Here is a 121,773-nt window from a genome sequence, read left to right on the forward strand (position 1 = left end):
CACGAACATTTTGCGAACATCGCGCGTGTCTTGCGAAGGTCTTGCGCATATGACGAGGCTTTAAAGACACTTCCGAGAACAATTCAAGAGCAAATCACGACGAAGTGTGCGGAAAAGGTTCGCAAAAAATTTCAAACTTTTTTGAAATTCTCACCGAAGTAAAAACGACATTTGCGAACAATTGACGACGCTTCCGAACCCTCACGTTCGTTTGGCGATCTTTTGCAGACTAAAATACGAATGCTGGATTTTGCCATTCGCGTTCTTCGCAAATCGTTCGCGTGCTCCGTGAAATCCCACCCTTACCAAGTTCATGCGAAATTGAAAACGTCCATATTCGTATTAACATCTTGTGTCAATTACGGGACAGTGTGACGCAATCCTTATAGTCTCACATGTATCAAAATGGTATACGCCACGATTCGTGCTATGGATAACATAATACAATATTTACCTGTATACAATGTGCTGCATAGTGTTTGTAAAAGTGATTATTCTTTTTATTTACGTATGGGCCTTCTGGGCCACATGCAAGTCGAGTTATGCTATAAGATGGTGGTGTCCGATGTATTTCCTTCCCCCTTTGTCAATGATGAAATTATGCAATATCGCTTTCTTTCTAGTTGTGTTATGTCAAGATAATGTTACACTTTTGACAATTCTTGCGTTGATTTGTTTGTCCTCCTTTTATACTTTCAAACTGATGAAAGTATCAATGCCGAATCTGGAGAAAATGCAACAACGAAGAAAACGAATTGTGCTAAAGCACAGACCCTATAGACATTCATCAAGATACCATCTTTTTTAAATATCAAATCTAATTTACAAAGAACCCAGAATTATCTTTCGTTTCTCCAGGTGAACAATTTCTCTGCCGTGTAATATCAAAATATCTTTCTTTCGAGCATGAGCAACACAGACGATGTTTTATCAAAAGTTTTGGTGTGTTTTATGTAAGTTTCTCTTTCCATCTCCTTAAGTATTTCTTCACAGTTTTGGTACGTTAAGAATTTTGAAACTCCGATGTCCTGACTTAACAGACCTTATAGCGGCAACGACACAACAACGTCCGAAGAATAAAGTTCCTCCAAAATTCCAATAAAACCGCAAGAGAGAGAGAGAGAGCAAAGGGTACCGTTTTAACAGACACACGACGAAAACCTTATCCGGGTAGGTTTCTACAACCACGCCTACCTGCCAATGAAATAATACAGAGCGTACCATTGTAAGAAAGATTCAAAGTTGATTGGATGAAAATCGGTTTCGGAATGTCTGAGATATCCAAACACAGAGTAAAACACAGCGATCCCAACAACAGGTTGGTCCCATCTTTTATTAGGATTGCCCTGTTTTGCATATCTCTCCCTTTTCAAAACCAATTTTCATCAAATAAACGTTGAATCTCTTTTGAAATTCATGCTCTTTCATATTTCAGAAGAGGTTTCTCTCTCAAAAAAAAAGTTTGAAAACCTGAAGCTTGGTCCCAATCAAAAATACACTATCCCTTTAACAGGCAAGGTAAAAATAATAACAATAATAATGATGATAATAAATGAATGAATGAATGAATAAATAAATAAATAAATAAATAAATAAATAAATATATCCTGATGTTACCAGGACGTTGCCGCGATGGTTCTCAGTTTGAAAGGCTCTGTTAAAAAGGGGTTTTAGTTTCACCACATCGAACGCCAGCATCTTCCTTGTGTCCACAGTTATGGTCGTACCATCCGTTGGAAGGACAGCTAGCTAGACTCCACTCCCAGCCGTTACATCTAACGTTGTCAAGTAGAATGGATCCTGATCCTAGTCCGTAAGTCCCTCCACTCACGGCCCGTGCGTAGCTTGTGGAATATCCGAGTTGTCTGCAGACGACCCGGGCATCATTGTCATCCCATTCGTCATCACACACTGTGCCCCAGGCTCCCTTGCGATAGATTTCAACACGGCCCTCGTAGTACGAGTTCCCTCCGACAAGGTGGATGCTGATGGGTTGGGAGGTGGTGGCCGGGTCATACCGGGGAGGTGGAGCTACCTCATATCCTTGGTCAAACCAATCTGATTGGAGACAGAGGACGTCCATACTGATAAAATGATATTTATTATAAACTAAAATACCATTAAAGTCAAATGTCTCAGTATTTTTTTTCATAATTATGTTGAAATATCATTGCAAAGACTTGCGTCAAGATAGGTGCACATCAGCACTGAACATGTCGTGTACTTTGTCAATGGTAAGCAATCTCATACGCGGTCTTGTTGGAGGCTTGGCGGTGGGGGATTGTTTCCCCCTGACAGGAAAAAAAAAAACGGAGGCAGAGAACACCAAATGTTCAATCACAATCAAGAAATTACCAATGCTCCCACGATCGCAAACTTTTGATGTCTATTTCAGTTTCAAATTTAGCGGCTAATATGGATCCAGGTAACACCAATCTTTCTATTTATTTGGATACCTCTTGCAATAATTCGTTTTTGTGTCCCTTCTGATAGTCATGGAATCATCAATATTCGAAACCTGAGAACAGCTTGATCTATAGTTATTATGTGCACGATTTTTTTTTCAGTTCGCTTCAATTCATATAGTATTGCATCGGTTTTAACTGGCATTTTCTCAAACTCTCTGAAACTCGCTGAGGTTATTTCAATAAAAAAGATACGATTACTTCAAATCAATGTTAAAGTAATTATAGGCAAATATCAATACTACCAATCGATTTTTATCATTACGTATGTATAAGTAATCTAGAAAATCATTAAATGACGGCGTTTGTTTCACAAATTATACATTGTATAATAAACCTCCTCACCAATTTGGAATGAGAAGCTACCATGTCACCTATTTTACAATTGAAACTTTGTTAAAAACAAAACAAAACAAAACAAAACAAGAGACATTGTCTTCTGGGAAACATTCAATACCATTGACAGTGGAATATGGACTGGCCTTAAGGGGATACGACAGTAAAGAATATGCCAGTCATATCATTATTATCCATTTTGGACATCTTGGGCAGAAGCATCAATTTGGTATGAAAAAGTGACTATTTACAACTTTCCAATGAAAATTCCCGCTCCGCAGAGATTATTAATTTTGCAAAACCGTCAGCACATAAGCCAGTGTGACTTTCAAACTTATTAGTCTGAAATACTTAACATTAACCATGGCGTTCGTCAATATTTATGAGTCCTTTATTGCGTCATACCGCCCGTCACTTATGTCAGAAATATATTTTTCCCACCCCATTTCCTATATTTAAAGAAACTAAAAATTATTCTCCGGAAGCTCTCCGGAGGCTGTCCGGGGGCTGTTCACCGTCTTCTCCGGATAGCAATCTTCACCGGAGGCTACTCGAGGCTACCCTGCGTTGTGTGGCCTGTTACCAAGACGGTGCATATAAAAGGAACTGTTCAAATTCGGCCCTGATCATTATTTCGTGAGGGCATATTATTGAACTATCACATGACCGCCAGTGGAATTTCTGTAGGCTCCAACAGCAACTTGGTGAGCGACGGCAAGATCTTCGTTTTGATGTGCTGTTTCATTCGTGAAGTTCATAATATTGACTTCTTAAAATCCAGTCCAAATATAAGTTTGTCTGATTAGAAAAAGTAAAATCTTAAGAGTTCAACGGTATAAAGTTGACTGAAATATAAAAAATAAGAAAGTTGCGAAATTTCGAAGTTTTGCTAATTTCTGCCAAACAGTTCTTCTACAATGGATATTGAATATGCAAATGAGTGTGCTAACCGTGCCACACCTCACAATTTTCCAGTGATCGTGTAAAAAAAATGATGAATATTCAACGTTTCTGTCATTGAAGTCTGAAACAAGATGTTATTCCTGGTTGAATAACTTCAGAATAGTGATCGGTTGGATATAAGATGATATGAACCTCGGGCATAATTGCGTTTGAATAAAAACTGGAAATTTAAAAGAGATTTAAAATGTACAAACTAATGACAAGTTGAGAGGGGATGTCACGCTGACTTTGTCATTTGCATATTGATAGTGACTGTTTAAGAAGAGTTTTAAGAAAACTTAGAGACACTTCAAAGTATCATAATTTCATTGTTTTTCATCCGATTTCGATCAAAAATTATACCCTTGAACTCGTAATATTTTACTTTTTTATCAGATTAACTTATATTTGGACTGGTTTCCCCCTTTGAACATCTTAACGAAGATTCGCATATTCATGGAGCCTTCGCATGTGGTTCGGGTACCGTCGTGTGACCCTCTATAGGCATCATACTCGCTTCGGCCGATGATTGGCCTTTCAAACAACTTCACACGAAATTGAAAACGTCCAGTGGACGAACTGACATCTTGTGTTAATCTCGGGACAGTGTGACGCAATCCTTAATCTCACATTTAATCAACAAGGTATGCACTGCGATTCGTCATGTAAACTCTATAATGCAATATTTTTATCTGCATACACAAATCTGTGTTGTATAGCGCTTTGTAAAAGTGATTATTCTTTTACTTTACATTATGGTCTTACTGGGCCCCATCCAAGTCGAGTTCTGCTAAAATGGCAGTGCCCAGTGTTTGTCCTTCCTCCGTTATTAATGGTTACATGATGCAATATCGCTACTTTTCTAGTTGTGTTATATCAAAAGTTCCTCTTTGGACAATTATTGCGTTGATTTGTTTTTCTTCTTTTACTTTCATATTTTTCAATCTATTTATGCTGGATCTCGAGAACATTGAACAGGATACCATTTTATAGTTTTTTTTTTTAAAGAATCTGGAATCGAATTTACAGACAATCGGGAACTGTCTTTCGTTTCTACAGATGAAGAATCTCGCTGCCGTGTAATATCAAAATATCTTACTTTCGAGCATGAGCAACACAGGCTCTATATTTTCTTTGGTATTTTTTATGTGTTTTATGGAAGCAATCTCATCTCGTTAAGTATTACTGCATAGTTTTGCTACGTTAAGAATTTTGAAAACTCTGAAGTCCTGTCTTTACCAGACCCTATATCAGCAACGACACGACAACGTCCGAAAAATAAAATTCCTCCAAAATTCCAATAAAACCGGAAGAGAGAGTAAAGGGTAGGCCTACCGTTTTAACAGACACAGAACGAAAACCTTCACCTAGGTTTCTACAAACACGCCTACCTGCAATCGACGCCTATTGTCCCAGATTGTGCACATAGTAAATGCACTCACTGATCTCAACTACTGTACATAAACAATGACTGACATCAATGGTTACAATCCATGCACGTTATCGACGCGCGGCGAGTTAATCATTCTTTGTCTGCAATGCTGCGCATGCGGGTTGAGTGTATCAACGGAATTTTACCCTAGTTGCCTTCTTGTAGAAGGGTTACGAGGACACTGTCACGGTGTCAGAGTAATGCTAGGGTAGAATTTTGGAGAGGTTACCGCGGCAATTTCGGAGCAACTTTCTGCGGGACCGTTTTGTTTCAAAGGGATTGGGTAGCTTTGGTGGAAATGAGGATTGGGCTGTTAACTTTTTTACGAGATACCAAGAAACTTCTTATGAAATAATAATACAGAGCGCACCATTGTAAGAGGGATTTCAAAGTTTATTAGATGAAAATCGGTATCGGAATGTCTGAGATATCCAAAACACAGAGTAAAACACAGCGATCCTAACAACAGGTTGGTCCCATCTTTTATCACGATTGCTCTGTTTTGCACATTTCCCCCATTTTCAAAACCAATTTTCATCAAATAAACATTGAATCGCTTTTGATATTCATGCCCTCTTTCATTTTTCAGAAGAGGTTTCTCATTATCTCACACACAAAAAAAAATTGAATAAAACCCTGAAGATTGGTCTCAATCAAAACTGCACTAGGCCTATTCCTTTAACAAGCAAGATAAAAATAATAGCATTAATAGTAATAATATGAAGAATAAATGAATGAATAAATAAACAAATACATCCTGACGTTACCCGGATGTTGCCGCGATAATAATCTTAGTTTGAAAGGACCTGTTAAAAAGGGGTTGAGTCTTACCACATTGAACGCCAGCATCTTCCCAGTGCCCACAGTCGTTGTTGTACCATACGTTGGAAGAACAGCTAGCTAGACTCGACTCCCAGCCGTCACAGCCAACGTTGTCAAGTAGAATGGATCCCAATCCTTCCCCGTACGTCCCTCCTCTCACAGCCCGTGCGCCGCTTGTGAAATATCCGAGTTGTCTGCAGACGACCCGGGCATCATCGTCATCCCATTCGTCATCACACACCGTCCCCCAGGCTCCATCGTGATAGATCTCAACACGACCCTCGAATTCCGAGCGCCCTCCGACAAGACGGACGCTATTGATGGTAGGCGGGGAGGTGGTGAACGTATCTGAGCACGAAACGTGGTGAAAACTCACTCATGTTATCCTCTTTCCTTGTCCAACATTTTTGTTAATGAATATCATACATACAAGCCCTCAATGTTATGACTATAACACACTGCCGAACTTTCCGTCTTGCTGTTCAACATTGCATTGCCTGTTTGATTATATATCAATACTATCTTCCGTGGACATGGATGTTAATGAGCACATGCACTTGTCACTGAACCCTCTAACGTTGTTACGTCACTAACGTTGGTACATCACTTCCATAATACAACCCTACAAGGTGATACCGTCAAAGGCTATTTTGGATCTGAGCTGGCACGCATCTCACTATCTACGCGTGTATTTGTGATTTAAAACTTGCTTTTTGATCACCCACTTTCTGAACTCTTGGATTTTGCAAACATGGCGTCCCCGTACACTGGCGAATCTGTGCAGAATCTCTCCTCAGATGTTTTCCAACAGCTTCGTCTCGAGAACAAAGAGATGCTGAAATCCATCAATGCAACTATTCACGAAGCTGTAAGCAAGGAATTCACGAAGCTACTCGACCGTCTCGACGAGCAACAAGGGCGAATTCATGAACCTGGAAGTAGCCCAACAAAACCAGGCGTCAACAATTGCCCAACTCCGAGCCACGGTCGACGTTCAATGTGACACCATTCAGAATCTTCAAAACTCCATCGCAGACCTGGAACAATACAGTCGACGTAACTGCCTACAGATCTTTGGAATCCCTGAGAATCGCGAAGAGTGCACAGACGACATTGCATGTGAAATCGCGAATGCCCGGCTTGGAGTGACGCTGTCAAAGGCGGATATGGACAGATCACACCGGACCGGATATCCGACGAGCGAATCTGCACAGCAGACATCGAACACCTCCGCGCACCATTCCCCGAAGAGGCGCCCACGTCCAATTGTCGTGAAGTTCGTCTCCTACCCACTGCGACAATCCGTTATTTGTGTTATCTCCCAGCGACGCAAACTGAAAGGAACCGGCATTGTGATACAGGAACAACTGACCAAACAAAACCAACAACTCCTGAGAGAGACACTGAGAAGCAAAAAAAGTTGTGACTGCCTGGTCAAGCGACGGCAAGATCATAGCTAGAGTCAACGCGACGAGTGGGAGAACCATCAATAGGGTGATCAGGAACGTCGCATATCCCTGTAGTAGTTTGACTTCACTCCATCCCCCCCCCCCTTCCCGGTCTGCCTCACACTTAATTTAATGTTTTGTTTTGTTTCGTTTTGTTTTGATCTGAGGCTACTTGCTCAGTAGGTCTTCTTTTTTTTTTATCATCACACCTTTTGTATTTTTGGCAGAGTGATTAATTCGTATTTTGTACATGCCTCATTGTAAATTTCCTTGTTTATTTTGTGATAAAACTGTCAGAAATAATCAGGATGCTATTTTATGTGTAAGCTGTAGTGAATGAAGTCACTTGAAGTGCGCAAATATATCTGATAATGTATTCAAATCAGATGAAGATTGGATATGTGATTTGTGTGTTTGGAAATTGTTACCAAGTAATAATTGTACACAAGATGAGGTTTTCAGTAATGGCAACTGTAAAGAAACGGTAATTAATCATGTGCCTGGGCGTGTTATGCCAGCACCTTCCTCTCAATCGGCATCCGCGATTAACCCTGATATTTCTAAAATGAAAGGGGTAAAGATCGCCCATTTGAATTGTCTGTCATTGTTGAAACATATCGATGAAATTAGTGAAACAATTCATAGGTTGGATTTGGATATTTTTACTCTTAGCGAGACACATCTCTGTGCAGAGATTGATGACAGTGAAATCAATGTTCCTGGATATATTTTGATAAGACGAGATAGGAATAGATTTGGTGGAGGTGTGGCTTTCTATATAAAAGATCACCTTTCTTTTGTTGTGAGAAGTGATATAACGAAAGATGTAATGATTGAGTTACTTGTTATAGAATTGAGATTGGTAAAACAAAAACCATTTTTGGTGACTTGCTGGTATACGCCCCCGAATTCGTCATTAGAAATTTTTAATGCCTTCGAATGTGTAATGCAGAAATTGGACGAATCATAATTGATTTCCTAGTAATTGGAGATTTGAATTGTGATGTTTTGAGTCAGAGTAAATCATGGCAAACGAAGAAGTTATTTGATATTATGGAAGCATATAATTGTACCCAATTAACAACACGCCCAACGAGAGTAACAGAAACTTCCTCAACTGCAGTTGATTTGATATTAACTAATGTGTCATCTAAATTAGCATTCAGCGGTGTATATGAGCTGGCTATGACTGATCATTTCATGATATACTGTGTGTACAGTAAAGGTAAAACTTCAGATAAACCCCAAGTACATAAATGCAAATTTGTTCGCAGTTATAAGACATTTGATGAAGAAACATTTATACAAGACATCGGAGATATCAAATGGGACTCTGTGTATGAAGCAACCGATGTAGAAATGATGTATAACAGGTTTATATCACTGTTAAACGAGGTCATTGATCGCCATGCACCAATGCGTAAAGTGCGCGTTAAACAAAAAGAATCTCCGTGGATGACAAGTGACATCCTCACTCTGATTCGTGATAGGGACAAGCTTAAAAGAAAGGCAAAAAGATCGACCCTCGGACTGGGAAAACTATAAGATGGCTAGAAATGATGTGACTTTCAAAATTCGTCAAGTTAAACGCCAATTTATTATGAATAAGATTGAAATAGCTGGAAATTCTACGAGAGAAATTTGGCAATCTTTGAGGTATGTGTTACCAGGAAAGAAAACAGACTCACAAATCTCTTCAATCAATGTAAATGATGAGATAGTCAGTGGTAAAGGCTTAGACAGGGCTCGACACTAATGGTGGCCCGGTGGCCCGGGGCCACCAAAAACGCACGTCGGGCCACCAAAATTTCAGAACTGAAGATTTTGGTGGCCCGATCGGGCCACCAAAAAAGTCGGATGTTTGCCTTTACTTTTGGAAATGAACAGCGGTAACAATCGACTCCGTAAGATGCTAAGATAAATGTCAGATTTTTGCTTTTAATTTTGGAAATGAATAACGGTAATTTTCGACTCCGTATGATACTAAAATAAATGTCGGATGTTTGCTTATACTTCTGGAGATGAATAACGGTAAGATTAAGCTCCGTACGGTGCTAAAATTAATGTCAGATATTTGATTTTGTGTTTGGAAATGAATAAGGATAACATTCGGCTCCGGAAGATACTGAAATGTCGAATGTTTCTTTGACGTTCGGAAATGAATAATAATAATAATATTCAATTCCGTACAATGATAAAATAAATGCCGGATGTTTGCTTTTACGTTCGAAAGTAAATAACAATAACATTCGGCTCAGGAAGATGCTAAAGTATATGTCGAATGATCCCTTTGACGTTCGGAAATGAATAACAATAATATTCAACTCCGTAACGATGATTTATGTTGGATGTTTGCTTTTGCTTTCGAAAGCGAATAGCACATTCAGCTCCGGAAGATGCTAGAATAAATGTCAGATGATTGCTTTTACGTTCGAAAGTGAATAGTAGTAATATTCTGCTCCATACGATGCTAAAATAGCTGTCGGATGTTTGCTTTTAAATTTAGAAATGAATAACAGTAACATTTAGCTGAGTTCGATGGTAAAATTGATGTCTGATGTTTGCTTTGACATTCGGAAATGAATAACAATAGTATTCAACTCCGTGCGATGATAAAATAAATGCCGGATGTTTGCTTTTACGTTCGAAAGTAAATAGCAATAACTTTCAGCTCCGGAAGATGCTAAAATAAATGTCGAATGATCCCTTTGACGTTCGGAAATGAATATCAATAATATTCAACTCCGTACGATGATGAAATAAATGTATGATGTTTGCTTTTAATATGTTCGAAAGTAAATAGCAATAACATTCAGCACCGGAAGATGATAAAATAAATGTCGAATGTTTGCTCTGGCGTTCGGAAATGAATAACAATAGTATTCAACTCCGTATGATGATAAAATAAATGCCGGATGTTTGCTTTTACGTTCGAAAGTAAAAAGCAACATCATTCAGCTCCGAAAGGTGCTATCTGAATAAATATCGAATGATCCCTTTGACGTTCGGAAATGAATACCAATGATATTCAACTCCGTAATACGATGATTAAATAAATGTCGGATGTTTGCTTTTACTTTCGAAAGTAAATAGCAATAACATTCGGCTCCGGAAGATGCCAAAATAAATGTCACATGATTGCTTTTACGTTTGGAAGTGAATAGCAGTAATATTCTGTTCCATAATAATGAAGCTAAAATTGTACGTTTGGAACATATTTATATGTATTAGCGTTATTATGACATTATATGTTTTCTATGTTGCCGTGAGGGTTGAGTATTTTTGGCACATCCCACAGGGTTGCCATTTAATGCTCACCCTCTTCACTGTATAGATCTTGTAAAGTGAAGTCTCTTCTATCATTTTCATTACTTGTCATCGATGAAAATTGTATTTGCTGTATTGCCGGGACTACTTTTACAACTATTCACGCTAGAACAAAGGTATTTAAGTTGCTAATATCTGTGTTTTGTGACAAGAGGGCGTGAGCTTAGGTGTCAATTTGGACACTTCCCAAGGGATTAATTTTGAATGTTCACCCTTTCGACAATATAGTTATTGTAGAGCAATGTCTCCTCTTTTAATAAGTTGTATTTTTTGGAAACAAAAGTCCCTTTGCTATATGGCACGATGGCATTTTAAAGGCATATACGTTTGAAACATAATGTTCGCATTATATACGATTTGATATGTTTTATATATTGCCGTGAGGGCGGAATATTTTTGGCACATCCCACAGGGTTGCCATTTAATGTGCACCCTCTTCACTGCATAGATCTTATAAAGTTAAACCTCTTCTATCATTTCCATGACTTTTCATTGTTAAAAAGTGTGTTTGCTATATTGCCGGAACTACTTTTAAAACCATCCACGCTAGAACAACGGTGTTTGCGTTGCTAATATTTGTGTTTTGTCTTAAGGGGGCTTGAGCGTAGGTGTACCTTTGGACCATTCCCATGGGGTTGTCTTTTAATGTTCACCCTCTTGACGATACGGATATTGTAGAGCAAAGTCTCCCCTATTAACTACAATGTATTTATTAAAACAAAACTGCCCTTGATGTACGGCACGATCGAAGTTTGAAAATATGTACGTTTGGAACATATAGTATATTCGCGTTAATGATATTTAATGTTTTCTATATTGCCATGAGGGTGGTGTACTTTGGGGCACATCCACAGGATTGGCATTTAATGTGCATCCTCCCAACAAATAGATATTTTGAAGCAATGCTTCTCCTTTCACGACATTCATTGATATAAAAGTGTGTGGCTGTATTGCTGGAACTACTTCTAAAACCATGCACGAAAGAACGTCGGTATTTGCGTTCATAATATCCGTGTGTTGTAATTACGGGGCTTGAACGGCGGTGTAATTTTGGACACTTCCTAAGGGATTGCTTTTCAATGTTCACCCTTTTGACAATATAGTTAATGTGGAGCATTTTTTCTTTTCGAAATTATATTGCATTTCTTACAAACAAAAGGACAATTGCTGTACAACCGAAACGGCAATGTGAAGGCATGGAAAATTGAAACATATTTGTGCTATATGCTAGTGCATAAGAGGCACAGATTATGTACGTGGAAATGTTTGCATCGCACTAACTGACATTGTAAACATAGGTTTCAACACTTCCGGTGTTCCAATCTCAAACCTAGAAGCATTGTTTTCATGGAAACACTGTATTTTTATCATTATGGGAGCTGATTTGCATATTATGCAGGGGCGTCACCAGCTTTTTTTCAAGGGGGTGCGTTTTGAAAGTAAATGTAAACTGTGAGTTTTTTTTTTTAATAATTTGATTTATTGCCTCCTGTGTCATCGTGTACATTTACACATACTACATTGTACATAATACATGCGATTGTATACATACACGAATTCTTTCGCTATGAAATTACGTGACGGTGTGAGATCCTCGGCGATGATCTATTCCGCTCCTTCATTGCGGAGGGTGATGGAGGGGGATACCCCCTCCCACCGTATAGGAACTTTTTGTAAAAACAAGAGTGTAAAAGTCGCGCTTATATAGAGCATAGTAAAAATAAATATACTATGAAGGACTATTACGTGGGTACATTTTATGTGACGGTGTGATGTGAGATCCTCGGCGAGGGAGCGAAGTAACCAAGCGGGAGAGGGTGTAGGAGGGGGATACCCCCTCCCACCGTAGGAACTTTTTGTAAAAACAGGAGTGTAAAAGTCGCGCTTATAGAGCATAGTAAAAATAGATATACTATGAAGGACTATTACGTGGGTACATTTTATGTGACGGTGTGATGTGAGATCCTCGGCGAGGGAGCAAAGTAACCAAGCGGGAGAGGGTGTAGGAGGGGGATACCCCTCCCATGGATGGACTTTTTGTGAAAAGAAGAAAAAAAGGAGAATTGCATAACAATTAAATGCGAGCGAGCGGAGCGAACGAGCTTGAAAAATTTTATATTTTACAATCCCAAACTGCGGTTTGTAGCTTTATTTTTTCGCTTTGGAAATGAAGGGGGCGCACCAGGCGCAACTGCTGGCAATTACTGGCGGCAACATGAGGATAATGACATAACGATTAAATGCGAGAGAGCGTAGGGAGCGAGCTTGAACATTTTGACATTTTACAGTCCAGTAACTGCCGTTCTTAGCTCTATCTTTTCGCTTTGGAGATTAAAGGGGGGGGGGGGGCGCACCGGGCGCAACTACTGGCAATTACTGGTACTCGCAACGTCAGGAGAATGGCACAACGATAAAATGCGAGCGAGCGAAGCGAGCGATCTCGAAAATTTTGGCATTTTACAGTAAACTAATAATGTCGTCTTTAGCTACATCTTTTCGCTTTGAAAATTAAGGGGGGCGCAGCAGGCGCAACTGCTGGTAATTACTGTCAGTAACATCAGGAGAATGGCAGAGCGATCAAATGCGAGCGAGATTGAAAATTTTGACATTTCACTGTCAAAAAAACTTCCGTTTGTAGTTATATTTTTCGCTTTGGAAATAAGGCAGGCGCACCGGGAGCAACTGCTGGCAATTACTGGCAACAACAACAGGAGAACGGGACACAAACGATTAGATGCGAGCGAGCGGAGCGCGCGACCTTGAAATTTTTGACATTTTACTGTCAAAAAAAAAACAACTTTTGTAGCTATATTTCTTCGCTTTGGAAATGAAGGGGGCGCACAGGGCGCAACTGCTGGCAATTAGTGTCAGTAACATCTCAGGAGAGTGGCATAACAATTAAATGCGAGCGAGCGGAACGAGTGAGCTTGAAAATTTTGACACAGTCAAAAAACTGCCGTTTGTAGCTATATTTTTTCGTTTTCGAAATTAAGGGGGGCGCATCGGGCGCAACTGCTGGCAATTACTGGCAGCAACATCAGGAGAATGACATAACGATTATATCGTCTGTATCACTTCAGTCAATCAATTTTCCTTACAACGTTTTTGTTACCCCAAGGTTCCACGATTATGTTTTCTCAATTTACTTTGTTTTGATTATGCAACCTTATTCTATGTTACCCCCCAAAGTGAAATGTTTATGTTCTTTTCGAAAAATGAAATAAAGTTTGAATTGAATTGAATTTATTAAAATGCGAGCGAGCGGAGCGAGCGAGCTTGAAAATTTTGACATTTTACAGTCTAAAAACTGCCGCTTGTAGCTATTCCTTTTCGATTGGAAATTAAGGAGGGGGGGGGGGGGCACCGGGGGCAACTGCTGGCAATTTAATACTGGTAGCAACATCAGGAGAATGGGCAAAGCGATTAGATACGAGCGAGCCGAGCGAGCGAGCGTGAAAATTTTGACATTTTACAGTCCAAAAACTTCCGTTTGTAGCTTTGTTTTTTGTTTTAGAAATTAAGGGGGGGGGGGCGGTGCGCCACTGGTAGTCAAGGATGTCGGTGTATGTTCATGATTGGTGGAGGTATAACCAGCAAGGGGGCGTCGAAGTGACCACGCGGGGAAGGATGTCCAAAATTTGCACTTTAGAGCATCCCCTAATTGTTTGTGTTTGTTTGTGTGTGTTTTATACATGGAAAAGTTGGGAAATAGCCCAGGTCAAATCTTTATATAGTATGTAAAGCAACACTCAGTGATCTAGCTTTGATATAACGAAGTTTAAGGTACAGAGGTGTACATTCTACATCACATTGCGCAACATTGCAGCGACTCTCTGCCGTTCGGATGTTCTGAGTACACTGCTCCATCCTCCTTATCATTCAGAATGCCAACCAGGAATCACGCTGAATCACAATCTTTTTGTCGGCTCCGGGCTTTTTGAACAATGTCTCACACTATTGATGCCTCTTTAATTACGGTTAAAAGAAATTGTAGAGAAAAACAAATTCTTGCTCACCCTTTCATGTCAATTTCAAAAGCAGTTTACTAATCCTTGAATTTACCATTTTGATTTTTTTTTTGTACCAGCGGGGGGGGGGGGGTGGGGGTGGGGGGGCACGTGCCCCCCCCCCCCCCCCCCCCCGGTTACGCCACTGATATTGGAGACCTATAACGGGGGAGGAGGGTGTGGGCGGGGTATCTCCCTCCCATACGACGGAGCTTTCTCATTTTCTGAATTGATAATCCGTTGCACAATGAATGAAACATACCTTACGTATACAGTACGGTCGATATATATATAGTAAACACTGCATGTATAGCATCAGTGCTGCCAGAGCCAGGGTGCGTTTGTTTTTGTTTTTGTTTTTGTTTTTTTCCTCCTGGTGCAAAATGAAAAAAAAGAAGAAGAAAAAAAAAGAACAATTATTTAGCGTCCGGGGTTGAGGTCGCTCGCACACTGAAGCAGTTTTTTTTTTTTTTTTTTAAGATTCTGAAGGGTGGGGGGGGGGGGGATGCGTTCGCACCCAGCGCACCCCTCCCCCCCCCCCCCCCCGTGACGCCCATGTTATGCAAATGAGGTCCAGACTATAAACATGGTGAAATGTTTGCATCGCACTAACTGACATTGTAAACATAGGTTTCAACACTTTTGGTGTTCCAAAGGTGGAGATGGGTCTCATTTTATGAGAAATTGACTTAAAGGGTGTGTACAGATCTGGTCGAGCTGAGGATATAGCTTTTAACGCTTTGCGGGATATTCAGAAACCACTCTATGATATGTCAAAGAGCATGCAATTCTAAGGGGTATCAAATGTTTATTTGATGAAAATCGGTTTTGAAATGGCTGAGATATCCAAAAACAAGGTGAAACAAAGAGATCCTAATAAAGTTGTGGCCCGTCGCCTTTTATCATTATCACTATTTTGGATATCTCAGCCATTTGAAAACCAATTTTCATCAAATAAACGTTGAATCCTTATTAAAATTACATGCTCTTTCATATTTCATAAGAGGTTTTTCATTATCTCACTTAAGAATGTTCAAAACATGAATCCCCACCTCAACCAGTACTGTACAGTCCCTTTAATCTATATGCTATGCCTTATTGATTTGAACGAAATGTCAGCTTGTCAGCTAAGTTTGTTAAGACATATACTTTCAAAAATTTACAAAATTTGTTTGTTATACGATAGTTGCCAGTTGACCCCCAACTTCAGCCTCAATCCGCTGGCCCAAGATTATGACAGGGGTGTCTTGTTTCAGGAAACGACTTTAATGGCTGTTCTCAGTGAATCTTAAACATACCTATTTGTTTCCCGCATGGTTGTGCTGCTTTCTGACCAGACGATTGTATTAAACAACATTTGTACACTTCAAGGTATAGGCCTACCACCTCCTATAAAACCGGTTAACGTCTACCAAAGATAATGACTTTTTCCATTGTTGATGAGCAGAAAAAACAATCAGTAAGATGTTGTTAAATCTAAACTAATGCTAATATACTTATGTGTGGCTTCATGTAGGCCTAACTGATATCTTTATACACATCATTTCCCTATATGCAAAAGTATTTCGATTCAGGGTTTGATTTGATTTGATTTGATCTGATTTGATTTATTTCTGCTTAATTCCGTTACATCAGATATGAATATATACAAGTCATTTATGACAAACATTATATCGATATTAAGTTTTTAGTACAAAACAAAACAAGTACAAACAGCATAGGGAACTTAAACGGAAGGGTCTCCAAAATAAGCCGAGGCTTGACGGTATGTAGACCCTATACTTAGCTACTCTGGATAGAGAGTGAAGGAAGGGTAGGGGGAGAGGGAAAATTACAGAGTGTAAGTGTAACACTCCAACTACTTTACAATAATAGTAATGATAATAAATGAGTCTGCTATCAAAGTTAACACATTCAGTGGCCTTTGCCGTAGTAATGACAGAATATGCACAATGAAAAATAGTAATAAATAAATACAAAGCATTCTACGTGTGGTTATCTGACATGAAATAACAAAATATATCGTGGTTATGCTATAGGACGATAAGTAAACCAATTTTGGTGAAATTATTTCAAGTACTCATCAATGATGCGAATGAGATTTCACGTATTGGCTCCACGAAAAAAATGAATAAACAAATTGCTAATTCATATTTGGTCAATAAAGCAAAAGTTTATTCGGCTGAAATTTTCGACGTCCTACGCCTTCTTTAGAACTCCCGAAGAAGGCGAAGAATGCACTACCACTTTGTTTCTTTTATATATATATATATATATATATATATATATATATATATATATATTTATTTATTTTGATATATTTATATCAATATATATATAGTCATTTACCTTGGGCTCACGGAGACCGCTACCGACTGTTTCACGTCCTTTCGCTGGACGATCTTTAGGCGGTAGCGGTCTCCGTGCGCCCAAGGTAAATGCCTATAACGCTCTGCTATATTTAAGCATAGAGCACTTTTTCCTGAATCCTTCACAAACTTCGCATTTATGCCTTATATATATATATATATATATATATATATATAGAGAGAGAGAGAGAGAGAGAGAGAGAGAGAGAGATTTATATATATATATATATATATATATATATATATATATAAAGAGATTTTTGAAGATGGTTATTCTCTTTTGCTAAAATCATTAAATGAGGGCCTACTTTTAGAATTGATAGGGAGTTTTTAGTGTAGGTTTTCCCATCCATTTTCGCACTTTTGTCATTCAATTTCAAAGATTTATTATTCAATTTCGTCTTGAGAAGCAAGTGGAACGCAAATCCTAACTTCAATTTCGTCAATCGTCATTGTAATTCGTTTTTCGTCAAACATTTTCGAATACATAGCTTTCAGAGTCGTCAATTGTCATTCATATTCATCCCTCTCGCTGACGGATCGCAGAATGTGAAGATCAAATTCGTCTTTGTTCACAAAATTTCATGAATTTTTCATTCAAATTAGTCAGATGTTGTCGATTCTATATTTTGATGGTGAACCGACATTACTTTAAGCCAACACAATTTTACTTTCTCTCGTAAATTGTATCCTTACACATTATTCATTAACCATTTGCTTAGACAAAATACACGAAAAAACATGACTGCCAACCTAAATTGATGTTGATTGAAGGATAAACGACAGTCAAAAGACATAACCAAAGACAGGACGGTCATCTTTTAAACTTTAATTCGTAATGTTCAGGTTTTCGCATTATAGTGTATGAAGCAAATTTTAATTTTTGTACCCTGGAAAGCAGCAAACATAATTATGTTATCCATTCTTTGACATTAAACAGGCTACAATTCTACACTTAAATTTCGTCTTTAATCATGTTTGCCTAGAAATCGTTTGTCAGTGTTTTCGTATGCTAGACGGTATGTGTGTTTTTATCAGTGTGTACTCGGAGGGGGACACTTGTGTGTATTTTAACTCCTGAATGTAAAATGTGAACGGTTACAGAAAAAAAAAATCATGAATGACTGGAAAATCACACCGGACAGAGATATGAGACGAATGTGAGTGAAAATTTAACAAAAATGATTGACAAAAGACGAAATCGATCCTGCTGTTTTGAGTGCTGTGAGTGAAACTGACGAATTTGAACTGTAAATGACGAAAATGTATGCCAAATGACTAAATTGGATGGACTCTATTTGAAAATGAACGACGAAAGAGGAATTTGAAAGTAAGATTGGCCTATTCCCAACATCCTGCGACGAAATTGAAGTAAAAATTTGTGAAATTAAATAAAAGTTTGAAAATTAATGGGAAAACCTATATTCGAAAAGCTGCTACATGTAACCGTAGAGTGACTGTGACTAAGTGCCATTCTAAAGGAAAGAGTATTACCTTACAAAGTACATGAATGGCATTTGATGAATTCTATGATACTACTTCATTCCGAATCGGAAAAGTCGACATGAAAACCAAATATTAGACTGCGATTATTAATTCAAATGTAGTCCCCACCATTCAAGAAAAATGTTCGATCAAAGAAATATGACCGATCGACAATAGTTTTGTCAGTTAAGTGCTGGCATTCAACCTTCCTTTGTGTTCAGGTAATGAAACAGACACGTCTCACAAGTTGGTCTTTTTTCACATCTTAAAAGATATTTTGCTCCTGGATGTAAGCCTACAAATCTAGACTTGAGTCGTTATTTAAACATTGAAGACAAATCCGATGGTACAAAGAATCAATATGAACATGCTACTTACGACAAACGGCAGAGTTTGGCATCAAAGCTGTGACAATAAGTAACAGCGCCAGATTAGAAGGTGAGTATAGAGACGCCATGTTAACTTTCATGGCCACTGACTAAACCCAGTGTGTACTTTGGAAGAGCGTTGTGCCTCTACTAGATATACATAGCCGATAGTGTGCGTAGTTACGGTGTAAAATCCTCTCCGACCGATGTGGTGCAAGAATGTAATTTAGTGAGGGCTTGTCACCACATACAGTGTACTTATACCTCTCGTGTAGAAGTATTTTATGACGTACCATAGATAATGTGCGATAAAACCCAACGTTATTTTTTCAATGGAAGATAACACAGGACAGATCCTATGGGTTGAGAGGGGAGGGAAGGAACGGATGAAAGAGGTAACGTCACATTATTTCAAAGATATTTGTGACAGGAATGAGCTAGAATTGAGAAATGTGCATCTTTGTCTTTTTTATTTGTTTTTAAGGGCACATAGGAAAGTGAAAGGAGTTTGTTTGTTTTTTTAATACGTTGTGCGGCTTGTATTCCTCTTCCATCTTCGATATTCCATTGCAAGAAATATGTAGTATTTCCGCCAGTTGAAACGTGCACGCAAGAATTGTTGATTATTTTCTATATTTGATAATTTTTAACGAACATCACTAGGCCCACATTGAGAAACTACAGTTAAGTTGAGATTTAGCTACATATTTCCATTCGCTCTTGACTGAACTTTAAGGTTTAATTTTATTTTCTGTTTAGCTCTTTGGAAAAGGAATACAATATAAGAAAATTGACTAATAGTAAGCACGTTCCGGACCCGGCATCAAGAGCATTTTTACCAAAATCAACTCAAGTAGCGTTCTTCTTTTTCGTCCTTTCTCCTATGAAAACAGAAGAATTATATGAACATATATATATATATATATATAAATATATATACGTGTATATATATATATATATATACATATACATATATATGTATATATATATACAAATAAATAAATATATATATATATATATATATATATATATATATATATAGAGAGAGAGAGAGAGAGAGAGAGAGTGTGTGTGTGTGTGTGTGTGTGTGTGTGTGAAAGTTGCTAAACCCCTGGGCCGTCACGTCTTAGTAGTGCGTAGTTGAGAGTGAGGAAGAGGTGGAAGACATTAATTTTTGAATCCTCAAAATGTAATTTGAATATAGTCTTCGGGCCCTGCCCTTTATCAAGACTGAGGAAGATATATATATATATATATATATATATATATATATATATATATATATACTAGATGTTTCAAAAAACATTTCCCACTTTTGATTCTTAATAATTCAAAAACTATATATCAGATAACACTGTCATTGATATGAGTGATAGCTGAATAGTGTACAATTTCGTTGAAGGTAGTTTGAATGTGAAAGCATAAATCAGTTTCATTAAATCTAAGATTGATTTTGAAGTAAGGTTTCAGATTTTGGTCAAATTTTAACCCTCTGTACAAAAAAATAATGAACTTTGCACAGGAACCAATGATGTGTATGTGAGTGTGTGCTGACAATGGCCCTTAACAATGGACATGCCTAAACCACCTGTTGACTAGGCGTCAGTCTCGCGCTCCCAGGCACATGAATGCTTAATCAATAATTCGTGTGGATTGCCCTGGGCACTGCTAGTCTGAATTCATGCACGGTAAAGGGTAAAATGTATGCACATGGAAAAGGTAAGCACATGTTTCCATGTGCTTGCAAACACCTGATTTCATTCCAGCTGGCAATCATTTTGAAATTTTGCTTCACATATCACTAAATTTGGGAGATAAATAAGCATAAATTATCTAATCTATTATTATTTTTCGCTTTTTCGATAAAAAGAGATCATTTTTGGTAAAGAGTTTAGCAGCATTTATCATTAGGGCGATTTGTTTCACAGTAGATTATATTTAAGGCTCCATATACACAAGTGTATACTCTAATTGATTTTCTTTGCTTCCTGTCACCATGTTTACGATAGAACAGAAGGTATTCACTGTAATTTCGTTTTTTAGAAATAGGGAGAGCACTGTCACGACTCAACGACAGTATCGGCAGGCGTTTGACTTTACACAGATACTGCCAGAGGCTGAATAAAGACTAGTTGTGATAGTGAAATTTCTCATGAATAAATAATGAAGCATTCAAACCCTGGCCATTGTTCAGGACCATTGTCAGGGTGTTAACCACACACTCCCATACACACCAATGGACCCCTGTGCAAAGTGAAATTTTGTACAGAGGGTTGAAAATAGAGCGAAATCTGGAACCTAACTGTGAAATTCATCATGAATTTCATGAAACTGATTTATGCTTTCATATCTAAACCACGTTCAACGAAATTGTACACTATTCAGCTATCACTCGTATCAATGACAATGTTATCTAATACATAGTTTTTGAATTATTAAGAATCAAAAGTGGATTTTTTTTGAAACACATATGTTTATATATATATATATATATATATATATATATACTGTATATGTATGATATATATATATATATATACATATGTATATATATATATATATATATATATATATATATATATATATATAATTATAATACATCTGTTAAATAAACACCTACACAGGTTATAATAGCGTCGTTGAAAACCGTTAGGTCAATTCTCATCTGTAATACAAGTAATATTCAGATTTCATGCATGTATCCCTATCAATAGGCAGATATTCTATATATGCCATCACAACCACACAAATGAAGACTATAGCCCTACACCAAGTCTACTGGTAGAATTCAAAGAATACTATCAGGCATGCACTTTACAGTCTCATACGAACTGGAATGGAATATCTGCGACCCCACCTATATAAACCACATTTTACCTGCCTATTGTTGCTTACATAAACAGATGAATAATTAATAGACATTCTTGCTGTTCAGACATGAGATCCATCAGTTAATCTGGTGTTTCTGCTTGCAATCCAAAAAAAAAAATTAATAAAAAAGATGCAATGAATGGAAGACAATATGCAGTTAAGAAAACAATCTCTTGGGCTTTTTATTCCTCCATTAAAAATGATGAAGCTATACATAATAGCCTTTATATGTGCCATATTGTAAGCAACAGTGCTGACCACGATTTGCGATATTACAGAAATGACGATTTGTATTAATTTGTATTTTTTACTTTCAAATTACGTTTTAGATCTATTCATATATGGATATAGCATGTATAGAGTGAATCGTGGAAAACGAGTTTGATTGCCTATTACATGTATTACATCAACTTTGTAATAATCATAACCATAGCACCTTTATCTATCGTGTATATTTTTCTTTAAAATCCAGTGACCTTAAAACGTTTTGAAGGGATTTTAAATCCTCCTCCACTCACTGAAAACTTCCGTCATACCCTCCTCCTCCCCTTCTTAAAGTTCTTTAGTGAGATGTATATGATTTGTGAGGAGGCGTAAATATTTGCTTAAATCAGGGTCATAAATTCTCCACTAACTTGCCTCACGAAGATATGAAACATTGTGGTAACAGGGTCAAACAGTGAAGCACCATCAATTTATGTAGGTAAAGATCATAACATGCACGTAGAATGGAGACAATATAATTCAGTCCTGATTATTTTGCACAGGGTAGAGTGCGAATGGTGTATTCAAGAACTTGCCCAATCGCGCGAAATCTTTAGGAGGGGTTCCAAGTTTGATGCAACATAAAGCTCACCATTGGCTTTAAAAAGCAAAGACCTTCTATCCTGTATCCTGCACGAATATAACTGCATCAGACAGTTTATAATGTTTGTCTGTATCAAACTAATTGTACGATCTTTTTTCTTTTTTGGGGGGGGGGGGGAGAGGGGGTCACATTATGGATACATTGCAGTGATATTTCAACTGAAACCCTCATTGATTAGTCATGTAACTTGCCTTTGAGAAATACTGGAATTCTTTCTATGTTTAAGAATGTTTTCCACTAACATTCCGCAACAATGTATATGTAACTTTTATTTAATATACCCTTTGAATCCGGTATTCTAAAATTGGGGGAATAAAATACATAAAAGGTTTACATCGGTTTTTTTCGGTTACAGCTCGTTATTCCGAAGGTTCGTTATTCCGAATTTCATTTTCGGTTACGAATCTCCGGAATAACAAACCTTTGGAATAACGCCACAAATGTTCGGATTAACGAACCCTTTTTCATTTTCGGATTAACGAACCTCTAGGTATAGGGAATTAGTGCGTTTCAGATTAACGAACCTTCGGAATAACGAACCTTCGGAATAGCGAACCTTCGGAATAACGAACAGCACGCGGGTTTTTTTTTTTCGGTGCTAAGATTCTTCTTATCCAGGAACATACTATTAGAATCGGGTGTGTAGTATTTTGCGAGGGTGATAAAAAAACATATAATTTTGTTTGAAGTCAAGTACTCAAAATAACTGAATCTTTATTAAACGATTCAATTAATTTGTAACAGTGCCATGCACATGTTTTTAACGTACACTTAACTAACATTAATCTATGGAGCAAACGATGATGAAGATTATATTACAGCTAATTCCCGCACTTTCCACTAAACATTGTCATTGAGGTAATACAGAATATTAGTGGCTAGTTTCAACCAACGTCGTGCGTGCATGAAGGAGTTTGAAATTACCAATCAAATTGTCGATGCGCGTGTATCCTGCCTGTGTGTATCTGTTTATTTTCAAGTTGTTGTTATACATGATACATTTTTTTTTTCAATCAACACTTGGACAATTTCAATGGTCTGATGGTCAAAACAGATACCGCCGTTCTTTCTCGACCAAGTCATTCCTCAAGCTGCTTACACCATAATCCTCGTGACACTTTCTTCTCTAGTCTGTTTTACCGCAACACAATAACATACATCCTTGTGATCGTTTAGAGTTAAAAGATACACATACAACATAACTACTTCATCATCTTTCATAGTGTTACTTTGTCATTTATCATTATTTGACCCCCCTCCCCATAAACTGATATCTTGTCCACGAATAACCAAATAAGACATTACGAAAATCGTTGACAGGAAACCGTGACATGAAGGTATTTGCATGCACCTCAGCGGTAAAGGTTTATTCATCTGTGTATCCTGAGTATAAGCCTAGTACAACAGAACAATTCAGTAATATTTCTTTCAATGATACGAGCTCTGTGATCAAATTGAATTGCATGTATATCAGTTAGTAAGTACAGAATGTTCTGCTAAGTTAACAAAAACGAAAATGAAAATCAAAAAGTCCGCTTTGTTTGTTATTCCTTCCTTCGTGGTTAGGACTCCAACGAATCAAGGTTTGATGCTCATTTTGATTTACATTTTCACAGCTCATGAAAAAGGCATATAGATATTAAAATCGAGGTTTTCAAAATAACAATATGTAGCAATTTACGTTGATATGACGGTCATCCAACAATAAATGTGGATTTAACTGACAAGAGTATCGCAAACATTTTGTGTTGTTACTTAAAACATGTTATTCAAAGCAAGACAGCTTTAATATACGGTTGAAATACATTGAAAAACGCTGATCGCTCACAAAGTTTCACAGCTTTTTTTTCTCCCTGTCTGGAAAAAAAAATGGCTCATGTCACATGTCTCTTGATTTCTGATCAACAAAGAGTAACTTAAATGAAAGAATAACTTGTCAGTTACATACAACTGAACCCCACATACAAATGACATATTCACAACTTTGTGATTAACTTTATATGGAAGATGCTGTGCTCACGAGTCAGTAATAAAGAAGTAAGAAAATCTTGAAAGTAAGAAGGTGTCGATGCTGGAAAAGAGAGAAGGCAAGTTTGTTTCTGTTTTGTTTCGTTTTTCATTTGTTTTCAATCAGTTTCATCAAGCAATCGGTTTACACAAAATATACAATATGGGTTATCTTCAGTTAGACCGTTTCTATTTGATACGTATGGCTGCATTACTTTAACTTTTTGCAGCATTTTTTTTTATTTGATTATTTTGTTAACTGCATAATGATAATATCCTATCTAAACAAAACTCTGAGTAAAATAAGACTTCGTATTACTTCTTCTCAATCCACGTACATTAAACCTCAATCACTTCACATCTTCCTAAGACGTAGCCTTCTATTTTGTCACCTTAACTTCCGCATCCTTTGAGTAAACACAAATAACATTAATTCCTGCCAAGCACAGTCACTTTCTTTGACACGTATTATACTTTTAACCTTACAAAGTAGAAAGTGTCATTCCATGTAGAATAGGAATGACGTGATACAATACTACAGTTTTGAATCAAAAAGTATACGTAATGCTACGAAACCAATCACGTTTTACATCGCGATACGAATGTGTATTTCGACATTGGTTGAGGAGAGAAAGAAACGGAGTTTGGTTAAAGAAATTGAATTTTGCTGGTTGACTTTCTTTTCATTCATAGATGATTTATTCAAACATGTAGTGTGGCACCATTCTTTAAATCGACGTATTTGATGCGTCCGTCGAAGGGGGCGCTCGTCAAACTTGTTTTCATCTCCCTGCATCTTATGGTGGGTAGTGACCGGCAGCATTTCACCATTCGGCACAGGACCGAGGTTGTAATCACAAAGACCAGTGCAAGGGCGATGGAAAGTCCACAGGCAACGGCTAGGGACACTACAGTCGTGCCGTTCTCAGGAATCACGACTGCACAAAAATAACAGATTTAGGAGATTTATACCAAAACCTTGTCTATTCTTTATCATACAGTTGGGTATATAAGTTACAATGTACATTTACAGTCTCTTGAGGTGCAAATACAATGTATCATTCGCAGTTATATGTGTATACGTATGGTTTCTGTGTACAAATTGGCAAAATACCAATTTTCATCCAGTATGTAAATGCTGAATTTTTCCCCTTGATGAAAAGGCTTTTTTTTTTTTTTGGATACCTTTGCATCCATTTTGACTATTGTCGAGCGTTCCTGTATTTTAAAGACAAAAACAAAATTTGTGACTTCTTTAATTTGCCTAGGGGAAATGAAAGCAAAATCCATTGTTGTTTGAATGTGTTCTGCATGGTGTATGGTGAGGTGTGCATGTGTGGGGGTTGGGGTGGGGAGTTTGTTGCGTCGCCACCTGAGAGTCCTTGCGAGTTAAAGAACTGGTTTAATTCGTTCCAGGTAGCTCTAACATCAGCTGGGAAAGCTTGCTGCAAGTTTTAGAAACTATGCAGTAATTGCTAAGGGGGGGTAGTGAGAAATACAGCTGAGAGTTTCACCATTTTGTAATCCTTTTTGATAACGCATGTACTTTTACAGTGGCGGGTCCTGGGGGAGCGCACCGGACGTCCCCCCCCCCCCCCCCCTATTCTTTGTTAAAACAAAAGAAATAAAGAGAAAAAAGGAGGGGCGCATGCCCCTTTAATTTTGTAAAGACGCCCCTTCCCCCCTTTACGGAATTCCTGGATCCACCCCCTGTTTTACCGGCTGTGTTAGAGTTGCAATGTAAAACAGTTAGCAATAATGTGGAATAACCCGTGTAAATGGTGACATAAACATGCAGCCTAAATATGTAAAAACAATATAAAAATTTCAAAGGACATGATTTATGAAACAATATCATGTACTCTCATGGAGATATGAACGATATTTCTCATACCGCAACGAATCGCTGCATTTGCACTGTTCATCTTAGTGCAGATGTCAGGTGAAGGATTCGCGGGACACGAACTTAAAGAGCGTTCCCAACCATCGCAGTTGACGTACGCAAGATGAAACGGTCTGCTGCCATTGACTCGAGGAACGCTGTAGGCCTGAGCACCGTACGACTGGTAACCGAGCTGTCGACACGCCACCTCTGCATCCCGCGTGTCCCAACCACTATCACACACAGTACCCCATTTTTCCTCGTGAAATATCTCCACCCGACCTTCGTGGTACGTAGATCCGCCTACCAAACGAATCGGCGCATCGTAGGTAATGGACCAGGGTCGTGTAGAAGGAACCTCAATATCACCTGTGTGGACGATACGATGAAAAGAGGGGGAAGTTGTCAGTTAAGGGTGAGGAGAGTAGAAAGCAAGAAAGGAATCTCAAATCAGTGTCAAATTCACTTTTAAATACTGTTTATGGAAAGCCTCAATCGTGGAGACTCGCTTTAGCGCCTGGACGAGAAAATAACTTCGACCATTAAACTTCACAAAAGCTATTTGCTTCTGGCTGGAAGGCATGAAAGTGCCTTTCAGTGGGATGTTAAAAACTCGCCAATCTACCTTCTTCTCATAACAAGGTGACCGAGACAGTGTAGCCATTTATCTCTCTCTGCCTTTCATTTTAAAACAAGGAACATTTATATAATATCCAACAAGACAGAAGTCCTCGCTTGAGCTTAAAATCGCATGATATGAGCAAGTCGCCCATAAGCGTAGAAACTTAAACCAGTTTTGGGAAGTTATTTTCTCCTCCATCCGGATCTGATCTATAGTGTGTATAATATCTCTTGGTCATTCCTGTACAATACAGACAGCTGGATTGGGTAAGATGCCCAGGTTGTTTCATAGCCTGCCGTCTAGACAGTCTTTCCTTTCAGTAGTTTGGTCGACTTTTGTTTGTACTGTTCACGAGGGTGTTTGGGAGTTCATCTCACTGATTGCATGGAGTTTCAGCTATTATTACAGGTACACGATTTTACACCATTTTTTCCATTAAAGTGAAATGAAACAGAAGAAACTGAATCATTTCCAACATCACTGCCATGTTGATACTTTTCAATGATCAGAAGGGGAAGGGTCGTATTTTCTGATTATCAACCACAAGTATAGCAATTAATCAAGATTATGAGATTGTGATATGACGACTTCACCTCGTATCATTTGAATATTTTGAACCAAATGTCTGATCCACAAATTCTTTCTTTATGTTTGATTACCTCTAATTATAAAAAAATACATGAACATTGGGGGGGGGGAGGGGACTGTACTACGATCAAGAGAGAGCGGTTTTATCAACAGAGAGGAGCTCGAACAAATCGCACATTGAACGCCAGCATCATCCTTGTGGCCACAGTCGTTGTTGTACCATCCGTTGGAGGGACACCTAGCTAGACTCGACTCCCAGCCGCTACATCTAACGTTGTCAAGTAGAATGAACCCCGATCCTTCTCCGTACGTCCCTCCTCTCACAGCCCGTGCGTAGCTTGTGGAATATCCGAGTTGTCTGCAGACGACCCGGGCATCATCGTCATCCCAGTTACCATCGCACACTGTGCCCCAATCTCCATTGTAATTGATCTCAACACGACCCTCGTAGTACGAGCTCCCTCCGACAAGGCGGATGCTGATGGGCGTGGAGGTGGTGGCCGGGTCTTCATGCGGATTGTTCCTTGGAATGTAAGTTGTGAAGTCATACCGATCTGAAGAGACAGAGGAAGTTCATACTGGTGAAATGGTGTTTATTATAAACTAAATACCATAAACTTTAATTCCAATGCACCCGTGATGTTTCATAATTATGCTGAAATATCAAAAGACCAGCCTTCAAGACCGTCTACATTATATTCGAGAAAGAATGCGGTGCACAACAGCATTGATTGGATCACAGTCTCGTCGTGTCGTGTATTTTGTTTACGGAAAGCTATCTAATACTTGGTCTTGTGGGAGGCTTGGCTGCGGGGGATTGTTTCCCCCCTGACAGCCTGACATGAAAAACGGAGGCAGTGAACACCAAGACTTCATTATCAGTCACAATCACCAAATTGCCAACTCTCCAAGGATTGCAAGTTGTTTTTGTCTATATTAGCATCTAACATGGATTAGCTTTCATGTATCTGGATACCTCTTGCGAGAATTCGTGTTTGTATCCCTTCTGATAGTCATGGAATCATCAATATTATTCGAAACCTGAGAACAGTTTGATCTGAAATTATAATGTACACGATGGTCTATTCTTTTTTTTTCTTTTCTATTTTTGCAGTTCTCTTCAATTCGTATAGTATTGCATCAATTTTAACTGGCATTCATACTCTCTGAAACTCGCCGAGGTTATTTCGATGAAAAAGATACGATTATTTCAAATCAATATTACAGCAATTATAGGCAAATATCAATACTGCCAATCATTAAATCATTAAAAAAAAAATTCTCTGCCGTGTAATATCAAAATATCTTTCTTTCGAGCATGAGCAACACAGACGATGTTTTATCAAAAGTTTTGGTTTGTTTTATGTAAGTTTCTATTTCCATCTCCTTACGTATTTCTTCAGAGCTTTGGTACGTTAAGAATTTTGAAACTCCGATGTCCTGACTTAACAGACCTTATAGCAGCAACGACACGTCAACGTCCGAAGAAATTCCTCCAAAATTCCAATAAAACCGCAAGAGAGAGCAAAGGGTACCGTGAAACACGACGAAAACCTTATCGGGGAGCGTATTTTTTATTTACACGCAAGGTTTCTACAACCACGCCTACCTGCCAATGAAATAATACAGAGCGTACCATTGTGGAAGGGATTCAAAGTTTATAAGATGAAAATCGGTTTCGGAATGTAGAGATATCCAAACACAGAGTAAAACACAGCGATCCTATAACAGGTTGGTTTCATTTTTTATTAGGATTGCCCTGTTTTCTATATCTCTCCCTTTTCAAAACCAATCTTCATCAAATAAACGTTGAATCGCTTTTGAAATTCGTGCTCTTTCATATTTCAGAACAGGTTTCTCATTATCTCACAAAAAAAAGGTAGAAATTTGAAGCTTGGTCTCAATCAAAACTACACTATCCCTTTAACAGGCAAGGTAAAAATTATTACAGTAATAATGATGGTAATGAATAAATAAATGAATAAATAAATGAATAAATAAATAAATATATCCTGATGTTACCCGGACGTTGCCGCGATGGTTCTTAGTTTGAAAGGCTCTGTTAAAAAGGGGCTTTAGTCTCACCACATTGAACGCCAGCATCATCCTTGTGTCCACAGTCATGGTGGTACCATCCGTTGGAAGGACAGCTAGCTAGACTCGACTCCCAGCCGTTACATCTAACGTTGTCAAGTAGAATGGATCCTGATCCTCGTCCGTAAGTCCCTCCACTCACAGCACGTGCGTAGCTTGTGGAATATCCGAGTTCTCTGCAGACGACCCAGGCATCATTGTCATCCCATTCGTCATCACACACCGTGCCCCAGGCTCCATTGTAATAGATCTCGACACGACCCTCGTGGTACGAGTTCCCTCCGACAAGGCGGATGCTGATGGACGGGTAGCTGGAGAGGAAATCGGTCCAAGGAGGATCGCGGGTCCAGGGACGATCAGTTGTGACGCCATACCAATCTGAACAGAGACAAATGAGGATCACTCTCATAATTATCTCTGATGCTCTAAATGTTATCGCAAGACAGTGACGTATTCAAGAAACAATACAGGGCATAGCAGCTATTGAATAGATTGCAGCTTCTAAATGTCGTGAACTAGTTTACAGAACACGTTCTACAGGAAGATTTTGTTCGAGGCTTGGCTACTTGCAAATGCTTATTTCCCTTCACTCAGACAAAGAGGAAGGACTAAAAGACAAAGTCAGTGAATACCAAACTTTACGTCACAGCAATCAGTAAATTACCATTTCTTTTACAGGGTTGTAAACACTTTTAAGCCCGAAATCACGAAGGCGGTACAAATGAAACCATGGTTTAAACCATGGACAAAAACCATGGAAAGCCAAGTGTCGCATTGACGAAATATTTACGAAATCAGTCATTTCGTCGATGAAATGATTATTTGTAACGAAATGACAACATTTTGTAACTAAATGAACATTTCGTCCACGAAATGATAATTTCGTTAACGAAACGGTCATTGTGTAGACAAAATGACTAATATCGTAACGAAATATTCCATGCGACACTTGGCGCTCCGTGGTTTTTTTGTACATGGTTTAAACCATAGTTTCATTTGCACCAACTTCGTGAATTCGGGCCTTAATGTCTATTTCACTTTCTTTTGTCCAACTTTAGCATATATTGGTAACATAGATCCAGGTTATATACCATTTTTTTCCAATTGTCTAAACACCTCTTACGAGAACTCATTTTTGTAACCCTCCCAATGGATATGCCTAGTAATAGAATCATCCATGACTGTTCGAAACCTGAGAACAGCTAAATCTAGTGTGCGCGATGGTCTAAGCCTTCATTTATTGAGACAAACAAGCAAATATTTTATTTTGTATCTCGCTTCAATTCATATATCATTGCATCGACTTAAACTACCATTTTCCCACAGTTTATATCAATCCCCCCCCCCAAAAAAAAAGAACACACACACAGTACAACAACTACATTATGTCAAAACATTAAGCAACCATAGGCAAACATGTCATTTTTTAAAATGAAGTATTCATTGGTATTTGCAATGGGATATTAATCCAAATACTGAAGTCCTATGGACGGGTTTTGCTTTGGTGCACAGATTAATTGCAAAACCGTTTGCACATTAGGCCTATCCTTTGTGATTTTCCAGCTCATAACTATCTAAGACACGACACTAACAGTGGGGTATCTCAATATTCTTGTGTTCTTACATTAAATTTACATCACTGATATCATAGATATGGTTTCGACCACCTCCTACATGTTAAATATTTCCTAACGACGTAATACATTCGGACATTATGAAAGAAATTCTTACAAATCGTATTTTAATCAAAATATTTGTGTCGCGTGTCCTTCGTGTCCTTTTATTCGAGTAAACTTCGTAATAAAGATTCACATCTTCGGGTAGTCCTCGTGGGAATTCGGATGCCATCATGTGCCCTTCTTTAGGCGTCATACCTGCTTTGGCCGATGACAGGCTTTTTACCAACTTCGGGGCCGGGTCACTCACACGAAACTGAAAACTGTCATTATTAGTATTGCTATCTTGCGTCAATTACGGGACAGTGTGACGCTTCCCTAGTCTCATACGGATCAAAAATGGTATTATACGGCGATCCGTTCTATATAAACTACACATCCAATACTTACCTACCTGCAAAAATATGCTTTTATACAGTGTTTTGTAAAAGTATATTTTTCTTTTTTTATTTACACGTATAGGTCTACTGGGTCCCATCCAAGTCGAGCTCAGCCAGGATGGCAGTGCTCTGTGTGTTTTCCTTCCTCCTTAACAATTATTATACGATGCAATATTTCTACTCTTCTAGTAATGATATGAGCAACCGTGTTGATCGTGGTAGCTGATGTTACACTATTCAGTTGCTATTGACAATTAATTCATTTCATTTATTTCCGTTTTCTTATCAAAATGCAAAGACCAAGGCAAAAACAATGACATTTCATTATTACATTACAATATAGGCTTACATGATTAAAAAAAATGAAAACAATGAGAGAGAGAAGGAGAAAGAGAGAAGAGAGGGAGAGAGATTAGAAATGAAAAAAATGAGAAAATAGTAGAGCCAGTACCAGCAGAGACCATTTGAAATATTTATGTACATTTTAAGATACAATGAGGAAAGGGATCGCAAGGAGGAGAGAGAGAACAGGCAGACGATGGCAAGAAGATGAAAAATGCTGCAGACATTATGTGTATATTTGGTTACATTTCAGCGAAGATTACTTATTCAACAAATATCTGTTATATTTGAGCTTAAAAGAGGCAAGGGATGTAAATTCACTCTATCGGGCACGGGATTCCAAACATGTCTAAAAAGAGGTAAATATAGGTCATCAGTTTTTTATACTATTATATCTCACAAGTCTTTTATTTATTTGGATTCCATTTTTTTTAAAACTTTCATCTAATCATAACAGAATCTGGAGAAAAAAGAAATGCAAAAATAAATGGAATGAACCGAACCAAACCAAAGGCTCCAAACATTTAACATTGCACCATTTTTACCTAGCAGAGATTCCAGAATGATCTCTTCCGTTTCTCCAGGAAACTAATATCTCTGCTGTATCTCGAAATTCCTTGCATTCGACAATGAGCAACATTAACGATGTTTTCTTCATGGTCATGATGTTGTTTTTATCAATTTCTCTTGCCAACTTGTCAAGAAGAACTGCACATCTTTTACATGTCAAGAATTTAGAAACTCGTGTCTCACCACATCGAACGCCAGCATCTTCCTTGTGTCCACAGTTATGGTTGTACCATCCGTTGGAATAACAGCTAGCTAGACTCGACTCCCAGCCGCTACATCTAACGTTGTCAAGTAGAATGGATCCCGTTCCTTCTCCGTACGTCCCTCCAATCACAGCCCGTGCGTAGCTTGTGTGATATCCAAGTTGTCTGCAGACGACCCGGGCATCATCGTCATCCCAGCTATCATCGCACACCGTGCCCCAGGCTCCATTGTGATAGATCTCAACACGACCCTCGTAGTACGAGCTCCCTCCGACAAGGCGGATGCTGGACGGGGAGGCGGAGGTGTATTCGATAATGGAACGATCCCGGGTAGAAGTATAAGTTGTGACTTCATACCGACTATCTGATAAAGAGACAGAGGCAGTTCACTTATATACTCATGATTCTCCTAATACCATGGCAAAGACAATATGAATTCAATTGACATTTTCTCTGTGAATATCAGAGGTCTTCATCTCAGAGTTAGCTTAGAAATATAAAAATGCGAATATATTCTTTATTCAAGAATCGCATTCATCTCCTCAAGATGAGTTACAATTGGCAGACAATTTTGAAGTGGTGTGATATATTTTTCATATGGTACCTGAAATAGCGGATGAGTTACGAGTATAGTCCTACTGTGTAAAGACTGTTTGCTGATTGACATCAACAAACACTACCATGATGATAATGGACTAGTGCTTATATTAACCATTTTGTTTGATCATGAGAAATGTACACTTGTTAATGTATGGACCAAATGTTGATGACGCTTTATTTGTTTGTTTGTTTGTTTGTTGTTACCAACATGTTGGAAAAATCTGAATTTGATTGTGGATCTATACCGTATGAGGTGGTGATTTTACCTGTGCTTCAGGTGTTGTTAATAGGCAAAGAAAAAAAATGGTGGCAGGACAACCTCTCACCGCACCTGCGGATATTTAGAAATCTTGAAAAATATACATGTGTATTTGCTTTCGAGATATTTACATACACACACACACACTAACACTAACACACACACAGATATGTATATATATATATATATATATATATATATATATATATATATATATATGTATATATATATATATGTATATATATATGTATATATATATATATATATATATATATATGTATATATATATATTATATGTATATATACATATATATATATATATATATATATATATATATATATATATCGGAGTCTCAAGTACGCCATGGATCCAACGATTACAAAAATTTTTATTACAAAATTTTCGGTCTGCCTCAGACCTTCGTCAGTGCAAAGACAATGATGAAAATGATAAACATGAATCATAACAACAATGCTATGCGCGTCATGCGCATAGGGCGTTGCCCGGGAGCTGCGTTGTCAAGGAGAGCGCTGATACGTATAGGGGTATGGTAGAAAGTGAAATCTCAATGAAGACTGAACCCAGACTCAACCAAAGTTTCAAGTGCTTGTTTGAATCATACTATGCTATATATACTATTTATAAAAATACATTGCTATATATACGTCCTTGTAATAATAGACTTTAGCGATTCTATTTTGTAATAAAAAATTTTGTAATCGTTGGATCCATGGCGTACTTGAGACTCTTTCTTCTAATAATTACAACATTCGAAGTCCAACACGTGGAAAATTCCAAGATATATATATATATATATATATATATATATATATATTAATCTATCTGTATATCCATCTGGATATATATATATATATATATATATATATATATATGGTTGTCTAGATTTTTTTTTTCTTTTGATGTGAATTCAATTTGGTCGCACATGCAGGTTGATAACTAATAACTCATACTGGGGCTTGAAACCGCCCAATCCGTATCATCTCTTATTTCTCTGTGGTCAACATTGGTGGTAAATAAAAATCAGGTCATGGTTTTTCGAAGTTTAACGCATCCCTTTTACAGAATGAAAATCATATTGAATTTATTCGGAATTTTATTCAGGAACATAAACTTCTGTTCTCTGAACTTAGCATCCAAATAATTTTTTTGGGCAAGTTTTCTAAATGTTAGAAAAGATCAGTTACTCTTGTAGTCTATTAAGAAAGCAAACCGAGCAAAATGTACAAAATGGTCTACTCGATAAAATGGATAATTTAGAATCTAATTACGTTGTTCGTCCTTCCGATTCTCTTCTCCAGTAAATATGAAGCATATTAAACTCTGTAGAGATGAATTACATGCTTAGCATGAAAAGAAAATCTATAATTGTTATGGTTAGATCCAGAGGAAATTGGGTCAAAGAGAGTAAAAAGAATATGCGATACTTTCTTAATTTGGAAAGGGGAAATCAAAGACAAATACTTATTACTAAGATTTGTCATGAAGATTGTCAGTTCGATGCATCTGCTTGAAAATTATAATTGGAATACTGCTGAAAACATCATAATGAATTGATTTTTACCTCTTGTGAGCACCCACAAGTAGAGTTTGAAAATTAGTTACCAAAATGATATGCGAAATATTAAATCGGAATGCATAAGAACATTTCGAATGTTTGATCACACTAAATCGGTGTTTAGAAAATCTTAAAATTATGCAAAAAATAATAAAACTCCCGAAACCAATGTGTTCCTTGTGCATTTTACGGTCCTTTGAAGATCTGGGAGAGGCGCTTTTGAAAACTTTTAATTTCTCTTTTTTTTTCTGGCAAATTGTCCTCTGACTACCGAAAAGCCATTATTCATCTTATTCCCCCCCGCCCAAAAAAAAAAAAAATAATAAGAATTTATTATTATTTTTTTTCTTTTGGAATTGGCTACCGATCTCCATTTTGAACGCGGACAGCAAGCTTATGGCAAACCGCCTTGCTCAAAGGCTTAAGAAGGTTTTGACTGATATATTTAGTTCTGATCAGACCGGCTTTATGCAGGACCGTGTTATTTGTGAAAACATAAGATATTCGTACTATTTTAACTGACACTGAGGCCACGGGTTTTCTGGTTTTATAGCAGATCCAGAAAAGTAATTTGACTAACGGAAATGGCCCTGTATGTTTTAAGCTTTAAGACTTATTTCATTTTTTTTCATACAGATTTTGTAAACCGATACTTCTTCTTGTGTTCTATAAATAATTGCCATGCTTCTGAGTTTTTACCCTTTATATAACGTTAAAGATAATAGCTACTGACACGACCTTTAACTTTAAAGATATAAAATATTTTCTGATATGATCAACTGAGAGTTTTCTGTGGTTTTGTATAAGCCATAGCAAATCAGAAACTATAACTTTAAGTTATTGTAAAGCCCATCCTCCAGATGTTTCATTTGTTGAATTTACATATTCAACAAAGCCTTATCGCCTACTTAGAAAACTTTTCATATTCTAATGATTTATTTGAGTTAAATTTCAAGCCTAAATTTGAAGCACTAAAAAGCATTCTGAAAATATGGGTTCCTAGAAATTCAACTTCAATAGGGAAAATTACGGTTGTTAAATCATTTTGCATTTCTGAATTTATATTCTTACTCCCAGTGCTGCCCAAGTTTTCTGATGAAATTGAGTCTGTGATAATCAATCCTTTATATGGACCAAGATACGTGATAAAATCAGTCGTAAATGATTATTGGGAGGATTATAGCTACATATACGAAATCAATGAATACATGGCAACTTTGACAATATTGAGTGGGTTGAACGAATATTGAATTCTGATAGTAGAGGCAACCTGATTTTTTAGTACATTGTATTTATTTAGCAATGAAAGACCTTGACGGAGGCATATTTTGGATTTGTAACTTTGATAGATGACAAAGATAAATACGGAATGTCGGCAATAATGTATTTATTCATTTTCATGAAATTGTTCCGTCGAAATGTTTTCATGAGGTGTATTCACATCAGCCCGATGTTTCGAAATAGCGCGCTATTTTCTGACTTGGGAAATTAAAAAAATATCTCGAGCTTGGATTTTTATCGGGCTGATGTGAAAACACCTATGGAAACATCTCAACGGAAGAATTTCATGTATTTGAATAATTACACAGTGCCCGGTGCATGCCATAAGGATTAGAATAAATATTTGCTGTCGGGCGGAAGCTCAGTGATATAGTGGAGATTACGCCTCCTGATGAGATCAGGAGGTCATAAGTTCGAGTATATTATGTACGCCCATGTATTTTATCATGGCTACTATACTAAAACTGATCAATTCAGTGCTTTTTTACGTAGATGCAGGGCAATTTGTCAATCAGTTGCAATGACGTTTATACGGAAAAAAAAATTGCCTACTAGTCCTAGTACAGAGTTACTTAGTCTTTGCCAAGAAACGCACCACCCCCACGTTTAATCCGGGTTATCTTTAATAGTTCTTGCATCAAGGTTAGTGGAAATGCCATAGTTAAACCTAATTAGATGAACAAAGAGGTGAGAATTCATTATTTGTTATAGTAACAGGATGTTTTTAACACATTCTCGATTCATAGATAAATGGAGACATGAGGCATGTGCCATTGATCTGAATTCTTGGATATCACCTTTCTGTTGTGTTGCGATAACTAAATGTGACCCTGCACCTCAAAACAAACAAAAAGTCGCCAGACATGAATTTTTAGTTAAGACAACATTCTGAAAAAGCAGACTTTAAGCTTTAAAATGATGTATAACTCAAATCAAATGGACTCTCCTAACCTATCTAAATATTGGAGAGAAAGCACAAACTCAGGAAAAGTGTGAACTGAGAAAAGAGGCTCTGAAGTACGGTGTCTATTCAAGCGCTTAATCTTTACCAAACCGTGCTGGCTGTGCGATGAATGGGACAAAAAACATGAAGTAAACCACCGGAGTAACAGCAATGAAGGGATTATCATATTAAAATGAAATTAAACTTTCAAAGCAGTAGCACTATCCTTTCAAAAGTTATTAGAGTTGAAAGTGAAGAGTGTGGACAAGGTTTTTCAGAAATGAAAAAGGGATTCTAAAGACACACCTAATCACACTATTCTACCAAAAATGTTCGAGATAAACTGCTAAAAAATACACTTTCTCACCCGTTTTATGATACCAAATTTTAGCATAATGTAAAAGAAGACCCGCTCTTTCAGAAAATATGAAAAAGTCAAATTCGGCTGGGTTGACCCATTTCACTTATTTTCAATCCTCACGCAAAATCAGTGTGTGCGACTTTATGTTCGTTTTGAGGTGCACGGTCACAAATATGTTTAGCAGAAATGTGTTTCGAACAGCCATCTCACATAATTTCGACATTCATTTCTTCGGTGTTTTCTGGTGTTTTATTTTGGAAATCATGGAGGGCTTGCGTATTTCATCCTATAACATCATTTTTGCCCAATGTACTATAAGCTTTGATGTGTTTCTGTTGTTTTTCTTTCTCATAATTATCCTTTAATCCTGAACCTGGAGGGAAAAATACAGAACTAGATAAAACAATAAATATATTGCTCTAGCAGCATTTAGCGTAGCACCATTCCTAAATGTGACATCTTTACTTAGTGCAGAATCTAGAATTATCGTCAGTTTCTTATGTACAATGTCTTTGCTACTGAAATATCTCGCATTCGCCCATGAACGACACAGTTAATGCTTTCTTTAATTTTTTCTCATTTTCTTCAGTTTTTGTTGCCAACTCGTCAAGTATTTCTGCACAGCTTTTGCACGTTAAAGGGATAGTATAGTTTCGATGGAGATAGGGCTAAAGGTTTCCAACAATTTTTGATGATGATTCTTTGAGAAAACTCTTGGGGAAAAATGAAAGAGGACATAATTCTTGCTATTGACCGATTCTGTGACGCGCTATGTGTATTTTTGGCATGGGCAGCGCCATTACTCTCTAAAAAAAATCGAGTGAAAATTTTCACTCTAAAAAGAGTGAATACAAAAAAGAGTGAATTTCGAGTGAAATTGGAGTGAATTTTGAGTGAAAATGCTCATTTTCACTCATTTTGGAGTGACGTCAGGGATCACTCCAAAATCTTCGAGTGATCCCTGACGTCACTCCAAAATGAGTGAAAATGAGCATTTTCACTCAAAATTCACTCCGATTTCACTCGAAATTCACTCTTTTTTGTATTCACTCTTTTTAGAGTGAAAATTTTCACTCGATTTTTTTTAGAGAGTACGCGGTGTCTCAGCCGACCCCCCCCCCCCTTCCCACTCCCCACCCCTTTTTCTACACTAGCACGCGCGCAGAATGAAAAAAAACTGATGCATGGTTGCTTTAGCCAATGGGCGTCTCGTATTGAGTGCGTGAATGCTTGCTTAGTGTGCGAACCTTTGTTACAAGTGCGTGATAAACATGTTGCACGGGGGTGGGGGAGAGCAGGGGGGGGGGGGGGGTCGGCTGAGACACCGAATTTGAGCTCATGGCTGCGCCCAGTGCCGTAAAATGTCTGCTGCCCTCAACGAACCCGAATCGGTCAATAGCCAATGACGTAAAGAGAACCCGGATGTGGCTATTTCGTCAAGATTTAGTGCACTTCCGGCGCGGGACATATTTTGCACAGCGCTAGCGTGCGCGTACGTGTACCTTACCTATAGCGCCGCCCCGACCACGGATACTAGTACAGTAGGCCCTGTACCCGAGCCAGCCAGTGGCCAGGCATGTCATACTCGTACACTGCCCCCGCATTGCCCTAGGCCGGCCGGTCTTGCATTTCCACCACCGCACGCATAAAGCTAACACATACCGGTACATCGTACTGCTTGATCATACGATCGATGTGCACATCACTGATCAGTCATCTCCGCATACGCTTAAAATATGCTGGAAAATATTCACGCACCTGGATATCGTCATGAAATGCTCATCTTTTTTTATTTGTTCTCTGTCAAAGTGTCGCGTACACCATCGGGAACGAACCGTGATCTCGAACTTTAAAAAGGCAGCCGATCGCCATCCCTAATGGTACGTTAACTCCGAACGACCGACGTTTGTGCATGCAATTGCGCAATGCCAGACTCGGTGCTATAGACCGATTCGAGTTCGTTAAGGGCAGCAGACAATTTGTGGCACTGGGCGCAGCCATGAGCTAATTTTGAGGTGTCTTAGCCGACCCCCCCCCCCCCCCCCCTCCCTACCCCCCGGGCACAACGGCGTAGCCAGGATTTCATCTTAGGGGGGGCGGTTAGTCTGCGAGGGAGCGAAGCGACCGAGCCCGAGCGAGCGGAGCGAGCGAGGGGGGAAGGGTGTGGGAGGGGGGTTTCCCCCCTCCCACGGTAAGAACTGTTTGCATTTTGATGTTGTAAATGGTGCAATTTGATGCATGCTTTTGCGCGTTTTATCGACGTGAAACAGTCCCACTTGTTTAAGGTAGCAGTTTATTTTGATGTAGATTATTATTGAACAATTTGCCTATAAAATGGTATAATTTAAATACACTTCTTGTATTAATTCTTTTCACTGAATATCATGAACGCGACTGAACCCGAGCAAGCGGAGCGAGCGAGGGGGGAGGGGAGGGTGTGGGAGGGGGTGTCCCCCCTCCCACGGTGGGAACTTTTTGCATTTTGATGTTGCAAATGGTGCAATTTGATGCATGTTTTTGCGCGTTTTATCGACGTGAAACAGTAACATTAGTGTAAGGTAGCAGTATATTTTGATGTAGATTATTATTGAACAATTTGCCTATAAAATGGTATCATTAAAATAATCTTCTTGTATTAATTCTTTTCACTGAATATCATGAACGCGACTGAACCCGAGCGAGCGGAGCGAGCGAAGGAGGAGGAGGAGGGTGTGGGAGGGGGTGTACCCCCTCCCACGGTGAGAACTTTTTGCATTTTGATGTTGCAAATGGTGCAACTTGATGAATGTTTTTGCGTGTTTTAACGAGTTGAAACAGTCCCACTTGTTTAAGGTTGCAGTTTATTTTGATGTAGATTATCATTGAACAATTTGCCTATAATATGGTATGATTTAAATACACTTCTTGTATTAATTCTTTTCACTGAATATCATGAACGCGACTGAACCCGAGCAAGCGGAGCGAGCGAAGGGAGAGGGGAGGGTGTGGGAGGGGGTGTCCCCCCTCCCACGGTGAGAACTTTTTGCATTTTGATGTTGCAAATGATGCAATTTGATGCATGTTTTTGCGCGTTTTATCGACGTGAAACAGTAACATTAGTGTAAGGTAGCAGTATATTTTGATGTAGATTATTATTGAACAATTTGCCTATAAAATGGTATCATTAAAATAATCTTCTTGTATTAATTCTTTTCACTGAATATCATGAACGCGACTGAACCCGAGCGAGCGGAGCGAGCGAACTGGGAGGGGGAGGGTGTGGGAGGGGGTGTCCCCCCTCCCACGGTGAGAACTTTTTGCATTTTGATGTTGCAATGGTGCAATTTGATGCATGTTTTTGCGCGTTTTATCGACGTGAAACAGTAACATTAGTGTAAGGCAGCAGTATATTTTGATGTAGATTATCATTGAACAATTTGCCTATAATATGGTATGATTTAAATACACTTCTTGTATTAATTCTTTTCACTGAATATCATGAACGCGACTGAACCCGAGCAAGCGGAGCGAGCGAAGGGAGAGGGGAGGGTGTGGGAGGGGGTGTCCCCCCTCCCACGGTGAGAACTTTTTGCATTTTGATGTTGCAAATGATGCAGTTTGATGCATGTTTTTGCGCGTTTTATCGACGTGAAACAGTAACATTAGTGTAAGGTAGCAGTATATTTTGATGTAGATTATTATTGAACAATATGCATATAAAATGGTATCATTTTTTAATAATCTTCTTGTATGAATTCTTTTCACTGAATATCATGAAAAGCGACTGAACCCGAGCGAGCGGAGCGAGCGAAGGGGGAGGGGTAGGGTGTGGGAGGGGGGTGTCCCCCCTCCCACGGTGAGAACTTTTTGCATATTGATGTTGCAAAATGGTGCAATTTGATGCATGTTTTTGCGTGTTTTAAAGAGTTGAAGCAGTCCCACTTGTTTGAGGTTGCAGTATATTTTAGTGTAGATTATTATTGAACAATTTGCCTATATTTAAATACACTTCTTGTATTAATTCTTACACTGAATATCATGAACGCTGTCTGTTCAGCAATCAAACAGAAAAAGCATGCACACGAGGTTGTAGATAGGGGCATATCCCCTCCCACACGAAGGGGATTTTGCGTTTTCAGACCTGAAATTCAGCGATCTGGTGCAAATTTTTGGTGCAATACTTTTTCATCGAAGTGTTAAATCACGGAATTTAGCTCTTATTCCGAATGTGCACCATCTGTGTGTCAGTGTATAAAGTCTAGTGAGGTAGAGCTTAGGGGAAGGGGAATTCCGCCTCCCGCTCGGGGAGCTTTGGCGTTTTTAGAATTGCAATAAAGCGATCTGGGTATAGCCACAGTCTACTTATATGCATGGCGGAAGGGGGGGGGGGGTGGAGGGGCGGGTGAGCAGGGAGAAGGCGTGGGCGAGTTTTATCTCCACCTTTCCCTTCCGATGGAGCTTTTGCCTTTTTAAGGTTGAAATTGAGATATCTCGTATACGCATATTTGATGGAATCAACATTTGGGAAATCAAAAAAAAAAAAAAAAACTGATGGAGGGGGGGGGGGGGAGGGGACTGAGGGAGGAAAGGGTCGATTAAAAGGGGAAATTCCCCTTATACATGAGGGAACCTTGAGTTTTTGGAAGGTATGTGATAAGTCTTGTGCACTCAGAATTATTCATAATTTTTTTGTAAATCTAAAAAGTGTACTAAGCTAGGGAAAGAGGCACAGAGGGGGAGGGTTTGGGAGGGGGATACCCCCTCCCAAAGCACGAGAGATTTTGCATATTTTGAATTGAAATTCAAACGATCTGGTGCACACTTTGAGTGAAATATTCAAAAAAAATATCTTATTTGATGAAAGGTTGCAAAGGAGACCCGCTTCATGTGCATGCATACAGTATACACGCATTTTTTTTCCGCCTCCCAAATCCCCGGTCCAAATCTTAGGGGGGGGGGGGGCGACCGCCCCCATCGCCCCCCCCCCCCCCCCCTGGCTACGCCAGTGCCCGGGCAACATGTTTATCACGCACTTGTAACAAAGGTTCGCGCACTAAGCAAGCATTCGCGCACTCAGTACGACACGCCCATTGGCTAAACAGCCATGCATCAGTAGGTTCATTCCGTGCGCGGAAGAGGGTGGGGGAGGGGGGGGGGGGGGTAGGCTAAGACACCGCGTTAATGGCCCATGCCAAAAATACACATAGCGCGTCACAGAATCGGTCTATATCCATAAACGTGTGGGACAATGCTGCCACTGAGACACGTGTGTGTGTGTGCGTGTGTGTGTACGCATCATACACAAACATTGTCCCCGGTCCAAATCTTAGGGGGGGGGGGGGGGGCGACCGCCCCCATCGCCCCCCCCCCCCCCCCCCCCGGCTACGCCAGTGCCCGGGCAACATGTTTATCACGCACTTGTAACAAAGGTTCGCGCACTAAGCAAGCATTCGCGCACTCAGTACGACACGCCCATTGGCTAAACAGCCATGCATTAGTCTAGCAGCCAGAAAGGGTCCCCGTGCACCCCCCCTAAAACAAAATTCTACGATATGTTCGAAGATCGTCAGAACCTGTATTTCCGAATCCGGTTGTCGCCAGCGGAAAAAAAGGTTGCGCGCGCGTCTTATTTGCATATTTCTAAGATGGCCGCCGCCCGTTGCTAGGAGACGGATTATTTTTGAATAACTTTAGTTAGGAATAAACAATTACCATAAAAATGGTATCATTTTGAAGAGAATTAAATTTCCTACAAGCTGATACCCCATTTGATGGGATAAATAGTTGTTGTCATGAAATATTAAGGAAGGAATTATGTTTTTTAGCATTTTTCTAAAAGATAGGGAATTTGGTTATAATGTTCTTTTCCATACATCTAATATGCATTTACAAATAACATTTGAAATTTCCTAAAATTATCCCCCAGTCATAGCTATTATCATGTGAAAACGGCTTTCCAATACACCAATTCCTTTAAAAGTTACACGACATTAAAGGGGATAAGGTTCAATAGGTTTTACAGCAATATTATTTTAAGGGTTATAATGTCTCCGCGCGCAATTGCGTAGGTTCTGTATCTGGGGTTTGTTGTAGATCACTGCTATCTATTGATCAAATCTCATCGAAATCGGCGAAGAAAGAAAGAAAAATTACACTTTCTATTCCTTATATGAAATAAAAATGTTTTTTTTTTTCTATTCTGTGTTACCAAACTCAATCCATTCAGCTTCCCATATGAACAGTTTCTTGTCTTTTTGGATTCCCTCCAAAATCACAACTTATCTGATATTAAAAAGTTAAGAAAAAAATTTGACGTGACAGTTTCCTCTTATTGGAAGATTAAAGTGAAAAAAAAAAAAGAAGAATCTTATGCTAAAAGCCCTAAGAAATAAAGAACTTGTTAAATGGCCTTTCAGAGTTTAAAATGAAACATGGCTATCTTACTTTTTCATAACAAAATGAAGGGAAGTATCTGTGTAGTTCATGTCGGCCCATACTGGGTTACTATTCTTCAGAAATGATCCCGTGCACCCCCCCCCCCCAAAAAAAAAAAATCTACAATGTGTTCGAAGATCGTCAGAACCTGTATTTTGCGAATCTGCTTGTCGCCAGCGGAAAAAGGGTTGCGCGTGCGTCTAATTTGCATACTTCTAAGATGGCCGCCGCCCGTTGCTAGGATACGGATTATTTTTGAATAACTTTAGTTAAGAATATCAAATTACCATAAAAATGGTATCATATTAAAGAGAATTAGATTTCCTACAAGTTGATACCCCGTTTTATGTAATAAATAGTTGTTGTTATGAAATACTAAGGAAGGATTTTTTTTTTACATTTTTCCCAAGAAATACAGATTTCAGTAATGTTTTTCCATACATTTAATTTCTGTTTACAAATAACATCGGAATTTTCCTTAAGTTAAACCCCATAAATAAGTATTATTATGTGAAAGCGGCTATTCAATACACCAATTCCTTTAAAAGTTACACGACATTAAAGGGAAAAGGTTCAATACGGTTATACAGAAATTTAAGGGTAATGTCGACGGCCGCACTTGCGTAACGCGTGTAATACTATAATAATCATTGCAAGTATGAGACCCTATCACTTCTTACATCCAAATTATTGATTAAATATCATTACATCTTGTGGAATATGAAAGCAAATTAAATCTTTTATTCGCTATCACCTTTGATCTACTCAGCTTCACTTTTAGTTTACGTCTTTTTTCATCAATTAGAATAAAGGCCTTACGAGAGGTGTAATTTCATGACGGCCGAAACGGGCTTACCTGGATAGGGGTTTCCAACATATCGATATTAATCAAACTTCTCTTCATCAACTCTCATTCTTCTGATCATCTTCACACACATACTCACACCTCCAATATCACACACAGGCATTCATGCACGGGAAATGAGCTCAGTCGTGAATTTCGTGAATTTATTCAATACGCCATTAAAGCATTCATGGAACATCAAACTCGAATGCTTTATTTAGATGTCGAAATAAGAGTTACATGTATACCGCACAAGCGAAATATTTCTCACCATGCTCTAGCAGGAAATCAATTAATTTTTTTAAGATAAGATCGCACATACGTGTTCTCATTCTTTGGTGGTTCGCCTGATGGTTTTTAAACATATTGCTCACACGTTTATTATTGCCAAGAAACTAATAGATAGATTACAAATACCAAGGAATGGCATTGATAAAAACGAATAGTTGCAAGTCAAATCCAGTCGCTTTCAAATTCTGTTTTTTTTTATAAAAAATGATTTCATGCACTTAACTTTATTACATGGGTTGATTTAAATGCAATACAACGTAAACTTGGTTGTTGAATCCGTTAGGAGTGACTAATAATCAATATTATACAAAAATGAGAGAGAGAGAGAAAAAATGTTATGGTTAAGTAGACCATGAGATCTATAAAACATGAGGGAAATGTCTGAGGGAACATTAACCATGCATGCGTGTATGTATATTTGTGTGCATGTATATACTATAACTATGTATATATAATATATCTATATCTATATATAAAATATATAAATATATATATATATATATATATATATACAAATATATATATATATATTATATATATATATCACGTTTATATTTATGCAGGTTTGTATACTTTTGTGTTGTGTGTGTTTGTGTTCAAGGATGTTTGTGTATGACTAATGTATTAAACATTAGACATATTCAGAGTGTAAATGTTTAACCACAACGAATACAATATTTTCATGTTTTCCACAGAAATTAGACATCTATTATAATTAGATAAATTATGCTAAAATGATTTGAAGTGTATCTGCTATAGGCGCATCTGACGTGCAATCCACTTTATAGAGCGCATGTAAGTTCGCGCTGGAATAACAACTCATGCATGAGTTAAATACACCATCCAATGTTTTCAGATATCCATGCCCTACTCGTCCGCCGGTCCTTTTTAGATAGAGTAACTATAAATGTGCATGATCGATACCCAAAAGATTATTGACATTGCACGTTAAACACTTTCACTAGGTTGCCATTGTCGCGAGTCTCGATATGCTAATACATGTATACTATCTACCACAAATCGATTCTTAGTCTACGAGTGACCGTGGTGATCTTATCATGGCTTATCACATCTTGAGGTCTATGGTGGTAATCGTGTTGATCGTAGAAGAATTATTGGACTGTTTGAAAAATTACTACGATCAACACAATGTCTTTGACTGACATCAAGATTTGATTATCTGATGATCAGCACGATTAGTCCGCGAGTAAGACCACGATTTCGGGCGAATCGAGAAAGTGGACCCAGCTTAGTGAATGCCACGAGAGTGGTAACGTACCATAAGGATAATCAACACGACAGTTTCAATACCGTACATATCAATATTTACATATCTTCCAAGATTACTTCACCTATGTAATCTAGATTCTTTGTATGCCTCCGCCAAGAAGTGGTGCCGGAGGCATTATGTTTTCGGGTTGTCCGTCCTTCCGTCCGTCCTTCTCTCCGTCCGTAATGAATTTTGTGGACAGCGTAACAAAAAAAAAAAAAAAAAAAAAAAACCCTGAAATTTGGCATGTATGTGTATTGGGGGCTGAAATTCTGCCTATCAACTTTTGGGTGCACATGCTCAAGGTCAAAATTCAAAAGGTCGAGGTCAAATGCTTAAAATTTCACTATTTCCCTCATATCTCTGCAATGCCTAAAGATATTTTCTTGAAACTTAGTGTATACAGGTATTACCCAATTAAAATTCACTGGTAAAAGTTTGGGGTCATAAGGTTAAGGTCAAATGTGAAAAGGTCAAGTGAAAATGTTAAAATTTTACTTTTTTTTCTCTGTATCTTGGATATTGTTCAAGGTATCTTCATGTCAGGTCAGGATGATCTGCTACTGGTACCCTGTAGCCCAGTACAACCTGTTTCAGGGTCGGATTGTCGGCGACTAAACCGGCAAACCCACCAGTCTCCAACTGGAGAATGGTGAGGAGGGTGGCTGGACACCCTGGTGGAACTAAAACAAGATCTATCTTAAGGGCAAAACATTGTGGAAAACCGGCATCTGATGGTGGGACCCGCAGGCCAGATGATGCGTCAATGGCTACTGGGGAAGAGGAGCGTGTTGCACCGACTAGGCACAGCTGTAAGGACGCAGAATATACTGCCGATAATCCTGTGCATGAAAGGAGCAGCACAAACCTGAGAAAACCTAGAATTATAGGGACATGGAATGTTCAAGGAATGAATGCTGACAAGATGGAGATCATCATAACCCGAATGGGAGAACAAAATATCAGTGTGCTTGGTATTTCAGAGACTTGGTGGCTCAACCAAGGTCGTTTCACTACCGAAGATGGCTACACAGTTGTGTATTCAGGCAAAGACGGCGGAAAGAGGGAACACGGAGTAGGCTTCATCCTGGACAAAAACTCGGCTAAGTCTTTCTTGGGTTTCAACCCAATAAGCAAAAGAATTATTACTCTCAGACTGGAAGGTCACCCATTTAACATCTCCGTCATCCAGGTCTATGCGCCAACATCTACTGCATCTGATGAAGCCATGGAAGACTTATGATCAGCTCCAAGATACTCTTGACAAGATTCCGAACAAAGATGTTCTTGTGATAATGGGAGACTGGAATGCAAAAATTGGCAAATCAGTGACCAAGTCTAAGATCGTCGGAAAATATGGATTGGGAGAAAGAAATGAACGTGGAGATAGTTTGGAAGATTTCTGCCAAGCTAATGACCTGATTGTTGGAAACACTTTCTTCCAGCAGCACCCCCGAAGACTATGGACATGGAAGAGCCCCGGGGACAATGTAAGAAACCGGATTGACTATATTCTCGTTAAAAGAAGATGGCGCTCTTCACTGCTCAGTGTTCGGACAAGACCAGGTACAGACTGTGGGAGTGACCACCAGCTTCTGGTTGCACAGCTGAAACTAAAGCTCAAAGTAAAGAAGAAAGAGACACCACCATTAAGGTTTGATGTAGACAACATACCGGAACAGTACACTGTTAGTGTGAGCAATAGATTTCAGGCACTTCTTCAGATTGATGATGAAGAGCTGTCTCCCAATGAACTGTGGGAAGGAATGAAAGAAGCAGTGTTAAGCACAGTTAAGGAGGTCATCCCAAAGAAGAAGAAGAAGAGGCAACCATGGTTATCCAGAACAACATTAGAACTGACTTGCTGACAAGAGACAGGATGCGAGGAAGAGAGGGGATATGGCTGAGTGGCGAAGACAACACAAAGAAGTGTCAAAAGCAGTTAGAGCTGATCAACGTGCCTTCGTTGAGAGAAAATGTGAGGAGATAGAAAGAGCAGGGAGTGATTCTAAGAGGGTGTATGCTCTGGTCAAAGAAAATGACTCAAAAACCATCAGCAAGGTCAGATGTCATCAATGACAGAAATGGTACCACCTTAACAGAGAGCACAGACATAAAGAACAGATGGGCCTAGTACTGCAAGGAGCTCTACGAGCAGAAGACCCAGGCAGACTCTGCCAACAGCAACCTAGGGGAACAAGAGTTAGAACCACCCCCGTTATTGGAGGAAGTGCGCCAAGCAATGAGAGAAATTAGGAACGGGAAATCACCAGGCTGGGATGATATCCCAGGCGAGTTATGGAAAGCCTCTGGTGAGGAAGGCATAAACATCACGTGGAAACTATGTGACACAATCTGGAGGAATGTAGAATGGCCCGAGGACTGGGGAAGAGCGGTCTTTATCCCGATACCTAAAAAAGGAAATGTAAAGGAGTGCTCAAACCATCGCACCATTAGTTTGATAAGCCATGCCAGCAAAATACTACTCAAGATCATCAACAACAGAATGAAACGGCAGATGGAAAATGAGATATCTGAAGAGCAGGCTGGTTTTAGAGCAGGAAGAGGCACGAGAGACCATATCATCAACATCAGAAACATCATTGAGAATTGCCGAGGACACTCTGTACCACTCTACCTGTGCTTTATAGATTACAGCAAAGCCTTTGATTGTGTCTGTCATGCAAAATTATGGAACACTATGAGAGAAATGGGTTTTCCTAGCCATATAGTGAAGCTCATTAGCAAGCTATATAAAGATCAAGAGTCTACAGTACGAACAAGCAGAGGTGACACAGAATGGTTCAAGATTGGTAGAGGTGTCAGACAGGGATGCATACTATCGCCCCAGCTTTTCAACATCTATGCTGAACGGATTATGAGAGATGCCCTGGGAGATTTCCTTGGTGGAGTGACAATAGGTGGCCAACGGGTAACAAATCTCAGGTATGCGGATGACACCACCCTGGTTTGTAACAACAGAAGAGAATTGATGGATCTACTCAGAGCAGTAAAAATAGCAAGTGAAGAGAGGGGGCTAATGCTGCATACTAGAAAGACTAAGATCATGGTTGTAGATGGAGAACGGAGTTTCGCAGATGGTGTCTTTTCTCTAGATGGTGATGCCATTGAAGAGGTGGAAAGCTTCGAGTTCCTGGGTTCCATCATAAACACCAAAGGGGACTGCTCACAGGAGATTAAACGAAGACTAGCAATGGCCCGGAATATGGTACAAAGTATGACAAAGCTCTGGAAAAGTAAACTCCCTTCCTCCCTCAAGGTCCGGCTACTAAGATCTACAGCCTTTGCCGTGGCATCATATGGCTCAGAATCCTGGACAATGAAGTCAGCAGACAAGAAGAGACTGGATTCGTTTGAGATGTGGTGCTATCGTAGGATACTGAGGATACCATGGAAAGAAAGAAGAACAAATACATGGGTGCTAGAGGAGCTTGGAGTGGAAAAGAAACTACGGGCTGATATTGTGGCCAGAAAATTGACATATTTTGGCCATGCTACCAGACATCACTGCCTGCAGAAAACAATCATCCAGGGAATGGTTGAGGGAAAACGTAAAAGAGGAAGACCCGCAGCAAGCTGGCTTGATGACATCAAACAGGTGACTGGAGCAAGCATTACAGAGGCTACCAGAGCTGCCGCTGACCGCAGACAATGGCGTTCTCTCATCCGAACCACACCTGCATATTTGTATGCTACGTGACTAGAGAGAGAGATCTTCATGGAACATAGTATATATTATGCATGTACTGACTGGAAGTGATTATCTAGGGAATTTGGGGTTCATGGGGTCAAAGGTCAAGGGCAACACTTCAAAATTTTACTATTTCCCTCATATTTATGCAATGCCAGCAGGACTTAAACTTGGTGTATGCATGTATAACCCAAAATAGAGATTCTCTGGCAATTTCTTTTTTTTTTTTGCCAAAAAGGTCAAAGATCAAGGATCAAGAGAAAGTGCTGAACTTGCTTCTTCCTCCATGTCTCGGAAGTGGCTCATGGTATCTTGAAACTTAGTACATATTTATGCATGTTCTGCCTGACAGTGATTCTCTTATGAATTTTAGGGTCAAAGGCCAGATGAAAATGGTAACAATTTTCTACTCAATACAAAAATTGCACTTTTTCTCCATACCTTGAAAATTACTTAATGCATAAACTTATGAAAGGGCCAAAGTCAAGTTAAAGTCCTAAAATTCCCAAATACATGCTCTCCTATTCATCCAATTAGACCTAGGTCAAGGAAGGTGACCATTTTGAATTTTGAATGGAAACAATGTCATTATCGTTTTCAAATTCCCAGTAACAGGGCATTTAATCTTGTTGCTTTCGCGTGGCCTTTCTTTCTATGATATACAAGAAGTAAATTTGTTATTGCTTTCAGCAATAACAAATTGGGGCCCGTTTATCTATATCATGACGAACCTCCGGAATAACGAACCTTTGGGGGAAAAAATGAACCTTCGGAATAATAAACTATAACTACTATTGTTATATTGTACAAGCTTTAACGCCGACATCTATTAACCTACTATATTACTACTTTCACTCTTTGAAAGGAAACACGCCAACAACCAACGACACAACAGGAATGGAAACAATGGCATTATCGTTTTCAAATTCCCAGTAACAGGGCATTTAATCTTGTTGCTTTCGCGTGGCCTTTCTTTCTATAATATACAAGAAGTAAATGTGTTATTGCTTTCAGCAATAACTAATTTGGGCCCGGTTATCTATATCATGACGAATCTCCGGAATAATGAACCTTTGGGGGAAAAAATGAACCTTCGGAATAATAAACTGTGACCAATATTGTTATATTGTACAAGCTTTAACGCCGACATCTATTAACCTACTACTACTTTCACTCTTTGAAAGGAAACACGCCAACAACCAACGACACAACAGGAATGGAAACAATGTCATTATTGTTTTCAAATTCCCAGTAACAGAGCATTAATCTTGTTACTTTCGCGTGGCCATTCTTTCTATAATATACAATAAGTAAATTTGTTATTGCTTTCAGCCGGCAGCATAGCTTTCGATGGTTTGTGATATCATTAGAATTAAAACATTGAGCTCTCCATAGCTGACAATTGTAAAGTAGTAGCCCGCCAAAGTTGGATTACCTTTTTTTGATACGCACTGTATAACCTGAAAAAAAAAAAACAGATTTATTGGGTTTTTATCAATTGTACATTATAGCCACTCAAATAATGATGTATTGTTTGAGTTAGTCTTCGTACACCACTTAATTACCAACTGCTAATAGTAGTCGTAATCTTCGTTGTGATATTAAACTAGAAATGTCGCTATGACGACTGGTATGCCTCCGCCATAATGCATGATTCTCCTAATAGGTCTATAGTACATGTGGACAATGTGTGATTACATTTTCACAAAATTGGCAAAATATTATAATGGCATGTTTGTCACAAATGTGTTGAATGGTCACCTTCCTTGACCTAGGTTTAATTGGATGAATAGGAGAGCATGTATTTCACTTGATCTTTGACCTTTGACCTATCGTAGATTTTTTTTTTTGGGGGGGGGGATGCACGGGGACCATTTCTGAAGAATTTATGATGTAACCCAGTATGGGCCGACATGAACTACACAGATACTTCCCTTCATTTTGTTATAAAAAAATAAGATAGCCATGTTTCATTTTAAACTCTGAAAGGTCATTTAACAAGTTCTTTATTTCTTAGCGCTTTTAGCATAAGATTCTTCTTTTTTTCACTTTAATCTTACAATAAGAGGAAACTGTCACGTAATTTTTTTTCTTTAACTTTTTAATATCAGATAAGTTGTGATTAATTTCACGTTCTTGGAGGGAATCCAAAAAGACAAGAAACTGTTCATATGGGAAGCTGAATGGATTGAGTTTGGTAACACAGAATAGAAAAAAAAAACATTTTTATTTCATATAAGGAATAGAAAGTGTAATTTTTCTTTCTTTCTTCGCCGATTTCGATGAGATTTGATCAATAGATAGCAGTGATCTACAACAAACCCCACATACAGAACCTACGCAATTGCGCGCGGAGACATTGTAACCCTTCAATATTGCTGTAAAACCTATTGAACCATATCCCCTTTAATGTCGTGTAACTTTTAAAGGAATTGATGTATTGGAAAGCCGTTTTCACATGATAATAGCTATGTTTTGGGGATAATTATAGGAAAATTCAAATGTTATTTGTAAATGCATATTAAATGTATGGAAAAGAACATTATAACCAAATTCCCTATCTTTTTAGAAAAATGCTAAAAAACACAATTCCTTCCTTAATATTTCATGACAACATCTATCTATCCCATCAAATGGGGTATCAGCTTGTAGGAAATTTAATTCTCTTCAAAATGATACCATTTTTATGGTAATTTGTTATTCCTAACTAAAGTTATTCAAAAATAATCCGTCTCCTAGCAACGGGCGGCGCCCATCTTAGAAATATGCAAATTAGACGCGCGCGCAACCTTTTTTTCCGCTGGCGACAACCGGATTCGGAAAATACAGGTTCTGACGATCTCCGAACATATCGTAGAATTTTGTTTTAAGGGGGGTGCACGGGGACCCTTTCTGGCTGCTAGACTACATCAGTAGGTTCATTCCGTGCGCGGAAGAGGGTGGGGGAGAGGGGGGGGGGGGTAGGCTAAGACACCGCGTTAATGGCCCATGCCAAAAATACACATAGCGCGCCACAGAATCGGTCTATATCCATAAACGTGTGGGACAATGCTGCCACTGAGACACGTGTGTGTGTGTGTGCGTGTGTGTGTACGCATCATACACAAACATTGTCACCGCGAGCTGCGGTGATTGCGGGAGAGAGGCCAGAAGATGCGTGGCTCTTTTGGCCTCGCTTCATGCGCATGCGCACTGAGAGTGTGCGTCCATTCGGAAGCTCTCGTGGCTCGCTCGGACAGCCATTTTGGGTTAGCATATTAGCACAGAAAGCTCTCTTGTCAGTGCTTGTAGCCACTGATCTCCCCTCTTAGAGGGGAGATCAGTGCTTGTAGCCTAGCGTTTTGTTCGCTGACCCATTGCAGAGACTCCAACCCAAAGCACCTTCTGATCTGGAGATTCTCCCGCCTGAAACCCCTAGCAAACGGGAGACTCCAAGTTGATGTGTGCGAAGCGCGAAGTTCCTAGGGTTCTTGATGTTCTCTGGTGCTATTAAAGGCTTTTTTTTCAACATACAAAAGCAATAAGTAAGAAATCCTTTCCAACGGGAGACACAGAGCCAAGGCGGGAGAAATTAAATCTCAAGCGGGAGAACGGGAGATTTTGCAAAAATTGGTTTTCGGCGGGAGATCTCCCGTCGAAAACGGGAGAGTTGGAGTCTCTGCCATTGAGCCAGCGCTATTCTCATTCGGGGTCACTACATTTGATACAGAATGGGGGAGGCAGCGTGTTGCGTTCGTCTCCGTGCCGCACAAACCACTCGCCACGATTGAGTGCCTATTATAATTATCCTGTCTCTGAAGCAGTTTCTTCCAAGCAAGTACTACTATACTACTGTAAGTCGCGCGCGCATGCAGTGCGCTGTGAAGTCACCCGCAAAATTCACCCAGGCGGCCACGTCACGTCTCGCATGCCAGTAAGGGACCTATTTCTGTACAATTTGTTCGTTTATTGTCGTGCGAACAACACATGGCAGTTAGGCAGTGACAACCCATAGTCGTATTAACAGCAATTTCTTAAGAGTCGACAAGATTTCAAATCATATTAAAGCTGAAATTCAAGTTGAGAAAACAGTAAGTACACGTAGAATACAGTCGGTTGTGTGTGTAAATAGCATTAGTCACGTATCACGCGCATACGAACGGAAGTGACTTTGCTACCGGACTATCCCACAATGCACCGTAAATGACGCTTAAATCAACATCCGGGTTCTTTTTACGTCATTGGCGATAGCGAGAATTCTCAGAGTAATTCAAAATTTATTTGTTGAAAATTTAGTTTTTAATTCCTATCAGATAGTATACTCTTTAACATTTCATGAAGTATATTTTAGCATATTGCAAAAACTTAAAGGCTGAATCCTCACCATAACAATACTAAATCATCTATTTAGGTATTTAAAGACTCGTGAGTCTCACCACATCGAACGCCAGCATCTTCCTTGTGTCCACAGTTATGGTTGTACCATCCGTTGGAATAACAGCTAGCTAGACTCCACTCCCAGCCGTTACATCTAACGTTGTCAAGTAGAATGGATCCTGATCCTTCTCCGTAACTCCCTCCACTCACAGCCCGTGCGTAGCTTGTGGAATATCCGAGTTGTCTGCAGACGACCCGGGCATCATCGTCATCCCAATAGTCATCGCACACCGTGCCCCAAGCTCCATTGTGATAGATCTCAACACGACCCTCGTAGTACGAGCTCCCTCCGACAAGGCGGATGCTGATGGGCGGGGAGGTGGTGGAGGTAGTGTCACGGTTCCAGGGATAATAGGTTGTAAAGTCGTACCAATCTAGATAGTTTAGAGACAGATGAAATTCACTTTTAATATGGTTTATAATGCTGTTTATTTTACATGGAGTTAAAAACATACTTGTGATGCTGTCGATATCATCTTAGCTTCAAGACGGTAACAAAATACATTAAAACCGCAATTACAGAGCATATAAACCCTGAGTAGATAACAATTTTTAAACGTCGCTTACTCTGTTCATGGGATGGTAGCTAAGAGGACATTTTGTGCGAGGGTTAACCTTAATCTGTGGGGATTATTTCCTCTGGATGAAGGAAAACAGGATTCCACCCTCACTCCCCCTCCCCCCCCCCCCCCCCAAAAAAAAAAAAACAACAACAACAACAAACAACAACAACAACAAACAAACAAACAACAAACACAGGCAAAGCGTCTTATAACTTTCGTCTTAACAATCAGCAGATCACCAATCCTCCCAAGATCGCATTACCATCGCATATGTTAATCCAGCTACCATCCTTCATTTTCCATTTTTTTAAATCTAAATACATGTACCTCTTGCGAGAATTTGGGAAGTAATAATACTGTCCGAAACCTTAAAGGGATCGTACAGTTTTGGTAGAGACCTAATTTCAGGTTTCTAACATTTTTTGGTGAGATAATGAGAAACCTCTTATGAAATATGAAAGAGCATGTAATTCTATGAGGAATTCAACGTTAATTTGATAAAAATTGGTTTTGAAATGGCCAAGATATCCAAAAAAAGAGCAATTGTAATAAAGTGTGGGACCCAAACTTAATTACGATCGCTTTGTTTTACTTTGTTTTTGGATGTTTCAGTCATTCAAAACCTGAATTTTATCAAATAAACTTTGAATTCCTCTTAAAATGGTATGCTCTGTACTATATCATAAGTGTTTTCTTGATATCTCGCAAAAAGTTAAAAGCCCAATTCTCATCTCCACCAATACTGTACCATCCCTTTAAGATATTTCAACCTAACGGGAGTTATTATACGTGGCCTATTAAGCGTCCATTGATTAAATCAAGTATTTCAATATATTGTGACACAATTTTTTTCCCCAACTCGTCAAGCATTACTGAATAGGTTTTATACGTTCAACCATGTGTAGCGCCACGGTTCAACACGACCCTCTGTCTGTTAAACATGAGTTCCCTCTGACAAGGCAAAATGTCATTCCGGTGATAGAGAGAGTTGTGACGTCATAATTTTCTTGACAATCTGATTAGAAACGGAGTGATTGTGTTCTATGATGTTGTTCTTTAAAACATCCTGTTTATTGAGAAAATAAAGATAATCTTATAATACAATGAATGTACGAAAGTAGAATACATGTACTATATGACAAAAAAGTCCCAAATTTCATGTGATAATAAAACCATTATACTTCCGAACCATAGCTACTTGATAACATATGCATGTTATTTTGTTCGTTTATTCTTTACACGAAACAAAACAAACTGATTTTTTTTTTTAGTGTGAAGTAAAAACTGAAGTTCTTTGTGCTTAGAGGAGGAACGCATTTTCTTTAGAGACTTGAATTGTGTCAATAAGTACCATAACGAGAAGGGACGTAGGACTATAAGAATGGCAATTTGCTCTGAATTCATTGATTGCAAACAATTAGGCCTACACTATGACACGGGTGTCTTGTTTCAGGAAAAGACTTTTGTCTTTGTTCTCAGTGAGTCTAAAACACACCCATTTGTTTCCCGCATGGTTGTGCTGCTTTCTGACCAGACGATTGTAACAACATTTGTATACTTCAATGTATAGGATTGCCACCTTTTATAGAAACGGTTAACGTCCACCAAAGATAATGACTCTTTCCATTTCTGATGAACAGAAGAAAAACATCAGTAAGATGTTGTTAAATCTAAACGAATGCTAATATACTTGTGCGTGGATTCATATAGGCCTGCCTGACATCTTCTATAACACATCATTTCCCTATATCAGCTGTATATGCAAAAGTATTTCGGTTCAGGGTTATGCTATTCGTTATAGGACGATAAGTAAACCATTTTGGGGAAATTATTGCAAGTACTTATCAATGATGCGAATGAATACGAATATGTGTTGAGACGTACTGGCTCCACGAAGAAATGAAGACACAAACTGGTAATGCATTTTTAACTGATAAAGCATACGTTTATACGGCTCAAATTTTAATCTTCTTACGCTTTCTTCAGGACTCCCGAAGAAGGCGAATAATTAAATGCATTATCATGTTTCTTTAAATACAATCTATGTTTACTGTATATATATAATAGATATACATTTATATCAGGAGAATTTTGAAGATGGTTATTCTTTATTGCTAAAACCATTAAATAAGGGCCTACTTTTAAAATCAATATTTAGTTCTTGGTATTCGAAAAGCTGCTATATGTAACCGTAGAGTGAGTATAAACTTACAAAGTACATGAATGGCAGTCGATAATTTCTCTGATACTCCTTCATTTCGAATCGGAAAAATCGACACGAAAACCAAATATTAGACTGCACTTATCATTTCAAATGCAGGCCCCACCATTCAAGGATCATGTTCGATCAAAGAAATATGACCAATCGACCTGGTCGACCTTCCTTCGTGTCCTTTGTGTTCAGGTAATGAAACAGACACGTCTCTCAAGTTGGTCTTTTGTCACATGTCGAAAGATATTTTGCTCGTGGATGTAAGCCTACAAATCTAGACTTGAGTCGTTATTAGAACATTAAAGACAAATTTGATGGTAGAAAGAATCAAGGTGAACATGCTACTTACGACAAACGGCATAGTTTGGCATCAAAGCTGTGACAATAAGTAACAGCGCCACATTAGAAGTTGAGTGCAGAGGCGCCATGCCAATTTTCATGGCTACTTGCTAAACCCAGCGTGTACTTTGGAAGCGCGTTGTGCCTTTTAATGGTATGAGATATCCATAGCCGATAGTGTGCGTAGTTATGGTATATGGCTCTCCGACCGATGTCGTGCAAGAATGTAATTCAGTGTGGGCTTGTCACCACGTAAAACAGTGTACTTATACCTCTCGTGTAGAAGTATTTTTATGACGTAGCATAAATAATGTGTGATAAAACCCAACGTTATTTTTTCCATGGAAGATAACACAGGACGGATCCTTTGGGTTCAGAGGGGAGGGCAGGAACGGATGAGAGGGGTAAGGTCATCATATTATTTCGAAGGTATTTGTGACAGGAATGAGAAAGAATGGAATAAGTAAGTGTGCATTTTTGTGTGTTTTATGTAGGAAAGTAAAAGAATTTTTCTTTTCAGGAGTCTTGTGTTCCTCATCTATCTTCGACATTAATTCCATCGTAAGAAATATGTAGCATTTCCCCAGTTAAAACGTGCGAGCAAGAGTGGTTGATTATTTCCAATAGTTAATCAGTTATTCATCAATGTCACCAGCTTTATTATCAGTATAAGAAGTAATGTTAAGTCGAAATTTAGCTTTCCATTTTCAATTGGTCACGATTTGAACTTTGATTTGATATTTCATCTTCTTTTTTTTTCTGTTTACATCTTTGGAAAAGGAATACATAAAAGAAAGTTGACTTAAATAATATAGATGATGCTCCGGACCGACATCAAGAGCAGTTTTACCGAAGTCAACTCAAGTAACGTTCTTCTATTCTTTTTTTTTTGTTTGTCCTTTCTCGTCAAAGAAAAAAAATATATGTATATATGTATATATATATACTCTCTAAAAAAATCGAGTGAAAATTTTCACTCTAAAAAGAGTGAATACAAAAAAGAGTGAATTTCGAGTGAAATTGGAGTGAATTTTGAGTGAAAATGCTCATTTTCACTCATTTTGGAGTGACGTCAGGGATCACTCGAAGATTTTGGAGTGATCCCTGACGTCACTCCAAAATGAGTGAAAATGAGCATTTTCACTCAAAATTCACTCCAATTTCACTCGATATTCACTCTTTTTTGTATTCACTCTTTTTAGAGTGAAAATTTTCACTCGATTTTTTTTAGAGAGTATATATATATATATATGTATATATGAACATAATACAATAATATAATATAATATAATATAATATAGTATAATATAATATAATATAATATAATATAGGTTTTCCCGGCCAATTTCGCACTTTTGTCAGTCCATTTGATAAAAGGTTCATTCAATTTAGCGAAAATCCTCGTCACTGCACATTCTGTCATTCAAAATTGCAAGTTGGTCGTTCAATTTAGCATTTCGATCAATGAAATTTGCACATGTGCCATTCGAATTCGTAAAACGAGCATTCAAATTGGCACGTGCTCTTCAGTCATTCAAATTCGCCAACACTGGCCGGAAGGGGTATTTCAGTTATTCAATTTCGCGTATGGGCAGTCAAATTCCTAACATGTTCATTCAAATTAACGTCATGTTATTTCTCTTTTGAAAAGGTGATAACATTTAAACGCGTATTTCTATGTGACTTTTTGTTTCATCCACGCACTGTTAAGCAGTAAAAGTATCATATTTTTTACCATACATAACTCGGGTTTGTTGTTCTGTAACGCCCCTTTTCTTTCATACATGTCATTTTAGGCCTACATGTACCAATACTAACTTCATCTTCTTACAGTCATGACAGCACAAATTAGATACAGACGTATTTCTCAAGAAGACAGAAAAAGAATTATAGAAACATTTAATGATCATAACCTTGACTTCCTAGAACTGGCCGACACACTCGGAATAAAGCACTCAACGGCCAGATAAGTTGTGGCCACATGATGCACTAAATCTTCGGACTGGAAGAATCACTAAGCACATTGAAGAAAAAAAAAACCTGTTGCCAAAATCTTTCAAATAAGTACGAAAATATGAAATGTAATGACGCTTGCAAAACAGTAACTGTGTTGACAAAAAAAAAATCAAAGAAAGAACCAAAGCATAAACATGCGTGCTAAATTGACTGCAAAAGATGTTAAATTGGATGCCCAAAAATGAATTTGAATGAACGAGTGCGGCATGTCCGTGATCACGTGACTATATCATTCTAAATTGAATGAACGAATAACGAAATGGTGCTAGTTTTACGAATTTCAATTGAAAAGGTGTTAATTAGAATGACGCTAAAGGTAATTTGAATGCTCCAAAATGAATTTGAATGAAGAGATCATAAAATTGAACTACCGAACATGTCATCTACGCTAAATTTTGCTAAATTGAATGCAGCAATTAGGAATTGGACTGACACAAGTGCGAAATTGGCCGGGAAAACCTATATAATATAACCGTTAGGTCATTTCTCATCTACAATAGAAGTGAGATTTAGATTTCGTGCACGTACGTCCTTCTTCAAAAGGCAGATATCATAATATCGTGCACTACACTGGTGCAGACTATTCATCCAAGTCCTACACAGGTAGAATTCAAATGATACTGTTAAGTTTCAAACAAGAGTCAATGAATCAATCACACCAACATAAAATCCTTTCATTTACGGGGAGAACATTTATTGGCGTCTTGACTTCAGGAGGACCAAATCCAGACTCACTCCCAAACAGGAGTTTTAGCTTGGCATCATTCCCAGCCAAGTACTGTATACAAACAATTAACCAGTTGGCTCGTTCCATAGTCATAGAAGAGATTAGATGAGAAACTAATACAGGTACAATTGGGCAAGTAGGGTGGTAATTGGAGGGAGGCATGGCTACAACATAGGACAAAGAGACATAAAGTTGAGACTATTACAAAGGGGTGACATCAAACGTCTAGCTATTAGGGGAGGACAAAGGATAGGTTCTTGCATGGTCAATATAGTAGATGAGAAAAGGGCTACAATAACTGCTTTATTCTAGGCACCAACACTAAGCTTATACGTGTGTGTCTTGGTTCAATTAACACATAGGGGCTAACTAAGCCCTCCAGTTTATGACTTTAGGACAAAGGATATTCAATCTGTACTAGATATATGTGTGGGAGAATACTGATAAGAATTAGGACATTATGACCTTGACTATGACGTATAACCAGTATGCAGGACAAGTTACTGACCTTAACAATACTATCAGACATGCACTTTACAGTCTCATACGAATCTGAAGCATTTGGAAGGGATTTTACATCCTCCCCCACTCACTGAAAACGTCACACCTCCTCCCCTTATTTCATATCTTTAGTGAGATGTGATGATATATGAGGAGTCATAAATATAGTTGTAAAATGAGTTCATACACTTGTCATTAACTTCCTCCACAAAGATGTAAAACATTGCGGTACAGGGTCAAACAGTGTAGCATCATATTTATCATGTTTATGTCTAGGTAAAGATTAAAACACCCTCGTAAATGAAGACAATGTTATTCAGGCCTGATTCTTGTGCACAGGCTTGAGTGCGGATGGTAACCTCTTTAGGGGTGCTGTTCGTTATTCCGAAGGTTCGCTATTCCGAAGGTTCGTTATTCCGAAGGAAGGTTGTTAAGGAAGGTTGTTAATCCGAAACACGCAAATTCCCTATACCTAGAGGTTCGCTAATCCGAAAATTAAAAAAAGGTTCGTTAATCCGAAAATTTGTGGCGTTATTCCGAAGGCTCGTTATTCCGAAGATTGGTCAATCCGATAATGAAATTCGGAACAATGAACCTTCGGAATAGCGAATCTTAGGAATATAGAGCATTCGGAATAACGAACCTTCGGAATAACGAGCTGTTAACCGTATTTTAAAACTTGCCTAATCACGAAATCTTTAGGAGGGGAACCAGGATTGATGTCACATAAAGCTTATCATTATTATTATTTTTTACTTAAAAACAAAGACCCGATCTTGTATCGTGCATGGATATACCTGGATCAGATAGTAAATAATATTTGTCTGTATCAAACTGATTGTGCAATCTTCTTTTTCTTTAATGTTTGCATGTTGATATACACACACATTAGCGGATTTATGTGTCTGTGCAAATTAATGTGTGTTACAGAAAGGGGGGGGGATGAGGTAGGGATGGAGGAAAGGAGGGAGGGGAGAAGGAGGAGGAGGAGAGAGGTATACTTAATAATTATGCCAGCAACAATCTATATTATCGTACAGTGATGATATTTGCACCCTATAATGCAAAGTTTGTTAAACACAGCTTCATAATTATCATCCTCCATGTCTACGTAGGCGATAAATGCGCTGTGTTACCACGTTGTGACTGTACGCCAATACCTTATTTTCTAAATGGACTGTTCGATACTAATGACGCACGTTTATATCGAGAGCTGCGAACGCCATTTCATTTAGTAAATTAGCGCGTCGCCATTGGAGACGTTTCCATGGCCATGGAAACCCATCAGCAACAGAGAGCTCGCGTTATGTCATGCAGGACCAGGTTGCGAACACGCCTTTTCTAATTTCACAATGGCGGTCGTAGAGCTACAACATGTAAGCATCTGCGTGTTCCTGCTATTGACGTACCTTGATCTATCCAAATGTCGTAAGTACCACTGAGTGTTTGCAGTGAATATAATTATTAATGATTTAAGTTATTACATATGACTTATTTAGCAACCTATGTTATTTATTCGGAAACGAGATAAAGTCGATAACCCCTCTCTTCATGATGTGTAGTGGTCATGACATCTGATAGAACGATCAAAGTACGACAACGAATGATTGAACTTTGAATCTCTTGTTAATGATGAACACTTATTGAGAACATAAACGGTGAATACAATGGGACTGAAGCCATGATTGTATATTATGATTATGGTTTCATGTTTCACAATAAACCCGAAACAAAACCCAGTTTTTCGTTTTCACATGAAGCATTTGAATAATCTAAAATTTCCAAGTTCAGCTGTAGTCATTTCATGGTTCGATACAACTCAAAGACGATCAATATTTGTATAAATCTTCGAATGGAAAAATGGAGGGTCATTCCATATTACTGACAACAAAAAAGGAGACATTGCTGCCCTTTATCAATGTATCGAATCTTCGACATTAACTTATCAATTAGAACCAATTCTAGATTCTACATTTAAGATTTTTCCCCAACATATGTATGTCAGAATACCTCTGCATATCATGGGACACGCTAAGAGATTATGCCGTTCATAAAGAGAGTATAAAAAAAAGAAGTTAATGGAAAACTGCCAGATGCAGGCATAATGTGCATTCAGTATAAAAATTAGGAAGTATTTATTCAACATAAGAGTTCAAACATACTATTTTGACATTTTAGAGGAACTATGGGCATACATAATTATGGAATGAGAGTAATTAATATATATGGCGAGTCAGAGGTCTCCAACACGTTTGCATTCCACACCCCAAGAATAGACGAAATTTGTCACGAACGACTTTCACATAAGAAATGACACAGGCATGACATTTGCTCTTGCGTCAGTTGTTCCTAAGAAATATCTGCACGCTAAGCCAAACATAAAGCCAACTCACAGACATAGCCCTAACACTAATCTTAATTCTCACATCAAACTAAACCTAAAATCCTGTCATAACCCTAACCCTGGACCTAAATCCTTTGAGAAAATAAGACCGGACCGGAGCAAATGTCATGGCAGCAGGATAGAGACTCTGTATCAACTTCATGTTCTATCAGACACCATACTGACGTGCATCCATTTTCCCATAGCCCCATAAAGCTTTGCACTTTGGTTGGTGTCCAAAAAGTCATAACAGTTGGTGATCTTGGAAAAAGAAACATCTATATTTCATTAACTATAAATATAAACATATATATTTATTCCGTTCTTCTCCTCACTTTATTTTTATTTTTACTAGTCAGAGTACATGTAAATTTTGTTCTTTTTGTGTTCTTGTCGTAGATATGAAATATCAATATTTAACAAATTTCTGGGTCATACATGGAGGTAGGTTAGACCATAGGAGGTATCAAATAATACTTCATAATAATATGATATCTGTTTCTTTCTATTAGTACATGAGTCCATGCTTCGAGATACAACATAATGTCTTTTAGTGAATTGAATACAACTCTCAACAATCTAATCTCAATTGATTGCAAGTCTGCCAAAATTGGTGACTTCGTATTGTGATGAATGCAAAGTACAAGTTTAAAACGAATTGTCGTATCGCACTTTCGTTCGACAAACTTTAAGTCTAAACCTGTCGCACTTACCATGTACCGGTCGATTGATAATCTTTGCCCTTCTTATCTGAGTAATAAACTTTTTTTTCAGAGAAACTGTATGTTGTACACGATCTGACCTAAGGTGTATCTTATGTCACGACCAGAGACGAAATATGGCAAAAGAGCCTTCACGTATCCAGGAGCTAAACTTCGAATGAACTTGATTACCCAGAGTCCATACATGTACCAATAATTAAGAAATTGATGATCATTAAGTAAAAGTTATTCTTATTGAACATTGATTGTTATAACTTTTCACAGTTTCAGCATGCAATCATGTATATAAATAAATATATAAACATCGCTGTATATGTTGCTGTTCGATGTTATATGAACATTTCAGATTTTACAGCAGAATATTTAGCCTTTTTCCTGCCATGACAGTTTTGTGCATGAATAAACCCTAATGAATTGAAATCGCATTATTTCATAGCGATTCTTATCGCATGAATGAACTAGCGTATGATTCATAATCCCATAGTTCTGCACAATGCATGCATCAAATGGAATCTTCTATCGGTTATGATTCACCTCTTAACACCATACGTTTCTTTTGTTGCCCTTTTTAATCGTGATTGTTTGTTATTGTTTATTTTTTTAAAGTACAATATGATTCAGTTTTGTAGTAGTACGTGTATTTGAATGGTACTTGTATGCTTTCTCTCTATGATAACGTTATTGAAATGATATTCTTGATCCCGGCGCGAGAAGAGAAAATAATATTGTTTAATTCAAATAGTTATTATTGTATTAGAGTATTATTGATGACACTCTTTTTTTAACAACGTGTAGATATACAAATAAAATTCAAATAAAAAATATACGATAGGCCTAATATAAAAAAATAGTGTGGCATTTCAAGCAAACACCATACAACCCCCACATATCAGCTTTCGGGAAAGACTAGGCAATGGTTCCGAATTTGAACATTAAAGACTTGGCTCCCTTTAGGGTTCGGATTTGCACCCCTACATCCACCCCGAACCCTATAAGGTGCCAGCCACTTGATGTTCATATAAACTGTAAATCATTCTGTTTTTACTGAAATGGTATTGGATGTATACGCTTTTTGGTGCTTTTTATGTGGGGCAAGGACCATCCTGTCAATCAGCCCTAACTATGGCTGAAAAAGCAATCCTTCCCCTGATTGGAGAATGAATAAATAAATGAAGAGAAAATTACACTTGGATGTTTTTTGGTCTTGTACATTTACCTTGAAACAGGAATGTTGTTATGTATTGATACTTTTATACATTTCCACACTGCCAGAAAGCTGGGGTGATATACGACTATCTGGAGGAGCAACCAATTGGAACGGACGAGTTGAGATCTATGACGGATATCAGTGGGGAACGGTCTGTGACGATTTCTGGGATGATGACGATGCCCAGGTCGTGTGTCGACAGCTCGGTTACAGTATCACCGGTGCCAGGGCTTTGACCTCAGCGTACTATGGCCAGGGCAGCGGGTCGATTTTCCTGGATAATGTGAATTGTTACGGCTCAGAGTCTCGGCTCACAAGTTGTTCACATAATGGCTGGGGATCTAATAACTGTGGACACTCTGAAGATGCAGCTGTTGACTGCGGTAAGCAGAATGTGGATTCTTTGTCACAATATATGTAGTTAAACGAGAACAAATACTACGGTCAAAACTACTACTTCCACTATAATGGTGATGAAGCTATTGCATTCTTTGTTTTAAAATTTGATATCATGGGGCTTAAGTATGAGCGTTTATTCTTCATTGTTTTTCTTTGTTTTGGCGTTTGTGTTGTGTGTTTTTTTTTACCTTCAATACGATCTTATCAAAGTTCTTTCCCCATATCGACAAAAACAGTAATGGTCAAACTGCAGATTGTACTTGCCACGTTTTTTTTAAACCCATTTTGTAACCTGATGGACATGCTTTCACCCCCTCCCCGCCCAACATCCGACTTGTCGGAGGGAGCTCGTACTATGAGGGTCGTGTTGAGATCTAAATTCGGAAATAGGGCTTCATGGTGTTTCGAGTTAACAATCCACAGCCATTTCCATCCTTAAAGGGGAACCTGTAAGAATCTGGAAAACCATAATTTATGTATATGAAGGTTTTCCTAAATTTCGATATCGTGGATCCAAAACTGTTGAAGATTTCTTGATTGTATTTTACCTTTGCTTTTCAATACTATCGCCAGTTATTTTCTTGTCCCACCAATGGTAGTAAAACTCAGATTTCATGGACCATTCACACTGTATTGAATAGTCTGAACAAGGCAAAATGGAGTGTTGATGAACTCTAATTGTCAGCAATCATGTTATATCATCTTACACTTTGGAGACATAAGGACCTACCTTGTTCTCCAGTTAAGACGAAAATCGAATGAGCTAGTCAAAGGGTCCTTTAGTCAGTGTTAGTAGTACACCATTTCGATTTTTTTTTTTAATGTAACAAGAAGTGTCGCATCGACGCATGGTATTCTCGGGTTGTCTGTCTGTCCGTCCGTGTGTCCGTTCTTCCTTCCGTCCGTCTGTCCATAATCAATTTTGCGGACAGCCTAAATACAAAACCATATGAAGTATCGGCATAATTTATGTACAGCGTATGTATGAGAGGACGAAGTTGTGCCTATAACTTTTGGGTGCACATGCTCATTCACTTCACATGTCAAAGGTCAAGGTCAAGTTCTTCATAATATAGGCAATGCCGGGAAGTATTTTCTTCAAATTTAGTTTATCATAATCTTGTATTACCAAATCAAGATTCTGTAAGAAAAGCTTTGGGCCATGGGGTCAACGGTCAAGTAAAAAGTGCTACAATTCCTAAGAAATGGCACAAGGTATCGTTACGAAACGTAGTACATTATGCAAGTACTGCCTGACAGTGATTCTCTTGGGAATTTAAGGGTCATGGGTAAAAGGTCAGGAGTTAAAGATCAGATTCAAACGCTGAAATTTTGGTGTTCAATGATGAAACTACACATCTTGCATGCTCTCTCAAATTCCTTCCCATCGGTGTTTTTCCTTCCACTTCTAGTAAGACCTTGGTCGTGTCGCATAGTTTCCCTTTCCTTTCTTTTATGCATCATTGCAGCTGGCTGGTATATCACATATAGGAATTGCAATTGATTCATGTTCTCCATTTTTTTAATCTTTCCCCGTGTCTATGGAAGCCGGAATGTTTAAACCCTAATAGTACTTAAGTATTCACGTCATTGTCACTCCCATGTCTAAATTGCTATGAGAGCAACTGCTATAGTGTGCAGCATGTGGTTACTTGTTCTCATTTTATCACACACATAAATGCATGTGAGAAGAATCTTCTGAGCCCCGAGTAATAGTCATTCTCTTTTGTTTATCATTACTTTTGGTCTTAATTGTACCCGTGCTCCTCATCCTGTTCCCCTTACTAGGCTTTTGTTGGGACCTACACTCAACAAGCTTTGCTTTTTAGTAGGTTCCATCGTATTTCTCTTCGCATCCTTTACTTTGATTGAAAATGACACATCGACCGTTATGTATTACTTTTGTATTCCTATTTCTTCATGTATATATCCAAGCTGGACATTCTGTATTTTATTTTGTTATATACCATGTATTTTCCATCGAGAAATACGAAAATAAATTGAAATTGAAATTGAAAAAATCTTCTCGATACCTCGGAGATTTCTCGATGCATCATATAAACCTTAAACTTAAAGCAGAGTATAGGTATTACGCACACATTACTGCACAATAATTCTGGAAGGAAAGATTTGGGTAATTGGTCACAGGTCAAATGAAAATGTTCAAGTTTCACATATTTTGAAAATAGTTCAAAGTCTTGTCATGAAAATGGATGCTATCAGTAACCGGTATACTGATTATTTGAAGACTTGTGGGCCATGATGAGTAAAAAGGGTAAGGGTCACAGTCAAGTGATTATGCTCAGATTCCTGAATACTTGCTCTCTAGCATGTCTAGTAAACAATTTAGCCGTCATTCGAAATGAAACTTAGTTCAAGAAAAGTGGACATCCACCACATTGTCAAATTTGTGACAAACAAATATTTTTTTCTCTCTCTCTCTTGTCAAAACGTGCAGTGGACCTATGGGAGAACCATACAAAGGAGGCATACCAGTCGCCATAGCGACATTTCCCAAGTTTATTTTTTCTGCGCTGCCGTCGTTGTAAATTCTTTATATTATCTTACTCGTAATCAAAAGACGAAAATAAATATTGATATAATTTACTTGTTTTTAACTCGTTTTATGATCAGAATGGTATGACGTCACCACACCACCCTTGAATTACAATGTCCGCCTTGTCGGAGGGAGCTCGTACTACGAAGGTCGTGTTGAGATCAATTACTTTGGAGCTTGGGGCACAGTGTGTGATGACGAATGGGATGACGATGATGCCCGGGTCGTCTGCAGACAACTCGGATATCCCACAACCTACGCACAGGCTGTGAGTGGAGGGACTTATGGACAAGGAACGGGATCCATTCTACTCGACAACGTTGGATGTAACGGCTGGGAGTCGAGTCTAGCTAGCTGCTCCTCGAATGGATGGTACAGCAATAACTGTGGCCACCACGAGGATGCAGGTGTAAGATGTGGTAAGGGACTACAAATTTTTCGTGCCGGGGAAAGAGCTCAATAAGTTAATTTATATCAACCAATCCTTTCTTGCAGTTATATCACTGTGGTATATGAGTGCATGTACATACCTTCTCAATATCTCTTGCTTGATTCATTTTGTCATTATCTTATCATCCTTACTGTACTTTATGTCTATTTCTCACCTTCTCTGACCTTCCACCTATCAGCCTTTTCTCTCTCTTTTTGGCTCTCTTTTGTGACAAGCATATTTTTTTTTCTGTCTCTCTTGCCAAAACGTACTGTAAGACCTCTGGGAGAACCACGTCACCACTGTCGCCTGTCATACGGAGGAGGTATGCCAGTCGCCATAGCGCCATTTCCAGATTCTTCCACATTTCCATTTCTTTATGTTATGTTATTCGTAATTGATTGTGGTTGAAGAAAAAATATTATTGTAATTTACTTGTTTTTAACTCGTTTTATGATCAGAATGGTATGACGTCACCACACCCCCTTGGAATTACAATGTCCGCCTGGTCGGAGGGAGCTCGTACTATGAGGGTCGTGTTGAGATCTATTACAATGGAGCCTGGGGCACGGTGTGCGATGATAACTGGGATGACGATGATGCTCGGGTCGTCTGCAGACAACTCGGATATTCCACAAGCCACGCACAGGCTGTGACTGGAGGGACGTACGGACAAGGATCGGGATCCATTCTACTTGACAATGTTGAATGTGACGGCTGGGAGTCGAGTCTAGCTAGCTGCTCTTCGAATGGCTGGTACAGCCATAATTGTGGCCACCACGAGGATGCGGGTGTAAGATGTGGTAAGGGACTACAGATTTTACGTGCTGGGGAAAGAGCTCAATTAGTTAATTAATAGTAACCAATCCTTTCTTCCAGTTATATCACTGTGGTATGAGTGCATGTAAATAACTTCTCAGTATCTCTTGTTTGATTCAGTATGTCATTATCTTGTACTTTATGTCTATTTCTCTCCTTCTCTGACCATCCACCTATCCGCCTTTCTCTCTCCGTTTGGCTGTACACCTCCATACCAGGAACATGTAAATAATCATCTGTAGTATTACCTCATATCAATGTCACTAAGGCCTACACAAAATATTTCCAAAGATGTAATACAAAATATATGTTAATTTGCACCTGGGTGAAAAACATTTTGGCATACCTTGCTGACCATTGATGCATCTGATACAATTTTGTGTAAACGTTGATGGAAGCAAATATACCTCTCATTTCTTTTGTCCTTTCTTCTATCTCAAAGCAACATATTGTTACACATTGTAAACCGAGTGGACACAAACTTTGTAAACATTTTATGTACATATTATGTAATATAGGACTTCCCATTCATTTTCAAACTGTTCTCATTCAGTTACATAGATTTGTAGTTCAGTTTCGTCCCGAGAAATCTGGAATATGCCAATGCTAGTTTCAAATTCGTCTTTTGTCGATCATTTCAAACAAAGTCTATTCAGTTTAGTCATTTTATCACACATTTACATTTCAAATTCGTCTATCACACTCGCAGCACAGATACTAAACAGCAAAGACAATTTCTTCTTTTAGCCGCCGATCATTATAGTCAAATTTTCATTCAAATTCATGTCATATCTTTTCTGTTGTGATTTCTTGGTTATTTCATTTTTCCTGCAACCGTTTTTTCCCCCACAATTGTGAGTAACATACACACACGTATACCAATCCCCCACCCACACACGCGCACGTAAAACACACCCTATTCAGATTACACACGGAGACAAACATAGACTGCCACACAAACGAAATCAGTGATCCACGATATCCAGGCACGTTATGGTAGGTCTCGTTTGTTTGTTTTTGTTTTTTGGCAAAAACATAATGCCTTCTTTTTTAAGGCTGAAACGGGCTTAAACTCTACACAATGTAATACTGTCTTTAATCATGGTTATGTGCCTGGAAATCGTGGATCATTGTTTCATTGTGTGGCAGAACATTGTGTCCATGTGTACTCTCATGAATGGGTGTGTGTATGTGTATAAGAGCTTTCAACCAAAAGGCGCTAAATCCATTGAAAAATGATGGATTTAGCGCCTTTATATACATACATAGGGTTATGTCTGTATTTTTATGTGTGTGTGTGTGTTGAAACGAAAATGTTGCAACAAAAATATGAAAAGAAATTGCTTTGGCTGTTATGTGTCCATCGAGTGTGACGGACGAATTTGAATTATATAAATGATTGTAAAATTTACATGATTTACTATTGTTTTGAACACCGTTTTTGTAACTGCCGTTTATCCTTCAATCTCCTGCCGTGCAAGGCATCGTGCCAAGTACGTCTTAGCAAGATTGTACCGCCAATACCGTCGAATTCGTTTGAAAAGTTCACGGAATTGATTTTCCAGTCGATTGGAGGCAGGGACGAATTTCAGTGACAATTGACGATTTTGAATGTGATGTCTTTGAAAAAAGGTTGACGCAAAATAAATTACAGTGTCAATTGACTAAATCGAAGTTAGGATTTGCATGTTGTGTGTTTCTCCCGACGAATTTGAAAAAGCAAAAAAAAAAAAAAAAATCCTCAAAGTTGATTTTTTAAAAGTGCTAAAATCTATGGGAAAACCTATGATAATGCCTGTGTGTACACATGTACAATAAATGTACGTGTATGTACAACGATAATGCAGGAAACAATAAATCAAATCAAGTTTATTTGGCCAGTGAATGGGCAGGAAAAAGTTAGGAACGTCCATTCAGATTTTAAGGAAAATACTGACTGCGTTAGCGATGTTAGCTATGCTGGCAATCAGAAAATTTCAAATGCATTTTCTTCGTTCTTGTTTGTTGTGAAACAGAAGGCTTATTCTTGATTCGTCAACCAGATTCCAGAAACGTCCTCACTCAATCACATAAACACAGAGATGTTGTAGGAGAGGTTCATTTTTTGAAACTGTTTTACCTATAAGTATCTTTATGCAATACGGTTGCTTTTATATTAAAAACATCGCTGCTGTCTCCCAAATCAAGATAATCCTTCGGGACCGTCTCCTCGGGATAAGGCACTCAAAGCTATTAAAGCATCAAACGAAACCGTTACCACACTACACGGCAGTGAGAAACTGTGCTTTTTTCCGGGCTTTATAGCATTGTGTTCTTACTGCAGCATAATGACTGTTATTGAATAGATTTAATCGTGTCCATGAGATATTACATCTGAGTCGATGTCAGTGTAATGAGTAAGAAATTCATAGAGTGGAATCCCTCTGTCTCTTAATATCAGAGTGGTATGATGTCACAACCTATTCTCCCCGGAACTATGTCCGTCTCGTTGGAGGGAGTTCGTACTACGAGGGTCGTATTGAGATCTATCACAATGGAGACTGGGGCACGGTGTGTGATGATGACTGGGATGACGATGATGCCCGGGTCGTCTGCAGACAACTCGGATATTCCACAAGCTACGCACAGGCTGTGAGTGGAGGGACATATGGACCTGGAACGGGATCCATTCTACTTGACAACGTTGAATGTGACGGCTGGGAGTCGAGTCTAGCTAGCTGCTCTTCGAATGGATGGTCCAGCCATAACTGTGGCCACAGCGAGGATGCTGGTGTAATATGTGGTAAGCATACTCACGTGTTTTACTGCAGGCCGAACTACGAAGTTTGTCATTAGACTGTAGCTTTTTCAAGAATTTTTTTAGTTAGCAATGAGTCATACCGTTATTGAGAAATGCAAGTTAACACTAGCTGTCAGTAAAAGAAAGGAACATGTCAAGCCAACAAAATCCAAAATAGGCAAGAACCATGACACTATAACCTCTTATTTTGCCTCACTCTCTATCATTGTTCGTAACAGATGGGGAGTCTCCAAGGCCCGTTACATCTCCTCGGGTGGTTGGATCTATGACTTTTATGGCAATCGCTCTCTTCATCGTCCTAGTCATCGCTATTACCGCTGTGTGTCGAGTGGGATGCCATAAGCAGCCTATTTCTCCCCAGATCACAGTGTCAGAGGGTGTTCCTCTAGCCACCATCAACTCTACAACCACTGCGATCAGTCAACCACCACCAACCGTACAATGTTAACCCATCTGACATCTCCCAAAGGGTTAGGCGTAAAGGCACACCTGCTACCGTCGTCCAATACCAATACCTTCAGGATTAGTTGATTTGATTGATTTTGATTTGATTTGATTGATTTCTGCATTTTTCACAAAGTATATACAACATAACAAACAATTTTCCAATACTATTCACATTATAGCCAACACAGAATGAATATAAATATAGTCATATAATTGGACCAATAATAAAATATTGTATAGGTGAATTATAATCATACCAAAAAAAAAAAAAGAGGAAAATCATTGGTTATGCAATCGAATTAATACATACAAAATGCAGGAGACCGTCATCTTAAGCTGAAGCTTGAGTTTGATGGCGGCCTCTGGAAAAGCATATGGCCTATACTTCTTCACAAATCATTTAATACATATTAAATTGTGTAACCGAATAGGATAGCTACAAAATGCATCAGCGCAACTGGCACGGGAATGATGACGAAGCGGTCTTCTGAGAGGTTTGAATGGAAGTACCTTGTATTCAGCCTCAAGATATGCCCTAGCGTTTCTATCATGTCATCAATGATGTGATAAAAGATGAAGCTATGCTCCGGATATCATACACAGCGTCCATTTCCAGTCGTCACACCAGTTTGAACGTTTGTGATGAGCATGGACTTCAAGCATTCCGATATATCTTTGCGTGTGTATTTATATAAACTTAATATGTGCTTGGGGTGATTTCTTATGCCATTAACAGGATATTGATGTTGTAAAAATATCAGAATTAAAAAAAAAAACTATCCTCCGCAACAATTTGTCTTTCAAGATATTGCAACGATAAATATGTTTTTAACATTACAAGTTATGTACTTATATAAGAAATGTAAAATATTGCGATTTTCTTTTGTGATAAGAGTTTTTTTCAATCTATCTTATCACCCATTTCCTTAACTGGAATTAAAATCGTGCAAAATGTGTATTTTTGGTATGTAGATAGTAATGTTTGCATAACGATGTAAAGTGTATTTCAATAGCACTTTGTATTCATAACCCAGTACATTCATTTCTGGTCAGTTTTTCTGTTTGCGTTTGTTACACACTCAAAAAGCTGCATCACTTCGGTGATCCCTCGCATTTATCCCCAAGTTGAATTATCCTTCGGGTTTATGTCAGGTTCAAGTGTGTACGTGTGTTACACAAAAAAAACACTGCTATAGCTTCTGACCATTCGAGCATTGAGAATTCAGGATTTCTGGGACGAACACTGAACTAGGGCTTTCTATAGCTCAGTCGGTAGAGCACCGAGCTAGCATCCGGAGGTCTCGGGTTCGAATCCCGATGGAATTGCATTTTCTTTGCTCAATTTTCCACAAATACATAATATTGAAATAGAGATTTGAAACTTGGTGGCATTCAAATTATTAACCTCATGTCAAAATCCAACTGAAAGTTCCTTTAAGAACCTGTGATTATATATTTTATGTTTTATGCTTTTATGCTTGTTTATTTTCTTTTTGAGCTTGTTATTGTTATTATATGTAAAGCTCATACACTGATTGGTCTCGTATCGTAGATTTGTTAAATAAATAGTTTTTATTGAATTTCTTTCATTACAAAATTATTACGCCTATTCTCAAATGAGAGGAATTGCAGTATCATGTGAGATTTTCTAAACGTATCGAGTGATTCGATTAATATCCATGCTGATTTTACTTCACTCTGTCACCATAATACATTCTCTACACTCACGGAGACACATGTAACTGTTACTGGGGAAAATAGTATATCAAAAGAAATCCACATGTCACAATAGAATCAGTAAAAATTTCTAGGGATATAGGCCTACATAATAAAGAGCTTTGAAAATTGTGTGTTGTTTGAAGGTTTGCAGGGTGCAGTAAATGTGACCGTGCGTCACAAAACGAACAAAAAGTCGCACACACTGGTTTTGTGTGAGGACTGAAAATGGGTGAAATGGGTCAACCTAACCGATTTTTACTTTTTCATATTTTCTAAAAGAACAAGTCTTTTTCTACATTATGCTAAAATTTGGGATCATAAAACGGGCAGGAAAGTGTGTTTCTTAGCAGTTTATCTCGAACACTTTTTGGTGGAATAATGTGATTAGGTGTGTCTTTACAATCCCCTTTTCATTTCTTAAAAACCTTGTACACACTCTTCACTTTCAACTCTAATAACTTTTGAAAGAGTTATGCTACTTCTTTGAAAGTTGGCATTAATTATAGAAAGAATGTGTTAATAAGGCATGCTCAATTTCAATTTAATCTGGTAGTCCCTTCATTGTTGTTACTCCGGTGGTTTACATCCTGTTTTTTATAGACACTGTACTTAAGAGCCTCTTCTCTCAGTTCACACTTTTCCTGAGTATGTGCCTTCTTTCCGATATTTAGATAGGTTAGGAGAGTCCATTCGATTTGAGTCATACATCATTTTAAAGCTTGAAGTCTGCTCTTTCAGAATATGCTCTTAACTAAAATTTCATATCTGGCGACTTTTTGTTCGTTTTGTGATGCAGGGTGAAGTAAATGAGGGAGAGAAGTTTGCGGTAAGTAATCCTGAAGAGAGCTTGGCTTGGTAGAAGAGCCTCGAAAGAGGAGAGTTGAGTGAGGGGCGGCACGGGGAGATTGTAAGGAAGACAAATAGTGACACTTATTGAGGAGGGGCAGGATTGAGCTGGAAGTTGAAGGTACACTAGTGGAGATTGGGGAAAACGGGGACAGCAAGAGTCGTAAGGAAGAGGGAATGTGAAAATCAGGTAGTAAGTTTGGAAATCGTTGGGATGAGAAAGATGTCAGAGAAAGGAGGGGAGAGGGAGAAGTTGAAGGTTGCGATACCATGGAAATAAGGGAGAGAAAGTAGAAATGAAGTAGAAAGCTTTGACATTGTCTCTCTTTAAGCAAATAGACATGCGAGCTATCTGAATGCAAAAATAATCCTGAGCAAAGGTTTCTTAAGTCGTCATAATGACTTATTTACGTAATTTGATAATAGATTATACTGTGTTTAATAAACGATAGTTTAACAGTGCAATGCTGTGCAACCGTTTTAAATTTTGAAACCTTTTTTTTTACGAGTTTGTTTATTATATCAAATACTTTTACTAATTCTAGCTGCTTTGAACAGTGCAACGATGATTCAAACCTTCTGATACCAATCAATTTTTTCAAAAACTTTATGTGATACTTGTTTGCTACATTGCCTCTCTCCACATAAAACACTGCCCACCGACAAAACGGATATAATTGTAGATTCAACCCTGCCCCGTGCCTTTGCCCGATTACGAGTTGTTTTGAGGACAGCGGCCCAACTGAGTCATGTACAAATGCTGGTCATGTCTTTGTGCTTATTATAAGAATGTTACGTCGTTTACAAAGTAACAATAATAAAACCCGGCAGCGGTCTCGCGTTCTGGAACGCACGTTCATGGAGCAACTGTACTATATTGTTCAAGGCGTCATATAAGGTGACATTTATTAAATTTTCATAAAGGGTACTGATCGTTTCAATTTCATGTAATTATACTGAAATCTATTCGATAAAAAGTAGTACATAATGTACAGAAAAATACATTTGATAAAACATTTCCTTCTGTTGATTTATAAGATGTACAAGTTAAGTCATAAAGTAGTCTTATATTCATGATAGTACGATTGTACAAATGAATGAACAGTGACAGAAATAATGTATACTTTGCAAGGATGACGAATAGTGTAAACATAGCGGTGGAAAAGAGTCATCATACTAACGCCAGTGAAAATAATGATAATGATAACACATTGTATATGTATCAATGAAGTATCAAGGACACTAGTAGGCCTAATGATCAAAATCATAATAATAACAGCAACTGGCCAGGAGCTCAGGCCAGCGTATGTATGTGGTTGAAGGGTTCCGTGTTTGTTTGTTTGTTTGTTTGTTTGTTTGTTTGTTTGTTTGTTTGTTTATTCATTTTTTTTCCTTTTGGTAAGTCTGTAGATGTTTGCGGAAACTTGAGATTCTATACCAATTTACTGAGGAACTTTATGGCATATCAGCTTTATATCTTTACACAACAGATCGAAGCAATAGTTAACTACTTTCTGATTATGTATGTTGACATCTCTTTCCGTTTTTCATATTGTACCTATATGTGTTAGTAATTATGTTGGAGATTTATACTACTATTATCTTTATCATACCATGAGACAGTTATTCCTCAGCTGCAAACCTCTTCCTGATATACTAGAGAGGATATATTCGTAGACTGAAATAAACTTGTGCATGTATTATACATATAGTTCCCTCTGCAAAGGACACACATTGTATTTTCTTTTGTCGCTGTCCTGAGGTGTGTTTACTTCATGGTGAAATCAATATCTCTGTTTCGGTTTCAGTAAGCTTTATTTCTCCACTTGTACATAACAGAAGATAAGTATGACAATGTCGAACATATAATTCACTAGTCATGAAAATATAAACAAAACGTTGCATTATAAATATATAATCATGTGAAATTTTACATAGATGTCATTTCAGATCTTTAAGAGTGCAGGTAGAGGAGACCGTTATCAATAAGCAAAAGGCTTGACGTGGACAACGGCCTCTGAACATAACATGGCTTGTAATAGTTTTTTATTCAACAAAAGGAAGGAAAGGAACAATTATATATCTGCTTTCAATGAACGTGCGATAAGTACTTAGTATATACTATGAAAATTTAGATTTCTGCAATACCCACACAAAGATGTATGACTTCGAGCCTGATAATACGGGGCGGCCTGGCTTCGATGGTTTCATCAGCTGCCAAACAAGGAACACTGGAGCATGCGTAGTAGAGCGATGTGTTTGATGCGTCTGTCCGTGTATGTCGAAAGGAGATCGAGTTTGCGGATTGAGTGAGGCGTACATCCTGGTACGGCTGAAATGAATTGATGTGATCATGATTACACGGTTTGTTAATGGGGAACATTCTCCAAACGTGTATGTGTTTCAGTGAATGCAGACAAATGTGAATAGTGGAGCACTCAGAGCACTTTTGGGAATGGGGGCAATCGATTGAAAGAGTTTTAATATCTAGAAAAATAATATTAACTTTAGAGTTATATAATATTGATAGCTTATGTGTTCTAATAATTGAAATACTAAATTATCCAAATGGAACAATTTGTGCTGTCACTGTAGTTAAAGGGATGGTACAGTATTGGTGGAGATGAGAACTGGACTTTTAACTTTTTGCGAGATACCAAGAAGACACTTAGGAAATAGTACAGAGCATACCATTTTAAGAGGAATTCAAAGTTTACTTGATGAAAATCGGGTTTGGAATGGCTGAAAAATCCAAAAACAAAATAAAAACAAAGCGATCGTGCAAAAGTGTGGGTCCCACACTTCATTAAAGTCGCTCTGTTTTGGATATCTCAGCCATTTCAAAACCAATTTTCATAAAATAAACATTGAATTGCTTATGGAATTACATACTCTTTCATATTTCATGAGAGGTTTCTCACTATCCCACCAAAACATCTTAGAAACCTGAAATTAGATTTCAATCAAAACTATACGATCCATTTAAACGTGTAAAGAAAATTCAAACGGTATTTCGCCTTCGGTAGCCCGAAAATGAAATAAGGTCCTTTATTCCTTTTCACTGTAAAGGAACATCGTAACTGGAATTTGCATGTTTCGGTCCAAGGAACCTTCCTAGTTTGATGAACATCACCCCTTTACATTCACCATGACTTTTTATCCAAAACAAATGTAACGATGTAAGCTATCAGCACTTGCGAAACATGAGTAATATTTCCCAAAATCTTAATTGACTTTAACACATCAATTCCGTACACGAAATTGATAAATATATACATGAAACATGTCCCACACTCAAAGAAAAAAATACTGATAAATAATAACTTGTATAAGGTGTGTACAATTGCACACGAATGAATACTAAAAAAAAATAAGAACAAGAGACTTTTGATTTTTTACCAAAACGTGATTAAACAGCAAAATCTAAAAAATGGCGTTACGATTTCCGTCTCTTCATACTTATGGAATCCCGCACGATTCTCTTTAAATTTACTTTCCTTGTCATAATTATTATGTAGAATCACATGAAAGCTGGTATTACTCAACACATCGTTATGTGTATATACGAGAGAGAGAGAGAGAGAGAGAGAGAGAGAGAGAGGGAGAGAGAGAGAGAGAGAGAGCTTCCAAAAGCAGCTAAATCCATTATTTTTCTATGGATTTAACGCCTTTGTGTTAAGAGCTAATCATTGATTATATAAATTGTAATTTGACCTAATCTTTAAAGTTAAATTAAGATAAAATACATTCAGATACACTACTATAGCTCTTTCATCTACGGTAGCATCTTCAGTACTACCACTAGGCCTATACTCTATCAAAAGTACCAGAATCATACTCCAGCGTTGCCAGGTATCTATTTATACCGTACAGGTATAGGTCGAGAGGGACATGGTGTGTGAGAACATCTTGTCCAAGGACAAGGACGTAGGCTCTTAACCTGCTCCGTACCGGAACCTTTGGTGGTCATGCGTGTTAAGTCTATCGGCATTTCAGAATTAAGTATGGAATTGGTTAACGGAATTCGAACTCGGGTCTTACATCTGAATGTCAAGAGTCTTATGCACTATGCCACGTGACAATGCCGACCCCCCACCCACCGCCAGACGTGCGTAATATCTTTATAAACCACAACGATCTAATTGCTACCGTCACCTTTTTCTGTCATTTCACATCAATGATCAAGTAGGTATATGACATAAGGCCTTGATGTGTTGGCGCTCTCTATCTTTTTAGGATTAGTTCATTGTATTGTCCTTTCTTTTCATTGGAAAAAGAAGAATGAAAATAGATAAATTGAATTGAATTGAATAGAATTCATCATTTTTGTCTTTTCTGCTTTTGTTGTTTCTCATGCACACATTGCCCATACCTCCCATTCAAATAGAAAACAAAACATGGAAAAACCTTTACGGATTATTTGATTAATATCAACTTGATGATTTCAAGGAAGCAGTGTTGAGAAAAAAAGATAGTAAGATCAGAGTCTCTACATACACGTTGCCAGGCAGAATGAGGCGTACCCTTTTGTCTGATCGTGTTTATGCAGCGTGTTTTCACCGACCCATGGATACGACTGAAACGGGGAATTCCCGTTATTGATTCTAGACTCGCCAACAATAGACGGTTTACGGCCAGATCGCAGTGTGTATAACGTGCAGACGCTTCCTCGTTCTATCTCAATGCATTGAAAACAACCTCTTCTGAATACATCGAAACCATGCATGTTTATACAGAGAGCAAGCAAACGAATTCACTGTCATGTAAAGAGTGATGTCCTCGAATTCTAAAATGACTCAACGTTTTCGCATTTTGTATTTACGGATAATTTTATAGCGATAAGACACTGATCCAAAACAGTTAGGACAATTGCCGTCTCGGTACGTTCACTGAGTGGGATTATTTTCAACGAACTCTATGTAATCGGATTTTTTTCCCATGATTTTCCTCACTTTAACCTCTCATCGTTATGATTTGAATGATTAATCAATTGTGGTTAATGGTGGCGAAATACCGCTGTGGATGCGTCCGTCTTTTTCGAGGACAGTATGATGATTTCCGCAGAACACTATCCATGCAGCCTGCTAAATGACAGTTTAAATGCCATTCTGTAATACAATGTTTAATGCTGATGGTACAAAGATGTATTGGCAGCTGTGTCAAATGCGCTTATATACAGACAGTAACAATGGAAATGATTAAAAAACAACAAATGGCACAGCCCAATATTACAACGGGGACAGCTCTGAACTGGAAGGTTACCTTTTTATCTCTTTCAATAACAATTCAGTCATTGTGTGTTCCGCACAGCTCCATAAATAACCAATACGTCAGAGCCGCAGTTGCACAGTTGACTGAGCTCGTGGATAATATTCCTCATCGCCATACGTGAAAGTATCAACGTCGCATTTACAACATGGCGTCTCTGCAAAAGGCAGTTTTATTTCTGTCTTGGTTCCTCTTCCTGATCGAGCACACCTTAAGTCGTAAGTGTTGGGTTACTCGTGTCATATTGACAGTGGTTATTTACTGATCCTCTTTGTCTCTTGTTATCAATGTACTTTTGTCAGAAAAATGTCTATTTTACTTTCTGAACTTGGTATTTTATTTGATCTAATTTAGTAATTGGAATTTCACGGCAGGTTGTTGTACCACTGGACAATTTGTGGGCAAGAATAAAGCTGGCAAAATATTGAGTGCCCTGATGCCAATGCAACATTGTAACAATACTGTCAGGATAGCGATATTTTTGGTCGAAATTCTCATGAATAACTTTTTGTCTACATGAGGTCCAAAAGAGCCGCATTCCAGGCAGTAAAACGTCCTTACACTACAGGCTTTGAAGTATAAATGTACATGTACGATGTAGAAACATTTACCATGGATAAGGAAAAAGATTTTCCTGGGATATTATGGGGCATGATATTCTACGTTTACTTTGTGGGAGGTTAAGTCTCTGATACTGTGTAAAACTATTATTTCAGTTGGAATGATTCATGTTCAATTACAGTATTAATCCACTTCCATTTATTTTTCCTTTCATTATTTTCGAGAAAAGATCCATTTCATATGTATATTAGCACTCAGTCTAAAGACTTTCATCTACCTCTCTTTAGGACTATAGCTCAGAATACATTGATATACCCCTACGTTTTGGAATTGTTTGGACTCTGAAAAAAAAAAAACCACCGCTATCTCATACCTTTCTTTTTTTAAACTTTCAAACTAATTTTCTTGTTGGATTCCAAACTGAGGCAGTTTTTCTAATTATAAAAACCATAATGAATTTAATGCATACTTTATTTCATCAGCACAGCTTTATCCAGCTGCACTGAACTACCAGATATTCTGGCAATTTTCTTGACCATCCGATTCCACAATATCACCTTGCAAGGATTACTGTCAGGCTATGTGCTTGTGATTTTGTATTTGTGTTTTTTACGGGTTTTTTTTCTGCCCAGTTTGTCCTGTTAAAGGGGATGGCTAGTAACTGATCAGTGAGAATCAGTGGGAATGCTGGGGGTGATTGTTCCCATCCTTGTGGGATTCATTTAAGAGTTCTATTGTTGTGTGAAAATTATTTGCTTCAGAATGGTCTCATATTCAAGTAATGTGCAGTTTAATGTTTCCAGGTTAGCGTGCCTGGTCAGTGACGGGGCATTAATCTGCACATTACTTGAATATGAGACCGTTCTGAAGCAAATAATTTTCACACAATAGTAGATATATAATGTACTATCAAATGAATCCCACAAGGATTGGAACAATCATCCCTCAGCATTCCCACTGATTCCCGACATGATCGGTTACTAGCCTTCCCCTTTAATGTCTGTCAGGTTTAGAATTACTTTATAATTTCCTTTTGTAAGTTTTTTAGCCGACTGTATGAATTGTCCATAGTATGCAAGCTCTGCCTTTTAGTGGACCCCTCATATTGTTATTATTCTCCAGAGCATGGATAATGTAATATGTAAGGTTTGTTTGAAACTAATATGTATACATGTTTCTGTTTAATTCGCAATTACCTGTAATTATCCTTGTACAGTCAACTGTTGTGAAATCAAGAACATGATCAAAATCATTTTTGTTTATGTTCTGTGGAAGAAGCAAAATGAAATAAATTAGATTGAATAGAACTGAGAATTAGAATTGATAGTTATACAAAGTCTTCAAAACCTTATTTGTCAAACTCAAATATCCCGCAGAGCAGAACAAACTGTTTCATGAACTGTTACATTATCATCCAGTGATGACGGCATTGAAATTTAAAAATGAATATCTTTTGAATCGATTGCCCGATTTTCCTCAAACTTTAACTGATGTGTTCTATCACCTTCCTCGTTCTTCTAATTCTTTCACCCAATCCACGTTATATTTGGGTTTGGGCTTCCTATAAAGAAAAGTGTATTACAATACCTTATGTTCAAGTTGAGCTCAATAAATAGTGTGAAATTCAACGAAATCAGAAGTGCGATAAGAAAATCATGAAATGTTAAGCTTTCATGTATTTTCCTATTAAGTCATACTGGTAGCAAACAACACAACCAATTTTTATATCATAATGATACCTTCACTTTACAGTTTCCCATTATTTGTGAAAAAAAAAAAGATCGCATTTGTTGTCAACAGTCTGGAAATTACAATCGCCCCCTCCCACCCCGCAAAGAGTAATCGATGCTATAAGTGTCTTCAAGACAATGATTTGATTTGAAGGATACGACTTATACCATTACTGTATTTATGTTACAAAACAAGGAATTTAGTGATGATCTGTGTACAGGTGAATAGGAGACTTGTGAGGTAGTGACGTCATTTCCTCATCCAGTGTGCATTAATGGGGTGGTTCCTAATATCACTGTCTTTATTTGTTTCTTGGTAGTACATAATATTCAAACCTTTATGTTTTCATATACATATTTCGTGTTTAAATCCGATATGGATAAACCTCTGCAATACTGTGTTACGGCTTACATCCGGCATGGAGTCGAACTGCACTTAAAGGTACAATTTGAATTAAGTGATCTGGAGGGTAGAAATACATAGTTGTTGCACATAGTATGTATATAACATGAGTAAATGCAGTACTAGTATATCGTGACAGGAGACATCAAGCGATATGTGAGAAACATTTTTTGAGCGACCTTTATCTCCAGGATAATCAATAATGGAACTTAGCAACAACAACAAAAAAGGAAAAGAAAATCGGTGGTCTTTTCGATGTTTTGTCCTTTACACTTATGTGAATCTATGAAAGAGTTTGTCTTTACAATGAGGAATCTTGCTTGGTTCAATGATAAATCTAATCTTGTAAATTCTGTCACAGAGAGTCGGGGTGACGTACGACTTTCAGACGGTTATGCACCTTGGAACGGACGAGTTGAGATCTTTAATGGATTCGAGTGGGGAACCGTCTGTGACGATTTCTGGGATGATGACGATGCCCAGGTCGTGTGTCGACAGCTCGGTTACAGTATCACCGGTGCCACGGCTTTGACCTCAGCGTACTATGGGCAGGGCAGCGGGTCGATTTTCCTGGATAATGTGGAATGTGACGGCTTAGAGTCTCTGCTTACAAATTGTTCACATAATGGCTGGGGATCTAATGACTGTGGACACCATGAAGATGCAGCTGTTGATTGTGGTAGGGATGTGGGTCATTTCTTACATACGTATAGTTGAACAACAGGAGCAAACAGTTTAAAAGCACGCTGGAACACGCTTTAGCGGAGTTCTATATTTGAAAGATTAAAATATCCCAGATTAAAAGGTATAGAAAACTAACATGCGCAAATATGCGCATTATAGAAAAATATTAGTTTTTTTTTTTTTTAAAGAGGGCCTAATTTTCATTTCATTTCGATTTGCCACATCACGAAGAAACTAGAGATGAGTGTTTATCTTATAGAATTCTTTCCTAAACTATTCTAAATCAATTCGAGTATTTTATTAAAAATTTTACGTCGAAATAAAGCTTGTAATTCAACGAAAGGTGAAATGCGTTCTTCGTCTCCAAACTTCGTTTTGCAACTAGAGCGGTGTCGACCATGACTTAAAAGCGCAGTAGAATGCTAGACATCTGTTGTAACGCCTTCAACCCAAACATGTGTTTACATGAAATACGAAGAGTTGCCACTCCATCTCTGTAACACATCCCTGCGTCGATGTAGGGCAATTTGTCAATAAGTTGCAATGAAAACATTTCGACGGAAGAATTTCATGAATTTGAAAAATTTAGATGGTATGACATAATGTTTTCAGGCATACTGTGATTCTGACCCCCCCCCCCCCCCCCCCCACAAAAAAAAAAATAGAGAAAAGATAAATCCCTATATTCACGATAGTCGTTGATTGTACAGTCATGTGCAGGACAGTACATCGTTCTCTCGTGTTCAGATGGAATAAAATCAGTGAAAAACGCGCTTCAGTTTTGTGTTTACACAACTTCCAGTTTTAGTCGTTATCAGTAATTTCCCTCTTTTCTATTGCCTTCAAATGAAGTGGATATATCTTATTCATATAATGCATAACGAATATAGATATAGCAGTATAACTTGTTTTAAACCCTGCGTTGTAAATACAATGTAGGTGGACTTGGTTCCACCGCCTCCCCCCACAGCATCCGCCTTGTGGGAGGGAGCTCGTACTACGAGGGTCGTGTTGAGGTCTATCACGACGGAGCCTGGGGCACGGTGTGCGATGATAGCTGGGATGACGATGATGCCCGGGTCGTCTGCAGACAACTCGGATATTCCACAAGCTACGCACAGGCTATGACCGGAGCAACGTACGGACAAGGAACGGGATCCATTCTACTTGACAACGTTGAATGTGACGGCTGGGAGTCGAGTCTAGCCAGCTGCTCTTCGAATGGATGGTACAGCCATAATTGTTGGCACCACGAAGATGCCGGTGTGCGATGTGGTGAGACTATGAGATTTACATTTCTTAATGTGCGAAGTAAAGAGGATGTTCACTTTATCTAACGAGTATCATAAGCAACAAAAATTGAAGAAATTTCATCCTAGATTTCAAGGAAAAAATTCTCTCTGCTCATAATCAGAACATTTCAATGGCGTTATCATCGTTCATGTGGTGAATTGGAAGTTTTGATTTTGATTTGCCAAGTACATTCCAGAGACGTCCTTATCTATATACGTACATAAACATTCATAGAAATTATAGATATTCTTTCATTTCTGAAACTGTTTTACCCACAAGTGTTATACACTATTGTTATTTGGCTGCTAAAAACATTACTGCGCTGTTAAATATTCAGATACCCTTCGGAACCTCTGCCTTGTTTAGTCAAGGAATGTAAACGTCCATGTTGCCATGCGGCGAACAAAACTATAAAAAGAGAAAACTGAAAAACTGTGCGCTATTCCAAGCAGTATTGCACTATGTTCTTTTCTTGAATATATTACTGTCTTTAGATTTACGTTTGTTATTGCGAAAATACTTACATTTTTTTGTGTGTGCATTACGCCGGTCCCTGGAGTATGTTTGACTACATGCATAGTAATTGCAGTAAACGAATATTTTTCAAGAGTGAAATTAATCTTTCTCTAATCAGCGTGGTATGACGTCTCCACATATTCACCCCCCTGGAACTATGTCCGCCTTGTGGGAGGGAGCTCGTACTACGAGGGTCGTGTTGAGATCTATTACAATGGAGCCTGGGGCACGGTGTGCGATGATAACTGGGATGACGATGATGCCCGGGTCGTCTGCAGACAACTCGGATATTCCACAAGCGACGCACGGGCTGTGAGTGGAGGGACGTACGGACAAGGATCAGGATCCATTCTACTTGACAACGTTGAATGTGACGGCTGGGAGTCGAGTCTAGCTAGCTGCTCTTCTAATGGATGGTACAGCCATAATTGTGGCCACAGCGAGGATGCAGGAGTAAGATGTGGTAAGTTTGTAAATGTCTGCCGTTTGTTTTAATATCGAGAACTACCAAGTTTTTCACTACATTGTAGTTATTTTCTATGTATAATACTTTATTTCCTTTGCAAATGAAAGCATGTGATAAACGATCCTAGGTAACTACCTGCCAACAGGCAGGTAAGTACAAGGAAAGAAATACAATGGACCCTGTCCATCGCACCACAGTTGACAGTTACACAAATATATACATGTATGTACATTTGCACACAAACATAATACATTTGAACAGCTGTTTCAGGACGAAAAAAAAAAAAGATAAAAAGTGAACTTATATCAACATAAATTTAACCTAATAAACAAAAGAATAACTCTAATCAATCGTTCAATCGTACGAATCTATCGAAATTCACTACCAATAAATTACATTAAATCCACCCAATATAATCATAATTATTTCATATCCGATATTATAGGGAAAAAAAGACCGGAAGAAATATACATAATATGTATACATATACATATAGATCCTATAGATACACATATTCAGCAATACAAAAGGGCAAAATCGGAATGAACATAACCGGCCCGTAAATAATCACCGTATATAAACATAATATATGATATGCATATAGTATTCCTCTCAACTCCCTGGTATAATTCAAAACTACACTTATTACAGGTAACGTTATTCTATGAAACACTCAAAAAAATATAAAATCTACTTATGTATCATACAGTGAACTCCCGCCATAACTCAATCCCCGGGACCACCATCCGTGAAGCACCCGTCTTCAATAAGTACCGAAATGCAAAAGTAATCCTAATACAAACTCTCAGTAAATGAAACATGGATTTCAAGTCCAATAAAACGCAAATAGGCAAATACCATGACAAAATACTCTTATTTTGCCTCACTCTCTATCATTGTTCGTAACAGATGGTGAGTCTTCAGGGCCCGTTACATCTCCTCGGGTGATTGGATCTATGACTTTTATGGCAATCGCTCTCTTCATCGTCCTAGTCATCGCTATTGGGGCTGTGTGTGGAGTGGGTTGCAGCAAGAAACAAATAACACCACATTCAACATCAGCAGGTAATGTTCCCCTCACCGTCGTCAACCCTACAACCTCTGCCATCAGTCAACCACCACCACCAGGCAACCTTTCACCACCGCAGGATGTGAACTCCCTGCCCATCCTGCCACCAGCTACAGCGCCACCACCGATGTCCCCCGCGTCAGGGTCTGGTCCTGGAGTCGCCCCTGCACTGCCTCCCACAGCCATGGAATCAGCGTGGTCCTCACCCACCAGCGTTCCTGATGGCGAGCCAGAGGTTCAGGCAGCTACTGGTTTGCCGCCTGTACAACCACCGAGTTATTCCACCTATCCCATAAAGCAATAAACTACAGAGTGTTTGCAAACAACTCCAGCTTTGTTGACGCTTTTTATCCATTTGATTGTCTGCAGGCTGTAAGCATTGAGCTAGTAATGATATCAAATTTTCACAAAATTTACCACAAAACTGGTAAATTTCAATGTAGATTGTTGGTAGTTATCAAACTGACATGTCATACGAGCAATTACATGTCACAACTGTTTTGATATCCGCTACACTTTCAGTCTTGAAATATGAGCTTGTGTAACGGTCAAGGTTTTTGTTTTGTTACTTGTGTATTTGTTTAGTTCTTTGTTTGTTTTGGGTTTTCTATTCTAGAAAAGCTTATATAAAATCAAAGCCTTAAATCGACTTCGATGCTATGTTTGATGTCCAGTTTCTGTTAGCAATAAATCTTCATTTATTACGATGCTTATTGATAGGTAACTTCTTGCTCGATTCATGAATAATTAGCAATGGCTTAAAGTATGGTAATTTGTGTTGCTTCGTTGTTGCTGTTTTTTAATATCACTTGAAGTAGCTTGAAGTGAAAGGCTTCATGCAAAACTCTTCATCTTCATCTTTAACTTTATTCAAAACTAAGCATTTATCAAGATTACATGAATCACATATCCAAAAATTTACTTGCGTTTAACATAAATGGTTTTAGGGCCCCAAAAGAAGCAAGGCTTGTTAGCGGGGTCCTATACAAAGCACAAGTAGGTTGGGGTTAGAAATAAATTATTTGATATTAATTGTTTGGCATCCATGGAAAGCCAAGGCATCTAGGTAGGTCTGTACAAAGCAAGAATGTGGTTCATAATCCTTCTCCATGATCTTTGCAACTCTTCTTATGACTGGGATTGATATCTAAGCTGTGTGTGGTGTCTTTGTAGCCTCCCAGCTGAAACAAACCCATGAAATTATAATGATTGTACATAGACTTGTTTTTATTTCATTAATTTACTTGTCATTTTAGCAGCTTGCCGTTAAAAGTACAATGATAAGTGCAAATGGATAGAACTTTTTAAATTGTTTCTATTTTCTGAGACTAAGTGTTTTCATGCTTTTTGCTGAACGGTTAGACATTTAGCTTAGTGTTGACTCTTTTTTTTAACAAATGAGTGAAACGTTAAGAGATTACAGTTGATTTTGAAAATACGGTATACATGTGAAGACTGTATTATCAAGGAAAATGTGCATAACGATACGTATGTTTTTTTAAGTACTGTACCAACGTGTGTGCCGATGCATTTTTTCTCTTTTTTTCTGACAAAGAAGACATCACTTCACAGGGTTGTTAATTCTAATTTTGGTACTTTTGCAAAGAGGAATGCAGTGGAATGTCGTGAACGTGCGCGCGCGAGAATTGCGGTGTTCTGAAATAGTGTGTAATATTTGTTTAGCTAGTAGTAATCATTGCTACTACTTTAAACAGGGGCGGATCCAGGAATCCCGTACAGGAGGTGGGGGCGCTCGCAAATAAATAAATGAATAAATAGATAAATAAATATTTCTGGTGCCACTACGATGTTTAATCAGCTGACGAGCAAAAGCAAACAAACAAACAAACCACAAAACAAAAACAAAAAAGGGCTTCAGCGCAATTTTCTGGTGCCATTACAATCGAAAAGCCCGATGCTCCCCCCCCCCCCCCACTCCCGATCCGCCACTGCTTTCAAGGTCATTCTGCTCACTGTTCCTTTCCTCGGTATTCTTGAAATTCTTTAAGTAGTTTTAGGACAGCGCAGCATGTCGAGATTTTTACAAAAGTGATATGAAAGCTGACTATTAAGGGGCATATATATATATATATATATATATACATATATATATATATATATATATATATATATATATATATATATATATATATATTCAATCTTTCTTCTTCGGCTGCATTTATTCCGTGTCTACCTTCAGAATGCAGAATGCATTTCGATGCCTTTGCGTATGATTTTGTGACGTATAACACAATAAAGATATACCATTGTCATCTGTCATCTGTCATCTTGTGTAAGCGATGTAATTTTGCTTTAGTCCAGGATTGGGATTACCGTGATGATGCCCGGGTGGTTTGCAGACAACTCGGATATTCCACAAGCAGTGGTGTGCTCAGACTTGGGGGTATGTATAATTTGTGACCGAGCGAGGCGATAACAATGTAAGCTGGAACAAGCACAGAAATATAGTCACACACACACACACACACACACACACACACACACACACATATATATATATATATATATATATATATATATATATATATAATATAAAATACACGTGTGTATAATATATAATTACGCATACACATAGCCGTACGCAGAAAAGTAGCAGGAATGATTTTGCCATTGTCTGACTTTGTGCTTGCCAGATCTCGTTATATGTGGGGAGTTTCACGCAAACACAACCTACTGCTTAAATGCAGTGGTAGAAATTATGGGTTCTTCGATACGTGGGGCATGGTTATGGCTTTTTCCAACGCACATTAAGTCTATCTAATTTAAGTACAGAGTACAACTTTTGTTAAGGGAATAGACAGTCCACATTCAATGCAATCCGAAGTGCCCGATTTTGTAATACTTGCAACTCATTAAGACGAGATTTGTATGTATTTGCTCAAACTATACTGCCAGACTGCAGTAATCAAAACGGAACTGAATGATTGATTTATAAAAAAAAAAAGATAATGCAGTGCGTTTTACAATATATGCTTAACGATATCAATGCTTTTTCCAAGATAAATTCTGAACAATTATTACACCTAAGCATTTCCGACAATCATTTCTCTTTTTTTCATTATGATCTATCTAATATTACAACCATTAATTACCATTTGATTTTTTTTTTCAAACGCTATTATGTGCCAAATAAAAATTACTTCACGTTTCTTTGAGTTCACGGTGAGTTTATTTTCCTTAAATCAGCTTGATAACTTAGTCAAGTAAGTATTTAATGTCCTGGTAATGTCAGTTCGCTTTTGGATGCAGTAAACAAGCAGATATCGTCTGCACATAAAGATAACTCACTATGGTTTCATTAACAAAATATGAAATACAGTGTACTAACTAAAGGGCCTCAAAGTGACCCCTGAGGTACACCACTTTCAAATCAGATTCAATCAATCCATAGCCATTTACAGACGTATATTACATGTATATTGTTTTCTACCTTCAAAATGATTTCCAAACCATTTCAATGCACGTTAGCCAAATCCATATTAATTGCTAACTTCTGAAATAAGATTATTATTATTATTATTATCATTATTATTTTTTTATTTTTATTTTTTTATTCGGCTTTCAATCACAAATACATTTTTCGAAATTGTACATTGGAGTGGTAAGGGTGCACCAGGTTGGGCAGCCCGGGTCTGGAAAGAGCCAACTAAATGACTTGGGCCCTCAGGCCATCCTCCCCAACCCACCTGGTGCACTCAAAACGGTCAGTTTACAATATAAAAATACAAATTTCATTAACAGGCATACATAAAAAACAAAAACAAAACAACTGTTTCTTTGTAAGTGTCAATTTAAGATAAAGTGGTCGACAGTATGGAATGTTTCTTGAGGTCGATTTCAACATCAAACCATTGAGCAGTACACGTAGAGATTAGTGGTTACAATTCATTCACGTGATCGGCGTGTCAATCATTTTCTGCCTGTAATGTTGCGCATGCGTGTTGAATGTATCAAAGGTATCAATGCATTTGTGCAGGGAGGTGAGAGTATCTCCCCGATGTGTGTTATTAAAATACGACGTCATGCTGTGTAATGTAGGAGAGGGATGGCGTGTGTCATTTGATTTAGAATAGGAAAGACATGCAACCTTCTGTTGCAGTTTTGATGAGGGGAAAAAAGGAAGATCACGGGACATTATTCCATCCAACAAGAAATTTCATTAATCAAGTCGAGAAATGTCTATTACAATACTTTACATAGTACATACTGAATCTCAACCATCGAACTACGTAGTCTTTTTGGTTGCGATTTGTGTAAATGTCGTCTTCTGACTAACCCAACTTGCGTGTAGCTTGCCTGGCTAGCTCTAAATTGGGAGGTTCTGTTGCAATGACGATTCAGCCATTGTGTGGTTCACGCAGCTCCGCAAAGTAACCTACTACGTCAGAGCCGCCGTTCTACAGTTGACTGAGCTCGTCGACAATATTGTCCATCGCCATATACATGAAAATTTCAATGTCGCGTTCACAATATGGCGTCTCTGCAAAGGGCAGTGTTATTTCTGTCTTGGTTCCTCTTCCTGATCGAGCACACCATAAGTCGTAAGTGTTGGGTTCGTGTCATATTGACAGTGGATATGATCTGATCCTCGATCTTTGTTTCTTTTTTATCGATGTATTTTTTGTATGAAAATATTTATATTTGATTTGATTTAGTAATGGAAATCTATCAGGGTGTTGTATCAAATCGCGGGCAAGAATGAAGCATGCAAACTATATCGTGCTCTGATGCTGCCGATGCAAAACCGCTGTAAGACTTGCCAGGATAACAATTTTTTTGTCGAAACTCTCATTTGGTCGTTCTTCTTGTCTATGAGGTCCAAATCAACCGCATTCCGGGGGGGGGGGGGGGGGGGGCGTTTCACAAAGCCGTTCTTAAAATTAAGAAGGACTTAAGACCGACTGGTGATCAGTTCTTGTGCTGAATTACTGCGATTCTAATAAGTATAGCACATAAGAACTGATCACCAGTCGCACTTAAGTCCTTCTTAACTTTAAGAACGGTTTTGTGAAACACCCCCCTGATTGTTAAACGTTGTCATAGCCTTTGAAGTCATGTCATGTGCATTGAATGTACATTCACGTCGAACATTTTCCCATTGATAAGGACAAGCGTTTTGCCTGGGTTATCACGGAATATACTTAATAGATCCATGAATTTGGGCAAAGAATGAACTAGGCGAAATAGAACATATCTATAACATGAAATATCTATTCCCTCATTATTCTGACTCGTAATGTTGATGAATCAACTGCAAATAACGGTAATTTAACTTTGCTAGCCATTACTTAAATAACATTTTCATTTGTTTTGTAACGAGGTCCAGGAATTGTTGAAGCTCGTGACCATCTTATATGTAGATGTATAGGCCTATGCAAGCCACCACAGTAAAGCTGAGATTGCGTTAGACTATCAAAGAGACTTTAAAAAAAACCCAACAACAGCATAATAGTTACTTGATATAGTAATTTACTTGAAAAGAAATTTCATATTCATATGGGATATCATCATATTGGGATGTCTAAGATCAAAGTGTTTCTTGAAGTTGTTTGACAAAGCTTTGACTGCACGTTGCTGATAAACACATATCTCGTTCATGAAGTAAATACCACCAAATCAATTTGCAACGAGCTCTAAAACGAGCTTTGCAAATTTTGCTCAGGTCTAAAGATATTCATGCCTGTTGTATGTGTGTATATGTATAAGCCATGGTATCAGTTCAGCAATAATGATATGACCAAATTTACTCTGTATAAGAACGATTCCTCCTTAGAGGTTTGCTGGCATTACAACTTACTTGCAGTCAGATACTCGCTCTAAAAAGAACCATGTTTCCAGTGTGGGAGGTTTTCACTGTCTCACGGAACCGAAGAAAAATATCCTGATTAGAATTGAAAGTTTCTTTTTTTTTTCAAAAAAGAGACAACCCATGTGTGACCTTAGTTATCAAACTACACTTTGCACACAGAGAGAAGTATCAAAAAGTTCCAAGTCGGAAAGGGTTCCCAATCGTGCTTTTTTCCAGGAGCACACTTTCAGATTTTTTGTATGTGTGTCTCATTATTTGCATGAATGTTATATGCAGCTCTGTCAGCAATATTCAGCATTCTGTTAACATGGTAAATATAAAACTTGAAACTGTTATATACAGGCCTATTTTACAATCTCCATAACCCCGGATGCAACACGAATTCGGAATCTCTCTTCCAATCACCCCAAATTAATACTAAGGGTAAAAAAAAAAAAAATATTTTAAAAAGGAAATCGGTGCTGTATGTCCTTCCCCTGCCGATTCTGTGGGCGGAAGCGGAACTTCCAGAAAAATACTGCGATGTAGTGGGTTTGTATTGGATCATTTTGTTGTTGTTGTTTTTTTTCAGATGTATAAACACATTTGATTCCTTTTTCGTATGTTGGTCTTTTAGTCCTATACAGGTAGTTTCATATACAGTAAAGTGAAATTCCATATAATTATGCCATGTTTAAGTTAATTTCAACGCATAAAATTCCACAAAATGTTAAGTTTCGTCACAAAAACCAAAATACGATAAGAAAATCACGCAAGAACCTATAATGATCCAAAAGAATACAAAAATAAAAAGATTTTGAACTAATTTGGTCCCCTTGATTCGAGTGTCTGCCTGATCAATTGAGATCTTTCATCCTACAGGATGCCACCTGCCAAATTTGTTGAAAATTTGCCCATACGTTATAAAGGAGGGGACAAAAAGGGTTCTGATTTTGTACCGCCAGCAATCCCCCCCCCCCCCCCCCGACCTACAATTGAAAAAATTGAAATATCAGTCACCAATGTCTTTGTTCATAACATTTGATTATGTCGATCAACTTGTTTTAGAGAGGATTTTTGTAAAGATACTCCAATTTTCGGGCTTTTTTCTCATGTACCCTTCCTCATCTGGCTACTGGGTGCACGTCACGAGAATTATACAGTCAATGAGTCCTACAGCCCATGAGTCATACAGCACACGAATCACTCATGAGTTCGACACGAGCAAACAAGGCCCACATAAGATATCGACAAATTAAGCCTTGCGTTGTATCTGTCGAACTCGTGGGCTATTTTTTACCCAGTGTCGTATTCATGGGCCGTAATTGCAAGCTCATGAGCTGTATGACTGGTGGACTCTTTCTAGATGTCTAATTTGTGGGCTGTATGATTCTTGGGTGTCGCTTTCGTGATTATGACCTCTATTGTGACCCCAGGGTGCCCCACGTAGACCTAGAGAATGAGGCCCATATAAGAACAAATACATTGTATAAACCCTATCAATAACGCCTGATGAAAAAAAAAATCATGCATTTTCGAAAAAGAGATTTAAACGTTAAATTTGGACCCTAATTCCTCCCCCCCCCCCCCCCACACACACACAAACAGAGCCAAAGACACAGGGCCCTACCAATCAATACGTCTAAGAACGTTAACTTGACTGTGTTACTTTTGGGTTTAGGGGGGAAATTGTTAACAATTCACAGGGGGGCAAGGTGTCCAATGTAAAACAAAACCAAAAACAATAAATCCTGTCACCCTAAATGGGGATGCTAACTGCCAAATCAAGTGAAAATCCGTCACAGGGCTTTGAAGAAGAAGCTGAGACTGTACAAAATTTAAGCAAGAAGAATGACATGCTAGGAAACTGCAAGAAATAATTGAATTTGAATGATACAACTTAAATTGTATCTCTCATGTAAAGTGTTTTGCATTATGGTTGTACAGAGCACCAAAAGAGGTTAGATTTATTACAAATCTACGAGCAGCTGAGACCAGTGCACTGATCCTGATGAGGGTCCCATATCGTACAAGCTTTGCTTCTTTAATAGTGGGACCCTCCACTTCCATCCTCATCCTTAGTTGACTTGTATTATACGCTTTATGTATTTAACAAAGATGTAATCGCATCTACTTTTCATTTTCATAATTATCTTATGTACCTTTTCAAATTTTGTTCTGTATCACAAATATCCCGTGTATATGCAATGTACATAATTTCTTTGTTCATTTTGATGGAGGTGAAAATAAAGTTGAAAGTTGAAAGAAAGTTGAAATCCTAGAACGATAACAAAAGTTTATAGTACTTTCGGGAATCCATGATCTGCACGCCATCGCGATTCTGCAATCGATATCTAAATTTCTCATATTTTTGCAGTGCGCGTCGACGTCGTAGTATAGCTAATAACGCTGGTGAATCTATGGTACGTATACGGCGGTACGGTGGCATGCGTGTGTGATCAGTGTAATTCAACTCAATCGACAAACTGGCAGCCTAACGGAGGAAATGCTTAAATTGCAGCAGAAATACAACATTTGGAACGGTGTAGGGATGATTTCAAGAAACCAAAACCGATTTTGATGATGATCTGGATAACGAAGCCCTTTATAGGCCTACTTCTAGTCGTAGTCATCCTTCTCTCGCAGTTCTACACTGCAGGAATCAACGACCACGACGACGATAAATTCTGTATACGGTGTGTTCCGTACGGAACCGACACAGCGGTATCGCTCGCTGCATACACTGCATTCAAAAAAGGATATACGACATATATTTCACCTAAAAACAAACACAGTGAAATATTGAGCAACCAAGTAAGCTATGCACGTACTCCATTGACCTGTACATAAATCCTCTTTTCTTCTTTCTTCAACATGCGTTGAGTATAGTATACAAGTATCGACTGCTTCAGAGGGGATAAATAAAACTATTTGCACCGAGGTGAGTCTCAACAGTGCTATGCCCAGAGACGAAGTCGAGGGGCATGGCACTGTTGAGAAATCATCGAGGTAAAAATAGTCTAACGTTGACCCAAAAGAAAGCAGTCGATATTTATTTCATATCCCTCACGAGCATTACTAGAATGATTACAAGATTTTCTCGTGGAAATGAGTAACGTTAGTTTTTGGCCATGGCCAACACAAAATTTTGTGTCGTTTTATAGAATAATGTGTTGCTTGAATGTTTGCATGGTGGTATAAAAGAAAAAGAGCTAGAGGTTTCCGGTATGAACGCCATGTATGAGTAGTCCTTGCAAAGACGTTTTCTTGGCGGAAGAAGAACCTAGAAAGAGGAAAGCGGAGTAGGGAAGACATACTGAGAGTGTAACTAATGCCCCGTCGTAAGACTGTTACTCGGGTAAGATTATGTATGTGATAAAACGCAGGGTAGCCTCCGGGTAGCGTCCGAGTATAAATCTCACCCTTCGGTGAGATCGGCCAGGGTAGACACGGGGTAGCCGCCGGAGAATACCCGGGTAAGGTGTCAGTTAAGACGCTCGCGTGGTGAATCTATGCAAAAGGCTACTGCACACTAACGACCTTCTGTCGCACGACTAAGCGACTTTGGATCCTGAAATAAGCAAGCGTGTTTATTCTAAGGCTATTATGATTTATTTCGGATCCAAGAAGGTTGGTCAGTCGTGCGATCGAAAGTCAAGTTTGCGGTGGTTTTTACCCGAGTAGAGGCCAGTGACGTCACGTGACCAGCCCTGCAGACGCCGCCACATAAATCCTGTGAACTCTCCCTTTAATACAGTTACTGAGTCCTGTGGGTTGAATGTTATTGTAAAGTACAGTCGCGTTCTGATTGTAAAATAAGTTGATTTTTATGTTGATTTTTTAATGATTCTCTCTTTGTTTATTCCTGCACAGTGAACGCATTTTAAGGAAAAGCAAGCAATCATTCAGACACCTCTGTATACATGATACATGCGTATATCAGTACACAATTCTGCACAGTAGTTCGCAGTGATGTGTTCTACTGCAATGGCAATGATGTGATATGCTTCCATTTCCAGCGATTTTGTTAGGGGGGGGGGTCAAACTGAATTTGGAAGTCTACATTCTTCTTCCTAATTAAAAGAAAAGAATGGTTTCTAGGTAGGCCTACATGATTCTGACGAAATGTCCTAATAATTGCCTACCTTACAGCATACCAGTTTACGAAAGGAACCTAATTTTAAGGGTTGCAATCACTCTTGCAATGGGGACTCACGAACTATCAACTTCCAGCACGTATTTTTTTTCTTAAGATCCGATTTTCGGTAAACCTTTGTCACATATCTGCATATACTGCATAATAGAGGCCTACGCTTTAAAACCGGCTTGAACATATGTGTAGAGTCGAACTGCACAAACAAAAAGTGCAGACTGGATTAACCCTATAAAGCCCAAGGGGGGGGGGGGGCACATTGTGCCCCCACCCCCTATCAGATTTTCATTCGCCACTCCTTCGCCTTTAATCCAATTTTAACCAAATTCGGTGACTTTTTCTAAAATCTTATTCGAAACATTTTGATATATAATTTAGCTATATTTGATATTGCTGGTTGCCATGACAACCATAAACTGACAACCATGTCAGTCAGATTTTGTGTATTTTTCTGTTCCAATTCCAATTAACAGTATTATAATGTATGAAATTGGCGTTTCTTGGCTGAAATTTGCTGAAGAAGCAAAATGTGAAGTAATTATGGCCCTGAAATGTTTTTCCTATTATTTCCTTTGTTTGTCTGTGACAACGGCATAAAACAATAGATATAATAGAGATACTTGAAAATAAAAGTATTTTCCAAAGATTGCCGACTATTTTGTGTCATTTTGATTCCTTCACCCTAGTTATACCTGTAATATAATTTGTTTATTACACTATCAATCTGCAAACTTCAAATTCCAATATTATGGTAACATGAAATATGATAACTACGCATGTACCTATCCCAAACAATACATCACAGGTCTCAGAATGTATTTCTTTATTTTGTTGTGAATAGTGTCCCCATGTGGTTACCTTGAGAAATTTCAAACATAACAAATAATGAGCTTTGACTTGCACATCATTTAAGGCAAATATGAAAAATATTGGTCTATGATAAGACATATTATATTGGGGATAAAGAAATTATTCAGAAAAATCATGTTTTTAGCACATTTCCTTTGTATTTCTTTATATTTTGGTAAATAGCGCCCTCTATGGGTGACCTTGAAAAAGTTCAAGTATGCGGTCATATAGAGCATGAGTTGCTCTACCAATGTGCCAAATATGACGATGAAACATCAAACAATAACAAAGGTATATAGGGGGCACAATGTGCCCCCCCCCCCTTGGGCCTGGGAAGGGTCAAAATAGCTTGGGCTTTATAGTGTTAAGCAAAGTCAATAGAAAAAAAGGCAGATGAATGTTTTAAAAAGTTTATGAATGCGGTCCTAGCATTTCGGAACAGGAGACATCTAGCACACAAAAAAAAAAATGTGAAAAAGCATTCTTCGATTTTCATTTTCCCCAAAAGTGTATTAATCTAAATGGTTGAAATGTAGGATGTCTTTTTGATATATACCGTCCTTCACACTGATATAAATCTATAAATGTGGAAGTCTGGTTTTACCCTTGGTTAAATGATGAAAATCGGATTCTTAATATTTTCTACCACTATAGAGAGTTGGGGTGTCGTACGACTTTCGAACGGTGATGCACCTTGGAACGGACGAGTCGAGATCTATGATGGAGACGAGTGGGGAACGGTCTGTGACGATGACTGGGATGATGACGATGCCGAGGTCGTGTGTCGACAGCTCAGCTACAGTATCACCGGTGCCACGGCTTTGACCTCAGCGTTCTACGGACAAGGCACCGGGTCGATTTTCCTAGATAATGTGGGATGTTACGGCTCAGAATCTCGGCTCGCAAGTTGTTCACATAACGGATGGGGATTTCATGACTGCGATCACTCTGAAGATGCAGCTGTTGACTGTGGTAAGCAGAATGTGGTTTCTTTATCACAATATGTGTAGTTAAAACAGGGGCACCATACAGCTATACACAATACTTCCTCCACAGGCAGAAGGGTAAAATACATCGCATTTAAGTAGAACAAATATGTAATGCGTTCAACAAAAATGTCTATCACCTGTATTACAATTACGCTACAGCATGGATCTTTTAGTTATAAAGGGAAAATGTTACTTGTAGGTCTTTGATGAGTTTGATTATGTTTTTGTCTTGTTTGTTTAGTTTAACAGGACGAAAAAGGAAATGAACAAAAATTAAGAATTTTAGAATGGCCTACAGTATTTCCATGCATCACATTGTGTGTCTGAACAAAGAAAAAAAAATGAGTGATGATAGATTCCTGTGGTCATCCATTATACTTCCTCATGAATATGATGGAACACCATGGCAACATGACAGTACATTGTTCTCCCGTGTACAGATCAAATCAAAGAAAAACGCGCTTCAGTATAGTGTTTGAATACCATAGCCTTCATAAACAGTATTATTATTATCATTATTATTATTATTATTATCATCATCATCATCATCATCATATACATACATAATACATGCCGTCAAATGAAGTGATTCCATCTTGTTTATATCATGTGTGACGACGACATAAATATTACAATAGTTAACTTGTTTTTACCCGTGTTGTAAATAGGTGGACTTGGTTTCACGGCATCCCCGCTCATTGTTCGTCTTGTCGAAGGGGGAACGTACCACGAAGGTCGTGTTGAGATCTATCACGATGGAGCCTGGGGCACGGTGTGCGATGACGAATGGGATGACGATGATGCGCGGGTCGTCTGCAGACAACTCGGATATTCCACAAGCTATGCACGGGCTGTGAGTGGAGGGACGTACGGACAAGGAACGGGATCCATTCTACTTGACAACGTTGAATGTGACGGCTGGGAGTCAAGTCTAGCCAGCTGCTCTTCAGATGGATGGTACAGCCATAACTGTGGGCACTGGGAAGATGCCGGTGTGCGATGTGGTGAGCCTGGTTTATATTCCTTAATGTGCGAAGTCGAAACCTTGTTCATCTTATTTGACAAATTTTAGTGAGCAAGAAAAGGAAAAAAAAATCTATTCAATATTTCAAGGAAAAATGATTCTGCACATGAGCGAAGCATTTCAAGGCATTATCGCCGTGCGCTGAAACACATCTGTTTTTCATTCACGTCCTCATTTACAGATACGCTCACATTGAAAGTGTTCTTTAATTTCTCAAACTATTTTACTAACAAGATTTATGTAACAATAAATCTTGGATGCCCAAAAAATTGCTGCAATGTAAATATTCGTCTACCTTTCGAAACCTAAACTCATCAGTTTAGTCGGGAATCGTTTGTTCTGTGCCGCCGTCGAGTCAGCACATGATATTCATAAGAAATGATGGACAAGGAAAGAGGATAACATGAGTGAGTTTTCACCACGTTTTTTGCACAGATACGCTTGTCTTTTCCACCATCCCGCCTACCATCAATAGCGTCCGTCTTGTCGGAGGGAGCTCGTACTACGACGGTCGTGTTGAGATCTATCACGATGGAGCTTGGGGCACGGTGTGCGATGACGAATGGGATGACGATGATGCCCGGGTCGTCTGCAGACAACTCGGATATTCCACAAGCTATGCACGGGCTGTGAGTGGAGGGACGTACGGACAAGGAACGGGATCCATTCTACTTGACAACGTTGAATGTGACGGCTGGGAGTCAAGTCTAGCCAGCTGCTCTTCAGATGGATGGTACAGCCATAACTGTGGGCACTTGGAAGATGCCGGTGTGCGATGTGGTGAGCCTGGTTTATATTCCTTAATGTGCGAAGTCGAAACCTTGTTCATCTTACTTGACAAATTTTAGTGAGCAAGAAAAGGAAAAAAATCTATTCAATATTTCAAGGAAAAATGATTCTGCACATGAGCGAAGCATTTCAAGGCATTATCGCCGTGCGCTGAAACACATCTGTTTTTCCTCCACACCCCCTCAACACACACACCCACCCACACACACACACACACACACACACACACACACACACACACACACGAACAAGCGTTTGAATTTGTAGATTTGAAATTCAACGATCTTGTCCATTTTTGGGAGAACATTTTTGCGCAAACAAGATACTGCATTCGGGGACGATGTGATAGTTAGATTGAGGTATCTTGAGCGTTGTAAGTGGTTCAACTGCCTCCCCCCTTCCCTTACACATGAGAACGTACAGTTTGTATTTGTGTTTGGCGGTCTGTCTGTTTGTCTAATTTGACTGTCTGTCTGTGTATGAGATAATTCGAGAACGAATGAACAACTAATTTTTCAGGAAAATTACAGCGTGTGTGGTTTTTTTTTTTAGGTAAGAAAGAAACAATTGAATTGTTCAAAGGTCATAGGAGTAATAACGGACTTAAAGGATAGGAGATATAGATCAGAGATATAGATAAGGATCAGAGATATAGAAATAAAGACGAAGGCTAAGCACTAACTTTTTCCGGCTGAGCAAATGTCGTATCTTTTTCGAAGGAGCAAAATTAATGTCGACCGAGCAATCAATGTCGGGGTAGCATTCGTCCGCGGACTACAAAATGCCTTGGAGCATTTGCAGTGTTTTACCAACAAGCAGGGGCGGATCTAGCTTTTTATAAAGGAGGGGGTTGGGGCGGTATGCGAGGGAGCGGAGCGAGCGAGGGGGGGGGGAGGGTGTGGGGGGGGGGGGTTCCCCTCTCTTACAGTAGGGAGAATTTTTGAAAATCTGTGTGTGAAAATGGCGTTTTCTTGCATCTAAAACACCACTATAATAATAATAATAATAATGATAATAATAATAATGAAAAAATAAAACAAATACATAAATAGAAAAAAATAAAATTACAAGTTAAAAAAAAAGATAACCCCAAAAAAATGGTCCCCGGATTTTTTTTTTTTTTTTTTTTGGTGGGGGGGGGGGGGGTTGCAACCCCCCCCCCCCCCTCTAGATCCGCTTCTGACAAGTGCTTATGATTGTTGTTTCGATGCTAAAAGACATTGCGGCAAGGTCAGATATTCAAATACCCTCCGGAACCTCTGCCTCCTTTAGTGTTAGTCGGGGGATGTGAGCGCCCATTGTCAAGCAGCAAACAGAACCTTCAAAAGAAAATCATTACAAACTACTATGTTCGAGTTAGCTTATATCTTATTCTTTCTCAAATATATTACTGACACATATCTATGCTAGTACTATAATTACGAAGAAAAAAGTTACAAATTTGCATTTCGAGAATATGACGACATGCATACGCAATAAACGAACATTTTATAGAGTGAACTTACTCTGCCCCTAATCAGAATGGTATGACGTCACAACCTATTCTCCCTGGAGGAATGTCCGTCTTGTCGGAGGGAGCTCGTACTACGAAGGTCGTGTTGAGATCTATCACAATGGAGACTGGGGCACGGTTTGCGATGACGAATGGGATGACGATGATGCCCGGGTCGTCTGCAGACAACTCGGATATTCCACAAGCTATGCACGGGCTGTGAGTGGAGGGACTTACGGACAAGGATCAGGATCCATTCTGCTTGACAACGTTGAATGTGACGGCTGGGAGTCAAGTCTAGCTAGCTGTTCTTCGAATGGATGGTACAGCAATGATTGTAGCCACCAAGAGGACGCAGGTGTAAGATGTGGTAAGTGTATTAGTCGAAGCTTGCACAGTCACGTACATTTTCTGCAGGGCACTTAAAGAAATTTGTCACTAGACTGTAAAGTTATTTCAATAATGTCTTGTTTTAATCAGCTTTAATGCATACCATTCTTTGGAAATACAAGTTTGAAAAAATGAGAGGAACATGTCCAAAGCCAATAAGACCCAAAAATAGGCAACTACCATGACACTGTACCCTCTTATTGTGCCTCACTCTCTATCATTGTTCCCAGCAGATGGTGAGTCTTCAGGGCCTGTTACATCTCCTCGGGTGATTGGATCTATGACTTTTATGGCAATCGCTCTCTTCATCGTCCTAGTCATCGCTATTGGGGCTGTGTGTGGAGTGGGTTGCGGCAAGAAACAAATAACATCACATTCAACATCAGCAGGTAATGTTCCCCTCACCGTCGTCAACCCTACAACCCCTGCCATCAGTCAACCACCACCACCAGCCAACCTTTCGCCACCACAGGATGTGAACTCCCTGCCCATCCTGCCACCAGCTACAGCGCCACCACCGATGTCCCCGGCATCAGGGTCTGGTCCTGGAGTCGCCCCTACGTTGCCTCCCACAGTCATGCAATCAGCGTCGCCCACACCTACCAGCGTTCCTGATGGCGAGCCAGAGGTTCAGCCAACCACTGGTTTGCTGCCTGTAGATCCACCGGATTATTCCACCATTCCCATAAAGCAATAGAATACAAGGTGTTTGCAAACAGCTCGGCTTTGTTACGATATTTTCATCAATTAGTTTAGTCCGAGAGCTGTTAGGATATTGAGCTGGAAATGATATCGAATTTCCGTTGTGGATAAAATATGTAAATTTTACTGCAAATCCTTGGCAGTTGTCAGACTGGCTTGCCATACGAGCAAGTAGAGGGCCTTCGTGACACAATTTTAATAACCGCTGCGTTTTCAATCTTGAAATTTCAGCGGTGGGCTTGGAAAAGGTTTATTTTTCTTTAGACAACTGTAATTATGGGTTTGCTTATTCAAGAAAATTTTGTACAAAATTGAAATAGGCGGCATTTTATATGGAAACTGTCTTATGAAGAAAAATGTACATATGATACACGTATTCTTACATTTATATTAGCTGTACCAACGTACATGTATATAGCGATGTACTTCTTTGTTTTTCTTTCTGACAAAGACGACGTCACTTTATATGGTTCTTAATTCTAATCATACTATTTTTGCAAAGAGTAATATAGTGGAATGTCGTGAATGTATTTGTTTGTGTGTGTGTGTGTGTGTGTGTGGGTGTGTGTGTGTGTGTGTATGTGAGTATTGCGGTGTTCTTATTTGCTGTGTAATACAATTTTTAGCTAACAGTACTCATGAGCTTTACTTCTTTGAAGGTATGCAATTCTACTCACTGTTCCTTCCCGGGTATTCTTGGAATTCTAGATAAATTATCTTTAACATGACGATATCTTTCAGAAAAATTGCCTTAAAAGTTGATTAGATATTTCTGTTGCTGTGTAATACAATTTTTAGCTAACAGTACTCATGAGCTTTACTTCTTTGAAGGTATGCAATTCTACTCACTGTTCCTTCCCGGGTATTCTTGGAATTCTTGATAAATCATCTTTAACATGTCGATATCTTTTAGAAAAGTTTGCCTTAAAAGTTGATTAAATATTAAAAAAAAAAAGGGTCTCTCTGCTTGCTTCTTCGTTTCTTCCCTGTCTATCTTCAGAACATGGAAACATTTTGCTTTTGCATATCAGTTTGCGACGTAAACAAATTATACCACTGTCATCTGTCATTTTGTGTAAGCGACGTAGATTTACTTGAATCAAGCATTATAGAAATTACGTATTCTGAAAAAATATACGTAAATCCCATAAATCAAATCCCATCAAATCCAACTATTTCCTCTCCTTATCAAAAATTCAGCTCACTCAATGGTACTTTTACAGAGGTTCACCTTTCATTGCTGGTAGATCTTGTACGGTGAAAATTGCAACAAATTCATCATACAACAGGCATTCAAGAACATAATGTAACTCATTAGACTTCTATATCAGAGCAAAAAAAAAAAATGTTGCTGTTCAAAACTCAATTTGGAAAAAGAGTTAGTTCTTTGAATCTTAATATGTATGATGTTAACCCGAGACCCATATCAGCATATCATGAGTTTTAATTACTTCGGTGCCTCAAAAAGAACTTTTCACTTCGACAAAGTATATTTGTATTATATATATATATATATATGTATATATATATATATATATATATATATATATATATATAATATAATATATATATATATATATATATATACATATATATACATATATATATATATATATATATATATATATATATATATGTATGTTTAAAAAAAAAGAAGGTAATTCAGCAGCACAAGTGTTTACGTGATGAGTTAGATATGGATTGGCTTGATTAAATTAATCAAGACAGCTTTTTCTGAGATTCATGCAGAATTTCATGCTATATTTCAAAACATGGTATGATTTCCAAAGCAAAAACATATTATACTGCATGTTTTAAAAAATTATAAAGCAGCACAAGAGAGATGAATACAGCTGCTTATTTTTTGTTCATATTAATCACGTTATGAATATGGAACCGATATCGAATTAAATTCAAATAAAGAATATCACAAAAAAGTGTGAGTTTGTGTGTGTGTGTCTGTGTGTGTCTGTGTATCTGTCTGTCTGTGTGCATGTTTTACGGCAGAATATTTTATAGTCTTCATTTGCTCGCTCCCTTCACACGTCCATCCCTAACATTTGGCCCCTCCCTACAACACACCCTCCCCCAACATAAGCTGTATCATAGTTTGCATCATAGCATGCACTGAAGTACACATTATATTTGGTGTCCCCCTTTCATGTTAAGAAATAAAATTACCTGACGAGTAGCTCTTTTTATTCAAGACCATGAGGTCAAAGTCACGCCAATTCTATACCTTTAATAAAACATGCGATCTTGGTAAATAAATTCACAATAAAGCATGCAGAGGGTATTATGTTATGACTATGAGTGCATATATGCTGTTCCTTGTTTACGTGGTGTAAATATATGACACAGTCATAAACCTTCTGGTTGTGCCAACGCGTGCATTCGTCTTGTATAGCACTGATGTCACACTTATACCTCCGAAAGAATATTTGCCACAATCGCCGTAGATCCTATATGGGTGAACAGCTCGGCAAGATGGCGCCTCTCTATATAAGATGTGTGATATCACTTTTTGTCGTGGCATTTCCTCACTACGTCCTTTCCCGTGAGTATTCATTTGATAATCACTGATAGATTGATATCCAACAGAATGTTTTCATAACTAGTATTCATTGATTACTGTGAGTTTGTAACAAGTTCCAATCAAGTTGATATCATTTGGTGCACGCAAGGTTCCTCATTTTACAGGACCAAACAGTTGCAAAGGATTGGGGAGGGGGGGGGGGGGGGGAGAGTCGGCGAATGGCCCAGTCTAAAAGGACTGTTTAGTCTAAAATTTTCCTATCCGTTGATCATGTTTCATTTTTTTTCCGGTTTTTATATTTTGGAGAGGGAAGCCCGTTTCGAGAATTTTAATGGAAGGGTTTAGAATGAGAAAAAGTGGACCACTTCCGGGTTTAATCGACTAACAAGCAAAATCAAAATAAAACAAAATAAAACAAAACAAAACAAAACAAAAAGGCTTCAGCGCAATTTTCTGGTGCCACTACAACTTATAAATAGTTGGTGAAATTCATTGTGATCAATCTACAGTCAAGTAAAATCTCTATTTGAAAAAAAAAATGGGACGGGGTTGTAGTGGCACCGGAAAATTGCGCTGAAGCCTTTTTTGTTCTGTTCTGTTCTGTTTTGTTTTGTTTTGTTTTTGCTTGTTAGTCGACGAAACCCGAAAGTGGTACGAGAAAAGAACAAATGCTCTATTTCAATTTCTTCTCATGTCTTTTTTTAGGGGGCAGGGAATATGAAAGGGGCAGTATGAACCCCATGTACAACAAAATACGTCTTAGTCATGCTTGCTGAAATTTATCTATATAATGTAATCTAAATAATACACATTTTCAGTTCAGCTTCAGTTTGATTTTATTTCTGAATTTTTAATCACAACACTCTCTGAGGTATTTGGACATAATGCAGTGAAATCAAAGAAATCAACAATACACTTATTTCCAGGTAAAGAGGGAAAATGCAGTCCGGTCTGTGATTTTAATCAAGTGCTTGATAGTAAGGACAGCCTCAAAGAGAAAATAAGAAGAAACAGAGGGAAATTTGCCATTGGTCTTGAGCTAACTTTATGGGGAAAAGTTTAAAAGGTCAACAAATTTGCCCTGATAAGCACTGCACGTACAGTAGTGTGGTGTACTCTCAATAACTTTCCGCATATTTTCTAGCTATGACTACCAAACTCAATCCACGGATATAACCTATATACCGGTCAAGTTCGAATATAGGGGCGGTCCAACAAGTTCGAAGGTCAAATGGTCAATGAACTTTACCTTAAAAGCACTAATTTAACACATGTGATGTATACTCTCAATAACTTTCCAGAGCTTTGAGCTATGATCACCAAAGAACACTACAAGTTCTATACATAACCTGAAGATGCCTGTCAAGTTCGAATATTGGTGAAGTCTACCAAGTTCAAAGGTCAAATGGTCAATGAATTGTACCTTGGAATATAAGCACTGAACACTATTGTGTTGTACTATTAATCATTCTCAATAACCTTCCACAAATTTGAGCTATGACCACTAATAATTCCACAGGCGCTCAACCTAAATAATTCGAAGTCAAGTTCAAATATCGGTGCTCCGACACGATGAGGTCGGTGAATTTTACCTGATAAGCACTCTTCACAAAGTACAATGTATTGTGGTGCACTATCAATAACTTTCCACTTTAGAGGCGTAAACGACTGAGAATTTTCTTTTTTCTTGGACATTATTACGAATGTCTGTGTATTGACTTCAGATACCAGGGAGCTGTCGAAGGAATCATCAGGGGGAGGAGGTGCATGGGGTTGGCGCAGAGGATTATAGTATACGAATAATTTATGAGTTGTGAGTGCATAGGGCACGAATATCGCACGAGGCGCGAGATAAGCCACTGGTCTATTCAACAAGGCGCGTAGCGCCGCGTTGAATAGACCAGTGGCGAATCTCGCGCCGAGTGCGGTATTACGTGCCCCAATGCACGAACAAAATCATAAATTATTCGTTTTATACAACACCTTGTCCACAATCACAGTACTAAATTAGTGACCGCCAACTCAGGAAGGCCCAAAAATAAATGTAACAATTAGGCCGAGAATTGTAAACCACCCTGTGTACTGCTTTCAAACACTCGTCATGATTCGACCACACAGTCACAGGAATCACAAACTCCGCAGGGTCTATACCCATTCTACGCTAACGTTAGATCGAGTTAGGCCTGACTGTTAGGCCGATCTGAGATGTCGGCAGATCTAGTAGTGCTAGTAGGTCTAGACTTTGTCTATTTCCGAAAATGATTTTGTATAAAAACACAGAAAACGGTTTCTCAACTTGAAATGAAGTCTTGATTTTTTGGATCACTGTGGTCCACGTAGCAGATCAGAGTCAAAAGTAAAAACACAGCAGTAGGTATAAAGGCCGCAATACATGCAACTACACTAACTAGCTAGGTAAAGTAGCTGCGCGTACACGTTAACGTTGCAGTACTCCGCCGCGCCTGGTCTCCCGGCAGCGCAGCGCAGTAGCCGGCCAGCACGTACAATGTAGTTTGCTGGCGCTTTGCTGCTGTGAGCCACAGAACTCTGTGAGCGGCCATGCATTAGTAGCCCCCCGCGAAGCCGTGCTATAGTACCTTCGAGCCGTGCAATAGGCCCATGCCAGGGGCCTATTGTATGGCTGTCACTCTCAATGAGTTTGATAGGTATTTTCTGTTGAATGTCATGTGACATGTTCTTGGCCAATCACAATTCGACATCATTCTGAGGTGTTGTATAATGTAATCTGTCTTGCAGTCAAATAACACGGGTTCGGGCGCGGGTACGATTCCCACTGAGTCTTATAATGCTGAACAATTTTTGTCTTATCATGTCGTCCCCTTTAGAAGAGGCAAAACACTCAGTCCCTCAGATAGGATATAATGGAGGTCGAGAGAGGGAGTGGGAGAGAGGGGGAGTTACAGCCCATGCACGCATAAGATCCCGTTTTCTACAATGTTTGAGGTGACGGCTTTCTGAGGTATCTAATTAATGCAGGCAAACCTACTTTGGCGGCCACCTAATCAACAGAAAAAAAAAACCTCAAAGAAAAAGCCAGGTAGACCCTGTCTTTATGCCGTCACTTTTTCGTCTCCCTTAGATGACCACTATACAGACAGGTTTGACTGTGTTGAAAGAAAATTCTGTTGAGTAGGCACCTCCATTTTTTTTCACTGAATGTATAAGTGTGTGACATGTTTTCCTTTTCATAGACATGACAGATATAAACATACTTTTTTGGATTTATTTATTAAAGTGCATGACCAATTTCAATTATTATTTTGGTTACTCTGTTACACAAAAAAAAAATGAAAATAAACTTTGATTTGATTTGAATTGTCCGCATCGTAGTAAATGCCTGCTTTATGAGGTACAAGTGGGTGGGATATTACTGACAGGGTGAAGGTAAGAGACACCACAATCCATTAAGAATTATTGACAATACAGAGGAATTTTAGAGCTCAAATACAAGTGTTATTTTGTCGACGCACCTCACAACCTCCGACCCACTTAGTAAGTTTGTTGAACTCGACCAATATTTTTGCCGAGGCGACCAATATTTAAAATATTGGACGGCAAGAGGGGGATTCCCCAAAGTTGTTTTTTTTTTTTATAAACTGCACCGTGATTGGTTGAGATATATACGAGATGACCTGAAATATGAAGTAAAAACGTCTGTGATTGGTCAATCACGAATTAACTAAAATATCGTTTCTTCTAAAATTCTGTGTTTATATTTCATATATCAATTAGTTGAAATTGTTTTTCATACAATTTTTCAAAATATCACTTTCATAACGGGAAACAAATTTAGGTTTGATGAAAACAAGTTTCTTTTTTGTGCATGGAGGCGACGGTATGACGATTGATCAGCTCAGCGCTACACTGCTAGATAGCCCGCGCGCGATATACCCGCAGCCGGCCGCCGCCGGCCGCTTGCATATTTGCATGCATGTTCCCACAGTACGTTATGTGTTACTAGTACTGAGTACAGTAGGACTACAGTACTAGTAATTCGATCTTTCACGATCTACGGCAGATGTGACGTAAATTGTGTCTCAGATCTCGGATACAAATACATCTAATTCTGGTCTAAATTAGCTAGATCTCGGCCTAACAGTAACATGACGGCTACCTTGGATACATAGATCACTGTTTTATCAGGGACTGAAGTAGAGTAACTTGCACTGAAGAGTGTAACCCGATGTCAGGATCAAGTACAGTAGGAGAGACCATACAGCACTCGGACTCGGAGACAGAAAGGGTAGGCCTAAGTAAAATCATTCTTTGCTAAAATCCCCTGTAGGATAATAATGATAATATTGGATGTCCTATTTTCAATTAATACAGGGAAATATATGACTCACTAAGCAAAATATTGGACTCGTCTTCGACTCGTCCAATATTTGTGCATAGCTCGTCCAATACTTCCTTGTATTAATCTCAAGGCCATCCAATATTATATAACTATCAAACCAGTCACGTCAAGTCTTAGAAGTATCCATGTTGTTGCCATGTGATACGAGATAACAGTTCCCTTTCATTGTTATTCTTTCGTTGGCTTCAGAATATTATGGAGACCTTCGACTATCCAACGGATATAACGGACGAGTTGAGATCTATGACGGGAACGAATGGGGAACGGTCTGTGACCATGACTGGGACGATGACGATGCCGAGGTCGTTTGCCGACAGCTCGGCTACAGCACCACCAACGCTAGGGCAAGAAGAAATGCATACTATGGGCAAGGCAGCGGACCAATATTTCTGGATGAAGTGCAGTGCTATGGGTTTGAATCTTCTCTGACCTTCTGCCCCAATAACGGCTGGGGCGATCATGATTGCTATCATAGCGAAGATGCTGGGGTGGACTGCGAAAGTAAGCTAGCACTAAAACCCTGATTCCTTGATCACAACTATTTGATAAACAATGTGCACGAAATACGCTTTGCAACTACCAGTGATGCATGAGGACATAACGGCAAGCCTCGATGAAACGATTCCTGCACGGAATCCTTTGTATTTCTGGCTGTGCTTTTTTTTAAAGCTGTAAGCAGCTTAAGACCCGCCTTTAACTTTGTTTGATTATTGATATATTTAAATAAATGAAATTATTTATGTTCTTTGAATAGGTATTCTATGATTCTAAAAAAAAATTACTCCCGTACATCCTGACAAGAAAACAAAAATCAAAGCTATTATACTAGAGTGTATTTATTTTGAATTTGATCAGGTTGGTATGACTTCACTACCTTTTATCCTTGGACCGACATCCGCCTTGTTGGAGGGAATAGATACTACGAAGGTCGTGTTGAGATCTATCACAATGGAGCCTGGGGCACGGTGTGCGATGACTATTGGGATGACGCTGATGCCCGGGTCGTCTGCAGACAACTCGGATATTCCACAGATTACGGGCGGGCTGTGAGTGGAGGGACGTACGGAGAAGGAACGGGATCCATTCTACTTGACAACGTTGAATGTGGCGGCTGGGAGTCGAGTCTAGCTAGCTGTTCCTCCAACGGATGGTACAACCATAACTGTGGGCACTGGGATGATGCTGGCGTCAGTTGTGGTAAGCAATATTGCAGTGTAATCACATTTTGTTCGTTAACGATTAAGAGGCGGGTTATGAAAGTACACTAACTTATGGTTACAACTTTTTGTTGATTGTGTATAATTAAAATCAGCTAAGAATCCATTATAAGCCCTCGTTTTTGTGAAATTCGGAAAAAGTAAGTCCTATATCTTGAGTTCCCACCCCGTCACAAAAAGGAGAGAAAATGGAAGGAATAAGGAGAACGAAACGACAGATATTATCTTCCTGAACATGATGATGTCGTTATCATGATTACGTTATTCTGTTCTTTACATTACTCTTTACGTTTCTTGTCAGTAAACTAAAGACCTTTGCATATACACAAAAATATACACATTTTAAACTCCTAATTTAAGTCTCGTTGAGCAGCCAATATGTGTAGGCAAAAATTTCTTGAATAGCCACCCCCCCTTCCCCCGCCCTATGATGAAAATTATAACAGCAGTCATATTGCAACACAACGATCGACGTGTAATTTACCAGCCTATATACACTGGCGTAGCCAGGGGGGGGGGGGGGGGCGATGGGGGCGATCGCCCCCCCTAAGATTTGGACCGGGGATTTGGGAGGCGGAAAAAAAAATGCGTGTATACTGTATGCATGCACATGAAGCGGGTCTCCTTTGCAACCTTTCATCAAATAAGATATTTTTTTGAATATTTCACTCAAAGTGTGCACCAGATCGTTGAATTTCAATTCAAAATATGCAAAATCTCTCGTGCTTGGGAGGGGGTATCCCCCTCCCAAACCCTCCCCCTCTGTGCCTCTTTCCCTAGCTTAGTACACTTTTTAGATTTACAAAAAAATTATGAATAATTCTGAGTGATTTGATTTCCCAAATGTTGATTCCATCAAATATGCGTATACGAGATATCTCAATTTCAACCTTAAAAAGGCAAAAGCTCCATCGGAAGGGAAAGGTGGAGATAACACTAGCCCACGCCTTCTCCCTGCTCACCCGCCCCTCCTCCCCCCCCCCCTTCCGCCATGCATAGAAGTAGACTGTGGCTATACCCAGATCGCTTTATTTCAATTCTAAAAACGCAAAAGCTCCGCGAGCGGGAGGCGGAATTCCCCTTCCCCTAAGCTCTACCTCACTAGACTTTATACACTGACACACAGATGGTGCACATTCGGAATAAGAGCTAAATTCCGTGATTTTAACACTTCGATGAAAAAGTATTGCACCAAAAATTTGCACCAGATCGCTGAATTTCAGGTCTGAAAACGCAAAATCCCCTTCGTGTGGGAGGGGATATGCCCCTATCTACAACCTCGTGTGCATGCTTTTTCTGTTTGATTGCTGAACAGACAGCGTTCATGATATTCAGTGTAAGAATTAATACAAGAAGTGTATTTAAATATAGGCAAATTGTTCAATGATAATCTACATCAAAATATACTGCAACCTTAAACAAGTGGGACTGTTTCAACTCGTTAAAACACGCAAAAGCATGCATCAAGTTGCACCATTTGCAACATCAAAATGCAAAAAGTTCTCACCGTGGGAGGGGGTACACCCCCTCCCACACCCTCCCCCTCCTCCTTCGCTCGCTCCGCTCGCTCGGGTTCAGTCGCGTTCATGATATCCAGTGAAAAGAATTAATACAAGAAGATTATTTTAATGATACCATTTTATAGGCAAATTGTTCAATGATAGTCTACATCAAAATAAACTGCTACCTTACACTAATGTTACTGTTTCACGTCGATAAAACGCGCAAAAACATGCATCAAACTGCATCATTTGCAACATCAAAATGCAAAAAGTTCTCACCGTGGGAGGGGGTACACCCCCTCCCACACCCTCCCCCTCCTCCTTCGCTCGCTCCGCTCGCTCGGGTTCAGTCGCGTTCATGATATTCAGTGAAAAGAATTAATACAAGAAGATTATTTTAATGATACCATTTTATAGGCAAATTGTTCAATAATAATCTACATCAAAATATACTGCTACCTTACACTAATGTTACTGTTTCACGTCGATAAAACGTGCAAAAACATGCATCAAACTGCATCATTTGCAACATCAAAATGCAAAAAGTTCTCACGTGGGAGGGGGGACACCCCCTCCCACACCCTCCCCTCTCCCTTCGCTCGCTCCGCTTGCTCGGGTTCAGTCACGTTCATGATATTCAGTGAAAAGAATTAATACAAGAAGTGTATTTAAATCATACCATATTATAGGCAAATTGTTCAATGATAATCTACATCAAAATATACTGCTGCCTTACACTAATGTTACTGTTTCACGTCGATAAAACGCGCAAAAACATGCATCAAATTGCATCATTTGCAACATCAAAATGCTAAAAGTTCTCACCGTGGGAGGGGGGACACCCCCTCCCACACCCTCCCCTCTCCCTTCGCTCGCTCCGCTTGCTCGGGTTCAGTCGCGTTCATGATATTCAGTGAAAAGAATTAATAGAAGAAGATTATTTTAATGATACCATTGTATAGGCAAATTGTTCAATAATAATCTACATCAAAATAAACTGCTACCTTACACTATAATGTTACTGTTTCACGTCGATAAAACGCGCAAAAACATGCATCAAACTGCATCATTTGCAACATCAAAATGCAAAAAGTTCTCACCGTGGGAGGGGGACACCCCCTCCCACACCCTCCCCTCCCCCCTCGCTCGCTCCGCTTGCTCGGGTTCAGTCGCGTTCATGATATTCAGTGAAAAGAATTAATACAAGAAGTGTATTTGAATTATACCATTTTATAGGCAAATTGTTCAATAATAATCTACATCAAAATAAACTGCTACCTTAAACAAGTGGGACTGTTTCACGTCGATAAAACGCGCAAAAGCATGCATCAAATTGCACCATTTACAACATCAAAATGCAAAAAGTTCTCACCGTGGGAGGGGCCCCCCTCCCACACCCTCCCCCCCTCGCTCGCTCCGCTCGCTCGGGCTCGGTCGCTTCGCTCCCTCGCAGACTAACCGCCCCCCCTAAGATGAAATCCTGGCTACGCCGTTGCCTATATCGCTTTGGAATATGATTTTAAAGAAGAAAAAATCAATGAAAATTGCTCTAGCTCTAACAAACAATCAACCTAATTTCATCAAGCCTGATACATGTGGAATCATCCCACGAGCCTGACAACATAGGCAACCCGAGTCAAACGGCCCATGAACTCGAGGTTGAAAAAAAGGTCCATGAGTCATACAGCTCACAAGTCATATAGCCCACGGCCCACAACTCCGGCGTTAGACAAAAAGACCCATGAGTCCGACACAGGGCAAACATGGTCAATTAATTCGACACCAGGCCCAAAACAACAACAACAACAACAACAACAACAACAACAACAAAAAACAAATATACAAACAAAACAAAACAAAACAACAACAAAAACAAAAATACCACGAGACCGACGCTGCATACATTATATCCCATGATGTTTAGTTGCTCTCGTGAGCCTTTATTGCTTCGTGGGCCTTTTTTGCCTGGTGCCGAGCACGTGAGCTGTCTGACTCGTTGGCTTTGTAACTAATGGGATGTACGTCTCGTGGGTTGTGTGACAAATGGGCTGTAAAACTCGTGGGCGTCGGACTCGTGATGTGCACCCACACATACTGTGCGTATCACAACTATAGTATCCAGTTTAGCTCTAAATCGTTTGCACCATTCGTAGCCCTAACAGGAACTTACGCGGCATGCTTCTCTTGTCTATGACGTCACATGCATGTTATTTTTTTTATTGTAGGGCCTACTTCTCGCTGGATTTGATGTTACCTTATTTATCGACAAAGAATATCATCGTATACATGGTTATGATAAATAAAAAAAAGAAGATAATACTCTGATTCCTCTACTCTCTTAAAGTGGCTGAGACAAACCATAAAGTCAAAGTGACCATGACCGTCATGGCAGTCGGGCTCTTCATCGTCTTGGTCATTGCTATCGTTGCTGTATGTCGAGTGGGATGCAGGAAAAATGAGGTCACCACACAAACTGCATCTCAAAGCATCCCTCTTAACCCAGTGAACTCCGCCACCTCTGACTCACAATGTGTTGATATCCCGACGTCTGGAGCTCCATATCCTATCACTGAACCTCAGCCATAACCACAGCAGTAGGTAACCTCCTCGGAAGAACCCACCCTCTGAAAAGGGTACTTCACTTGGCTGGCGTCTTTCTAAGAAAGCAGAGGACGGAAGCGGAATTTATACCAAGGAAAGTTCTGACAGTTCCCACTCCTATCATTCTAATTCAATTTGTCTTTCAAATATAAGGCCAAGTAAAAAAAGAAACCAGTTTCTCGTCCTCGCGCGCATCGATTTTGGCCGCCGCGTCGATTTTTTTACTATTTACTATTTTCAAAATGGCGCTGAAAATACCAAGAAATTCATAATTCTCGTCCCAGCCCGCTCCCCGCTCGCATCGATTTTCAGTTGCCGCATCGACTTTTTTGATATTTTACTATTTTTTCGGCCGCCGAAAAAAAAAATCGACAATTCACCTACCAATCGTGATGTCTCATTTCTAATTACGCCTTGCGTCCTCTACTTTATAGCTGTAGTACAGCTGTAGCTTCTGTAGTGCGTATGTAATAACGCATGCATTTCACACTGCGAGCTCGGCAAGAAGGAATGACCCACAAAGCAGTTGAACTGTAATTGGATGGGCGCGGGCGGGCGCGGCCTGGGCTGTGATGTACAGCGCACTCGGTACGTCGTGGTGTAGACAGGACGTTGAGCACCTTCTGTACATTTTTCTCGTGCTGTTGCCCGCTTCATGTGCTGCTAGATTGATTGCGCGATGTACTGTAACCACATACTAGTCTTTATGACCAGCCAGCCAGCATAGCATGCGCGCGTTCTGGAGCTGGAAAAAAAATCGTGGAGTGCAGTGATGAAGAGAACCGATCTCAAGCGCACGTGTGCACAGCGAACGGCTTTAATACCAGGGCCCCGTTTTATCAAGATATAAATCAATTTTAATTTTCCTTACTACACAGTCTGCCATAGACTTACAGTTGAAATCGACTTCATAATCAATTCTAACTCTTCATAAAACGGGGCCCAGAGCTGCCAACCTTTGGAAGCACAAATTAGTACTCAGCAGCTCCAAAATTCATATTTTTCCACCAGAATTCGTATTTTTTCAATCTCCCTCTTTTTGCTATTTTGAATTAAACTCGTCGACTTATGAGGCCTACAGGCTCTAAACATAACGTTATGACACATGCCGAAGCATCGAGCTGGTCACCAGCACGATAAAGATGCCAAACTACGCAATGTTCAGCGTTGATTGATTGCTTTCTCGCAGTGAATGTGTACAAGTGCAAGTATGTACCTCCAAAAACTTGCTGGGATGATTATGGAAGCTTCCACTATCTAGCAGGGGACGTGGAATGCTTTCATCTTCTCAAGAGAGCTTCTTTGTGAGCGGATGCGATACCGGTACTCTGTTCCGTGTTTCCAATTATCGTTTACTATGAAAACATAATCACGCGTTGTTTTCAGGCTTTTTTCATTTCATTAGATTTTAAACATCAGTCTTTTCCGAAGTATTCCAATTCCTTTTCCCCTGACTGGAATCGGAAAGTCTGCTATAACGATGATCGCAAAATGCCGCGCTGTGTGTGGAAGCGCCGATGTACAAACACGTGGCTTCACTTTCAAGTTTAAAGGAATGCGCCATGTGCTCCTGCCTATAAGAGGTTACTGCAAGTTCGATGAATCGAATGCGCCGTAGCTGAGCTGAGCTGAATGGCTTATTTACGGTAAACATGCAGTTTACGTTCGATACGAAGAAATCATTACGTCTTTCACGAGGGAAAAACACACAAAACAAACAAATAAAATACACCCACAAACGAATGTTAATAGCCAAAACTTTGAAAAGTAATAAGCAGTTTTGATGAGCGTGAACTGAAATTGTCATTACACGTTGTATTTTGCTGTTTATATCACTGCTGCTTCTTGGTATCACTGTAATGATGGCCATGGAAGAAATGAAGGGAGAATGTGACTTACCTGCACAGGTACATGTTTTATTACATTTATGTAGTTTTGGTATACAATAATTCATCATCCAAATGATGAGTGATTATCAAATGTCTTTTTAGAACATGAAGAAACATCTTTAAATGTTTAATGCTATAATGCCACATCAGTATCATTTTGACATCCATCTGCAATTGTACAAGCTAGTTTCCAGTTGAATGTGCTACAATTGTACTGTGAAGAACTATACATACCAGCTGTGTGGACTCAAAAAGTCATAAACACAAATGATAAATAAAGCAGTGTTTTGAATATCATGGAATTAATTTCAGTCGTACATTTGTTGAAAGACATGTTTTATACCTGTTTCAATTAATAGCACAATACATCAGAATTGCAAGTACACTGGTATCAGAAATACCAGTATTAAGATAGTCATTTTCCCTTGACATCTGTAGTGGAAAGAAAAAGCAAATGTATTTCTGCATGCATGAAGTTTCGTTTCAAGTATGGTACATAATATATCTATTTGTTTGAAAATGCACAGAGTGCAGGCAAGACATACACTTGGGACCTGGTCTCTCATAACACAGCTACCAGAGTGATATTTCATTTCATAAATTGGATATAGAAAATAGTAAACCCCTCTCTCGTTACCTTTCTCAGAATTACCGGACGAGAAACACATATTACTTTCATTTTGACAATCCTCGAAAAAATAGTAAGATATTAAATAGTAAGGACCTCCCTCATCGCCTTGCTCAAAAAACCCGGACGAGAAACTGCTTTCTTTTTTTACTTGGCCTAATGCTCCCCTTAATATGATGAAAACCAAATAATGATAATAATAATAATAATGGTTAGTAAGTAATAATGATAATAGTAATAACGATAACAATAATGATACTGATAATAATAATAATAATAATAATAATAACAATTATAATAATTTTCAATCATCTATATGAGCCTAGCCTAAAGCTGAGTCTTTGTTTTATCTGTTAATGGCAAATAATGCCTTTAAGAGAATGAAGAAAATGAAAGATAGAAAACAAAAATGATAACGTAAACGTTATGTTGCAAAAGCCACTGGATCATATCACATGCAACGTTTCAATTGCTGGTGAAATGTACATCAACTACAGCAAAACGTTTGAAAATTATGTATCTAGACAAAATCAAGTTGAATGAGATTTTCTTTTTTAATGTATAACTCAATCAACAGATTATTTCTGTATCATACACATTTTGATACTCACTGTTATTACATTAATGTTTCATGCAATACTAGTATAGGATTGTATGATATATATATATATATATATATATATATATATATATATTGTTTCTTTTCTGCCTCTACAATATAGAAATGACATATCTTATGAGGAGAAACGGTTCATTAAATCAATACTTTCACACCGGGTGTATTACAAATGAGTAGAAAACTGTACTCTCGATTGTAAATCATAATACAAGAAAATCTGCTGGCGTGTAAGTTTAAAGACAGAAAATAAAATGTTGACAGACTGTAATTTAGATATAAGTCACCTTCCTTCCTTCTTTGTACAGTTGCTTAACTCAAATAATGATGTGTATTCCAGTCTCGCTGCACACAGGCAGGGAAGACCATTAGATTAACCCTTTCTGTGCCATGGACATTGTGTATCGCTTTATAGAGTTTATAATATACCGATCGGCACTCAAAGGACACCAAGGATTAATCTCAACATAGCAAATAATTAATGCTACGCCAGAAGCATGGAAGTCTTTGTGGAATGGAATTTATGGTGTAAACTCCTACAATCACTTCCAAATATAAATAAGAAACCTTCTCTTCTTAAATTCTAAAGGAGATGTCACCCAAGTGTCAGTAGATGCCGCATCTACAAGTATTTCTTTAATTTGTGATTCTGCCTTCCATACGTGCCTTTAGATTCTTCTCTTATGTGCTTTGCTATCACACGCTGTGTCAGTCAATGCGCTGTGTATTATATGCTGATACAGCATTTGCCTTTAGATTCTTAATACATGTACATGTATGTGCTTTACTATCACACGCTGTGTATTCTTTGCTGATATAGCATTTGGTAAATCAACGCCATGTAATCAGTAATGATGCGCTGCCCGAGCGATATTTTAATGAGCTGTCGAGTTCTTGCTGATTGTGATTTTACCAAACTGACATTCAAACAAAACCACGTCTTCTTCTCTCTTATCTGTTCTTCTTAATTCTTCTATTATCTACTTTTTATTCATTTCTTTATTCCTTCTCCCTTGCTCTTCTTTTTATCGTCCCTCCTTTCATCTTCATGTATTTCCCCTCTCCCATATATTCTAACTGCAGTAGATTATTTTTCATCTTCCATCCACATCACATTGACATAATAAAATACATTTTGAGTTTGTTGTTTTATTTCTTCTTTGCGTTTTTGTCCATTAGATGTCCCAGATATGCAGTAGTATACATGTATGTACTTGGTATTTTGTTACCAATAATAAAGATTCTCTCGGTAATGTAAGGTTATATCACCCTTGATGTGCAACCATTACTCATGCATTGCCTTTTGTATTCATTTTGCTACGCGTGAATCAGGTCAATTAATCGTAATTGCTATAATTTCATGCGAAATATCCTCTTACTATTCTAACCCAAAGCTACATCTTTATCACTTGGCTCATGGCCCCGATAGTTTCTGTTTGAATAAACGTCTAAACATGAAATAACACAAAAGGAGGCTTTTCTAGAACTAAAGACTTTTCTATAACTTGCATACATACAATCACAAACAAGCATACATAATATCATAAGCATTTATATTATGCATGCTTGTTTGTGATTGTATGTTGCAAGTTATATAATGTAAGATTGATGCATATATATACACTCCCATCCGTGTATTTATTCTCTGCCGTCTCTGCCTCTATCACTGTCGTTATTATTTTCACTATTGTTTTGATCATCACTATTTTTTTTTGTATATGATATCCATGTTTTGCATTCTGTCCGATTTGTCCTCAGTCTTGACAAAGGGCAGAAAGCCCGAAAGCTTGAATTAAAATCACTTGTGAGGATTCAATTAAGCAACGTCTACCGCCTCCTTACTCTCGTTATATATATATATATATATATATATATATATATATATATATATATATAAGTAACAAAACTGCAACAAAGTTCATGCTGTATTCACCAACGGTTTATTTCTTCACACAAATTTTCGAGCGTCTCGCCGCCCTTTCTCAACACTTAAGAAAGGGCGGCGAGATGCTCGAAAATTTGTGTGAAGAAATAAACCGTTGGTGAACACAGCATGAACTTTGTTGCAGTTTTGTTACTTATCTTTTTATCTTGCCAACACGTGGACTACCTTATCAACATATACATATATATATATATATATATATATATATATATATAAACACATATCTATTTGTGTGTGTGTGTGTGTGTGTGCGTGTGTTTGTGTCCACGGAAATAGAACGGTAGATGCCTAATAATGAGCAGACAAGGATCGCACACATTTCTTATTCCAAATATAAAAAAAAATCGTAACATAAGCATGTTTGGCTTTGTCATACAAGCCCTGAGAAAAGCATGGAAAGTAAAAGGCAGAGTGTATGATAATGTTATTCTTACGTGCATCCCTGCATAGGCATAAAATCACTGATAATATAACTCAAATGAGCTAGGAGAACGCATTGAACAGGACTTGATTCG

The 121,773-nt window shown here is 38.6% G+C and overlaps 2 protein-coding genes across 2 annotated transcripts; one reads left to right on the forward strand and one right to left on the reverse strand.

The window, feature by feature from the left end:
• Positions 1-1,657: 1,657 nt before the first annotated feature.
• LOC139707970 (scavenger receptor cysteine-rich domain-containing protein DMBT1-like) lies at positions 1,658-61,016 on the reverse strand. The gene is made up of 10 exons (XM_071619961.1): positions 60,938-61,016; positions 55,059-55,446; positions 33,085-33,389; positions 29,925-30,311; positions 28,512-28,527; positions 28,014-28,317; positions 25,524-25,537; positions 23,221-23,226; positions 6,007-6,311; positions 1,658-2,058 (listed from the first exon to the last, which is right to left on the reverse strand). Exons 1-10 carry the CDS (start codon positions 61,014-61,016, stop codon positions 1,658-1,660), a joined length of 2,205 nt encoding a protein of 734 aa, XP_071476062.1.
• Positions 61,017-62,782: 1,766 nt separating this feature from the next.
• Positions 62,783-116,165, forward strand: LOC139707971 (scavenger receptor cysteine-rich domain-containing protein DMBT1-like). Its single transcript, XM_071619962.1, has 19 exons — positions 62,783-62,858; positions 65,808-66,133; positions 68,802-69,117; positions 69,590-69,961; positions 72,424-72,729; positions 72,966-73,183; positions 81,155-81,245; positions 84,083-84,397; positions 85,345-85,680; positions 86,333-86,677; positions 87,590-88,000; positions 99,215-99,532; positions 100,218-100,557; positions 101,049-101,378; positions 102,917-103,224; positions 103,478-103,888; positions 111,050-111,365; positions 111,744-112,057; positions 115,924-116,165. The coding sequence occupies exons 1-19, from the start codon at positions 62,783-62,785 to the stop codon at positions 116,163-116,165; spliced, it is 5,691 nt and encodes a 1,896-aa protein (XP_071476063.1).
• The last annotated feature ends 5,608 nt before the right edge of the window (positions 116,166-121,773 follow it).

The sequence above is a fragment of the Diadema antillarum genome, unplaced genomic scaffold, assembly GCF_040938485.1.
Source record: "Diadema antillarum isolate AM-2024a unplaced genomic scaffold, OU_Dant_1.0 seq00001292_RagTag, whole genome shotgun sequence".
Lineage (NCBI taxonomy): Eukaryota > Metazoa > Echinodermata > Echinoidea > Diadematoida > Diadematidae > Diadema > Diadema antillarum.

Coding starts and splice junctions, on each gene's coding strand:
- LOC139707970 (XM_071619961.1), bottom strand. CDS start 61,016: ATGGAACGAGCCAACTGGTTAATTGTTTGTATACAGTACTTGGCTGGG. Junction 33,390..55,058: donor CGATGTGGTGAGACTCACGA/GTCTTTAAATAC, acceptor CTCCCCGTCCAG/CATCCGCCTTGTCGGAGGGA. Junction 30,312..33,084: donor AGATGCTGGCGTTCGATGTG/GTGAGACACGAG, acceptor GTCTCTGTTCAG/ATTGGTATGGCGTCACAACT.
- LOC139707971 (XM_071619962.1), top strand. CDS start 62,783: ATGGCGGTCGTAGAGCTACAACATGTAAGCATCTGCGTGTTCCTGCTA. Junction 62,859..65,807: donor CCTTGATCTATCCAAATGTC/GTAAGTACCACT, acceptor CCACACTGCCAG/AAAGCTGGGGTGATATACGA. Junction 69,962..72,423: donor ACAGATTTTACGTGCTGGGG/AAAGAGCTCAAT, acceptor CTCCCCGGAACT/ATGTCCGTCTCGTTGGAGGG.